At 36.8% G+C, this 144,179-nt stretch overlaps 5 protein-coding genes and 1 non-coding gene across 19 annotated transcripts in view; 5 read left to right on the top strand and 1 right to left on the bottom strand.

The window, feature by feature from the left end:
• The window catches only part of LOC114047174 (rab GTPase-activating protein 1), a 218,109-nt gene extending 190,402 nt beyond the window's left edge, over positions 1-27,707 (bottom strand). For 2 of the 3 annotated variants that reach the window (XM_027867964.1, XM_027867966.1), the window contains exons 1-2: positions 27,637-27,707; positions 5,040-5,239 (exon numbers count right to left, since the gene is read on the bottom strand). In XM_027867964.1, the coding sequence (XP_027723765.1) occupies positions 5,040-5,189 (150 nt within the window). In that variant the 5' untranslated portion in view covers positions 5,190-5,239; positions 27,637-27,707. Of the gene's footprint in view, positions 1-5,039; positions 5,240-7,493; positions 7,515-27,636 lie in introns of those variants that run through there. The other variant, XM_027867965.1, reaches the window with a different exon arrangement.
• A 1,957-nt stretch (positions 27,708-29,664) lies between these two features.
• On the top strand, positions 29,665-42,896 carry LOC114047175 (zinc finger and BTB domain-containing protein 26). Its single transcript, XM_027867968.1, has 2 exons — positions 29,665-29,737; positions 38,253-42,896. Exon 2 carries the CDS (start codon positions 38,263-38,265, stop codon positions 39,586-39,588), a length of 1,326 nt encoding a protein of 441 aa, XP_027723769.1. The 5' UTR covers positions 29,665-29,737; positions 38,253-38,262; the 3' UTR covers positions 39,589-42,896.
• Positions 39,507-51,488, top strand: LOC114047176 (zinc finger and BTB domain-containing protein 6-like). Of its 4 annotated transcripts, none has more exons than XM_027867973.1 (2): positions 39,507-39,532; positions 48,525-51,488. In XM_027867973.1, exon 2 carries the CDS (start codon positions 48,532-48,534, stop codon positions 49,810-49,812), a length of 1,281 nt encoding a protein of 426 aa, XP_027723774.1. In that variant the 5' UTR covers positions 39,507-39,532; positions 48,525-48,531; the 3' UTR covers positions 49,813-51,488. The 4 variants fall into 4 exon arrangements, with proteins under 4 accessions (XP_027723774.1, XP_027723771.1, XP_027723773.1 ...); XM_027867970.1 differs by lacking the exon at positions 39,507-39,532 and adding an exon at positions 47,214-47,313; XM_027867972.1 differs by lacking the exon at positions 39,507-39,532 and adding an exon at positions 47,273-47,357.
• Positions 51,489-55,233: 3,745 nt separating this feature from the next.
• On the top strand, positions 55,234-133,229 carry LOC114046844 (roquin-2). 8 transcript variants are annotated; one of them, XM_027867396.1, is made up of 24 exons: positions 55,234-55,345; positions 64,232-64,528; positions 65,091-65,208; positions 66,765-66,998; positions 68,359-68,534; positions 73,376-73,576; positions 74,118-74,250; positions 74,386-74,504; positions 84,769-84,881; positions 91,211-91,261; positions 102,250-102,558; positions 106,586-106,800; positions 107,337-107,773; positions 109,063-109,233; positions 110,306-110,461; positions 110,775-110,988; positions 111,130-111,214; positions 111,690-111,771; positions 111,868-112,002; positions 112,379-112,486; positions 113,604-113,752; positions 114,492-114,516; positions 115,568-115,644; positions 133,140-133,229. In XM_027867396.1, exons 2-24 carry the CDS (start codon positions 64,298-64,300, stop codon positions 133,159-133,161), a joined length of 3,561 nt encoding a protein of 1,186 aa, XP_027723197.1. In that variant the 5' UTR covers positions 55,234-55,345; positions 64,232-64,297; the 3' UTR covers positions 133,162-133,229. The 8 variants fall into 8 exon arrangements, with proteins under 8 accessions (XP_027723197.1, XP_027723199.1, XP_027723198.1 ...); XM_027867398.1 differs by lacking the exon at positions 133,140-133,229 and having other exon boundaries at positions 113,604-113,733; positions 115,568-115,642; XM_027867397.1 differs by lacking the exons at positions 115,568-115,644; positions 133,140-133,229 and having other exon boundaries at positions 55,235-55,345; positions 110,306-110,317; positions 114,492-115,214.
• Positions 73,922-74,033, top strand: LOC114047418. The gene has a single exon (XR_003569604.1). It is a non-coding gene; the product is annotated as a small nucleolar RNA SNORD90 (small nucleolar RNA).
• Positions 120,577-141,082, top strand: LOC114046845 (phosducin-like protein). 2 transcript variants are annotated; one of them, XM_027867400.1, is made up of 4 exons: positions 120,577-120,636; positions 133,140-133,310; positions 137,797-137,978; positions 139,487-141,082. In XM_027867400.1, exons 1-4 carry the CDS (start codon positions 120,603-120,605, stop codon positions 140,039-140,041), a joined length of 942 nt encoding a protein of 313 aa, XP_027723201.1. In that variant the 5' UTR covers positions 120,577-120,602; the 3' UTR covers positions 140,042-141,082. The 2 variants fall into 2 exon arrangements, with proteins under 2 accessions (XP_027723201.1, XP_027723202.1); XM_027867401.1 differs by lacking the exon at positions 120,577-120,636 and adding an exon at positions 120,643-120,793.
• Positions 141,083-144,179: the final 3,097 nt, after the last annotated feature.

Below are 144,179 nucleotides of genomic sequence, written 5' to 3'. Positions count from 1 at the left end.
AGCACATGGAGGCTGGTAAAGGAAATGGGACAGGGAGGGAATAATAAATAGATAGCTTGTGTATTGACCCACAAAATATTGAAAGAACTAAAAGACATACAGCACTTTGGGTAGATCCTTCACAGAAGATTTACTTGGACAAAATAATTTAGAGGCACTAAATTTGTACTGGTGAAAGAAGTACCCACACTAATGAGATCACAAGTCCAAAGTTAGAAAAGAACATAATTTCATATTTAGAGGGAAAATTTTTGCCAGAACTGAATCCCTAGCCATTTTAGGCTAAACATAAAGAGTTTGGGAACAGGTTGGGAAATGCTGATTTAGGCATTTCCAGGTGGGAGGAGTTGACTTCTATTCCTGTTTCTCTATTTTCATAAAGCTTGGAGAACTCCCTTACGACTAACAAATCTCTTTAACAACTCAGGACAGAAAACTCAGGATGTACTGAGTGGAGGACATTAATATTCTCTAACAGACTTTAGTCTCCTAGGAATCACCAGCAGCTGGTAGCTTAATTTTAAGGGCAAGGGACATAAAGAGATCACTGAGACAGTATTCTCTTAGACTGTTGCTTTTTTCACCCTCATTTGAAGGAGTATCTCCATTCCTGATATGGGCTGGCAAAATGCCCTGTAAAAGAAGAAATTATTTAAATTTTTAGTAGTAACAACCCCCGAAACAGGAAGCCCTCACTAGACTACACAGCCAGAACTCTGAAGAGGGGGTAGAGACTATCTTCCTGAGGAATGAATTCTGATGAATTAAACTAAACTTGAAATTCAACTAAATTGAACCAGCAGATTTCAGAATGCTCTCTAAGCCCAAAATACTTGTATAGATAGTAATCTAATCCTCATCACAACCCTATGAAACAGAAAGGGGAAGAGGTTGGTAGTACTACTGCCACGCCATTATGTCTCTGCCTCTTAAAAATAATAAAAACATCACACAAATAACTCTGAGATATACAAAGCATTTTTCTCATAATTACCTTATGAAATATGGAGCGTATGTTTCATTAGCCTCATTTTACAGATAAAGAAAGTGAGGCTTTGACAAGTTGTTAATAACCACTGCTTACATTTATTTAGTACTCTAAAGTGCCTTTACCTTCTTCACAACAATTCTGGCCATAGCAAGTAAATGACATAAGTTCTCTTATGCCTCTCCTTAAATTTTGTCTCACAAAAGTTTCTGGCCCTGCTAATAATAACAATATTGCCACAATCACCACACTACTTGCATATGTGCAGAAAGATAAAGGGGATACAAAGACAAGACCTCATGTTGGGGGCTTTGATCTGAGCCCTAAAATTTGTAGAATCCACTTTGTACATGCTAAAGATATAGATCCATTCAAAAATATTTGGCATTCACATAAAATACACTACAAGCCTTTACTCCTACACATGAGCTGCTGAACGAAGAAGAGGAAAATCAAATAATCATTCTGACTGGGTCCACTACAAATTTATGTTACACAATCTCAACTGGGACCTCACTGCTGCTAGGCAATCCTATGATACCTTTCCCTCATCAACTCACTATTCCAACTCTCCACGGCAGCTCTTCCAAACTTTTTCCTCTGTTTTTAAACCACTCTCAGCTGAGAACCCTGTCTCATATCTTCAGAAAAAAAGCTGAGGCCATTTGTTACGAGCTTTCTCTTCTCCCCTCTTCTTCTCCTATCACTTATATGCCTTCTGCCACTATTTCCTCATTTACCCTTGTCTCATGTGAGAAGTGGCCTTCCTCCTTAACCTCTTTACCTGCTCTAGTGATCCCATTCCATCCAGACTCTCCCAATAGATTTCCTCCTCTGTTATCCCTACTCTATCACTTATTTTTAATCTCTCCCTGTCTACTAGCTCCTTAATTACTGCAAACAAATATGTCTCCCCCTTCCTACGGGGGGAAAATAACCCTCACTTGATCCTTCCATCCCTGTTATTGTCCTCTATCTCTTTTGCTCTTTATGGCTAAACTACTACTTCTTCTTCTTCTTTTTTTTTTTGGTGAGGCAATCAGGGTTAAGTGACTTGCCCAGGGTCACACAAGTGAATGTTAAGTGTCTGAGGCCAGATTTGAAATCAGGTCCTTCTGACTCCAAGGCTGGAGCTCTATCCACTGTGCCCCCTAACTGCCCCTATGGCTAAACTTCTTGAAAACACTGTGTGCAATACAATTTCTCTCCCCTCACTCTCTTTTTAACCCCTTACAATCGGGCTTTCAACTTCATCATTCCACTGAAACTACTCTCTCCTAAGTTACCAACGAAATTACCAAGTCCAATGGTCTTTTCTCAATCGTCATAATCTGAGACCTCTCTGAAGCTGCTGGCATTGCTGATCACTCTCTCCTCTTTGATACTCTCTTCTCCCTTGGTTTTTAAGACATCACTTCTCCTCCTATCACCTGACTGCTCCTTTTCAGTCTCCTCTGCTGGATCCTCATCCAGATCACACCCTCTAACCATGGGTTAAAAACCCCAGAGGTTCTGTCCTGGGCCCTCTTCTCTCTTCCCTCTTACTACTTCACTTGGTTATCTCATCAGTTTCCAAGAATTTAATTATCATCTTTATGATGATTCTCACATCTACCTATACTGCTCCAACTTCTCTGCTGACCTCCAATCTCACAACTCCAACTACCTTTCAGACATCTGAACTAGCTATCAAGCAGACATCTCAAACTCAACACGTCCCAAACTGAACTCATTATCTTTCTCTCTAAACTCTCCTCACCTCCTACTTTCCCTATTACAGTAGAGGGTGACATCATACAACCAGTCTCTCAGTCTCACACCTAAGGTGACATCTTTGGCCATTTCTTACCTCTCATAACCAAGCTATTGCCAAGGCCTGTTGATTTCTCCGCTGCAACATCTTCTGAATATGCCTCCTCCTCTTCTCTGACACTGCCATCACTCTGGTACAGGCCCTCATCACCTCACTCCTAGACTACTGCAAAAGCCTGATAGTGGATGTGCCCACTTCAAATTTTTCCCCACTCTAATCCATCCTCCATTCAGCCACCAAAATGATTTTTCTAAAGGGCAGGTCTGACTATGTCACTCCCCTACTCAATAAACTCTAGTGGCTCCCTAGTGACCCCAGGATCAAATATAAAATTCTCTGTTTGGTATTATAAGCCCTTCATAACCTAGCCCCCTTCTACCTTTTCAGTCTTTTTACATCTTACTCCTCACTATGTACTCTTTGATCCAGTGAAACTGGCCTCCTTGATGTTCTTAGAACAAGATATTCCATTTCTAGGCTCTGAATCTTTTTTCTGGCTGTCTCCCATGCCTGTGATGCTCTCCCTCCTAATCTCTTACTGGCTTCCTTTAAGTCCCAGCTAAAGTCCTATCTTCTATAGGCAGCCTTTTCCTAACCCCTCTTAATTCTAGCTCTTTCTCTTAATTATTTTTATTTATCTTGTATACAACTTATTTGTACATATTTATTTGCTTATTGTCTTTCCTCATTAGCTTGTGAGCTCCTTGAAGGAAGGGACTGTCTTTTGCCTATTTTTGTTTCCCCAGCACTTAGCATAGTGCCTGGCACATGGTAGGTGCTTAATAAATGTTTACTGACTGACTATCTATAAGATACTTCTTAGTTGGGGAAGGGCAACAAATTAAAATGATCATATGTGATATTTCCAACCTTAATAATAATAACAACAACAACATTTATATAGTGCCTGGGACTGTGCTAAGTGCTTTACAAATATCTCATTTGATACCCACAACAATCCTGGGAGGCAGGTGCTATTATTTCCCCCATTTTATAGTTGGAGAATAAGGCAAACAGAAGTAAAGTATCTTGCCTAAGGTGACATAGTTAGTAAGTATCTGAGACCAGATTTAAGCTCAGGTCTTCCTGACGCTAGGCCCAGTGCTCTATCTGCCTGAATTTAATAAATTCAGCTCAATAAGGTATTGTACTATGCTTCCTCAAGTACTGTGTTTCTTAAAAAGAAACTTTCAAATAAAAGAAACCGGAGAGACAAGGTGTTGACACTTGGGAGGAAAGTTCTTTTTTGATGGTCATAAGAATGGCAAAAGACAGCTACATCTGAGAGCAGAGGACATGTGTTCAAATCCTGCCTGTGTTACTTATTAGCAGTGTGACTCTGGCAAGTCACTTCACCTTTCTGGGCCTCAGTTTCTTTATCTGTAACACAAGGAGTGGACTTAGATGACATCTGATGTCTCTTCCAACTCTATCCATGAACACATCATGGTTAACACAACTGCCACTCTTTGTAACCCTAAGAAGCAAGATGACAATGGTGTGTGAGAAAAGGAATTGTTGTGTGGCAAAGAGAAAGCAAATATAAGTGGTCAAAAGTTCTGATATTTAAAGTTGTTTTGGTAATACTAAAACTTAATTTAATAAACAGTGCTGCCGGCCTGGCACTACCCTTATATAAGACATATTAGGCCCCCCCCCAAATAAGTACTTTCCTCCAAAATCTTCTTCATGTACAGCAGTGCAGCTTGATCTGAATAGAATGCTGGGTGTGGTATATGGAAGACCTAGATTGTAGTATCTGTTCCTCTACTGACCAGCTGACTGGCCCTCATAAACCATTAGCTTCTTGAACCTCAATTTCCTTGTGTAAATTGGTGGTGGTGGTAAAAGTAATATAGGGGGCAGGAGGAATAATTTCTACTTAATTATAAAGAAAAATGGTAAATAAATGGTTTGTGGGAGGAAACCACTGTCAAACCTGTAAAACACCACATAAACATGAGCTACTATCATCATAGAAGTCACAAAAATGCTAAGATAACACAAATGTTTATCTTGCAACAAGTGATTTTGATAAACAGTTATGACTACTATAGTATTAAGCAGAAAAAGATCAATAAGGAAACTCTTTAATCAAATACAAATTCTGTCAAATCCACTTACATGGAAAAGAAACTTACTGACAAAAGAAATCAATTTCAATGTTTTCAAGTCAAATGGCCAAGTGTAAGTTTCACTTAGAGGAAAGCATAATAAACTCAGGGTAAGAATTCTTACCTTCAGTCCTGTTTTCTCATCATCACTACCATTATTTGTAGATGGTGTTTCATCCCCTTGCCTGGAAACCAAGACAAAATCTTCACTGTTAAGAGTTGATACCGAGTCTGAGGAGACACTGATTTTCCCAACAGAGGCCTTGTCATCCATGACTCAAGAAGGAAGCTCAACTCATGAATGATTAAATATTTTTAAAACTCCTGAAAAACAAAAATCATAAAGATCCTCATATAGAAGTCTACCAAAAATTTGATGCCCCAAGAAGCCATCAATTAAAAAAATAAAATTCTAACTGTATAACTAATCTGACACCAACAAACATGATGTCCAATGATTTTTATTCAAATTTTGTTTCATATTTGCCATTCTACTTCTTTCCTATAACTAATACTGCATTGATATCTATAAAGCACATTAGGAAATTCTTAAAAGCAATATATGCCTTCTTTAAAAAACAATTTTCCAGGGCTATCACTGCTTGGTTAGAATAATGAATTCACTATTCTTGATAATGAAAACAATGTTGTTATTCAGTGTCCCAATATTTTGGACTTTAAAAAAATGTATAATCCATTTGGGAGAGCTCTGCCTATCTAGGATAATTCATTGGGCATAGGCTGTAAATTCTATTTTCTGGCTCTGTGCATAAGACACAGAATTCTTCTTATTCTGCTTCTTATTCAATAACAACATCATAAAGATAAACAATTCTGAAAAACTAAAGAACTGAAATTGATACAGTGACCAACTTTGATTTTAAAGGACTCATGATGAAGTATGCTAACCATCCCCAGAAAAGAGAGGTGGATGGACTCAAGATGAAGAATAAGACATACATTTTTTGGACATGGCCAATGTGGGAATTTGTTTTGCTTTACTGCATATTTGATGCAAAAGTTTTGTTATTCCTCTTTTTTTTTCCCCAATGAAGGGAAGGTGGGATGGAAAAAAATAAGATTCTTGCTAACTGAAAATAAAATAAAATTTTAAAAATCTATATCCTAATTTCTAAAAATGCTGATTAACAAAAGTCACTAGATTTAAAATATATACTCCACATATCCACAATGTTTTCCATAGTCAAACTGAAGCTTGATATTCACAAGAAACTTACACTTTTCTTTGAAATAGAGGAAATGGGAACTGAACCACAATTTCATGTTAAAACCAAAAGAGATAAACACAAAAGGAGAATATCCATAGGTTTTGGAGCCTGGGGTTATTTTGATAAATAGCAAGTGTATTCATAACACAAACTCCCAACCCATTAGTTTCTTGGAATTTAATTCAATATGGGATGTTTTTCAGAAAGAGATAGCTTGGTATAGAGTTAGAGAACATGGGTTCAAATAACAGCTCTGTCATTTGCTAGTTGTGTGACCTTGGGCAAGTTAACCTCTCGAGGCCTCATTTTCTTATGTGCAAAATGAAGGGGTTGAACTAAATAACTAGCAAGGTCATTTCTAGCTCCAAAACTATGATAAAATATTTCTAGAACACATTTCCAAACAAAAAGTAAGAAGATGTGTGTAACTTATGAAAAGGAACTTATTTACCCTATCAATTTATAAACTGATTCCCACCTCCACCTTCCTTCTTTATAAACTGATTCCCACCTCCACCTTCCTTCCTCATTACCCCCCTGGAATGTTTTGTATTACTGAAGTTCTAGTCCAATGCTTCATTTTATCATGGAGATGCCCCTGAGGTTTTTCAGGATTTGACAACGAAGTATGAGCTTTGGTGGACCCTATGTCTATCTAGAAAGTATTTGAACATGAGTCCATCAAGAGAATATGTCTTTTCTGAGGACAAGCCTAGCTAAATCTGGAGGTGTTCTTCAGATGAAAGTGATGAATCTTTATGGATACTTCAGATCATGAAGCCCATCTCAAAAGGTAGACCCATCTACAAAGGGAGTATCTACCTTTGTTGAAATGACTAATCTTAAGAAATACTGAAATGTACTTTGTGAAAACTTCTCAATCTGGTTGCCAAACTAGCAACTAATCAATCAACAATGAATTATTGAAGGCCTACTCTGTTAAGCCCTAAGCTAGGCTCTACAAAAGCAAGCATGGAAGTCCTTTCATCAAGGAGCTTCGATTCTATGGGGGGAGACTTTATGTGCATATATAAGTGTACCCAAATAAAATGCAAGATAATAGGAAGGGAGGACACAAACAACTAGGGAGGATCAGAAAAGGCTTCATGTAGAATTCGGCACATGAGCTGAGTTTTGGAAGAAACAAGGGATTCTATGAGGTGGAGATGGGGAGGGAACACATTTCAGGGATGAGAAAAAGCTGGTAGAAAATCAGACTTGAGAGGTGGTATGTTGTATGTGAAGATTAGCAAGAAGGAAGGGGTATTGAATAATAAGGCTGGAAAGGAGGCCCAGGGCCAGTTTAAAAAAGGTCTTAAAAGCCAAACAGATGAGATTATACTTCATACCAGAGATAATTATGGTGCAGTGGATGGAGTGCTGGGCAGGAAGTCAGGAAGTCCCGAGTTCAAATATTGTCTCAACTACTTGCTATCTGTGTGACCCAGGGAAAGTCATTTAACCTCAGTTTCTTCATCTGTAAAATGGGGATAATAATAGCATCGACCTCCCAGGGTTGTTAGGAGGATCAAATGAGACAACAATTGAGTATCTGGCACACAGTAAGTGCTATGTAAATGTTAGCTATTACTGTAGTTATTATTCTTATTCTTAATAGGGAGTCACTAGAATTTTTTGAAGAGGGAGTGACACTATGACTTATAATTTAAGAATACCAATTAGTCATCTATGTGGAAGATCGAACAGAAAGGGGGAGATGAGGTCAGTAGACCAATTAAAAGACTACTGAATTTGAAATTAGGCAAAGAAAGCAATTAAAATGTCCAAACTCTTTGTTAGAGATTCCACTGCTAGGCATATTGACCAAGGATATAAACCATAAAAAGAAACACCCAAATATTTATGATATCACTTTAAAATATGCTGATATCTTATTTACATCACCTAAATTTTCCATCTCCCCTGCCCCTTTCCCAGAGAGCGATTCTACATAATAATAAATTTTTAAAGAAAAAAAGAGGGAAAAGAAAAAAGAAACCAGCAAAACTAATCAATACACTGAATAAAATATGACAATATATGCAATATTCCACACATTTGCCCCCTACAAACGAGTGGAGAGAAGTATCTTCTTATATACCTTCTATGGGGACATGGGTATGCTTTGCAATTTTGCAACATTCATCTTTGATTTTTTTTGGTCATGGTTGTTCTTTCAATTTATATTGTTGTAGTCACTGCATATATTGTTTTCTTGGCTCTGCTTACTCCATTTTGCATCAGGTTATGTAAGGTTTTCCATGTTTCTTTGTATTCATAATAGTTGTCATCTCTTGCAACAGAACAATATTCTATTACATTCATGTATCACAGTTTGTTTGGCCATTCCCCAATAAATAAGCATTACACTTAGGTTTGTTACTACTAAAAGTCCTACTAAAAATGTTTTCCTACATATAGGGCCTTTTTAAAAAACACGAAACAAAAACTATGATCTCCTTGGGTATACGCCTAGCAGTAGAATCTCTGGGTAAAAGAGTCGGATATTTTTAGTCACTTTTTTTGAATAATTCAAAATTATGGTTTTTGTGGTAGTGAAGAACAGAAACAAATAGTTGAATACTAATTAGGAATGGCTAAACAAAATGTGTTGTATAAACTTAATGGAATATTAATGTGCTAAAAGAAATTATGAAAATGAATACAAAGAAGCATGAAAAGACATAAACTGCTGAAAAGTGAAACAAGTAGAACCAGGAAAAAATATGTAAATAAAAACAATAATAGAAACAAAACAACTAAAGCTGAACATTGAGAAATTACAATGACCAAGCTTGGACCCAAAGAAGACATATATGAAAAAAACCTCTACTAAATCCTTTAAAGAAGTCAGGATCCATGGGTGTGGAGCACTGCATTTAACACCAGCCATTTTTTTTTCCCGGTATGCTGATTAGTTTTGCTGAATCTTTCTTCCATGTAAAAAATTCATTATAAGGGATGGCTGAGGGTAAGCAGATGATGTAAAAACAAAAGATAAAAATGAAACTCTATTTCTTAAAAAAGGAAATTATTATAACAGTCCAGGACAGAGGTGATATGGGCATGGAATAGAGTGGTAGCCACATGAGTAGAAGACACCACTATCCTTCTAGTCTCCCAAGTTTATAACCTTGGCATTACCTTGGTCTAACCACTCTACATATCAATCAGTTGCCAAATACTGCCATTTCTACCTTCACGACATCTTTCACATACAGCCCCTTTTCTCCATTGACACAACTACCATTTGGAAATTTGTAGTGGACGCACTGAAATAAATAAGTATGGGGAAGAAATGAATGGAAAATAATTTGTAGATATAATGTCTAGTATTCTAAGGAACTGGTACTAATTAAATAATGTTTTACATATATGTATATTATATATGTGTATGTGTGTGTATCTTAACTGAATTGAAAGAGATCTTGTTGATAACCATCAATTGAGTTGAATATAGCTGACAAATGGATATAAGGCACTCTCTTCTAACCAGTATGTCAGGACAAATCAGTGTTGTCTTCAGGTCCTGGCTTGTCAAAACAGCCTTGATTTCCTTATATCTTTTTGTCAAAGTCCAAAGAGTACAGTAGGACTGAGAGTGACTAGTACATATAGGCATGTGAACTACAAGCGAGGAAGGGCCATTAGTGATCCTAAGGAGATAACAATGATTTGTTGCAAGGTTACACATTGTCAGCACGTGATAATGTCAGAATCAGAGTCTTATATCTGGAAGGAACCTTAGAGAGCATCTAGTCTAATCTCCATCTTAAAAATGAAGAAATCAGGGTGCAAGGAGGTAATGTGACTTGCCCAGGGTGACAATAGCTAGTGGCAGAGGTGAAACTTGAACCCAGATCTCCTGACTCCTTGCCTAGTGTTCATTTCACTATATTACGCCACCTCCTCATGCACACTCACATTCTGTTTATGTGTGTGTACACATATAAATGTTTGGGGGTATGGTGATGAGAAAAAGAGAAGGGTACAATGAGGTAGGGGAATGATGAATGCTTTTCCCAGTTTTTTTTTTCCATTAAGTTCAGAACTGTGCCATAGCCTTAAAAGGATTACAAAGCTGCCTATGGTTTTCTTTGGCAGAGGCTTCCCTACACCTTATTCTCTCCATCTTCACATCCTTTCTGCTCAACCAAAAAAATAAGTGCAGTTAAGGTTATTTGTGGAATCTGAAGAGACAAAAAGGAAGAAACCTAGAACTGGTTATGGCTTGGGGATACTCATCCTTTAAACTGAACAAGAAAAACATATATCAAAACTCCACTAAAGTAGTCAACATCTTTTTCGTCCCTGAAGCTTACATCTCTTGTAAAGTCTTTCCCTTGGAAGGGTCGGATAAAATCTAAAGATCTTAATAGAAAATCCCCCCTTCTTTCGTGAAATAAATTCCTTTCCACCACCTCTAATTATGAACAATGCACATAGCTTTCTCTGAATCTGAGGGTTAGTTCCTTTGAATTTCTTGACTAAGATGAAAGGAAGGTTTCATTTTAGTTTTCTGATGACTATCCAACCAAATGCTTCCATTTAAACACAAGAAAAATCAGAAAGATAACATCATTGTGGGCATAAGAAATCTTTGGTTCAACTGAAGGTAACTACAAACACAAAGTTCACATAAAATTTAGTCACTCTCTTAATGTTTTCTTTTACAAATATCTAACAATTTAGTTCTTATTGAAACTATTACACCTGCCAGTTCATGACATGCTTTCCACACAATAACCCTATAAGGTAGCCAGCGAATCTCTTATCTTCATTTTAGAAATGAAGAAACTGAGGCTAAGGGAGGTGAGAAGATCTACCTAAGATCATACTGCTACAAGGGTGGGGATGGGGAGGGAGCGAGGAGAACAGCTTCAAACTCAGATCTTCCAACTTCAAGTTTTTTATGAGATCTCTTGGGATTCTAAGTCAAAGGATCACAAATTTGTAATCAATCCAGTACATCATGCTGCTCTCTTCATCCTGCCCCCTTTTATTAGCAATAATACTGACCTAGACCTAAATATCTTGGAGAATGAAGTCAAGTGGGCTTTATGAAGCATTGCTAACAATGAGGCAAAGGAAGTGATAGGATTCCAGCTGAGTTATTTAAAACCCTAAAAGATGATGCAATTCAAGTGCTGCACTCAACATGCCAGCAAATTTGGAAACACAAACAGTGGCCACTGGATTGGGAAATATCAATTCATTTCCCAGGACAATGCCAAAAAATGTTCAAATTATTGAACTACTGTGCTCACTTCACATGCCAGCAAGGTTATGCTTAAGATTCTGCAAGCTAGCCTTCAGCAACATGTGAACTGAGAATTATCAGAAGAGCACGCTGGTTTTTCAAAAAGGTAGAGAAACCACAGACCAAATTGCCATCATCTGCAGAATTATAGAGAAAGCAAAGGAGTTCCAGAAAAACATCTATTTCTGTTTCCCTGACTACACTAAAGCCTTTGACTGTGTGGATCACAACAAAATATGGCAAGTCTTCAAAGAGATGGAAGTGACAGGTCATCTCGTCTCCTGAGGAACCTGTATGTGGGCCAATAAGCAACAGAACTGAACGTGGAACAACTGACTGGTTTAAGACTGGAAAAGGAGTACAACAATATATCGTTACCTTATTTATTTAACTTATATACAGAGTACATCATGTAAAATGCTAAGCTGAATGAATCAAAAGCTGGAATCAAGTTTGCCAGAAGAAACATCAACACTCTCAGATATGGAGATGATAACATTTTGTTGGCAGAAAGTGAAGAATTAAAAAGCCTCTTGATGAGGGTGAAAGAGGAGCATGTAAAAGCTGGCTTGAAGCTTAACATAAAAACAAAACAAAAAACAAAAAACCGCTAAGAACTTGACAACTGGTCCCATCACATCCTGGCAAATAGAGGGAGAAGAAATGGAAGCAGTGTCAGATTTTATATTCTTGGGCTCAAAGATCAAGACAGACAGTGACCACATCCATGAAATTAAAAGACACTTGCTCCTTGGAAGGAAAGCCATGGCAAATCTGGACAGCATACTAAAAAGCAGAGATATATCACCTTGCCGACCAAGGTCCATATAGTCAAAGCTATGGTTTTTCCAGAAGCAATGTACGACTGTGAGAGTTGGACTATTAGAAAAGCTGAGCACTGTAGAATCAATGCTTTCAAACTATTGTGCTAGAGAAGACTTTTGAGAGTCCTTTGCACAGCAAGGAAATCATATTAGTCAACACTTAAAGAAATTAATTCAGGTTTTTCACTGGGAAGTAAAATACTGAAGCTGAAGTTTAAATACTTTGGCATAATGAGAAGATGGGACTCATTGGAAAAGACCTTGATGTTGGGAAAGACTGAAGGCAAAAGGGAAATGGGACCGCAGAAGACAAGATGGATAGATAGTATCATGGAAAAAATGAACATGAATTGGAACAGACTTCAAGAGGTAGTGGAGGATAGAAGGGCCTGGCATGCCATGATCCATGGGGTCACAAACAGTCAGAAACAAGTGAACAACAAAAATATTCTTTCCACTTCATCATGATGCATATACACATTCTATTTATGTGTCCCCAAGCAAAAGTCTGGGCATGGGGATCTGCCCCAACCCCTTCGTTTTATAGACAAGGAAACTGAGGCCCAGAAATTACTTACTGAAGGTCACATAGGTGACTATTGTCAAAGTTGGGATCTGAACCCATTATCATTGAATTAAAGCTATCCTTTTCCTATACCATAATGCCTCCCTCTTGTAATGCTAAATTCAAAGTTTTGTTCTTGAACAGCTCCCCTTCTTCAGTAAAACTAAAAAGAAATGTGCCTTAAGTGTCCAGGAAGATTTTTTTTTAAATGAAAATTCCAAACTACAGGAAATATAAGTAAGACTTTTCAAAGCAAAAGATTCACAGTCAAATAATAGGCTCTTTAGAGTGTTGTGATTGTTTGTCCTTTGCTCTTGAAGAGAACCAAGGACAGTAGCAAAGTGATGCCTTGATTTACAAATGAACTGGATTTAAGTGAGGCTCTTTAGAGTAAAAGATAAAACAGTGAAGTTTCTAAGCTTTAAGCCAAACCCAAAAACATTACACATGAAAAGGTACCCAGTTTCCATGCATGCTTATAATTGGGTAGAATTCTACTCAAAGGTAGAAAGGTCTGCAATAATTATAAGACAGATAACTGAACTAGATGGTCTAAGGTCCCTGTTAGCTCAAAATTTTATGATTTACTTAATTCTCTGCTATCCAATCTGCTACTCTACATCTGGTGAACTGCAGAAGACTCCAAACTACAACATCCTGAGTAGTAGAAATTGCAGTGGACAGGGATTCAACAAGACCTGGATTTCAGGAGCACCACTGCTACCAACCTTGTGATCCTAGACAACCATTTCACCTCTCTGGGCATCAGTTTTCTCAATTCAATTAAAAACAAAACAAACAACATTCAGTGCCCACTATGAACAAGATTTTAAGGGTGCAAACACAAAAACTAAATAGCCTCTGCCCTCAAAAATGTATGTAAATATAATACAAGTGGGAGGGAAATAAGAAACAAAACAAAATGTTCTAGGAATATTTGAGAAAGGAAAGGCCACTAATAGTTGGAGAAACAGGTAAGTGTGAATGTGGGGTGGCACCTGAGCAGATCCTGCAAGCGAGATAAGGAATGATGTCTGACATTTAAATCTTTTCACAATCTCACCCTTTTTACTTTCCCAGCCTTCTTATACATTCCCCTCCTCTACCTCTGCTGTGATCTAGCCACACTGAACTGTTCCAATGTTCTGCACATACAGTGTTCCACAGCTTGTTTTTAGGCTTTGGTATTTACTAACTCCCTACCCAGAATTCATTGTTTCTTCATCTTCAACTTTTGGAATCTCTAGTTTCCTTTGAGATTCAGTTCAAGTGCCATTATCTACATGATGCCTTTCTTGATTACTCCCCTACCCAAAACAACCTTGGATTCATTCTGTATGAATTCTGTATATACATGTATGTTTCCTCCACTGCCGTTTTAACTCCTTTTGCGAACTGATCCAATCATTCTGGAAAGCATTTTAGAACCACCCAAAAACGACTAAACTCTGTGTACTCTTTGACTCAGTGATACCACTACTAGACCTATAATTGAAAGAGATTAAAGAGGAAAGGGGCCTATATACAGAACAATACTTATAGCAGTTCTTCTGGTAGTGACAAAGAATTGGAAAATGGGGGAGGAGGGTTGGGAATCAGTTGGGAAAGCAAATTAGGGCATATGAACACAACGTAATATTTCATTAAATATACATTTTTACATTATATATTTGGCATATATATGGCATTACAAATTTAGCATAAAGAAATTATGAAAGGGCTTTGATTCAAAGAAACCTGGGAAAAACTGTATAAACTGACAGAGTGAAGTGAGAAAGGACACAGGTAATATACTGTAAAGGGGAAAAAAAAACTCTATAAGATTTAAGAACTGTGATCAATGTAATGACCAACCACAATCGCAAAAGACTAGAAAGGGAATGTTATCCAACTCCAGATAGAAAGGTGACAAATTCAAAGGAGAAAGGAATCATATGTTTTTGCACATGGTCAATACATATCTAATATCATGATTTTATTTTTCTTACTTTCAATTTGGTGAGGGATGTTGGAAGGGTATTTGAAATGGGGAGCTGGGACGCTAGCAACAGGGTTACCAAAAAAAGGGGAAAAAATAAGAGGGTCATTGAAACATGTAAAAAGATGCATAAATAAGAACAAAACAAAGGTGAGTAAGAAACACAGAAAAGCAAGATATCTTTAGAGATAACAGAGTGAATTTGTTAGAAAAAAGCAAGTTGTTCATAATAGAGTTTGTGATTCTAATATTGATCGTCTTTCTCTGTTTTGCTTTATGTATAGAAATGCTCATCTTATTGGTGTTGATTCAAGTCAGAATTTTTTTTTTTTAAAAAAGGAAACTCCATGAGGAAGAGGGATGGTTTATTTCTGTGTTTCTATTCTCAGCAGTTAGCACAGTGCCTGGTACTTTAAGAAATGTTTGGAGACTGAATGGTTAATATTACGACCTTTAAAGTCTCTTCCAGCTTGAAAATTCTGTGATTCTACATCACAGCATTAAAAAACTAGTTTGCTTATATTCTTGAGGAGAATAGATACAATTTAGCTATTTCATGGAATAATTAGTGTGGTACAGTGGAAAAAGCATGAGATTGAGATTACTTCTGTTACTAGCTGTGTGACCTTGGGGGCAAGTTACTACACTTCTTGTTAGTCTCAGTTTTCTCCTTATGAAATGGGGGTACCTTTCTGCACTGTTTACTTTGAAGGGTTACCGTAAATTTATGTCTATAAAATGTCATAAAATTTTAAATTCTAAAGAAATGCCAGTCATTAAACTGGATAATGATTATGATTAATAACAGCTCAGAGGCAGCCAAATCTGGCCTCAAACACTTATCAGCTGTATGACATTGGGCAAACCATCAAACCTCTGTTTGCCTTAGTTTCCTCAACTCTAAAATGGAGATAATAATAGCACCTACCTCCCAGGGTTGTTGTAAAGATCAAATGGGATAATATTTGTTAAGGAAAAAAAAAGCACTTAGTAGGCCCTACATAAATGCTTATTCTCTTCCTCTTACAACCACCCCCACCTCCTTCATATTTCTATGATACATTAGGGTTTACAATGCATTTTTCTCAGAATAATCCTATGGGAGTATGTAGTAGAACATCATTCCCATTTTACAGGGGATGCACCTAGGGGCTCAGAGAGGTGAAGTGATTTTTCCAGAGTTACACAACTAATAACTGTAGAAACTGGAACTAAAATCCAGGTCTCCTAATTTCTAGACATGCTTTTCACCCACTGCCTCAACTATCAGTTACTTCACAAAAGTATATAGTATACACCTGCAATGGAAATCTACCTTTGAAAACAGAGGGAAAATTGGTTAAACAGGGTCATCTTCTATCTACAAAGGATATAACTACAACCTTGCCTTATAAGCATATATGTGGTAATCTTTCATTAGCTTTGAATAAACTATTTAAATACACTACCATTCCAGAATGTAATAAAGTAGCTAACCAGTTTGAAAAGAATTGTGGATCTATCTGAGCAATACGGAACTGCTTAAAGATTTTATTTAGAGATATAAACTGTTTACATTGGCAGAGGAGGAAACAAACTCAGAGAGGCGGAAGTGACTCACCTATAGTAACACAGGAAGTAAGTGGCAGAACTGGGATTTGGACCCCTGTCTTCTCACCTTATAATGGCCTTTAGAATTCCTCTCCTTTTACCAGAAATACTCAAGATGTTTTTTCTTTCCAACCTACAATAGCTATTCTCTTCCCCTTAAACAGTCTGTCATTGACCATGCTTAGGTCCAGTTATACATTCAGCTCTGAGATACTGCATAATTAATCTCTCTTTTACCTAAGTGGCTGAATGCAAATTAAAACAAATTAACCTGTGGCCAATACTTAAGAGAAATGCAATAATAATAAATATTAACTAGCTTAACTATGACCTCTGATTTTCAGGATGCTGAGTGAGGACAAACCAAGAACAGCTGGCAGAAGGCACGTAGTGATATGAGCAAGAGGAGCTAGGAATTGCTTTTGACAGGGATGGAATAACATTTTAAAGTGAGGGTGGACCAGCAGGTAGTCAAGCTACATTAAGTGATTATTTGAAGGAGCAGATATTTACAGCTGGAAGGCTAGTCAGGTCAGCTAGTTCAACTCCCTTTTTTTGCAGATAAGGAATTTAAGCACAAGGAACTTAAGTGGTTCGTCCAAGGTCACACAGGTGTTAAGTATAAAAGCTGAGCTTTAAACCCAGGTCCTCTAACATAAAATCCAGTACTTCTGCTATACCAAGCTGATTATTTTATTAGACACTACGGAGCTGAATATTAAAGGTAATGTTCTGACCCTTGGGAAGTAAGAAGGGTTCTTTTTTCGGGCATACAGATTTTTTTTTTTATAGAACTGTAGGATTTTAGAGTTTGAAGATGTGTCATCTTATCCAATCAAGTAAACAAGCATTTATTAAGTACCTACTATGTGCTAGGCAATAGAAAGACAATAATAGTGCTTGCTCTTAAGGAACTTGGTCTGATGGGAGGATATAACATGTAAACAACTATGTTCAAACAAGATGTATACAAGATAAATTGGAGATAATCTCAGAGAAAAGGCACTACCATTAAGTGGGACCTCAAAAGGCTTCTTGCAGAAGGTGGGATTTTTGCTGAGACTTGAAAGCCATTAGGCAGAGATGTAGAGGGAGGAAATTGCAGTCATGGGCAACAACCAGTGAAAACAGAGATGAGAAATGGAGTTTTACATTTGAAAATAGCAAGAAGGCCAGTGTCACCGGATTGCAGAGCATGTGGAGAGGAGTAAGACAACTGAAACAAAACAGGTCATGAAGGGCTTTAAAAACCAAATAACTGATTCTATATTTGATCCTAGAATAGGGAGCCACTGGAGTTTACTGAATGGGGATGGGGAGTGACATGCTCAAACCTATACTTTAAGATCGCCTTATTTTACAGATGAGAAGTTAATTGATTTGCTCAAGGCCAAAGACATTGCAGCAGAACTAGGATGGAATCCAGGTCTTCTGATTCCAAGTCCAATGCTTTTGGTTTCTAACCTGTTATGAAAAATTGTTAAGGGGGGTAAGATTGAATAAGTAGTACTTCAAATAAAAGAAAAAACTTTTTCTGGCTTTTGAAAAGGTTACTTGTTAGATACAATAAACAAGAGCAGCTTACATTTCTCTTTAAGATTTAAAAAGCAATTTCCTCACAACTACCCTAAGTAAGTAGCATAAGTAATTCCATTTTAGATAAGGAAACTGAGTTTCAGGGGGAATATAGCTAATAAATATCAGTGATGAGCCGCAAACCCAAGTCGTCTATTTTTTATGCCCTACTGCCTTAATACCTTGCAATAAAAGTAACAGGAAAATGCATTACCATAATTTCTTTTCCTTTTCTTAAAGAGGCTAAAGAGTCATGAGCAGAACTTGACAGAAAGTTGACTTGCTATACTACTCCATTCACAGTCAGAATCAGTATGACAGGATTGAATCTAGGCAAAAGAGGTTTATTCACTTCTACTGGACAAAAGTGTTAACTGCTTAACATGGTTTCTTCATTTGCCCAATATAATTTAATTTAACCTGAGCTATATCTGCTTCTTACAATCCTGGCTGCATTTTAAAATCTTTCAAAGAAAAGAAGTTCTGCACATCCGTGCAGATCTAGGATTATTATTGTAAAAGGGTAAAAAGAAAAATCATAGTCACCAGTTCTTAAGAGTTTTGTCAGAACTTGGAAGAAGATATAAATCATGGAAGTGGCCATTCATATTCTATCAATCTCCAACCCTGTGTTATCTTCACTACTCTACCATCCCCATTCTTTGCTCTAGCTTCCACGGCTAGTGAACCATCCTCTGTGAAGGACTGTCAAAGTTAATTCCTCTACCTGTTCATGATCCCACTATTTCCATTCTCTGGGTGCTTGTTCTCTCTCTAATCTCTTTCTCACCTCCACCTCCAACTTCAATCTTTCCTTAGCTACTCCACCTTTACCTTCCATCTACAAATATGTCCCCCCCACTTAAAATACCTTTACTCGAAACTGCTACCAAGTCCAGCTCGTAGCTGAATTCCTTTAAAAAATTAAACATATGTGTTTTCCAGTTACATAGGAAAATAATTTTTAACATTGGTTTTTTTTAATTTTGAGTTCCAAATTCTCTCCCTCCCTATGACTCCTCCCCCCTCTTTGAGAAGGCAAGCAACTTGATATTGATTATACATATGCAGCCATGCAAAACATATTTCCATATTAGTCATGTTGTGAAAGAAAACACAGAAGAAGAACAAAAAAGAAAAATAAAGTAAAAAAGTATGCTTTGATTTGCATTCAGACTCCATCAGTCCTTTCTCTGGAGGTGGGTAGCATTTTTCATCATGTCCTTCAAAATTGTCTTGGATCACACAACACAATCTTGGATTTTATTGCTGAGAATAACTCGGTCATTAACAGTTGATCATTTTACAATATTACTGTTAGTATGTACAATGTTCTCCTGGTTCTGCTCACTTTACTTTCCATCAGTTCATATAAGTCTTTCTAGGTTTTTCTGAAACCATCCTACTCCCCATTTCACATAGCACAATAGGGTTCCATCACAATCATATACCATAACTTGTTCAGCCCTTGCCCAATCGATGGACATCCCCTTAATGTCCAATTCTTTATTTTTGTACATATAGGTTCTTCTCCCCCTGCCCCACCCCTTTAAAAAAAATTCTTTGGGATTCAGACTTGGTACTGGTATTGATGGGTCAAAGGGGGTTGCGCATAGCTTCAAACTGTTCTCTAGAATGGTTGGATCAGTTCACAATTCCAGGAACAGTGCACTAGTTTCCCGATTTTCCCACATCCCCTCCAACATTTGTCATTTTCCTTTTCTGTCATACAGCCAATCTGACAGGTGTGAGGTGATACCTCAGTTGTTTTAATTTGCATTTCCATAATCAATAGTGATTTAGAGCATTTTTATATGACTATAGATAGCTTTGATTTCTTCATCTGAAAACTGCCTGTTCATATCCTTTGATCATTCATCAATCAATAGATTAATTTCTCAACAAGCCCTCTACCTTCAGCCTCCATCCACTTCCTCAACTCCCACTCACTTCTTGTAATCTGGCTTTTGACCCTACCTCTTTTCTCCAAAGTTACCAAGGATTTTTAAAATGTCAAATCTGATGGCCTTTTCTTGGTCCCCACAGTTCTCGACTTCTACAGATTGTGACAGTAACCACCACCTTCTTCACCACAGTTCACTTCCAACTTGTGAACTGCCTTGTCTGCTCTGCTGAATCATTATTCCTCAATGCTCTGTCCTGGGCCTTCCACCCTTTTCTTGCTACATCCTAATTCTTGCTGAGTTGCCACTGGTTCAATTATTAGAGATATGCAGATGACTCCAGAATCTATACATCTAGCCCTGATATGAGTTTTACTCCAAAATCACCAACTGGACATCTCCACTTGGATGTCTTGTAGGTATCTCAGAACACACATATCCAAAACAGTACTTATTTTCCTGTCTAAACTCACCTCTCCTCCAAACTTCTACCAACATAATATCCCTCTCCTTTCTTTTCCCTTCTCTCTACTTATACGACTACAACCCTAACTCAGGCACTTATCTCTGCTTAGATTACTTCAACAGCCTCCTAATTGGTCTCCCCTCTCCAATTCTCCATACAAATGTCAAAATAATCTTTCAATAGTATAGGCCTAAGTCACTCCCTTGTCAAAAATCTTTAGAGGTTCTCTATTGTCTTTAGGATAAAAAACAAAATCCTCAACTCAGCACTTAAGACATTTACAATCTGGCTCCAGCCTACCTTTCCAAGGATAATTTCACACTACTCTCCTTCACATGGTCCAGGTTTCTAGCTAAATTGTCCTACTTACTGTTACCAGAGTTCTGCATTACACTTCCCACCTACTCATGGGTTGGAATTTACTTCTCACCTCCATCTCTCAGAATTCTTAGCTCAATCCAAGTGCCACCTCTTGGAGATACCCTTCTGCAATCCCCTGAGCTGTTAACTTCATCCTCAAATGGTCATATATTTAATTTTCTGTGCAAAAGTATCCCCAGAGGAATGTAAGCTCCTCGAGAGTAGGGAATGTTTTTTTCTTTTATCTTTGTATTTCCCTGCCAAGCAGAGTACCTTATATATATTTGCTACTAAATGCTTGTCAAGTTGAAAAGGGGTCATGCAAATTTAATCTTTAAAGGTTACTAGTGATTATATTTCCATAAAAGCTTCTAATTTGGCAACAGCCTTTAAGGCATGAGCTCTGCCAGATTTTAGTATACAGAAAAATTTCTGTGTCACAGTTAAAGATCACTGGAAGTTGTATGCAAATGTAACCTTACTATAATAGCATATGAATGTCACAGATCATTAACCTTTGGAGACCAGAACCCAGAAATCTAACAGAATTATTAAAGGAAAAATGCACATCAAAGTCAGCTTACATTTCTCTGATTTTATATATATACACATACATTTACTCACATATTCATAATACACATGTGTATATACACACATATACGTGTGTGTGTGTGTGTGCAAGTGTAATGAAGTGGAAAAAGCACTGAATTTGGAGAAGACTGAGTCTTACTTCTGACTTCTACTGTGGCTATTATTTACCTCGTGACATAAAACAAATTACTTAACTTCTCTGGGCCTCAATTTCCTTATTTGTAAAATGAGAAGGTAGAACTAGATGATCTCTAAGATTCATTTCAGCTCCAAATCCTTTGGTCCTAAGCATGAAGAAGTGATTCCCAAGGCTGTCACCCAAGGTACTACATCATGCAGTTCAACGCTGTTGCAATTAAATTTTCACAAAAAGGTAAACTGAGGCAGATCTCTGCACAAGATAACCTTTATTAGCAGGAGCATGTTGCCTGTCAATAAATGGATCAATTGATTACCTTCACTAATGCCAAGCTGAGCAAAAGCACAGCTCCCCTTCTATAGGTTTGCGGAACATAGAACAAAGAACAAGAACAGGGTAAATGACATGGAATTAAGGGCAACACGACTGGTTACAGAGCTGAGGCACAGGGAACAACATAACTGGTTGGAAGTATGGAAAGGGGGGTGGCAACGATCCCCCTCCTTTCTTCTTTTATGAGATTAAGAAGTGCTCATTGTCTGAGTGCAGGCTCAAGGCAGCAGCCCAGACTTTTGGACAGCAAACCAGACATCCTTGAAGAATAGCTTGGTGGTAAAGATATCAGGTCCAAATTCTCTTGCTTTCTCACATATTCTCCAAGGTCAGTTAAATTCCTTGAGGTAGGAGAGCTAGATTTTTAAACTTAACCCATTTCAAGTCAGCTGAACTCTGAACTAAGTTCAAAGAAAGAACTTAAGCAGTTAAAAAACAAAAGCAGTTACAGTGCAAAATCAATTACTTATAAATAGGATCAATAAGAAAATGATACAGGATCAATTTAAATCTTCTCAATGTCAATTACAGAACTAAATGAAGGCAGGATGTACATGGACTGTCCCAAAAATCTCAGTGCAGTTTTATGCTATGCTTAAAATTGCACTAAGATTTTTGGGACAACTTGTATAAAGTTTACACATTGAGCTAAAGAGAAAAATCATTTATTGGAAAAGTCAGTCTTCAAAAACTTCTTTATTTGAAACCACAGCAAACTTCTGGAAAGTTTATTTAACTAACAATACTACAAACCGATGACTATTTCAAATGTAATCTTACTGGATTCTAAAGGCCAAAACCCATCGGTGTATTCCATGACATGGATTCTGCCATATTTGATTACATCATCACTCTTCTAATATTATTCAGAGAAAGATGCCTCCTAAGGTCACACAGTGGTAAAATTTCCAATTTAAATATCCATCCAATAATATCAGTTTTTTTTCTGGAGGAAAAAAAAATAAACAATAAACACTGCTTGCACAAATGGGTGTGAAGGAAAGTGCACTGGATCGGGAATTAGGAGAAATGATTTCTAATCTTGGTTCTGCTACTAACTAGCTAAGTGACCCTGGACAAGTTACTTCATCATGGCCTAGATCTCTCAAGTCCCCTTCAGCTCAAACAATTCGTGAACCCCTAACTCTATAACCTTGTGTTTCCTTCAGGAACATTCACAAGTATCAATTCCTCATATTTATATTTTCTCAAGACCTGAATATAGAATATTAAAAGGCAATTGTATAGTTAGTCACAAAGAAACGAAATTTGATTCCATAAATTTCCCCATAATCTTAAGTTGATATGGCATTTATCAACACTTCTATTAAGTATTTAAATAAAGCTTATTCTTATGCTCCAAATACCTTGGAAGCTTCATAACAGCAAAAAACTATCTATCTAAGCAAACACATTTAACATAAAGACATTGGTTAAAAAGGTCAAATTTACCTAGCATAGATTTTATTTTGAGATTGCGTTTCCCTATTCCACCTAGGTTGGAAGGGTAATGTCCCAATATGGGCCTGATCCTACATACTGATCAATATAGGAATGCAGGCCTACTCATTTCTCATTTGAATTGGTTTGCCCTCTTTAGGCAGCCTGATGGCCCTCCCACTCCCAGAGGCTCAACATACTGGTGCTGGACTTAGTACAGACACCCAGTGAGCTTAGCTCACTACAGCTCAGAGCTCAAGTGATCCAACAGCTTCAGCTTCCCCAGGGATTACAGGTAAGCACCAATAGGTACCTGCTACCACAGATTTGAGACTGGGGCTCTTAACATGTAGTCACTAGATTTGCTTTTTAATATTTTGATTCCTGCATTTCAATATAATTCATTTTCTTTGTAATCCTATGTATTTTATTTTATGCGTTTGAAAACAATTTTGAGGTGTCCCAAGGTTTCACCAAGGGTTCCAGGATACAAAAAGTTTAAGAACGCATAATCACCTAAACAAATTTACACAGCGTATGTCATTGGAGCTCTGAAGGATACAGATCAATCATCTTATCCAACTTCCTCATTTTACAGAGTGGTAAACTGAGGCTCAAAAGATTAAGTAAATGTCACAGTGAGTCTGAGGCAAAACCAAAATCCAGAAATTCTTGTCCAAGTCTGTTTCTTTACCGATAAAATGACCAGAGTAGGTGGCACTATAACTGGGAATTTTCTCTGCAGTGGATATCATTTTTTGATGAAGTAGTAAGCATTATCATATGATTTGTCTAGACTGTGTAATCACATCCTCTACATACATCTCAACTCAACAACCTTCAGTGACTTTATTGTCTATCAAACAAAGTAGAAACACTAGTACTCAATGCTTTCAATGGTCTGACTGAAGCCTCTTTCCAGCTTTAATTCAAATTAGTCCTATTCACATATCCTCTATTCTTGTCGAAGTTACATCCTCTCCTTCCCCCTCTCTAACACCTTATGACATCTCCCATACCTCAACTCTATCCAGACATTTGTCTATTTAGACTTAACCCCTCCCTTTCCTTAAAAGGCCCAACTGAGATTTCACCTCCTCACATTTCACATAGCTTCTGCCTACCTCTTCTTTGCACTTTTCCTTTACTTATAAATATTTGTATAACTGTCATTTAGATAGTTAAGCTCCTTGAAGGCAAGACCTGTATTGTATTTAATCTTTGGTAAGCCCTTAATAAATGCTTGTTGATAGGAAAGTACATAAAACATGCTAACCTTGTATCATGACAACAGCATTATAACAATGACCATGAGACTTAGAGTTGAAATTGACCACAGAAATCACCTATCCAATCCCATTATGTTATAGGTGGAGTTAATTGATTTACTTTAACACTTTTACCCATAAGAATATTCATAGGCCATATAATATCTTAAATATGCAACGAATAAATTAATTTTTGAGGTATTTCAGAAAACTCATGTGCTGAGTCAGAAAATTAAGTTAGGAAAGTTCAAAAGAATACAATATACTAGAGAATCAATTATAAATTATTAGGGTGCTATCTTACATACATTTTAGAAAGTAATGACGATATATTTAATATATACTTTTTTAAAAAGTAGAGTCCTACAGAATTTACAAAGTCATTGTATATGTAAAACTGCCGATTCTAGATTTTAACTTTCAAACATAAAAAAAGTTGTCCCAAACAGTAACATAGAAAAAAATTTTTTTTTCCTATTCAAAATTTAAAGGCAAACACTGACATGAAAGGATTTCAATGTACTTATTCATACATCCTATATTTATATAGAATTCAGACATCAGATTATTATAGATCATGCATGAATGACTTAGTCCTTGGTACAATCTGACATTATTAGAAATAGCTTCTTTGGCTTTTCAACTACAAGAATTTAAGGTGACAAATGCAATTCATTTCAACTTCTATTGAACAGTACCAAACCACAAGCTTGCATAAAATAAAGCAGCTGGAAGGGACAACGACAGATGCCTGAGAAGCCAGGTATTGGCTTTAATAAAAATTTCAAAGAAATTTATTTCTGATAACCATTTATTTCCTTAAAAAAAAAAAAAACAAACAAGACCCTAAGTAAGTCTAGAAGTTCAAGTTAGGGTATAACATTAAAGTGACTAGGCACTAGTAATATGTTGGCTTAATAAGTCCTTCTAGGACATTAGCTTCCTAAGATAAACAATGTAGTCCATGAATGAAGCCATAAGCAAAGTAAAAACAGAGAGAATAGTATGACAGATAGAATAGGCACAAGGGTACTCTCTAAACTGATGGTGATCAATCCTGAAGAGCTGGGGCCATGCCATTTCCATGGCCTGATAGGCCCTGAGAGAGTAATGAAGGAGTTAGGAGGCTCAGGGTTCAAGTTCTGCCTCTGAAAAGCACTGCTTATGTGAATGACCCTGGGCAAGTCACTTTAACCTCTCAGTGCCCTAGCCACCTTTCTATGGCTGTAAGTTGATGAGCAAGTGCAGATCAGCATTGGTAGAGGGAGGTTCCTTCACCAATGAAATCATAGGTCTGGACCAACCTTCCCCCTCTCCAACCCTTCCCTTCCACCAAAGTAAAACATGGTTCATTTTATCAACATGAGTACAGGATTTGGAGTTAAAAGACTAAGGTTCAAATCTTGGTTCTGCCATTACCTATATAACCTTGGACAAGTCAGTTACCCTCTCTAGGTTACAGTTTCATCACTTGTAAAACAAAAGGGTTGGACTAGGTGATTTACAGTGCCCTTCCCAATTTTTAAATCCTATCATTCTATGAACCTTGTGATTATTTAATTAGCATTGACTGATGACAACTATGAGGGATCAAGGAAATGATCAAATTGGATTTCCCATCCCACATATACATCTGGTTCTATACCATTCTTTAACCCTGGAATGCTGGCCTATCTGCCTACCAAATTCCTATCTTTCCTTTCAAGTCCAGTTCAAAAGCTCCCTTCTCCCACTTCATGAAGCCTTCCCTGATTTCCCTCTCCACTTAACAATTGCTTTTCTGTCTTCATATTTAGTAGAGCACTTTGTTTTTATTTCCCTTATGCACTTGTAATGCCAAATGATACCAGAAAATTTCACTCCTTGTTGTAGTCTTATCATCATACTAATACATACATTCAGTGAGGACAGAAACCAAATGTTACCTAAATTTTGTTCATCAGCAATAAGGACAATACTCTCCAAATAGCTGGTACTTGGTAAATGTTTGTTTTAAGTTTTGAGTGCCCAAAAGAGAGGAGTTACAGGGATGAGCTAAAAAACCATCAGCACAAAGACAGGAGGACCAGGTAGAGAAGAGTTCACTATCAGAGGAAGAATGGTTGGCCAATGCTCAGATAATCTTTCACAAAGGCAGTCTTATAGCCCAGACTGACTCAGAGATGTGCAGTAATATGCTACAAAAGGAAGGACAAAGACAGACTGGGGGACAAACACCCCTTAATGGGAGAGGAGGTGGGACTAGCACTATGTGGTATGATAGAACACTGGACTTGGATGAGGAGACTCTAGCACTCATGCTCTAGCACTCATTAGCCTTGAGACCCTGAGCAAGTCCCTCTTGCTTAGATCTCTTTCCTGTCTACAAAATGAAATAGCTTAATAGGAAACTGTAAGTTTGATTTGTTTTAATTTTTAAGAGAGGCCTGAGAATACTTGCAGAAACATGATAAGGAACTACTGACTACTAGATGGATAGTGAAAAGGAGCTTGGTGCCAAGGAAAGCACAAGAAATTCAGGAGAATACGTCTAGCTCCAATTCTGTCACCAGCAAGCCTTGTAACCCTGAATAATGGGCCTGTTAGCTCATCTGCAAAATAATGGGGGAATTTAGCACACTTGTCAGAGCTGCAAAAGGCTCTTAGTTACCAAAGCCCCTCTAAATCTACAGATGAACAAACTGAGGCTGGATTATCATCCCTCCCAGGCATAACAATTTGTAATTCTGAGATTGAATTATCTTTCTGCCAAAATACTCTAGGTTCAAGGGCTGGAGACGAGGCCAAGAGGGTCAGAACAACAAGGAGGGTGGTCTCCCTTCCAAGAAAAGAGGTAAAGACGACAAGCAGACACCCCCACCCAGACAGGGGCAACCGGTTTGCTCAGGGGCTCCTTCCTGCGCATGCGCCCATTTTCCATCAATGCTTCTCCCTGGTTCCCCCATCCCCCCTTCACCTAACCCAGCATTTTACAGGGACCCCGGGCCAAGGCCCCGGCCAGGATAGGGGGGTGGGATTAAAAACAGACAGCGACTGATGGGCCCTAGCCCTCGCAAGAGGGGGAAGCACAGTAGATTGCCAGGCTCCCCTCCCTCACAGGGCTCCAGGGAATCACAGTGAGTGGAGCTACCTCCCCGCCTGTGGAGGATGGTAGGTGGGTGGGTGGGTGGGTGGGTTGGAGGGGGGAACGTGGCCCTACCCGACCCGACCCGCCGTCTCCTCCTCAGCAGCAGCCGTCCTGTCCCCGAGGCTCCTCAGCCAGGGCCTCCCTGCCCCGCCCCTAGCCCCTCCCGCGTCACGTGAACTGCACTCCTTCCGTCCTTCGTGCAGCCTCTCGTGTTATCCCATTGGCCACACACTCGGGCTGACGGTTCCTATTGGTTAGGAGATGCGGCACGCAGTCCTGGGTCTCCCCACTCCGGATTCCGTCCAGGTTCCCCAACTGTCGAAGCCGCTGCGCCTGCGTACATTCTTACCAGCACCTGGGGCTGGAACTGGTAGATCCAGGAAGCTAAGCTGGGCCATTCTGGGTCGGGACTTTAAAGGGAAACCGGGAACTAAGGATGGGAGATTTATAGCTTCGAGGCACCCTAGATCTAGTTCATGGAATCCAATCCCCTTGTTTTACAGAGGTGGAAACTAAGGCCCAGAGACGGTAATTCGGTTACTTGACTTCCCCACGTTCTCACAGATAGTAAGTAGTAGATTTGTATTAGAACCCAGGTCTTTGCAGTCACAATGGTGTAAGGGGGGATGAAAGGAATTGGGTGTCAGATGGCCTAGGTTCCAGTCCTCGACACTTAGCTGCATCACCATAAGCACTTGTGTACCAGGTACTGGAGATAGAAAGACAAAACACTACTTCCCTCAAGGAGTTTACATTTTATAGGGGAAACAACATCATTCATGTAAGCAAATACAAAAAAAAAAAAAAAACAAATATATACAAAGTAAGTAAATACATGGTAATGGCTGGGGTGGGGGACACCAGCAACTGTTGGGATCAAGATAGGAGGACGCCTTGTGCTTAGGCGGTGGCACTTGAACTGAGCTTTGAAAGATGGTATAATGTCTCAAAAGGTGGAAATGGGGAGGGACCAGCAGTGGGAACCGCCTGTCAGCAGGTCAGTCAACAACAAGGATTTATTAACGCACAGAGGCTAGAGATGCAATGCTTTGTGTGAGTCATAGCATTTATTCCAGTTTGGCTGGACCAACGTTTGTAAAGTTGTTTTAGTCGGGAAAGATAGGCTGGAACCAGGTTATAAAAGAGTTTACTTCAACTCAAGGAGATCTCATTTCCTCATGTAAAATGGGGCTAATACTACTAAAGCACTATAGAAATAGGAAGTATTTTCACTATTCCACATTGCCTCTTCTTAGAAGTAATTTGTTATACTAGGGCACTTGGAATGGACCCCTTGTAACAGGATATGAGTAGAATGTAAGTTCCCTTATAGTGGGGACTGTTTCTATTTTGTTTTTGTGCCCCTACAGTTTATTTATTTATTTTTTAAACATTTCCAAGTTAGTCATGTTGTAAAGAAGAATTAGAACCAAAGGGAAAAACTACGAGAAAGAAACACACACACACACACACACACACACACACACACGAGAAAATAGAGGAGGGCTGGCAGGTCAAAGGGGGCGGAGTTCAAAGTAGAAGTGCACAATGCACAATGGTTTCGCGGGGGTTGATTTGCTATGCCAAGCACAGCCAGACTCAACACGCCTTTTAGGAAGCAAAAGAACAAACAGGACACAGAGTATATCTTTCACAACACCTGGTCTAGGGCACAAAAGAAAACTGGATAAAAGAAAGCTTAGAATGCGAATGGGATGGAGGAGGGAAGAGGAACTCCGAAGAGGAAGACTGGAAGTGGAGAAGGGAGAAATGACTTAAAGCCCTTCTGGGGAGGAAGAGGGGGAGCACTTTCTGGGAGGAGAGTGGCTTGCTTTCTCCCCAGGCCCTGGGGTTGAGGAGCTTCTACCCCCCCCCATCAGCAGGGGCAAAGTAATAGCTACGCATACCGCCCCCCCACTCAATCCCAGCTTGCACAAATGTCATTTCGGGTCCGCACTCCTCTCCCGAAGTCCTGATTGGCTGGAGATACGAACGAACCCGTCACTAAAACCTGGAAGCATTCTCGGGAGTTCAAAGGCTCCCTTTCCGCTTCCGGTCCGTATCCCCTCCCCCCTTTGGCCGCAGTCCCCTCCCCCTCCCTTTCCCCCCCGGAGCCCCCGAGGGGCCGGAGCTCCAGGCAGTGCGGGATCCCAGCCTCGGCTACTCTAAGTTGGTAAGTGCGGGACTGGGCGAGGGGGGCGTGGGTGTGGGGCGGGGCCTTGAGGGGGCGGGGCCTAGGGGGTCCCTATTTGGCCACCGCAACCGCTCCCTCCCTTGCAGGTCCCTAGGTGGGTTTCTAGGCTGGGGCGGGGGACTGGGCTGAGGGAACAGGACGGAGCGGCTCCGGGTGGCCGCAAGGGCCGAACACTGAGGCTGCCGCTTTCCCGCGCGGTCCCACCTCCCGGGCTCCCCTCCTGGTCCAGGCACTTCCTCCTATTTAACTCTCGGTGAAAGGCAGCATAGCACTCCCCGGAGTCCGGCGGGCAGGGAGCAGTGGGGGCAAGCTGCGCTGGCCCGGTAGGTGTGGAGGGGCTCCGGCCCGCCGGCTCTTTCTCTCCGTGTGGCAGCTGCCGGCAGACTTTACCAGCCCCTCCAGACTCAGGTCCCGAGTTCCGGTGAGGTACCGCCCCCTCTCCTCCGCCCTCCCCATTCCATCTCTGGGAGCAAATCAAGCCACAGCCCTCAGTTTTAGCAGGTGACGAAGGTGGCAAGTAGCAGTGCCAGTCCGGATTGTCTGTTAGACTGGGATTTCCTCTTAGAAACCAGTGGGAGAGGTTACGAGCCGAAGGGAGGGATAGGCCCCTGGAAGTGCGAAACTTGTCCAGCTTCTTGGGCTCCAGGGTTTAAAGAGCATCTGCGGGCTGCCGGAGGCAGCGGTGGCGGTGGAAGTGGTGGGTTAGGGTGACACCATTTTCATCCTGGGATATATAACAACCCTTTTTCTGCAGTTATAAAAGCCAAATCTTAAGTATTAATATTCTTGATGTCCTCTTACTGTGTTTGTAATTGGCTGAGGTTTTTGTAAATTGGTGCATCATACTTGAATGTCCATTACACTCATTCTAACGCTGACTCTGAAATACAGTGAGCATCCAAAGTTTTGAGGGTGGAGAATGGACCTTTGTTACTACAGTGAGAAAAGGGTATCTTTATTTATACATTATTACTTAGCAGTGGTTACAAGAAGTCAAATTGTCTTTCAAAGACCCACCTGTTTCCATTTCTTACTTTCAGATTGAACATTTAGAAGTTTTCATAAAGTTTCTAAGTGGGTGTGTTGTATGGGTGAGTCATGTTATGGTTAGGCAGAAGAGGAACTCTTAATGTACAAATGGTTCTGTTACAGTTGAGGCTTCCAGCAGAAGGGGATATAAAAGGGAGTGTTTGTTTAGGTGGACTCAGTTGTGGAAAGGCATTGAGCATAACCATAACAGATATATTAGAGGTAGAACATAAATAGTCAGGTATAATAGAGAGTATGCTAGGTTTGGAGGCAGAGGAGTGGGGTTTGCATGACTGCCTTTCTGTCACTAATTGTGTGACCTTGGGCAATGCACTTCATATCACCCTGGCCCTCAGTTTCCTCATATTTTATGTAAAACAAAGAGGTTGTATAATGTCTCAAACTGTCTACAGAGGTGTAAGGATTGAAGGAGAAAGGAAGAGGTCTGGAAAAGACTGGAGCTTAAGCTAAGAAGACAATATGGGCCAAATAGAAGAAAGTAAATGCTGCTCTAGGAAACTCATTGGGCTATTTTAGAATAATTCTTTTTTTTTCATAAATGAGAATTTTCAGTATTGTTGGTAATAAATATAAGAATAATCTAATTATAGAGTATGATAAAAAATTACCTGAAGTGGAGAGTATTTTTGTAATAATAATATCTAAGAAAAGACATTCCAAGCTTTAAAGAAGCTATACTGTGAAGTTGGACTAAGTCAAAGGACTGCTGAGGTTCTAGTTCCAGTGAGTTAAAAACACTCATGTGACCTTGGACAAATCATTTAGTTTTTTTGAGAGTCATTTTTCTCATCTGCAAAATGCACATTAATATCTCAGAGTTGTTCTAGTAAACAAATAAAATACTACAGAAGGAAAGTACTTTGAAAACTGTTAAGCAAAATGTGTGTTTATGCTGTTTTGTATGTTATTCCCTAATGGGAACTGTAATATTTAAAATCATAGGATTTGGAATTGGAAGCGACTTCAGTTTAGTTCAAACACTTTATTTTACAGATGAGGAAATTGAAGTATAGAGCCATAAAGTGACATAACTAGTAACAATGCAAGATTTGAACTCTAGCACCATTGATTCCAAATCTGTTGCTTTTTCTATCAGTTTCCCTGTTTGGAAAATACTTGTCAGTCAGCAAGTATTGAACTGCCTACTCTTTTTAAAGACCTCAGCTTTGTGAGGAATACAGTAGTAGTATAAGAAATGGACCTTCCTCTCATGGTATTTGCTAATAATTTCAGGAATCAATGCTCTAGACTAGGCCTTGTGGCCTTGAGGCCACAGGTTCCCCACCCCTGGTCTGGACTTTTTGCTTATCCATCTGTATTGCTTAAGAAAGAGAAGGCCAAGATTCCAAATCACATATTGTTGGATATTGGATTTAAAAAAAAAAATTGTAATGGGGAAGACATTTGGTTCAGGAGAGATTTTGGAAAATCAGTTAAGGAAATTAGTTTTAGGCACAGATGAAATTAACTCTAATATCACTGCAAAATCTGTAAGTTGGGGGCATAGCAAGGTTTCTCTTTTATGAGTTATACCTCTGTCCTATTCTTAGTTTTGGTGTTTAAGCCACTTTGTTACTGTCTTTTAGCCAGTGAGTCCTTCAGTAGAAAAACTGATTTAGATTCCCATACTTCCAACCCCACTCTTTTCCTTTCAGTTGAAATAGACAGATTACATTTTCTTATAAAAATAATGTTTCCCTTTTCCAGGAAACTAGTTTGGTACAGTGTTTATTAAAATTTCATCGTCTTCTGTCAAACCATCTGTTGCTTTAACTGGCCAGTTAGGTAGGTAATCCTATAAGGTTCTGGCCTTTGGACATTATTATTACAGCATGTTGGGAATTGGACAATTGCTGGACTTTAAATAGATCCTGTTGTTATGTGCAGAATGTCAGTCTACCATATGGTAGAGAAGCCTTTTCAGCTTTTTTCCTGGGCTTTTATCCTTCTTTGAGTATATGTTTTGTATGACTGCAGGCCAGCATTCTGTTTTTCACAGTAAACAATGAGGCAGTTATGTTCTAAGAACTTCTTTCTTCTGTGAAGTAAAATGGTCTGAAGAAAAAGAGTCTTGAACTAGGAGTCAGACTTGGGTTCTGATCCCAACTTGATCACTGAGTGTGTCACCTTGAACAAGACACTTACCCATCCTTGACCTCATCTCCTTTCTACTCCCACCCACCCCCAACTCCCCTTCCAACACACAAAACTGGCCATGGGATAGGTTGGAGTTGATTATCTTTAAGGTTCCTTCCAATTCTAAAGCCAGGTCATCTAACTTCAAATGTTATATCATTCCCACTATATCATAGTATCTCAAGTACTTATTGTACTGATGGATTATAACCTTTCATAAGATAGTCTTCATGAGTTGGTATGGCTGACTAGCAAGAAATGAGCTTTTTCTGAACTTTTCTAAAATGATTCTTGGGCAACAGATAAACAGTCATTGAGACCTGCCAGAGTTTGGGCTGTATTGCCTTTGAAAATTTAGTGTTAGTTGCACACCACAATGAGCCATTGGAGGCCTTTAAAATATTAGATGTATATAATTATGGAAATGAACTGAATGATAAACAAGTATTTCTTGATTATTTACTGCACTCGGTCCAGTGCTAGAAAGTGTGGGACATCATTCTTGGCCTCTAGTTAAAAAGACATGGCAGACATATAATAAGATAGGAACAACAAAGTATGAATATTCCCTCAAATATCGTTCCTTACTTTGTAGTTCATCAACTTCCTCAGCTCTCATAAGTTGCACCTTCACTCTACCCCTAGCCACACATAGGACTGATCATACCTTTGATCTTAACACAGGTGCTACCATCTTCACAATCCAGAACTTTCAAATTCTTTTATCTAACCAGTTGTCCTAAAATCTCTCCCTGTTCCTTACTCCTTCTAATCCCAGTCTCTATCCTTACTGTAGCCTGTAGACATTACAACCCTCCTTGCTTTTCCAGGCAGTCATTGCTGCTTTGGATTTACTTTCTTACCTTCAAAATTTTGACACTTACAGTTAACTTGTTCACAGTTGTTTATGCTTAAATTCTCTTATCCAGTCACCACCTTTCTAAAGCCCAACTTTACTACTTCTACCACCTGCCTTTCCAGCTCCTATACCCTGCTGCTGAATTCTTCTGAAGAAAATCACAATTGTACTGATTGGAATCACTCCAGTTTTATGTTATATAATCTGACCTGGATCCTTATTACTTTACTTTTAATTGTTCATCCCATTCCCCACTGAATCTGTTCTAATCGTCTTTTCTCTTCAATTCATATCTATAGCACAATGATATTCCATTACATTCATATATCATAATTTGTTTACCTGTTCCCTAATTGATAGGCACTTACCCTCCCATTCTCTCTCCTGCTCCCCCAGATGCCTCTCTTTCCCCCACTTTCTCTAGTTCTTTGCCACAATAAAAAGTGCTGCTATAAGTATTTATGTACAGTAGTTGTTTCCTTCTTTCTTTGATCTCTTTGGGGTATAAGCCTAGTAGTGGTATTACTGGGTCAGAAGGGATGGAGAGTTAGTGACTTTGGGGGCATAATTCCCAATTGCATTCCAGAATTGCTTAACCAGTTCATGGCTCCACCAGCAGTTTATTTATGCGCTTACCCTCCCACAGCTCCTGAAACAATTATTTTCCTTTTTTGTCATCTTTGCCAATCTGTTAGATGTAAGGTGGAACCTCCGTATTGTTTTAATTTGCCATTTCTCTTATTATTAGTGATTTGGAGCTTTTCATATGGCTGTTAGCTTGGATTTCTTACTTTGATAACTTTGTTTCTTCATATCCTTTGACATTTTAACTCCTAGGGAATAGTTCTTGTTCCTATATATTTGAATCAGTTCCTTATATATCTTGGATTTCAGAGTAACTTGCTCTAAAGATAACTTTCTCCAGTTCAGTATTTCCCTTATAATTTTAATGGCATTAATTTTGTGCAGAAGCTTTTCAAATTTATTGTAATCAAAGTTTTTCATTTATCTGCTGTAATCTTCTGTCCTTTGTTTTGTCAGGAAATCTTTTTCATCTATATTTGTGAAAGGTATCTTCTTTACATCTCTAATTTGTTTGTGGCTTTTTGTATTTGTCATATTTTCATTTGAAACTCATAATGATATATGGTATGAGATGTTAGTTTGAATCTAATTCCCCAATGATTTCTTAATCATAAAATCTGAGAGCTTTTTCTCAGTCCTCATCCCTCTCAACTATTGTAGCATTTGACACTATTGACCCTGCTTTCCTCCCTAGGTCTTAATGGCACAGGTCTCTCTTGGATTTCTTCCTACCCATCTGGTTGTTTCTTCTGAGCCTCCTTTGTTGACCGATGATGACTACACATCATCCCTTTTCATGATTATATACCCCAGGGCTTTAGCCTGGGCCTTCTTCTGTATACTTCCTTTTAGTGATCTCATCAACTAGTGCCTCCATAGAAAATTCCCAAATCTATGTACTTATCTTTAATTTTTCTCTTTAAGTCCAGCCCTATACCACCAATTGCCTGTTTGATATCTCCAACTGGGTGTCGCTTAGTCAGAACAAACTGAATTTGTCTTAAATAGAAATCATTATTTGACACCACTCCCCTTCCCGAATATCTACCCCTTCAAGTTTCCGTCTTTCTCATTTTCCTATTTCTTTTGAGGATACCCCCATCCTTCCAGTTGCCTGGAGGTGTTGGTATCCCTTCCAGTCAACTTTTAAGAACTTATTAAGTGCACATTCACAAATTTGCAGTTAGTGCTACTTCTACAATAACTCTTGCATTTGTCCCCTTCCCTCTACTCACCCAGCCACCATCATACTTCTGCATTACTTCTTGCCTGGATTTTGCAGTACATTCCCAATTGGTCTCACAGACTCCAGTCTCCCCCTTTTCTAATCTGTTCTCTAAGAGAAACCAATGTGATATTGCTAAAACACAGGTCTGGCAGTTTCAGTTCTCAGCTCAGGAAGCAGCAGTTGGTACCACCTTGCCTCTAAGAACTTTTTTATTTGGCTTATAAAACCCTTTACAATCTGGCAGCAGTCCACTTTTCTAGGCTTGTTGCCTGTTACTCTCCCACATTCACTCAATATTACAGCCTGTCTGACCTATTTGCAATTCTCCAGACACAACATTGAATCTCCTGTCTCTGTGCCTTTGCATAGATTGTCCTTATACCTGGACTGCAAGACCAATTCACCTCGGTTCCTTAGAGGTCTTAGCTTCCTTCAGAGATCAGTTCAAGTATCACCTTCTGCTAGAAGTCCATTTGTAAGAACCCTTCCCCTCGAAGTTACTTTGTATCTGTTTTGTATTTGTCTATGTATGTTGTCCCAAGGCTCATTCTCCTCACATCGGACATAAGCTCTTTGAGGGTAGGTACAGTTTTACTTTTATCTTTATATTTCCAATTTCTAGCTCAATGCTCAGCATACAAAAGGCATTTAATAAATTCCTGTAAAATGAATGAATGAGATTTAATACAAAAGTCATTATTTGCTAGAATAGGCTTGGGGAAACTTAATGTGTAATACACAAATGTGAGCTTAAGCCTCACCAAAACTATGGTCAACATATTTGCCCTTTTTGGGGAGTATTTGAGATAACTCACGTTGGTTATTTTGTTTGTTTTTAAAGAAAGGCATACACTGATTTATTTACTTATTTAAAATTAAGTTGTTTTTTAAAAAATGACAATCTGCCTTCTCCCCACACATCATTTTCTCTTTCCCCCTCTATTGAAAGCAAGAAAAACAAAATCCTTTATTGCAGACATGTATAGTCAAACAAAGAAAATTTCTTCATTGGCCATATTTTAAAAAAATCTTCATCTGCACTTTTAGTCCATCATCTCTCTATTGGGAGGTGGATGGCCTGTTTTATCATCAGTCCTCTGAAATTGTATTTGGTCATTGTGTTGATCAGATTTCTCAAGATTTTCAAAGTTGATTGTCTTTAAAATATTCATATTGCTTTTAAGAAGATAATTTTCATAAAACCAATTAATATAAACCAAATGATAGCACTTGCCTATTTTTCATCTTAAACCATCAGAGGGAGATTGGATCTATCTGTCTAGTTCCCAAGAGTGTTCAACCTGCAATATTTGAATGATTTGCAGCAATTAGCTTTCCCTAATGATTCCACAGAGGGAATTATTGTTCTGGGCTAGACAATGGTAAGAGCCAATGGAGTCTGGAATAAGTAAACTCTCAAAAGGAGTGCCAGCTTTGTTTTTGCTATTGAAAATTACTGTTGCTTTATAACTTTTGATGCTAAATTAGAATTGGTGCTAAAATGTTTCCAGAATAGACATTAAATAAATGAAATATTTAAAAATTAAAAGTACATGACAGAAATGATTTCTCATCTTTCTTATTTTGGGGATTTTTTTTCCTCTATAAACTGTCACCAACTGTCTTGTTAGAATTGAGATTTTGTAAAGGGTTCTCTTTGCACAAATACTGTATTTTCTTTTCCATACCATCTAACACCCTTTGATATCTGAACTGAGTATTTATTACTTAGATTGTTTGCAAGGTATTGTATACACTTTTATATAGTCTCTTTAAATTTATATATATATATATTTATATGTTATATACATGGTATTTCAGAAAATTCAGTGGAGTTTTAAGTTTTTAAAAGCTAGCTCTTAATGAGCCAAACCTTGCTATTCTTTCTGCACAACAGAGAATTGATATTAAAAGCTTTAAACTCCACTGAAACTTTTGGAAAACCTAGTATGTAGGTTCTGTCTTTTACCTTTCCTACACTGCCCCCCCCCCCCCATTTCTCTGTAACTGGAATTATCACTTTCCTAGAAACCATTTAATTTATTTTTTACTTTTTTGTTTTTTTAATGTTTCTGTCCTTTTACATTCTTGACATCTTGTCATCTGTCCAGGGATGGGGCAATCAAATTGTTTGCAATATTTTAGGAGGTAAATCAATGAGATTTTTCTTTTTGTTCTTATGAGAAGCAATCATCTTTGGAAGTTTTTGGCATACCTTGAGGAGAACATTATAACCTTGAGCTGTAGTTCTTAGTTCTAAGTAAAATCTAACTCAGTAGACAATTCATCCCAGCTTGTTTGGGTTCATTCCAGTTTGTTATTAAAACCTGATTGAATTTTTATTTGAAGATAGAAAAAATGTATCTGGATTGACAAATGATTTGCAATTCTTATGTATTAAGTGTTGACCAAAGAGAAGTGTTGAGCTATTGGTTTATTCACTCCAAAGTACATTTTACACTGTTTATGAAGGATAATTTTTCAATTGCCTTAGATATCTGTCTTCTTTCCAGGAACATTTCCTTAAAAGCAAAGAGGTAAAAATAAATTTTTTTTGGCAAATGAAGCCCAGGTTTCTTACATCTTTGACTTTTTTTTTTTTCCTATCTCAACATCTCTACATTTCCGCCCTTTAGGTCTGCCACAATGTCTGAAGGATCAGATCTCCTTCGCTTCAAGTTTGAAAATTATGGAGATTCAATGTTACAAAAAATGAACAAGTTAAGAGAAGAAAATAAGTTTTGTGACGTCGCAGTTCACATAGATGATATTGAGGTTCAGGGACATAAAATTGTGTTTGCTGCAGGCTCACCCTTCCTAAGAGACCAGTTTTTACTGAATGATTCCAGAGAAATAAAGATTTCCATATTGCAGAGTTCAGAAGTGGGGAGACAATTGCTGCTATCCTGTTATAGTGGCATTCTGGAATTTCCTGAGATGGAACTGGTAAATTATTTGACAGCCGCAAGCTTTCTTCAGATGAGCCACATTGTAGAACGATGCACACAGGCCCTTTGGAAGTTTATAAAACCCAAGCAGCCCTTGGAGGGCAAAGAGGAATGTGAACAGCAGAGTGATTCTTCAGAGTCAAAAGAACAGCAGGTAGATGACAGAGACTCACAGGAGCAGGACTCCCCCTGTATTCAGCCCTCTGAGGATAGTATGGACATGGAGGACAGTGACATTCAGATTGTTAAAGTAGAATCAATTGGAGAGGTTTCAGAAGTTAGGAATAAAAAAGATCAAAATCAATTTATTTCTTCTGAACCAACTGCTTTACATTCCTCAGAACCCCAGCACTCCTTAATTAATTCAACTGTGGAAAACAGAGTAAATGAAATTGAACAAAACCATCTCCACAATTATGCCCTTTCTTATGCAGGTAGTGATAACATCATTATGGCCTCTAAAGACTTATTTGGTCCTAATAATCGTGGTGTAGACAAAGGCCTTCAGTGGCATCACCAGTGCCCAAAGTGTACCAGGGTGTTCCGTCATCTAGAGAACTATGCCAACCACTTAAAAATGCATAAACTCTTTATGTGTTTACTCTGCGGAAAGACTTTCACTCAGAAAGGCAACCTCCACCGACATATGCGAGTACACGCAGGCATCAAACCTTTCCAGTGTAAAATCTGTGGGAAAACCTTCTCTCAGAAGTGCTCCTTACAGGATCACCTTAACCTTCATAGTGGAGATAAGCCCCATAAATGTAACTATTGTGACATGGTTTTTGCACATAAACCAGTTTTGAGGAAACACCTGAAGCAGCTGCATGGTAAAAACAGCTTTGATAATGCTAATGAAAGAAATGTGCAAGACCTCACAGTGGATTTTGATTCTTTTGCTTGTACCACAGTCACAGAAACTAAAGGGTGCCAGCAGCCACCTGATGCATCCCAGGTATTAGATGCAGGTAAACTGGCCCAGGCTGTACTGACTATAAGGAGTGATGGTACCTGTGTTAATTAAGTAGAGTTATACACATAACTAATGGTTGACCAAGAGAGCATGAAGAACAGTTAAGTCTGTATCTTGGGGGGGGGGGAGTGGGGAGCATTTTGGTTAATTTGAGTGGTGTATATGGTTGGGGCTCAATGAAAGCACCTGGTAAGTTGCTGCTTCAAGGTGTTTTTACTACCTTTTAGCCCTATTTTTGGTGATGAATTTTCTTCCCATAAGTATATGTTTTTCTTTCTTGAGAATTACTACACTGCAGGTTGATCACATTAACTCCTGTTTTGGCTGGTCCCATTTCTGGGTTTTTTGTGGGGCATGGTAATAACAAATTAACCTCAACTACTTTCCATCAATAGATGCTGTGTTAGGAGAAATGAAAAACACTGTAGATTTTAAACAAAAGTGGCTGAGATTTAAAAACAAAACAAAACTGATTTTAATGTTTTACCCTTGACCTCTGATAGAATGAACCACTGGCTGCTCAGTGGTTAAATTCATTTGTTTTTGTTAAACATCTTTTTTCCTCCACAAACTCCATTTGAGTTCATCTTGAAGTTGTTTACATGAAGTATATTTAGTTCATTTTATATACTTTTAAACAGTATTAATACTTGATTTCTGTTCTCTAACTTATTCACATGGATCAGGTAATACACATTGGTTTTTTTCAGCCACATCTGCCTGCACAAGTAGAGATCACCATTAATACCATTATAATCACATATAAAATACAGCAGTTGAAATCACTGTGTAACAGAGTGGAAGCCTTTGGTTTTTCAATTAGAATATTACAGGCCAGTTGCATCTAACAATGGTGTTGTCTGTTGATTTTCTTAAAGCCAGGACAATAAATGGCCTACTTAATCAATGTATTGGAGAGTAATGATCTTTTGGAAAAATAATGAAAATATAAAGGCTACTTGGTAGTTGATTTACTTTATGTCAGGTGAGCCAAATTCATAGTGAATTTGATAAGAAAAGTACACTGTCCAATACTTTGTAGAACAGACACTGAAATCTCCATAAATTGTACGTGCACTTTTCTGTAGTCATAATGTACTTCCTTACCTAAAATGACTGAAAAAAATTCTTAATGAATCACAAGAGGCACATATTGTAATCAGGTTTTTCTCTTCAAGGTGTCCAATCTTATCTCCATACCTGCAACAGATCCACTAGCACCAAGTCAATCTATCTGTACAGATTTTTTTCCCTTTGCCTCTTGAATAATATTTTGGAGTCTTAGCTGTTATATAACATCTGAATTAGATTTAGGTAGTCATAGAATCATAGAATGTTAGAGCTGAAAGAGACCTTAGAGATAAACTAGTTCAATTCCTTGTAGATGAGGAAACTGATTTACAGGGTGGGAAATAACTTACCATTGTCATTTAGAACAGAGCTTTTACTCCATATGTTCCTCAAGGCTTTATTAATAACTAAACTATTCGATATTAAAGATAAAGCATGACATGCTAACTGGAGGTTTTATGTTTCCTCTTTAAATCACTGCTGGGTTTTAGGCCAGGAAACAGTCCAGTGTTTACTAGCTAACCATCACATAGGGATTCATTCTCATTTAGAAGTTCTTTTCTGGTTGAAAAGATGTGGTTTGAACAATATTCTGTTCTTACAAAGTAGTGAGATGAATTGCTCAAACAAGCAATGGGCTTGTTTGCTGTTTTGCTCCTCCCTTTTGGCAAGTAGTAAGACTATGGGGTGGGAGGGAGTCAAATGGGGAATAAACCCAAGCACTGTTTCCAAAGCAGATTGTGTCAATTTCCATCAAATTTTTAAAAATATTTTATCTTTTTGAGTGCATGTAAAGAAACTTAGCTGGTTTGAGGGAATTCCTGTGGTTGGTATGTTGGATGCTGTCTTTTGTGAATCTAATTGGAAACATTAAATTAATCAATATCATTTAAAAATACTTTCCCATGCTATTTGGTAAACAATTTAAATGCAAAATGTGTTGAAGGGTAGAGCCAGTAAGCACTTAAACCTGGTTAATAAGTAGATTGTGATGTAGCTGCTCCCTGACAATATAATTTACAAAGTCTAACTGAAGGTACCAATGCTATGCAACAATGAGAAGTTACAACAGGATATTTAAACCATTTTGTTTTATGTTACTTTGAGCATTATTTAATTATAGGAAAATTACATGGCATAGCCAGGAGACTTAGTTCATTAACTGAAAGCTGTGCTGTCATTCTTGTGATGTCTTTTTCTTATTGAGTTGACTGAATAGGCAAGAGTTCAACTTTAGATGTAGCGCTTTTACTAAGGACTAGACTTTCTGGGTTTTTATCAGAAAACATAACATATTAGGGCCAGTCCAGCCCCTTCATTTTTCAGAGGAGTAAACAGAGGCCTAGGAAGGTAACTTGTCAATGTCATTTGACTGATTAATGGCAGAACTGGGACTTCCCAGGGTCTCCAAGTTTCTTAGTGGTGGACTCAGTGACAGGTACTAAAATCCACATCTTGACTCCTACCTAGGCCAGTTTTTTCTCTATTATACCACAGTTGCCTCATGTGGTCTCTGTCTTAACAACAAGAAATGATGAAGAAAACTACCTTGGATTATTAAGAGCACTTAAATATAAATGTCTGACACTTTGGCTTTATTTACCATCGTTATTTCCTCCTAGGAAAACCTTTAGTTCACACTTCTTTGCAAAAAAAATCACTAAAGGGACTGAACTCTCCTCTAATTTTTAGCTGGAGAGGAAGCCCCTTTCATTTCTGTGAGATTTTCTTAAGTTTAATGAAGCTATATTAAATTTGCTATTTTAGCTAGAACTTGATTTTTTCAAGTATGTAGGTTTCCTAGTTTGTATTGAAATTTGACCAGACTACTGAATGACATAGAAAACTATTTGGAATTCTTGTGGTAGAAAGACTTTAACATTTTTTATTCACTCAGCATTAGAATTTTACAGATCTTTGATGTTGTAACGCTATAAAGCACAAAAAGGAAGAAGGAATCCTGTTAAGTTTAGCACTACAGTTTAAAATTAAAAAAATTTAAACCTCAAGCACGTAGTTGAAGTGACTAATATCTGGAAAGGTAAATCAGATATGGGTTTCATTCCTTAAAAAATTTTTCATTAGAAGCTGTATAAATAGGGCATTCCTCTGAGACTAGTTTCACCTTTTCACTACTGTCAAATACATAGCGAAGTACCTTCTTCCATTGTCTACTTTCAGCTAATGAACAGCTGTCCTAAACTTGTTGTATGTTACACATACTGACTATGAACTACCTCTTCACCTATTATGAGGAAGTTTCCTTAATAAAAGTGTGACAACTAAAACCCTGGTGTCAGTCGCTTGCTTCATTCTCCCATTTTCTTCTGAAATCCTCGAATGCCAGTGGAGGTAAGTCTTACATTCTTTATGTATAGGATGGTGTCACTTTTGGGACAAAAGTCTAAAATACTTATTTGCTAGAAAAGTTAGCAAGTTACTAGTCCAAATGATTTCAAAATTGTAGAACTCCTGTATTTTAGAAGTTGATTCCAGATTATGAGAGCTAGGGCTCTCATTCACAGCTAAATAGGGGAGCTAATTAAGAATTAAAGTCTAAGTTCACAACTAACACTTAGGAAATAATTTAAAAGGTCTAGGATTGCATTGGAATAGGTAGTATTCTCCCTCCAATACTCCTTTGTAGATAATCTTGGTAACTTTTTGAAAATTGAATCTCTTATCTGATGGCTAATTCTTTGGTGTCGACCTCTTCAGTTTGTTTTTCAGATGTAGACACTCATAGCCTTTCTGCTTGGTGGGCCAGCCAAAGTTTGTAATTTGTTGGCATAATTTTTGAGAACATAAAGTTCCCTCCAATTAGTTAGGATTAATGGAGGCACAGCCAAAGAGGGGAAGTAATTATGAATTAAAGTTACTGATCTGAAGGTGTTAATGACCAGATTGGTGAAGTGATAGGAAATAATATACATTAAGCACCTGATATGTCCAATTGTCTGTCCTTGATGAGAGCTCCAAAGGCTGAAAAAGAACACAACTCCCTCTTGAGGAACTTACAATCTAATAGTGACTTACAACCAAAAGACATATTCATAAATCATTGGGTTTAGAAATATGAGGGACCTTAGAGATCATCTAAATCAGGGGTGTCTAACATGCAACCCTTTCATGTGGCCTGCAGCTAAACCAGACTAAAATGTAATTTGAAAATATTTAACAAAAATACGGTGAATATATAGGTTATACTACATTTTAAAACTAAATCAATTTACTATTGTCAGAGATTCTTATGCAAGTATTAGTGATCCCTGTTTCTATTTTGAGTTTGACATCACTGATCTAGACCACTTTACTCAGGTGGGGAAGCTGCAGGCCTGGAGAGGAGAAGTGATATTATTAAGTACCTGCAAAGGGCTAATGACGTGGGGGAGAAATCAATCATTGGGATTGTGGTTGTCTAGGGAACAGGGTTGGATGATTGTATAATTAGGTGGGTTTGGAACTGTTTGAATCCCCCCCTTCCCCCTGGCCCCACCTCCCCAATTGGTGCTTAATAGGTCCAATGATGTTTTGGATAAACGTCCCTAGTGGAACAGGTAAGATCTTGATCTCTTTGTATTTATTCTTATTTTTGTCTTGGATCAAGGTAAAATGGGTAGGCATTAAATCTGTGAATAATGCAAAAGTTGGGATATTTAGTAAACTTGATAAGATTGGGACAAAAAAAAGATCTTGATATACCATAATAGTAAACTCTCACTTTGATACAGCTGTGAATTGTAGATGGTGTGGATATTCCCTTCCGTACAATCTTATCTAACTCATGGAGGTCTTCCTTTCCAAACCTAGGGTCCACAAACTTTAAAAAATATGTATTTTGAAAACTTTAAATATAATTGACTTTATTTGTAGACATATGTATTGTGGTTTTTAAAGACATTCCGAGAAGGGATTTATAGACTTTACCAAACTTCCAGAGGGGTCCATGACAGCAAAAAAAAAAAAAAAAAAAAAAAAAGACTGAAAATCTCTGCTTTAGATCTTGTAATGTTTTAGTGGATTACAGTTAAAGGACTTTAGGTTCCAGATTTGCTTCCCAGTGAACAGTGTCTAACTATATCTTTACTAAGAATCATCTTAGACCCAGTGGTACTTTTGCATTTAGTAAATAAAACATTGTGACTGCTCCCCTTCCCTCAACCACCCATGTCTATTGGAGCATCCCTTATAAGAGGCTTGTCGTAGGTCCTGATAATAGTAGTCCATAGTAGCTGAGAGACTTGCTAGATCAGAGGAAAAGCTACGTCATCCTTGAAATGATTTTTTTGACTCTCAAAAGCTGTGTGCTACTGGGTTGGGGAGGGGTCACAATGATCAAAATAGGATCTTTGTGACTTGGGGCTGCATGTCTCTGGAATTTCTCCCCATCTCCTGTTTTATAATCTTGTTTTTCTTGACTTGATCTCCCTTTAGTCTTGATTTTTGATCCTACTGAGCTGTGTTTTTATTCTGCATACTACTCTTGGGGTACTTCATTATCCTAGATCTATATAGTACAGTTGGATATTGGTGGGAGATGTAGCTACCAGAGTAGCACTGTGTGTTCATTTATTATCTTTTTACTGTTGCTATATCACTGACTGGCTCACCTTTTCCAGTTAAAAATGCCCTAGAAGAAACCTTTCATGCCACTTCTTTTTCCAGTCATTGTTGGTAATGTACTGCATTCTGCTTGCACTTTTTTTTTTGTCTTTGGAGCCTCCTACAATTTTAGCTATTTTGTTGTTGTTGTTGTTGTTTTGCAGTTGGGTTGTTACATGATTCATAGCTACCTAGCATCACTAGGAAAATATTGGTCAGGGGTGGGGAACCTGTGGCCTCAAGGTTCCTCCCCATCCCTGATATTGGTATTTAAGAGATGAGTTTTTGTGTTAGAGATCAGCTTGGAACTGTTGAAAGTCCTGCACACTTTCAGAATGAAATACAACCTATTCTTTTCCTGTTTAGCTGTGATCCCAGGTCATTCATTTGCATGTAGCATCTGTGTATCCAACTAACTGCATGTCATAATTTTGCCAATAAGCATTTTTCATTTACGTTTTTGTTCTGTCTGTATTGTTATGCTAATTTTGAAATTGACTTTAGCTCTTGTGGGAGAGGCCTGATAATATTCTTGGACTTTATGAGGAATCTAGTTCATTCTGATGAAGTGATCTACTCAAGTTCACACAGCTAGTCAATGTTACAGCTAGGACTGCAACTGAGGATACAGCTAGGACTGCAACTGAGGATTTCTAATTTATTTCTTCCATCTATCTATGTATCTGCCTTTCCATATACTTTTATTAACAGCTATTTTCTAACTGTGCTTCCCCTAATTGAAAAAAAAAATGCTTGTAACAAACATGCATGAAGCAAAACAAATTCCAATAGCTTATCCAAATATATGTGTGTATGTATACACGTGTGCATGCGTATGCATATACATGTATATAACTATTTCAAAACCTGGAATCCATTCCTTTCTGTCAGAATGTAGGTAGCACATATTATCATTGGTCTCCTGGAATTGTGGTTGGTCATTGCATTGATCAGAGTTCTTTAGTCTTTCAAAATTGTTTGACTTCATAAGTTTTTGTTACTTTGTAAATCGTTCCGGTTCTGCTTATTTCACACTATATTAATTTATACTAATCTTTTTTGAACCATCTCTTTTGTCATTTTCTTTTACCACAGTAGTATTTCATTACCCAAATTTGTTCAGCCTTTCCCCAGTTGATGGGCATTCCCTTATAGTTTTTTGCAACTACAGTAAGAGCAGCTATGAATTATTTTGTACGTATACCTTTTCATCCTCATTTGATCTCTTTGGAGTATATGGTTAGTAGTGGTTATCACCGGGTCAAAGGGTTTACAGTATGGTAACTATTGGGGCATAATTCAGAATGGTTGGACTAATTCGCAATGTCACCAAACAGTGCAATAATGTATCTGCTTTCCCGCAGCCCCTCCAACATTTGTCTTTTATCTAGGGGAGATTTCTGACTCCCAAGAAAAATGTTGCTATTAGGTCTAGTGCTTCACAATGAATGTTGGAATCTGGAATGTTATAACTGGAAGGAGCCTTAGGACACAGCAGGACACATATGAGATACTCTTTTGGGGCCTTATTTTCTTCATCTCTAAGGGTCGTGGACTAGTTCCCTCCAAATTTTTCAGATAAGGAAACTGAAATTCTGTGAAGAGGCTCATCTGAAACTCAGATGTCCGGACTAAGAACTACTGGCAATTTATGCGAGCAACTAAGCTCTCTCTGCTTATGACTGGGCGCAGTAAAGAGCGCTCTTCCTGCAGCTCACCAGCTACCTCGAGTAGCATTCCCTAAATTGTGAAGGAGACGAGAAAGTAAGGCGAGATAAAAACGACCTTTAGCAACCACTACCGGGGGCTCGCCGGAAGTAGGTAGGGGCCAAACAGTTGCGTGCAGGTCAGTCTTTGGGGTGGGAAGGATGGCCGTAGGGATGTGCTTCCGGTTCGCCGCTCACCTCTCTGTCCTGCCGTTGCAGCCGATGCTGAATTGGGTGGAGCGGCCAGCGGAGGGTGAAGTCGGCTTACCCCGGAAGGGTTTTGTCCCAGATTGGGCCAAACTTCCGGAGTGGGCAGCCGCTGCAGTCTTCTCTGCTGTTGCCCGAGGGGGCCTCACCTTGGAGGGTGCAGTTTCCCGTTGGTGCGCGGCCGCAGCGCGTGAGTGTGGACGGTGGGAAGCTCGGGTCAGCTCAGGACTGACGGTGGGCAGAGGTCGGGGTCTGGACTCGAGGCTTTTCCCAGTTTCCCACTGCCGGGGTTTGGAGAGGAAGGGCCGGAGAGGGAGGGAGGGACCCTGGGGATGGACACCTTGGCAAGGGGGAAGAGCCCATAGGATGACAACAGCTTCTTTCACCACAGCCTTATGAGGCTGGCAGGGATTATAGTCTCCATTAAGGTTATTCATAAGGACTTTACAGACGATCTGTTCCAACTCTTTTATTTGATAGATGAGGAAACAGACCCAGAGAGTTCACGAAGATTTGTTGGTGATTGAGCAAATGAGGGAGAGAATCGTATTTCTCTTCAGGTCTCTTAACTTTCAGCCCAGGGCTCCTTCCACTGTGTCAGTCTGCTTCTCTAACTAGATTGGGCCACCGAACTTTAGAGTTCCAAAGAATCATTTAGTTTAGACTTTTTTAGGGAAGTTGTCTGGGTGTCAACTTCACATCCTTTTTTGAATGAATTTGGGGTTTGCGTTGTACCAACAGCACCTTACATTTCATTTAGTCCAACCTTTTCTTCTTACTGGTGAATAAACTGAAGACAGGAAAGGTGAAACATCTTAGGTAGGAGAGATATTTTACTCGGAGAAGAGCCAACTTGGGGTAGGGGACATGAATAACTCTTTTCAAATATTAGTCACATATCATAGAAGAGGGCTTAGATTTCCACTAGACTCCAAAGAACAAAATGGAAAGCAAGGCTTGTGAGTGTAATTTTTAGGGAGGTAGGTTTTGGTTTAATTTTGGCATAATATGAGGAGGAACTTAACGATTGTCTAACCATAGAATAGGTTGTATTGTGAGGTAGTAAGCTATTTGCTGGAAGTGTTCAAGAGAAAGCTGGCTGATCACTTTTCAGGCAGGTGATTTAGAGTGCCTGCCTTTCATGAATGTTGTGTTTTGGGCTTCAGGTAGAAATTGGACTAAATGACCTCCCAAAGGTCCTCCCTCCCCCTCATTTCTAAAAATTTATGATTCTACAACTCATCCAAGATCACATAGCAAGGTAGTACCAAAATATCTGCCAACATCTAGACCTGACTTCTAACCCAAATGATTCTTTTTAAACTGTAGTAATTTAAAGCAGTCTTTAAGTTGGAACTACATCTCCCCCTATAACATTTATGTTTTGTTTTTCTTAATAAGTGTGACCATGGCTGCTGAATCTGATGTCCTGCACTTCCAGTTTGAGCAGCAAGGTGATGCGGTCCTACAGAAAATGAATCTCTTGAGACAGCAGAATTTATTTTGCGATGTATCCATCTATATCAATGATACAGAATTCCAGGGACACAAGGTGATTTTTGCTGCTTGCTCTACTTTCATGAGAGATCAATTTTTACTCAACCAGTCAAAGCAGGTCAGAATTACCATCTTGCAGAGCGCAGAGATTGGCAGAAAGTTATTGCTCTCTTGTTATACTGGTGCACTGGAGGTTAAAAGGAAAGAGCTTTTGAAATATTTGACTGCTGCAAGTTACCTTCAAATGGTACATATTGTGGAGAAGTGCACAGAAGCTTTGTCCAAGTATTTGGAAATAGATTCTTCTATGAAGAACAATAGTGAGGGTGCTGAGACATGTCATTCCTCTTATCCAGAACTAAAGGATGAAGATGAAAATTTAGAGAGAGACTGTGAAATAATTGAGATTTCTGAAGACAGCCCTGTGAACTTGGACATGCAAGTTAAGCAAGAAAAAGACAATGCTTTGCAGCCTACTATACAGGGCTTAATATTGGACAAAAAAGATATGAAAACATCAGAGATTTCAACAGTTGAAATAGGATATAAAGATGATGAAATTTGCATCTTCCGAATGGATTCCATCAATGTGCCCACTGTAGAAAGTGAGCAGTTTTCACAGCCTTGTACCTCTTCTAAAACAAATATATATTTTCCAGAAACACAGCATTCACTGATTAATTCTACAGTGGAAAGTAGGATGACAGAAGTTCCTGGGAATCACTTCCAAGGGTTTATTGGTGAAAGTACAGAAGGCAGTGTTGGTGTAACAAATGGGCTTCAAAGTCTAGAAGAGGGTTATTCCTGGCGACACCAGTGCCCCAAGTGTCCACGAGGATTTCTTCATCTTGAAAACTATCTACGCCATCTCAAAATGCACAAGCTGTTCTTGTGTTTGCAATGTGGAAAAACATTTACCCAGAAGAAAAATCTTAACCGGCACATCCGAGGACACATGGGCATACGACCATTTCAGTGTTCTGTGTGTTTAAAGACATTTACTGCCAAGAGCACTCTTCAGGACCACTTGAACATTCACAGTGGAGACCGGCCCTATAAATGCCACTGTTGTGACATGGACTTCAAGCACAAATCTGCCCTCAAAAAGCACTTGACTTCTGTGCATGGGAGAAGTAGTGGTGAAAGGGCAAACCTTGACATCATCACAAAAGTCAAAATAGACTATGATTAATAGTAATACACACTTGCTTTGGAGACTTGGATATTATAATCCATTATCTTGAGTTCTGCAGAAATACTCCTTTGTAATTCCGTATTCTCTCCTTCCTATGTTTATCTGATTTTTTGATGTACTGGCATATTAATGTTTTTGTAATATCTATTCTTAAAAGTTGTTGGAGTTAATGGAATGGTTGATGGAGTTCTATTCTGCCTTAAATACCCTTACCAAAATAACTAGCTGATTTTCATAGCCAGCCTATTTGGTGCTTTATGAAGTGTTATGAATATAGGTTCTTGGTTAATATTGTTAACTGATTCTTGGCTAAAGGGGCAGAAAGAACTCAATGGTTTTTTCAGGTTTTTCATTGAATTTGCATTGTTAGTGCTTCACACAGGAACAGCAATCATATTTTACTTGTACTCTTATCTTGGTGACCATTAGAAGAAAATAAATGTGGGACCTTGCCATTCTTGGTTCATTTTAGAATCACTTTTAAGAACTATTTGTCCTGTAGATGAAAGCAAGTGTGATGAATCTTTTCCCAAGAAGGATAAATACATTGGTTACCTTTACAAATTATACAACTTTTTCTAAACCAAACAATAAGTCAGCTATCTGGTTGAAATTATGAAATAATATTCCTTGTGTATAAAAAATTTGTTACCTCCAGAGAAATTATTCAGCATATCATTTATTTCAATATGAATATTCTCTCCACTTGTCCAAAGGGCAACTCATTCATACTTTTTCATCCGTTATGATTGGCTTTATCTTTATATCAATCTTTCGTAAAGGATCAACTTAACATACCAGGTATCATCATCTTTTTTAAAAATTATTATTCATGGATAACATTGCAGCACTTGTGCATTCTGTCCATCTCTCCTTTCTCATTCTTGCTACATTTTGCCAACCTCCTTTTCTAATCCTTATTAATATCTTTTATACTAGTTCTTGGGCACAGATCATCATTGTGAATATGCTGCAGCCTACTTGTGCCACCAAAGGAATACGCAGGGTTATATTAAAGTTGATTTTTATAAACACACATTTGTATATGTAATATATATACACACCCCTACATGTGTGTTTGTGTTTTATATGTTGACACACACACATATATAGATAAAAATATATAAACACTTCTTTCACTGGAATAAAAAGTAATTGTGCCCATGTAATGTTTTTAATATATTTTAATTTATTTCCATTTGAGAATAAATTTTACCTATTTGAATTACTGGTTCACATACTTTGGAAATGAATACTAAATTAGCTGTGGTATCTATATTTAATACAAACATCAAATATTTTTATCATCAGTATGATTATGTAACCAATAAGAAACAGCATTTGCTGGAAATACACAATTTATGAAAGACATTGAATGTGTTCTAGATATCATTACTCTTTTTACTTTGTCTTGGTAATATCTTTTTTTGTCATGGCAATATTAACCTACTTTTTTTTTTTTTACCTTAGTACTGTACATGTATAGTTGTGATTTTTCTTAGTGATAAATTTTTTTCATGTAACTAAGGCTGACTTTCAAAGATTGATGTTAAAATAATTTGAGTACTTTTTTCTGATCCAGATATATGGATTCTCCATGGATGTGCCAAAAGTGAAAACATGTATGTACAGTAAGTGTAGTGGAAGTAAAATTTATTTTCATTCTTGTTAAATACTGAAGTTTCCTGTTATTTCTATATACTTATGGTACGGTAGAACTTGGTGGGTTAAGGCATCTTGTCAATCTCTGAGAGAAGCGATTGAGTGTCAGATTATATTTCAGTAGCCTCCTAATTAATCTCCCCTCATCAGAACTCTCCCCTCTTCCAGACATCCTCTACCCAGCTGCCAAAGTGATATCCTAAAGCACAGGTCTGAACATATCATTCCCCTGCTCGTATATCGCCAGCGACTTCCTATTTCCTCTAGGATAAAATACAAACTCTTGTTCTTCTTTGGCACGTAAAGCCCATTAATCTATCTCCAGTCTACTTTTCCATCCTTATTACAACATTATTCACCTTTACACACTCTGGTCCTGCCAAACTAACCTTGCTGCTCCCCATACTGGACAAAGCATTTCATTTCTCCATAGCTTTGCATCCTCATTCCTGGAATGCATTCTCTTCCCATCTTTGCCTCTGAATCCTTAACTTCCTTAATTCAAGTGCCACTTCCTACATGAGGCCTTTACTGATTCTCCCAGTATCCTTCCCCTCTCCTCTTGCCACTTCCATTTGCTTTATATTTACTATTTGTATATTTTGTATTTACTTATATGTGTGTATGTTTCCCCTGATAGAATGTAAGCTCCCTGAGGGCAGGGGATGTTTTGTCTTTGTAGTCCCAGTGCTTGGTACATAGTGGACATTTAATAAATACTTGTTGATTGATTGATTGTGCCTCCTGCAATATAGCAATTGTGTTATGTAAAAACTTGACAAAATACAAATTAACCTACAAGGCAAATGTCAAACTTCTCTTCACCCCATGCAAGTATTATATAGACATTCTCCTGTGTAATATTTCTTTTGAAACTATTATTTTCAAATGTTTTACATTTCAGCTATTTGTGAGAATTTTAGCTAACAGGGAATTTTTTTTTTTGAATGGCCAAACCTGTGAGTTCAGCAGTGTGTGGGGAAATTTCCATTGTGGAACATCCATCTGTGATTGTGGAGAAGCAGTGTTGTGTCTTCTTTAATAGTTTCAGAGAATTGCCTAGGGGTACTGAGAAGTTAAAGGATTCTCCCATTTTAACACTTCTTAGTATGTGTGTGAGGTAAGACTTGAACCCAAGTCTGTCTTACACTGAGGATGGCCTTTCTGTAGCTCATTCTGCCCCTCAGCTGAGGATCATTTAACATATAGTTGCTAAATGACTTTATTTCCTAGTATCTGTGGAAAACATAGAATCATAGAATCTTAAAATGTTGAAAATGTAATTTAGACTTTCCGGACCTTACTTTCCATAGCTACAAAATGAAGAGAATGAATTTGATTGATATGGTTTCAGCTCTAATTTATGAATTTAAATTTCACTGGTCATTTGAGCTAGAAGATGGAAGACTTGAGAGGGCATACATAAAGCTATATAAAATGTTTTAAATGTAGTGACAGAATTTCACTACAATGGATTTTTTTTCCTCTGTCAGAAAAAAAAAACATTCAATAAATATGTTTAAGTTACCATCTATGAATGGAGAAGTGGGCTTATGTGCCAGGATTTATATTTTTGCAAAATACTTTCCTTACAAAAATCTGATGAAATAGGGAGTAAAATTATTATCCCCATTTGACAGATGATGAAACAGGTACATAGAAGAAAATGTCTTTGCCCAAGATATACTGATAACGTGGTCAAATAAGACGTCCTTGCTTTCAAGGATCTCACTTTTTCAGCAATTTAACTGTCTTTTGAACTGGACCTTTAAAATAATTATATTTAGACCTTTCAGAAGAAATTTTCTTGAGATTAAATTTGAAGCTTTATTTTTCCTCATTGGTAGTTTTATGTTTTAAAACGTAAAACATTTTGTGGGTGGACAGAATAGTTCATAAGAAATAACATTTTTGGGGAATGTACCTCTTACCCAGCTCAATATTTTAAAAATATTTTCTTCCCAATTGTAACTAATTTAGGTATTGACATATATGCACACATACATATATGTATATGTACATGTATATACACATACCTGTATACCTTATAAGAATGTCATGAGAATCCTTTTGTAAGGCACTTTTAGATCTTTGGGATAGAGAGAAAGATTGGAAATGTTGGTTATACTGTCCAATAACACAATGTTTCCATGTGAAGGAATTCTCAGAGCAGTATCTGCTTGCACAGTATATCTCAATGGAGTTTGGAAAGTGAAATCATTTTAGAAATGCAGGTGTGTTAGGGTAGAAAAGGGGAAAGAGAAAGGAACAAGCATTTATCTAGTGCCTACCATGTTCTAGACACTGTGCTAATCACTTAGAAATACCTTATTTTGTACAGAGTAGAATTTTTCATTGTAGAGAATTTAATGTGATTTTTTTTTCATGGCCAAGAGAAAACTAAAAAGGTCCATATTCCTGAATTAAAGCTTTGTCTTTATTAAGTTTCTGTTTTAAAGATCTTGAAGAAAACTGACAATTGATTTCCTCTAAATGAAATACCACTTGTCTCTTCTGTTCACCTGATTTGTACCATTTTCTCAAATGTGTAACTTAATATTTAGGATAATAAAATTGAGGTTGTATAAGAGATTGATGATTTTGTGGAGATTTATGAAATTTTCAAGAAAAGATAAGGTTTGAGGTTTACAAAAATGGTTTCCTTGTTTGCAAACTTTATAATGTAACAGATATAAAAATATAAATTCACAATAACCCTGTGAGGTAGGGCAGAGTAAGTATTATTCTTGTTTTACAAATGAAGAAAGAGATTCAGGACAGGTGAAGTGCTTTGGTCAGTCACAGCCATTAAGCAATTCTTATACTTTCCTTGGTTTATTCTGTAAAGTGGGAGTTCCTTCATTTTAAATCCTTAGAAACAAGAAAATTTTATCAATAACTACTTAATTGCTTGTTTTCAGCTAGTAGTGGTCATGGAACAGGAAAACTTAAACGAAAAAAAATTTGAGTAAAGCATAAAACTGCTTTTAAACCTATAGCAATAGATTTGTGTACTAAGTATCAGACATGACATTTCAAAGGGGACATAGATATTTAGACTTAGAATAGACCTAAAGGATAATCATTTAACACGTTAAAGTCCCCTACATTTATTATGTGACTTACCTAAAACAGTAAGAAGCAGGGCTCCATTTAGAAGCCCAGTGTTAGGTCAATTTTAGAACTTGCTCCTAAGGGCCAGCTTGGTTAGGGCCAATACTGTTTGCAAAATAGGATTAAAGTTATGTGTCAAATCCTGCCAACTTTGTGGGGAGATGGAGAGAAATTAAATCTAACCATTGTCCTTGAGCCACTTCATGGATGGCTTGGCCAACTTTAGCTTGAGATTATTATACGGGCTGCTACAAAACACAGAGGATGGACGGGAGTTTCCCAGAAATCTCTCCTTCAGTCCTCCTCGTTTCCCAGAGTGCCCCAGTGTTGCTCTAGAGTCACGTGATAAGGGTGGCTTAACCTGAAAGCCCTAAGGGCGAAGAGTAAGGAACTAAGCATGCGCGATCTCGCGCGAGTTGGGGCGTGTCTCCTCGCGAGAGGATCCCGGGGCCCGGCTCCCTCCCCGTCCGCCTCTCGCGAGGAGGTGGAGGTGGAGGAGGAGGAGGAGGAGGAGGAGGAGGCGCCGTTGCGGCCGCCGCCGCCGCCGCCGCCGCCGCCGCCGCCAACGCCAACGCCGCCAACACCACCAACGCCAACGGGGCTTTCCCGCTTGCTCCCGATGGAGTTTGAGGCCGCGGAGCCGCAGCCGAGCCGTGCCCCGGGGAGAGGAGGCGCTTTCGTCGCCGATCCCCGTCATCGCCGTCGCCCCGGGGCTCCCCGGAGCGGCCCGTAGCGACCCCGCCCGGGCCCTCAGGTAGGGCGGACGGGCGGGAACCGGGGCTTGGGCCCGTGGGGAGGCCGTGAGGGGGCGCCCTGAGAGAATGTCTGCGCCTGACAGTGTCTGGGCCCGCCGGGCAGGCTCCTATCTTCCCCGCTCCCTCTCCCTCCGGGCTCCCGCAGCCACCTCTGTCTCCTCAGCTGGCTGACTGCAGCCGGAGGGGCCAGGCACCAGCCACTCTTCCCTCCCCTCCCCTCGCCCCGCCCAGGCGGGAGCTGTGGCCGGCGGAGAGGGGCTCCCTCCCGGGGCAGGGTCCCACGAGCTCTAGAAAGGACCTCTATTCTCTCCCTTTTACATTTTCTTTCTTTTTTCCCTAATATCTTGCCTTCTCTCCCTACCTTTTTCCTCCCTACCCCCCATTCCTCCACCCCTTTCTCATCTTTTCTCCTCCCTCTTTTTGCTTCTTCCTCTCCCGTTTTCCCTTCTCCTCCTTTCCTTCTCCCTCCTCCCTTCCCTCTCTTCTTCCCCCGTCTCCCTCCCTCGTTTCCCTCCCTTTCCTCTGTCTCCCATGTCTGCTAGTTTTCCTCTTTCCAGTGCTCCCTCCCTTCTCTCGCTCTCTCCATCCGTATTCTCCTTCCTCCTCTCTCAGTCATTCAACATTTATGCCCCCTTTCCCTTCCTTCACCCTTTTCTCCTTCCCCATTCCCTTTTGTCTCTTTCCTTTATTTCTTGTTAAAAAAAAAACAAAACAAAAAAACAAAAACACCAAGAGAACAGTAGGTATGATTCTGAAATTAACAGAGAATCACGGTGTTTTAGAGTTTGAATGGAGTTAGACATCATCAATTTTGCCAGTGTGTCATTTCTTCCGAGGCCCAGGTAGGGAGTGGAATCAGAGTTATATATGAGTAGAAGACCCTTCTTCTTTACACTCACACACACCTGTGTTTGAATAACAACCTCTTGTATTTTGACCCAAGTCAAACAATGCTCCTTGATGCCATGTAAAGGGGTCTCAGCAGTAAGAGGAGAGAGGATTGGCTACAGAATGGCCCTGGGGATGTGACCAGGATAATTGAATGAAAGAGAGCCAGGGAATTTATTTATTGGTGTGTTTGTGTGTTCTGTTTTTTCCCCCTCCTTGTGGAAAAGCCTCTTGGGGCGACTTTTCCACCATCTTAGAGGAATGGTGTAAAGCATCATTGTTTTACAGGCATTTAAAACGGAACTGGGCATCACGATACAGAATGCATTAGAGGGAATAGTATCTACTTGTCTTCCTTAGCATTAAGGAAATAGAAAAGGTTATGATGGCTGCCTTCAGTTTTAGTTTCAATAATAAAGCAATGTGACACAGACAGAAAAGAGACAGGAATAAAAATAGATCTAAATGTAGTATTTGTTATATGGGGTATGCCTAACCAGAATCCTCAAATCCTTCTCATGGGCATTTTACTAATACTTGTTAAGAGTTCTTTCCTGGATCACATTTGGAAGCTATTGTATCCCATTAAATTTAACCCCGTCTTCTCTCCCCACCCCCATATCATGATTTTCCTAGCTTTTATTCCTTTTAACATTAATATATCAAATTCTGTGTCGATATTTGGGGAAATTATTACAACAAAAATTGTCACAAAATTCAATTTCTGTTATATTTAGAAAAAAAATGAATGTTTTCAACAATTTTGAAGACCACCCTTTTCAGGATCACATGAACTAGAATCCTTTAACTGTTGATCAAATGACTTTGTATTAATTGAACAGTTTCCTTACTTGATTGTCAACTTTACTTTGCTATATTTACCACTTTAAAAACAACATTTTGATGAATTTTTTTTGGTATTATCTTTTTAAGTTTGTTTTTTAACGTTAAAAACCTTAGAAATTTGAGTTGTAGTTTAGCATTTTAGAGTGTTATGTTATAGCAATATTCCAAGCAGTATTCCTTTATTGTATTAGCCAGATGCATACGTTTTTCCCCAGATTTGAAAAACTAAGCAAACAGTAGGTAAAATAAAGCACACTGAAGAAAAAAATGAATTGTATTATATCCATTTCACTGTTAATTATCTCCTTCTTAATCTTTTTAACATCTTCTTAATTGTCCTTATTATGTCTTTATAATTATTTGAAAGGCTTTCTTCAGAGTGACCTTTGCATACTCATATTACTTTTAGTAAAGAGACATTTCCAGTTGCTTTTGAACCCTCTCTTATAATAATGTAGACTTCAGAGCATGACCACTTAAGCAGGAAATAAATTATATCATTAAAAACAGACAAATGAAAGCTAGCTTATTGATAGAGCATCTTGTTGAAAATTAGCCTAATATCGCTAGAGGGATGAAGAGCTTGACTTTCTCTAGGAAGCATAAATGTACACAGCAAAAATTACTTGATATGATGAAATAAATATAACTGTGCCGTCTAAAAAGGATATGTTTTCATTTTTAGTCCTTATGACTGCTGAAGAGTCTTGAATTTTATTGGGAGTGGTAGCCATAATAAACAAGAAAAAAGATTTGTGTTTTAGAAAATACCATGAAAAGTTTAGTCTGAAATCCATTAAGTAATTGATTGAAGCTCCAAAGTGACTCGAGCAGTAGAGTTTAAACAGCTGAACTATGGAGAAATTCTTCAAAATGATATATTTGAACCTTTTCTCCCTTAAAATCTTTCATGCAATTTAGAGTACCAGTTTAGAGCTCTTAGATTTTTTCCTTTGTTTCTGAGTTAGTGGTTGAAATTGCAGCCAAGATGATTAAATCCATTAAAAATTCCTAACCATGCATTTTAAGATAACTAAGTGAGAACTATTATGTTATGTTTGCAGTAACGTTGAACTTTCAAGGCAGAAGAATCAAGTTTTAAATCTCAGGACCAATAATTACTGTGCAACTCTATTTAAGCCACTTAATCTCTGTGCCTAAATTTCCTCATCAATGGTACTTAGACTGAGAGACAGTCTACTATAATGAACAGAAATCTTACCTAGGAGTCACCAAGACATTTAACCTCTCAATAGTCCAGACAACCCTCTAAATTGTAGAAAGTTTATGGATCTGTAATGGTGGAAGGAATTTTCTTGCCAGGAGTTCCTTAAACCATTGAAATCACATGCCTGAATCAACCTTCCAAACCCCCCCCCCCAATTTCACTATCTCACATGGATATTAGAAGGAAAGTACTTGATTAAAACCACTACTATTTTTAAGGAATAATACCTTTCTGTATTTAAATTCCATTGTAAGCCATCCCCGCTTTTTCATCTGGATTTTTTTTTGGGGGCGGTCTCTTGTTTCTGTAAATCCTCCCATGTTCTGATAGTCTTCCATTGGTTCTTTGATATTTCCTTGGTATCATTGAAGTTACTTGAGCTGTCCATCTGTAATTTCTTGCTAAATGTCCTACCCACTTCCTTTTCTAGGTACATGAAGGTAGGATCATAGCTTTCAGAAGTAGATGAGAGTTAAAAGATTATCCAGTTGGTTCCCCCCTCCCAAGGAAATTGAGGTTCAGAAAGGTAAAGTGACTTGCCCAAGGTGATACTGGTAAGAAAGAGTATACAAATGTTAGATGATGTCTTATTTATACCATTTTATACATGATTTAAACACTTAATGCACACCTTTGATACAACGGTTTATTTAATTAGCAAACTAGTTTACATGTAATAGCCGAACTTCAGTATAGTTTTTGTATTGTAGAGTACTATATTTCTATTCATATAAAATAGTGGGTTAGGAATTTTTGCAGTGGTAGAATCCTAAACCTTTTTCTACAGTAGTATGAAATCAAATATAATCATGAACTGTTCTCGTTAACAGATTATGCTTTGCCAATAACAGAAAGTAAAATTTCTTAAATGTTTAACATTTGCCCTTTTTTAAAAAAAAATTTTCATCTTTCCATCATATTTGTGAGGGAAATTAGTAACTTTTCTGCAGTTTTACACGTCAGCAAATAACACAGAGAGGGGCTTATAACTTGAAAAGCTATTAGAACAGAAAAATTCCTCAAGGTCACATTCATTCAAAAAAGCATTTAAGTGCCTACCCTGTGCATAACTCTGTGCTAGGCACCAGAAGAGCAATATATCAAATTTAGATTCTTAAAATCCCCTATTTAGCTGCCCTATACTTTTAGTAACTAAAAGTTTACTGAACAAAAAATAATTTTAAATATTTTGCTTAGTGCTTTGAATGATTGAAATTTACAATTTTTTTTCTTAGATTTTTGTTATACTTGGTGAGTTTTCATTTTGTCTTTAAATATCTATTTCTCTGGAAACCATATTGTTCTCATAGTATTCAAGTTAGAATTTTACAAACCCAAAATTAGTTTACAATGTTTCAGTTTAAGGAGCTTATATGTTTACATCTCTCTAATGCTTGATTTAAGTGCTTTTTTCCAAGAAATTTCAAGATTAGTTTTTTTTTTATCCTTTTTGTGTCATGTAAAAAAAAAAAAGCACTATTTACATTCAGGATTTTAAAAAAATATTCCTCTCTTAGATAGACCAAGAATATATTTGTGCTGTAACACCAATTAAGGATATATTCAATGACATGAGTATTTTCCAAAATTTGGGTTGAAGAGCTGCCATGTTATTTTCATGTGTCTTTCAAGTTATGTGGAAGAGTGAAGTGTTGATATTTAACAAATGAAGTAGTTGTTGTGATTCTGAGTAGGCTTTCTACTGCTGCCTTTAATAAGCGTATTAGGCATAAATGAGTATATAGCTTCATTCAGAGCTGATTCAGTCTATCTGGAAGTAAAGTTACCCTAAGTTCCTCATAAATAATTTCTGTCTTTTATTTGTAATAGTATTCGTTTAAATTCTTGTGGAAATTAAATTGTCTACATATTCTATTTTAAGACTTTTTGATGTGTTTAGGAAGACCTTGTGCAAATAATTGCCATCAGCTTTATTTTTTTATACAGTTGTTATCAATTCTTCAGAAGCTATATTTAAAGTGGTTTGTGACGCCAAAGGTTTTTAAATATCATTATTTAGCTGACTTCAAATTTGAATTCTTTTCCAAGAAATTTAAAATTGAAACAAATGATTATCTTGGTAAAATAACAGAGTTGAAAGATTATTTTAGATGAATTTCCACTAAGTTAACGGACATCGAAAATTTGCCTACTGAATTAGCACTTCTGAACAGGTAGCTGTTAAAAAAGGAATGCATGGGGCAGCTAGGTGGTGCAGTGAATAGAGCTGTGGCCTCAGGAGGACCTGAGTTCGAGTCCAGCCTCAGACACTTGACACTTACTAGGTGTGTGACCCTGTGCAAATCACTTAACCCCGATTGCATCACTAAACAAAACAAAAACAAAAAACAAACAAACAAACAAAGGAATGCGTGAAGTATGTTAGTGGTCCAAGTTGACTGAATTAGAGTACTGCGTAGCAGATTTAAGGAAAAAACATGATTGTAAAACGAATGGTCTCTTTTCCTCTAATAGCATTGAAACATTTTTCAGGCTGTAGGTATCAATGAGGTCACATATTTTGTTATAATCAAGTATAGAAGCTGATTAGATTTATTTGTAATATTGGAAGTTAAACTTTTAAAAATTAATTAAAAAAAAAACTTCTTAGCCATGACTGTGGCATTGTGAATCTGGAAAGTCTAAATCTGCTTAGAAAGATCTGATAATTTATTTTCAGTAAATTTGTAAAACTACCTTACAAACTGTTTTATATCTAGGAATTCAGTTTTACATAAAATATTTGGAATACTCTAAAGTCTGTACACATTTAAAGCACAACAAATAAGAATAGAATTTTCCCTTTGAATTTTTTGGGTTTTTTTTTTATATATATATTTTACCTTCAATTTCAGATTGTGATTTTTAAAACCTTTAATTGCTGTAGTTGATGCTCACTGAAGTATCAGCCAGTAAACAGTTCAATGAACAAAGTATAGTTATCAGCTGTGTAATTGCCCTAAATGCCCAGAATTCTAGTACTCAGAAAACCTATCAAATTTACATAAGTACTTTTGAATTGTCCTGGATTTGAGTTAGGAAGTATTAATAAAATATGTAGTATCCAAACTTTATATCTGAATGCTTTCAAGTTGGAGATGGTGACAGTAATAATAATGCCATGTTCTTGGATATAGATTATTTGAAGTTAACAAATTTTGCTATATTTTGCTATATTATTTCTTGAGTCTTCATACTATTGTCATAAGATCTAGAGTATAAGGAAATTGAGATAATCTACTTTTGATTCCCAGGATGCCTTTCTAATTTCATATTTCATAAATGGACACTCCCCCCAACCCTTACATGATAGTAGTTGTTGGTACTATTAGCATCTGTTGATTGGGAAAATACATAAAAGCTACTATCACTTCCATAATCCTTTTATTTAATCTGTTTGTTAATCACAACGGTGTCTACATACATTTGAAAAGTAGTGTTAACTAGGCTCACCTGTGATCCCTGCTGCTAGGCAGGCTGAGACCTGCAGATCTCTTGATCTAGGGAGTTCTGAGCTGCATTGGGCTAGGTTGATCAAGTATCTGCACTAAGTCCAGTATCATTATGTTCTGCCCTTGGAAGGGGCAGGGGACTCATCAGGTTGCTTAGAGGTTGGAATCCAAGCAGATCAAAGAACCTGTGATGATCAGTAGTGGGATCCATATATGAGTAGTCTCTGTACTTCAGGTTGACTGAGATGGGGATACCCAGTCTCAAAAAAAATAGTAATAGATTTATGGATCAACCATTTAAGTTTACAGAAGTTTGATTAGCTTTTTATGCTAAATCATTTTGCCTGTTGTATTGGAACTAAGTAAATATCAAAATGACAAGCCTTGGGGTGCTTATGGATTTGGGGATTCTTTTCATTGACCCTGTGGCTCTTAAAGGATCTTAGGCCCATAGGTCAGGTACCACTGATACAATTTAAACACCTTTTACAGATGAGGAAATTAAGATCCAGAGAAGTCAAGTGATTTCTTTTGACTCCAAATTCAGTGGTTTTCCCAAAAAATGATAAAGATTTGCAACTTTTTTTTTTTTGGAAACAAAAAAGCATTATGGCAAACTTCCTCCTAGATTTGGAAATTATAATTAAGAATACCTTTTTTTTTGTACCATTTAGGTATTTTATTTCTACAGAGACTATCTTTTCTCTGTTGACTTTGTTCATGTTAACATTTCAAGGCATACAACAATATTAACACAGCTTGCTCATACCTGTTGATTTTGTTTTATATCAGCATAGGAAAGAAAGCTTTACTAGTTACTATTGTTATGACCTTGGGTAAATCTAACCTCTTCTAGGCCTCAATTTCCGTTTTTGTAAAATGAGGGTGTTAGAACAGATTTGTTGTTGTTGTTAGATTATGTGGCCTTTATTCAGTTAAACTCTAAATCCTTCAGTCCTGTGTTTTGTTAGCCTTGAAGGGGCATTACATAATCGCTTCCTTTTTATCAATCAATAAGCATTTATTAAGTGCTTCCTATGTGCCAATCTTGCCTATAGATTTGCTCAAATACATCTTTCAGATCTGTAAATTCAATAGCTGTCCTCTTATTCCTGTATTATGTGAAGGTAGTATAATGGTAATCAAGAGACCTGAATTCTAAGATTGGCTCTGTGACTAACTAGCTACATAATCTTGAGCAAGTACCCTCAAATACCCTAGGATTCAATTTCCTTATCTGTGTCATGTAGACTAAGATCCCTTCCAAATCTGAAAATCTGTGAGTAGATAGGTATGTTCACATTTCTCTTTTTTGCATGCAATTTGTCTGAGGTAGATATTTATAGAAGTAACTAGAATGTAAGCTTTATGTTGGCAGGATAGGACAAATAACTTTTCTAAGTTTTATATCTTCCTCTTCTTTCCTCTCCCTATTCTTATCCCCCAATAGTACATACTCAGTCAGTGCTTGTTGAATTGAATTATATTTTTAAATGTGATTAAAGGTTACTCTTAATTCTTCATTTTAAAATTCAGAATTAATGTGACCTCAGGTACACAAATAGTGTAAGGCATAAACTTGGGTTTCTTGGAAAAACTGCTTCATGCCTATAAGAAAGAATTCTCTTACCAATAGCTAAAATTAAAATTACCTATAAAATCTCCAAATTGGGTAAATTGCCTCAGTTTAAACCATTCCTGGAAAAATGGACCCTTAACTCAACAATGCCAGATATATAAAATGAATTCAAATCGGTTTTATAGTTTTGAGCTTTTATTATTTCTAAAACATTAATTTTAGGTTGGGGAATAATCTGTCAGTGTGCTCTCAGATCATAGCTGGGCAAAGTAACACTAAAATGTTTAAAAAATTACTTGTGATTTTAAAAAATGTACTTAATAGTTTACTACCACTTGTTTTGATTTTTTTGCAATTGCATTGAGTCACTGAAGCAACATCTGAAACTTTTTAAATTTCTTAACTAATATAGAAAGTTATTTGTCTGGTAAATTTTATCTGGCTATTACTAAATTCTCTCTGCCATTATGAATATTCAATGGGAAAAGAATACTTTTTACATAAAGCCTGGATTTCAAGTGATTATGCTCCCCTACAAAAATGAAGGAATCCAAATCTACCTAAACCTTGGTCATTGTCAGTTAAGTTTATTGTTGTGGCATTTCATGTCTTGAATTAGTTTATAAAGAAAGATTGTTACGTAATTTTGTTTTTAGACAGGATTATTGAAGTTTTCCTGTCATTCAGTTTCAGTTTAGTTCAGTAATTGAGTGGCAATTAAGCATGAGACCCTGTGTTGTCTTAATTAAATTATTAAATGTCAAAAAGTAAATAAAACAGTGTTTTAGCTTATATAGCAAATCAAAATTGGCTTTAATATTTACAGTATTATTTGTGAAGATAGGGAAATAATCTTTTTTTTGTTTGTTTTCTGTTTTTTGTTCTCTTCTAGCTAACCTAACACTACACAGTGAAATAATGGTCTGCTAGACTGCTAAACAAGCATCCAGTTTCCACAATGCCTGTGCAGGCTGCTCAGTGGACAGAATTCCTGTCCTGTCCAATCTGCTATAATGAATTTGATGAGAATGTGCACAAGCCCATCAGTTTAGGTTGTTCACACACCGTCTGCAAGACCTGCTTAAATAAACTTCATCGAAAAGCATGCCCTTTTGACCAGACTGCCATCAACACAGACATTGATGTGCTTCCTGTAAACTTTGCACTTCTACAATTAGTTGGAGCCCAGGTAAGATGTAAAGTTGAAAAAGTTGAATTGATTATTGCTTCAACCTTACATGAAAAATAGCATAAAAATATTGGACTTGCAGTTAAGATATATTTGTTTTTGAATGTCCACTCCATTTCTTGGCTTTGTGATACTGAGCACTCATTCTCATAGACCCTCAGTTTCCTCATCTCCTACTTTCATGGGGATAATGATAGTTGTACAACATACCTCACAGGGCTGTTGTGAGGAAGGAACTTTGTAAATAATAAAGCACTATGAAAATATTAATTGTTATGTGTTCAATAACTTTTAATTTAGAAGAAAAGCAGATTTGTAAAGTTGAAATTCATAGAAAACATTATTAGCATTGAATCTGTTTTGTTGAAATAGCCACTGCCCTCTGGTCCTTAATTTTCTTATTTATAAAATAAATGAATTGGATTAGGTGATCTGTGGTTCATTTACAGCTGTTGACACTGTGATTAGATTGTTAGAATTATATTTTATGCAGGACAAGATTATAATTTTATGTAGAGCTGAATCTATTGAAGCTGTATTTATGAAAAGTTTCCATTTTTAGGTACCAGATCATCAAACAGTAAAATTAAGTAATCTAGGAGAAAATAAGCACTATGAGGTTGCAAAGAAGTGTGTTGAGGATTTGGCTCTCTACTTAAAACCACTAAGTGGAGGAAAGGGTAAGTTTCTTAAAAACTATGCCTCTCTTGGTGGGTAGGATTTGATGGGAAATTATTAACCTTGGAAAACTTAGCTTTGATACCCTGATATGAAGCAATAAAAGTCTTGAAAAGGATTTGACAGAAGATCTAGTTGCCTTGTTTGATTGAGAACTTGGATTTTTATTTAATGGAATTTATGGGAGGATTTAAACAGGAATCTCATAGGTTGGACAGGTATGGATGGCTTGCTTCATTGCAGGAATTATTCATGTTGATGAGAATTCAGATCCAACAAAGTAAGTAAATATAACCTAACCACAAATCAAACATTAGGAGAAATATTCATATTCTTTAGTTAAACTAATTTTATTTATTTAGAATTCTTAGAATATAAATCTTAGCAAATCTTATCAAGGAGACTATTCTTGTATTCTGTTGAACTTATATTTCTTCAGTTAGTAAGCCTCCAGCCTTTACTAGCTGTTCACGTAACTGTGCAAGTCATTTAATCTCTGAGCCTTTGTTTCTTCATCTATAAAATGTAATGTAGATAATAACACGTGAACAATTTGTTTTGAGGAAAGCATTTCACGAACCTCCAAATATGAACTATTATCATTGTCTTTGGTCATCTGCTTAATGAGATATATTCTTGGCATTTGACAAATACCAGAGAAGTATGAAATGTGATCCCTTACTCAAGGAATTTAAAAATCCTGTGGTTTGTTACATTGCTTTTAGATAGGATTATGTGATAGGTCCCAGAAGACAAATGCCTTGCTTTTAAATGAAAAGCTACCATTAGTAACCAATAACTGACAACAAACAACCAGGTATACTGTATTGTCTTTTTATGTATGATTGCTAAAGGAGTTAAGCTGGTCATTCAGTAAAAGTGAAGGATGACAGATGGATAGTCTGAGTGTTGCCTTGTTATCTATGAAATATTAAAAAGCTAGAGGAACATCTCCAATATGGTAGGTAGATTCCATGTGGAAGATACATGGAAGGAAAAGCACTTGGAATGTGAAGACTTGGATAAGTTTACATTGGCAAGAGGATCCACATTAATGAGTTTACTAATCTATTAAAGTATCTGTTATTAATGGAGCTAGAACACATTCTTTAGTCTAAATACAACAAAATATCACTTGTATTATATGCATGCCACAACCCAAGTTGTCTTGATGAACCTAAAGTGTGCAAGTGTCCAAACTATGAGAAAGCAGGTGAGTTGAATAGTGCCAAATTAAGGTTCTCAAGATTTGGGTTCAAATCCCAGACTCTGATTCTGATAATGTGTGACTTTGGTCAAGTCACTTCCTTCCCTGGGCATCGTATTTGTGTTAGTAAAATGAAAAGGTTGGACTAGATGGATTTTAAGGTTTCTTTGGGCTTTTAATCCTATAACCACTCTAAGAGTTTAACATCAGTACTATTGTGGGATGTGAGTAAGAAACCAACTCAGGCATTACAGCTCAATCAGTGAAGTAAATAATGAAACATACTTTAAAAAAAATCTTCAGCTCATCTTTACTTTTAAAAGCTTAAAATTTCTTTTTTTTTTTTTAAAGGTGTTGCTAGTTTGAATCAGAGTGCACTGAGCCGTCCAATGCAAAGGAAACTGGTGACTCTTGTGAATTGTCAACTTGTGGAAGAAGAAGGTCGTGTAAGAGCCATGCGAGCAGCACGATCACTTGGGGAAAGAACTGTAACTGAACTGATTTTACAACACCAGAACCCTCAGCAGTTGTCTGCCAATCTATGGGCTGCTGTCAGGGCTCGGGGATGCCAGTTCTTAGGACCAGGTAAAAGGTTAAAAACTTCTTCTTAAAAAATACAGTTACTGACAGGTCTAGAGATGAATACCTTCTTAAATAATTTTCAATTTTGCCAGGAAAAATCAAATAGTTTTCTGATGTTCTTGTTCAGTGCAAAATAGTTCAAAAATTTTTCTGTAATGCATTGTCAGATGATATTTGATAAAACCTATACATCTACTCCATTGTTTTACATGTTTATTCACCACCTGTTTTAAGATTGACACTTACTCTAAGTTTGTGTGTCCTTCAAATGTTCTGTAATGATACACTTGTATGAATTTCCTCCTTTCTAATTTTCATTCTTACAGATTCATGGGTTTTGTTGTAATATTTGAAGGTAGTGAATATTTCATTTGTATAGTGGGAAGCCTAAGGATAATTGGAAGAAAACTTTAGTATGTGGATGCATTTTTACATTTAATTGACAGCATATAGGATGAAGTGCAGAGTTTAAGGAAGAAGACAGTGTCTTGATACTTGACTCCGCTTTCATTTAAATAGAAATTGAGACTAAATACATTTCTTTCTATAATAAGAACCAGTCTTGGAGTCAAGAAAACATGACTTCAAGTCCTGCTCATGACACATACTAGCCATGTGATCCTGATAAAGTTACTTAACCTCTTAGGGACTCACTCAACTGTCTAAGACTAATTACAGAGAAAATGTCAGTCTGCATTGGTTGCAGGGCTTTTCCACTCTAGGAGTTACCCATAGAGATAAATTATGGGTCTGGATTTCAAGACGCATTTGCTTTACATTGTAAGTTGTATTTTTTCCATAATAATTTCAGATTTATTCCATAAGATGACTTATAAAACTGCTAGGTGGCACAGTTGATAAAGTGTGGGCTTGGAGTCAAGAACACCTGAGTTCATATCTGGTCTCAGATACTAGCTGTGTGACATTGTGCAAGTCACTTAACCCTGGTTACCTCAGTTTCCTTATCGGCAGAATTAGCTGGAGAAGGAAATGGCAAACCACTCCAGTATCTCTGCCAAGAAAACCCCAAATGGAGTCTTGAAGAGCTGGACACAGCTGAAACGACTGAATGACAAATTATGGGAACAGAGAGTTTTCCTTATTCAAATGACATTTCCTGGCCTTTTTTTTTTTTAATCTTTACCATTGTTTGCCTTCTGAGGTTTTTATTCCCGTTGATGTCCAGGTACTTTGGCTACTTAATAAAGAATAAATGAATAAATAAATTGTATGATTATGATATCCTGTCGTATTAAATAAAATAGCATTTTGAGTAATGAATTACCACAAACCCTGTGCTGGTCACGACAAATACAAGAGTTCTTCAGTGAAAATTACTTTTATATTTATGACTTGTTTCCAGCTATGCAAGAAGAGGCCTTAAAGTTAGTATTGCTGGCCCTGGAAGATGGTTCTGCTCTCTCAAGGAAAGTTTTGGTACTTTTTGTGGTCCAAAGACTGGAACCAAGATTTCCTCAGGCATCAAAAACAAGTATTGGTCATGTTGTGCAGCTACTGTATCGTGCTTCTTGTTTTAAGGTATGACACTTAAATTAAGAATGACAGCTTATGTTTATCATTTTGCTAATTTTAAATGAAAATTGCCAAACATTAAAAATGAGGTATGTAAATGGGAAAAAATAAGCATGCTTTTTAAAAAAAAAGCAAAAACCTTTTTATTAATGCCTATATTCTGTATCTCTGTCAACTCAACTTTCCCTGCCCTCCAAGCCCGTGCTCCCTTTGATCCTCCCTAAGTGCCCCAGAAAACCATCTAATACAGTGATTGCTTCTGACATTATAAACAATGTTTTATGTTAGTCCTCTACCTCTCTGCTTTTTACAATGACCTCTGTTTCATTAACCATCCTCTAGGAACTTTGATTTTTAATCACTCATAGTGTGACTTCCTTTTAGTGATCTTTTCATTTGCATTTTTACAGTCAGTGTGCATGTCATTTTCTTGGTTGTATGTATTACTATATTGCTTCCTAAGCTTGCTTTTTCCTGGATGATGCTCTCTTTTGAATCAGTATATATTGGAGTTGATAAATATATGCCAAAAGTATTTCATGTTTTCTCACTAATAGGGCATTCAATATGCCCATTGTATTTATTGTGTAATTGAAAGTGTGGTTCCTTATAAAATGATCATAACACCAAAGAGCCTGCTCTAACTATTGTGATAAACCAGAAGATTACACTATGTGTTATTATTTCAATATGTGTGAGATTTTTTTCCACTAAGGGTCAGCCTAAGTTGTGGTCTGTCACCTTCTTTAAATCATAAAGTTTGTACTTCTCTTGTGCTTTTGTCATAGTATATTATAAACATTTTTCTTTTAAATTTTAATTGATGTCCTTTGTTTTGTACATGTTTGTTTCTTCTAGTTTTTTTCTTTCACCCTCCTAGAGAGCAATCTTATTAAACAAAGAATATTTTTAGAGAAAAAAAATGAGGAAGAAAAAAAAACACCAGCAAAATCAATCTATACATTGAAAAAGTCTACAAGTATATAGTGTTCCACATGCATGGACCTCCCACTTCTGCAAAGGAATTGGAGGAGGTGCCTTTTCTTACCTTTGTTTTAGAGAAATATTTGTTCTTTGTATTTTTGCAATATTGTTTCAGTTGTTTGTGGTTCTTTCTATTTACATCTTTGTCATTTTGCATGTTTTTATGGTTTTTTTAAAATATTACCATAATTTTCTCCAGTTTGCCTGCGCATCTCTTTTTCTTTCCCAGAGAGCAATCACATATAACAATACTTTTAAAAAATTAAAAAGAAGAGAAAAAATCAACATAACTGATCACTACATTGAAAAACGTAGTGCAGAGTACCATGTTTGTGGATTTCCTACCTTTACAAAGGAGTAAGGTGGAGCTGTCTCTTCTTTGGAGCCATATTTGCTCTTTATAATTTTGCAACGTTCGTTTGAATTTTTTTTTGTGTGATTCTTTCCATTTACATGTTGTAGTCATTGTGTTTGCTGTTTTTCTGGGCTCTGCTTACTTTATTTTGTTGTTATTTTACTTGGCTCATATAGAAGTTCCATATTTTTCTGTATGCATTACATTAATCATTTTTTAGAGTATAGTAATAGTCCATTATATTAACATACCTGCAATTTTTTTAGCCATTCAGTTGATAGACTTTGCTTCCAATTCTTTACCATCATGAAAAGTGCTGTTATAAAGATTTTGTTATATATGAGGACTTTGTTTTGTCAATGGCATCCTTGGAGTAGAAGCCTAGTAATGGAATTTCTGGGTCAGAGAATATGGACCTTTTAGTTACTTAATTTGGAAAATTCAAATTGCTTTCCAAAATGGTTGTATTGATTCACAGTATCAACTACTGTGCCTATCTTCCCATAATACCTTCAATAATGACTTGTTTCTTGCGCTTTTGTTATTGTGTGTTATATGCTATAGCTATTCTGTGCTTAAACTTGCATGTCATACCCTCTGCTGCACAAGGATAGGAACCAGTACTTGGCATAATGATTTATATATAGTATGTTCTCAATAATTTCTGGTTGAATGAATTAAATGAGTGAATATGAATGACCTCATCACTCAACTGAAATTCCTCTCTTGAACGTTATCAGTGGTCTTTTTTCCCCTAATTATGTTTTCTCCCACCCATACCCTGTCCCCTTTGCCCCTCACCCTGGGGAAAAATACAAAACTCTTGTAAATAGATAAACTTAGTCAAGCAGAATGAATTCCTATTTTGGCCACATGCAAAAATGTGAGTCTTAATTCTTTGTGTTAGTATATCAATTCTCTGTCGTGATGTCAGTAGCATTCTTCTTCAGCATTTGTTATGCAGTGTTTTAGAGTGATTGTTGATCATTGCATTGGTTAAAGTTCTTTAGCCATTCAGAATTGTTCTTTTTTACAATTAATATTAAGGTATAAGTTGTTCTCCTTGTTCCTCTCACTTTGTATATCATCATACAAATCTTCCCAGGTTTATCTGGAATCATCTCTTTATTTCTTATGGCACTTCATTTCCTACTAAATGGGTGCTTATCAATTGGGAAATGATTGAATTAATTATGGTATATGAACATAATAGAATATTATTGTACAGTGATCTTTTAATTACCAAATCTAATTTTTTTTTCCTTAGTCCTCATTCTTCTTGACCTCTCTTGATTTGACTGTACTGACTTTCCTCTCTTCTTAGATATCCTCCACTTCAGGTTTTTCATGACACTATTCTGTCACACCAGTCTGACTGTTCCTTCTCAGTTTCCTTTGCTATCTTATCTATAGCATGTCCTCTAACTTTGGATGTTCCTTAAGGTCGTCTCCTAGGCCTTCTTCATCCTCTGTATTCTTTCTCTGGGTAACCACATCAACTCCCATGGAAGATATATTTTCATCTATATCTTATATGTATGTGTATACACACACTTACATATATTATATCCATAATATATATATTATATAACAATATATAATATACACACATATATAATGAAGATATGCATACATATACATAGCTTTCTATTTTCTATATATATGTATATATGTACATCTCTTTCTATTTCTATTCTCTTCCCTGGCTTCTGCCCTATATATCACCAATTGCCTACTGGACATTTCAAATTGGACTTCCCAGAGACTTCTTAAATTTAACTTGTCCAAAATTAAACTCATCTTTTCTCCAAAACCCACCTGTCATCCAAACTTCACTATTAATGTTGAAGGTGTTATCATTCTTGTAGTCTTCCAGGTTCAAAATTTTTCTGGTCTGTTCATTCTCCCTCACCCAAATATATAGTCAATTGTCAAATCATACTATTTCAGTGTTCCCAGTATCTCTTGTATCTGACCTCTTCTTTTCACATAGCTATGGCCCTAGTTCAGGCCATTATTATCTCTCATCTAGATTTTTATAATACCCTCCTCTCCCTGGCTTAAGTCTCTTTCCACTCCAATCTGTCCTAGGCAGTTTTGCCAAAGTAATTTTCCTTAAATGCAGATCTGATTCCTTACATGCAGTGTTCCATATTCCAGCTCCTTGTCTTTGTACTTACTGTCGCACTTGTCTAGAGTGTACTCCTTTCTTTTCACTACATCAGAGTCTCCCTTTCTTCCTTAAAGATGTAATGCAAGCACCATATTCTGCACAAAGCTTTTCTTGACACTCTATCGTTGCATCATCTTTCTCCAAATAACTTACGTTTAACTACTATGTACAAATTTGTATTTATTCACATTATATTTATGCCACGTATATTTATACATGTGCTTGTCTCCCCATTAGAATATAAGCTCGTCATGAATAGTGATTGTTTTATTCTTTGTGCTGATATATGTAGAAGCAGGCATAGTGCCTAGCACATAGTAGATGCTTAATCAATACTTGGTGATCGGTTCCAAAATTTTGCTATCACTATTAATTGAATTTAATTTCATAATAATTTATTAAATAATTATTCACAGTGTGAAAGCCAACATTCTTATCAAGAGCTTGGGTTCAGGCTTTTCCCTCTGAGGCATATTATTTATATAACCCTGGACATTTCAACTTTTAGTGCCCCAAGCAACTCTAAGACATTATGCTGCAGAACGGTTACTGATCTGCATCGATAATATAGTGGTTGATTTGATATTTGGTAATCAATATATTTGATATTGATATATTGATAATCAGTATAATTGATAGTATCATTGAAGTCATGGGTTTGCACCAAGAGCATAAATGAACCAGACTGAAGCATATTACACTGAACTAAAAGTTCAGTGTGCTAATAATATCTGTGTAGTCTTTAGAAAAGTGGATACCATTACCTAGAAATCTGAAGGATTTTAATTGAGGGGCAGCTCGGGAGTACAGTGAATAGAACTCCAGCCTTGGAGTCAGGAGGACCTGAGTTCAAATTTGACCTCAGACACTTGACACTTACTAGCATTGTGACCCTGGGCAAGTCACTTAACCCTGATTGCCTCATCAAAAAAAAGGATTTTAATTGAAAATGTGGACCATAGTCATCTTATTTGAGTTGTAAAGTAATCAGATGTCAACCAACTCTGTTGCTTTCTTAACAAACAAATCCTTACAGAAATTAATATAACTATAAATTTTTAGCTTTGCAGAATAGGCCATGTGTACAGAGGTTTATTTGATACAAAGTTGTGTAATACCCCATCAGCTCTGGTGATAAGAAGTTTCATTAAAGTTCTATATCATTGTTAATGTGTATCCATGTATTGTTTCAGGCAAGTTTCCCCCCCCTCCCCATTAGAGCAAAAAAGTTGGTGGTAGTTTCCAAAATTTCCAGGGGATTAGTCCAGGTAATTTTCTGACCCATTCTAAAAGGATGGAATTTTTTGTTGTGTTTGTTTTCTTACAATTTTTTAGGTCACAAAAAGGGATGAAGATTCTTCTCTGATGCAGCTAAAGGAAGAATTTAGAAGTTATGAGGCTTTGCGAAGGGAGCATGATGCGCAGATAGTTCATATTGCTATGGAAGCAGGGCTTCGTATATCACCGGAACAGTGGTCTTCACTTCTTTATGGTGATTTGGCACATAAATCACATATGCAGTCCATCATTGATAAGGTTTGTAAAGTGAGAGCTACTGATTTTTTTCCTTAGATATAGGGAATAAAAATTTTTAAGTTCAGCTTGCAGCATGACCATGACTACCAACTATTTGAAAAGGTATTTATATAATTATGTTACAGCCTTATAAAAAATAGTTTTGAAAGTACACATTTTTCTCATAGTCTGGATCTGGATTCCAGTTCCCATTTTGCCACTTACCTACTTACCTAGCAAGTCATTTTATTCCAATGAAAACTCAGATTTCTTATCTGTAAAATGGGGATAATACCAGTTCTACCTGCCTCACTGGGTTGTCATGAGAGAAATACTTTTAAATTGAAAGTGGTATGGAAATGTGGGTTCTAAGTTTTCAGAGTGTCTCATGATGAAATTTCATAGGGCAGATTCTGAGATGGGAACTAAATTCATCACTGATAATCATTCTGTGAAATCTGAAGACACATGAAAAACTTTTAAGAGAAACGAAAAGAAATAATTTGAATATAAAATAGTTATTTGTGTCAAGTTGAATGGCTTATTTTCTTCATTTTTTCAGCTTCAGTCTCCAGAATCCTTTGCAAAGAGTGTCCAGGAGTTGACAATTGTTTTACAACGTACAGGTGATCCAGCAAACCTAAACCGATTGAGGCCTCATTTGGAGCTTCTTGCAAACATAGATCCTAATCCGGGTATGTGAAGCAAAACCCAATAACTTGCAAATTTTGATTCTATCCTTTTCCAGAAACGCTTTGAAATTTTTTTCTAAAAATGTCACTAAAGCAGAATGTTGCTCACGTTTTTTTTCTTATGTTGCCTCATTTTAGATGCTGTCTCACCAACTTGGGAGCAGCTAGAAAATGCGATGGTTGCTGTCAAGACCGTGGTACATGGACTTGTGGACTTTATTCAGAACTACAGTCGTAAAGGCCATGAGACACCACAGGTGAGAGTAATATGTGTATTTCTGACTAATGAGGCAGCTAAGTGACAAAGTGAATAGAGTGCCTGGCTTGGAGTCAGTAAGGCTCATCTTCCACAGACACTTACAGTGTGAACCTGTGCAGGTCACTTAACCCTGTTTCCCTCAGTTTCTCATCTATAAAATGAACTGGAGAAGGAAAGGCAAACCACAGCTCATGAAGAGTCAAACACACTGATAAAAGACTGACCTAACAACAAAAGTTAATAATAACTGTAAGAGGTGGTCCTAATGAGAGTCTGTGATGTGACTCCCTCTTGGCCTTCTATTCCTTATTCTTCGTGGAAAACTAATTTTTTAGTGACATTTGGGTGATGACAGTTGAAAGTGATCTAGAGTTGGTATTAGGAAGACCTGAGTTAAAGTCCTGACTCAGTTACTTATTAGCTGTGGGTAAGTCACTTAACCTCTCTTGTAGCCTTAAGTTCTTTAGCTCTAAAGTGGTAATAGTAATTTCTTATATCACAGGGCTGTTGTGAGCAACAAATAAGATAATTATATGTGCAGTGTTTTTTGCAAAATCTTGAAAAACTACATAAATTAGTATTAATAGTTGTATTAGTAGTAGGAGCAACAGAAGTCTTTAGCACTCATGCGAGAGTTTGGAGACAGTCTTATATAGGCATTCATTATATTTCAAAAAGTTTTTGTCTTCTTTCTTCTTCAAGGAGTTTTATCTTTTGCCAAAGGTAGAATAAAATGTGATTATCGGAAATATTTTATAGTATTACTACCATCCAAATGAGTTATTAGTGTAAATCAAACTTTGTAGTCTCAAGTTACCGTTATACTCTCAAAAATTACTGAGTATCCCCCACTCCCACACCAAAAGAGCTTTTATTTATGTGGGTTATATCTATTGATATTTTCCATTTTAGAAATTAAAGTGTAGTATTATGAAAGTAGTTTGGACCTTGCAGATTCTTGGAACCCCTAGGGAACCCTGACTATACTTTGTTAACCATTGGTGTAAATAAATGATGCATGTGGAATGGATGCACTTCACTTTCCTGATTCTTTCAAAGTAATTAAGAAGAAATGAATATCTAGTTTGAGTCATTTTCTTTTTTTAAAATAAATTTTTATTTATCTGTATATCACCTAGATTTCCCCCTTTATTCTCCCCCACCCACAGAGAGCCATAAAAGAAAAAAAGAGGAAAAAAAGCTTTTTTTTTTTGTAATTTTGCAGCATTCGTTTTCTGTTTGTGATTGTTCTTTCCACTTATATTGTTGTAGTCATTGTACATATTGTTTTCCTTGCTCTACTGAATTTACTTTCATCAATTTATTTCCTTCAGTGCTTCTTTATTGTTTCTTATAGCACAGTACTAGTCTGTTGTATTCATGTACCAAAATTTGTTTAGCCATTTCCCAAATGATGGACATTTACTTGTTCTAGTCTTTCCTTCCATAAAAATTGCTGCTATACATATTTTGGGGTATATGGAGCTTTTTATTATTGACTTCTTTAGTGTATATGCCTAGCAGTGGAGTCTTGGGGTTAAAGAATATAGACATTTTGGATACTTGATTTACATGATTCCAAATTGCCTTATAGAATGGTTTTACTAATTTACAGCTCCAAAGCAGTGCATCAGTGTTCTGCCTTTCCACAGACCTGTAACATTGATGATTCCTGGGTCTGAGGTAAAACCTCAGGGTTGTTCTGATTTTCATTGCTCATATTAGTAATGATTTGGAACATTCTTTCATATGTAATTGGTAATAGTTTGCAGTTCTTTTGAGAACTGTGTATTCTTATCCTTTGACTATTACTTTGTTAGGGCATGGCTTTTAGTTTTATATAGTTTGAATTCATTATGGGATATATGGTATAAGATGTTGATCTAAGCCTGGTTTCTACAAGATTGCTTGCTTTTCAGTTTTCCCAGCAGTTCTTTTCGAAAACGGAATTCTTTCCTAAGTAATTTATGCTGAACAAAATAAACCTGAAGTTTGTTTAACACTGGGTTAGTAGCTCCATTATTTCTTATTCTCCCTTTTCTAGTCTGTTCCATTGATCTACTTTTTTATTTTTTAACCAGTATCAAAGGGTTTTGATGTTTGCTGCTTCATAGGCTTTCCTATTTCAAAGAAAATGGTGCCTAATTTTTAAAGGAAATCTTAAGTGGGTAAGAATAATGGCTTTAAAAAGTAATTCAAGTAGTGTTTTTTATAGTAGCAAAAAACTGGAAATAAAGATGCCATTTGATAGGAGTCTGGCTATACAAATTGTGGTGCATGAATGTAAAAATTGCTGTAATAACTCCTTGTGCTATTAGAAACATTGAATATGACAACTACAGAGAAGCATGGGAAGACACGAATTGATACAGATTGAAGAATCAGGAAAAATATATACAATGACTACAATATAAATGGAAAGAACAAAAAACTTTTTCACTGAGTTGGTGTTGTTATCAGTATGGTTATTTCTTCTTGTACTGATCACAACTCATTTATTTATTTTACAGAAGTATCTATTCAGTTCTGGAGAACTTGTCCATTTTTTAAAAATCTATTTTTTGGTTACTCCATTTAGTTTATCTGTCTCATATACCTCATTCACACTTTGTGATCTGTCCTTTCTTTTCCTCCCACTTGTATACTTCCTTGATGTCTTTTGTGGTACGTACAAGTCATCACTGCATATCATGCTTCAACCTCCTTACATTTTTCGTTTGTAGTTTGTTCCTTTTGGTCCCTTCCACTTTTGATGTAATGTCTTTGTGTTTGCATCCTGTTACCATTCTCTTTTCTCTCTAAGCCATCCTTCACACAGCTACCAGAATAATCTCCCTAATACACAAATCTAACAGTGATATTACAGAAATACAGAATGTAACATATTCGAGGTTATCCCAGCGCCCATCTATTCCAACCCATAACTGACCAAAAATCCTTTATACATCTCTAACAAATCATCATTCAGCCTCTGCTTGAAGAACTCCAGTGAGAGGGAAACCATTACTACCAGAGGTAGCCTATTTTTTTTTTCAAAGCTTAAAGTGTTAAGGCATTTTTCCTTACACTGAGCTTCATATAACTACAGTTTCCTCCCATTGCTCCTAGTTCCGCCCAGTAGAGCCAAGCCAAACAAATTTAATTCCCCTTTCTACAGCATTGCCTTCCACATACTGTCTAAAGACAGCTATTTTTTTACCTTTAAATAATCTCTTCTCCAGACTAAACATCCCTAGTTCATTCAGATCCTTGTTGTGGCAATAATAATAGCTAACATTTATATAGTTTTTACTACATGCCAAGGCACTATACTAAGTGCTTTAAAATTATTATCTTGATCTTGATCTTCACAACAATCCTTAGGGGTGGGGCTATTATTATCCCCATTTTACAGATGAAACTCAGGCAAACAGTCATTTAGTAACTTGCTCACATTTACACAGCTAGTAGGTGTCCCGTGCCAGATTTTAACTTGGATCTTCCTGACTCTAGGTCTAGTACTCTAGCCACTTCTGTCCAAATAAGCTCAAACTCATCTGTATCTTAACTAAAATCTGGTTTCTAGAATACATTATATATAGGCTTAAGCAGGGCAGCATATATAGCAGGGCTGCTATCTCACACTGTTTTCTTATATTGAGCTTATAATCCATTCAGACCCTCACAGAATCAATTTTCTGTTCACACCACTCTTATCCTGTATTTTGAATCCTATTGTGAATTTTATATTTATTCCAATTTTATTTCTTTTCCCCACTAGAGTGACAGTGTGGCATAATGGATATAAAACTGACCTTGGTGTCAGGAAACCTTTAGTTCAAGTCCTGCCTCTGATAACATAATGACTTTCTGATCCTGGGCAAGACTCTTAACCTCTCAGTGATCCAGTCAACTCTCTTAAGATTTTAGTTGCTGATATGAATTGTTGCTGATGTGAATTCGTCCTCATCAGAATTGTTCCGTAGGCCCAGACTGGTCCAGACACACAATGAAATAATTACATTCAGTTTATCATTCTGCCTTGTAGAGGTATTTTTGTTAGTGGATTCTGTCATCCAGTGTGTTAGCTTTCTCTTCAAATGTCCTGTCATTTTCGGATTTTATAACCATAAATAAGTTTATCTAAGTCATCGATAAAATGTTGAAGAGCATAGACCCAAGGATTGATTCCTGTGACACTGTACTATAGATCTTTCTAGTTGACTCCAACCCATCAATGATTACTCTTTTTTGGATCCAGTTATTCACTAGTTTCAAATTCACCAAACAATGCTGTGATCACCATTTTATTTATAAAAATAGCTTCAAATCTAATTATATTATACCTGTAGCATTCCTCTTATCTACTAGTTTACTTACTTCATAAAAAAAAAAGGATATGAAGTTAGTTTGACTTGACCTGATTTTGTTGAAGCCATGTTTTAGTGATCATTGCCCCTTCAAGTTGTTCGAACTATTTTCTTAATAATATGTTCTAGAATTTTCCCTCGGGTGAAAGGTAAAGCTCACTCATTGGTGTGTGGTTGTCAAGTTCTACTCTCTTCCCCTTTTTTTGAAAATTGGAATATTTACCTTTTTCAGAGTATTCTTATTTTCAAGATCTTTCAAGGATCATTGATCTTTGAAATCTTAGCAGTTTATCTTCGTAATCATGTAAAAATTTGTCTAGGCTTGGTGAAATAAACTCAGTGAGTGCAGATAGATGGCTGTCTCTGCATAGTTTAAGTTTTTAATGATTTTTTTTCTCTTTCCCTATCTACAGATCATTCTACTTTGAAGGGGAAAAAAAGTAAACGGAAGAAAACTAGGAAATGAGTAGTTCAGCCTTCTGCCATCACTTGTTACCCTGTATACTTTGAGCAATTCCCTATACCTTTGATCCTGCTCTTACCTGCTCATAGCTTAAAAACACTTTTGGTTGCCCTTAGACTCATTGCCAACCTCATTTTTTTCTGGCCTTTAGTCCATTTGATAAAGTTTTTATAAAACTCTGGTAGTGTTCCTCCTCAGTTATTTGTCTCATTCGTATACACATACACATGTCACATATATATCGTTATAGAACACATTACATAGGATGGACATAGATATCTTATATACATATACATACACATATGCATACATACATGCGTGTGTGTGTGTATCTCTTTTGAAAACCTGAATTTATGAGTTCACTCCCTCTCCACATTGGTCTCTTCAGGTAGATACCCTTTTTTCTTCTTTAAGTTTTCTTAATATCTTTTCTTTTTTTATGTCATAGTCATTTCCCAGTACCTCCACCACCATCCAAATCCCCCATTTAACTCTCCCTTGTAAAAAGTCATAGTTAAGCAAAATTAGTTGATGGCATAAATATATCTGACTATTTATTTAGTATTCTGCTTCAGTAGACTTCCAGTCCTATACTGAGAGGGAAATAGCTGTTCTTTAGAAACAAGATAGTCCATTACAATTAAATTGAGATTGACTGCTTTTTAATGTTGTTTTAATTTGTGCTATTGTGCTCATTGAATATAATGTTGTCCTTGTTCTGCTTATTTTCACTCTCCATCAATTTATACCAGTCTTTCCATGTCTTTCTGAATTGTTGTTTGCCATTTTGTATGTTATAATAAGATTAATGTATAATTCCATTATGCTATTTAGCGATTTGTTCAGCCACTACCCTGTCAATGGTTATCAACATCTTTATTTTCCATTTTTTTCCTTCTACAAAAAACACATACTCTTTGTATCCAGCAAGAATAGTTTCTTTTTATAACTGTAGAATTGTGTTCTTGAGAGCTTGTCATTTGTCTTGAGCTGATTTCCCCTGTAAAATATTTGGCCTTTGGCTCCTACTTACCTTTTTACTTTGAAATCTATTTTCCCAAAATCTAAGATACATGTGAAACTATGCATTGTTTCTCTTCTATAATGAACTCTAATGCGTTCCCCTCCTTCCCCAAAAAAACTTTCCATTATTTCTTTGGTTTTATTTTTATTAATATCTTTTTATAACCTTAATATTCCCAATATATACCCCACTCCCAAAGATCTATCCCTTATAATGAAGAATTTTTTTAAAAAAAGAAAAAAATAGTTAACCAAAACTAACCAACACATGAATCAAGTCTAATGATGTGTGCTGTATTCAGCCTCTATGCACTGTGTTCCCTTACCTCTGCAATGAAAGATTCTCATAACTCTTCTTCAGAGTTTAACTTGGTTATTATAATTACATGGTATTTTTATTATTGTTCTTTCCATTTATGTTATCGTAGTCATTGTATATATTTTCTTGAGTCTGTTTATTCCACTTTGCATCTATTCATATAAATCTAACTCTGTCTACCTTTGTTCTTTATATTCACTGTTTCTTACAGCGAAGTGATATTCTATTACATTCATGTACTTAATTAAATAGATCTTTGGTCTCATTGATTCAGAAGCTTGCAACCAGTGCAGATTGCAATTCTTCCATCCTTCTTTTCTTGTGTGAATCATTCGTGATTTCCCAAAAATTTGACAATAGAGGGTTTAGCCAGCATGCTTCCTTTTTTTCCCTCTTGATGTCTTGACGGTACTGGTGGAATACTGTAATTTGTTTAGCCATTCTTCAATCAGTAGGCATCTAGTTTGTTTCTATTTCTTTGCTAGTACAAAAAATATCACTGTATATATATTGGCATATACTGGATCTATCTATCATTGATCTCCTCATGGTATATGTCTACTTTTCCTTTTATTTCTACTTTAGCAACCATTCTTTCTCACTGATCAACATCTGATCCAGAATAGAAATTCCTTTTGTTGGTTCCTCTACCTTTTAATGTATGAAATTATCACTAAGTCAAGTAACAAATTTATTAGCTACTCTGCTTTTGAAAGGAGAAAGCTTTGGGTTATTGGGTTATTGAGGTCTCCATTGCTGTAGTGTCATATTCCCACATCTAGTGTGTGAAGTTTCCCAAATGCTAATTGTTCCTCTTGTCTGGGTGATCAGTATTATGCTCTTATAACAGTATTGTTGTTTTTGTTCCTCTCTTCATTGATCTAAATGCCCTCCATCATAATTATCCCCCAGGTTTCTGGATTTCCTCATGTAAATATTCTTAGCATAGGATGTTGTTCCCCCCACCGTCTTAATATATCCTGTTCCTTTTAGAGTGAGGGGAGGGAAGCCATGGGAGGTTTAATAGGTTTGGAATAGCTGCTGTGGAGAATGGGATAATGAGTCGCTTAGGGAGATGTAGAAAGATTGCCTAGCAGTGGTGAGGATCCAGTAGAGGTTGTATAACATAAGATTTGTAGTGGACTCAATCAGAATGGTTGGATGATTTTCTCTGCCTTCATTCAGTAACATATATATGTACAAGCAAAGGCAGTGGATGATGGAAGTCATTCGGGAGTGAGGCTTGGCAGGTGCAGTTGACTGGATAAGGGAGCCAGGGACTTAAGAGGACAGTGTCTAGTTGAACTGGTTCGTCAAGGATTCTCGAAGAGGGAAAGAGAGTGGCTGGTGTAGGAATAATGGCATAGGAAGGAACTAAGTGGTCAGGGAATTAGAGGTCACAGTGTGTTTAAAGAGTAGGTTTTGATACAAGAAGGCAAGAAGGAGAGGTGGAATGCAAATAGATTATGGTTGAATAAAGGGATTTCAGAGTTTTTGAATGTAGAAGTGGTGTATTTGTGGGTGATGGCAAGATAAAGTGTGACTATATTTTTGTGTGGTTGAGGTTGAGTAGAGGAGTAGGTCATAGTAAGTACATATATTGAGGAACGAAGCAGTTAGGATTTTTGAAGGAATGTCAATATGTATTTCATGGTCACTAGTAGCCAGGTATTGAACTCATGGAGAAACCAGTTGCCCTCTTATGGACAATGTCTAGCTTATCACTCTTGCTGTTAAACTGTGGCACCAAGAATTGAACAGATTATGCACTGTATTCCAGCCAAACTGGACTACTATCTTTTATTCTATCCTATCCTGCTATCTTCTGTCTCTGAATTCACACAAATTGTCTTATATTCCTAGAATACCATCCTTCATCTGTGTTTGTTGAAATCCTCATAGTCTTCAGTATTCACCCCAGGTAACATTTCCTGGCCTTTGCTGATGCCCCCAGTGAAAGTGTAAAAGTGTTCTCTCCTTTTTCTATTTTCCTATAGTATTTTGTCTGAATTTCTCCTTTGTTGTTTCTTGTATTATACCATAAATTACAAGCTTCTTGAGGGCAGGGACTGTCTTTTGCCTCTTTTTGTATCTCTAGAGCTTAGTACAGTTCCTGGCACATAGTAGGCATTTAATAAGTGTTTATTAACATTTAACATAGCAACATATATAAATCAGTGGATTTTATAAGGCCTATAACTTTAAACCACAAAAGGCAATTAGACACTTAAATTGACAAGTGAGTACCCAATTTATAGTGATACTTACTTTTACTTATAGCAGTTTGTACCCTTCTTACCTACGTATCATATTCTAATTTTATGATCGTTATTTTTGTTTGTGTTTTATTGCTCTTACTAGATTAGAAACTCCTTGAGGATATGGACTCTGTCTCATTTCACTTTTGTTGTCCCACTTTCACCTTTTACACCTGAAGTATTGTAATAGCCTACTGTTTAGACATTTACTAGCCGTGTGACCCTGGGCAAGTCACTTAACCCTGTTTTCCTCAGTTCCTCATCTGTAAAATGAGCTGGAAAAGGAAATGACAAACCACTCTAGCATCTTAGCCAAGAAAGCCCCAAAATGGGGTTATGGAGTGTCAGACATGACTGAAACAACTGAACAACAACAACACTATTTAGTCCTCTTGCCTTAAGTCTCTTCTCACTCTAGTCCATGTTCTGCTCAGCTAGCAATTGATCTTTCTAAAAATGATCATATCATTCCCCTATTCCATAAACTTCAGTGACTTCCTGTTGCCTCCAGGATCAAATATAAAATCTTCTGCCTTTCAAATCCTTCAAAATTAGCCCCTTCCTACTTTTCTAGTCTTTTTATATCTTACTTTCCTCCATGTACTCTGCATTCCAGTAACACTAACCTTGTTGTTCTTCACATGAGACATTCCATCTCTTAATTCCAGGTGCTTTCACTGGCAGTGCATTATGCCTACAATGTGCTTCCTCATTTCTATTTCCTAGCCTCCCTGGCTTCCTTCAGATCTCAGCTAAAGTCCCACCTTCTGTAAGAAACTTTTCCCAGGACTTCTTAATATTCGTATCTTCACTTTGAGAATGAACCCATTTTATCCAGTACGTCTTGTTTACATATAATTGTTTCCATGTTGTTTCCCCCTTTAGTTTGAATTCCTTGAAAGGAGTGACCGTTCTTTTGCCCTTCTTTGTGTCCCTAGCACTTAGCACAGTGCCTGGCACATAGTAGGCGATTAATAAATGTAAATGTTAGTTGATTAATAGTGTCCTCCATCTAGTAGGTGCTTGATAAATATTTGTTGAACTTAAATGAATTTCAAAATTCACAGCCATATCACATAACCTGAAAGAATACTCATATTTATAATGTGTGCTTTTATTGTTGTCAGCTCTGGATAATTGAAAATTCCATGCAGTTTCATATTTATGATTATGTTTCTTTTCCTCTTTTTGATTTTGAGCCCAGCCCCTCATCTATATATAGTAGCTGTCCCAGATAACTAACTCACGTACATCTGTCCAATTGCCTGTTGTAACTTGGCAAAGTATTTTTCATCTCTTTTTTTCCCTAGTTTTGGCGAGCAGTCCAAACTCTTTCAGGCAACCATGAGTCTCATTGAGGAGATCCAGTAGTTTTTCTAAACAATAAGCCTGGCAGTCTGCATATGATGTGTTCAAATAAAAATATTTGGAAATGTTTTTCTTTTATAGCATCTTTTATAAATTCTAGGCTTAGTTCTTGAATGTTAAATATTTTGTTTTGATGGTAGTAGAGAACTTTAAGTTGATAAAGAAGTGGTCCTCTTTAAGATTTGTGTGAATCATCATATTATTTTCTTCTCAGTGCATAGTTAGGACATTTGAACCAATTTCAGTTAATCCACAAAAGATTGTCTGTAATGGTTGCTGTACTGCACAGTGTGGGACTTCTCTTGTAGTCACCTAGTTATAGGCAAACTGAGCAATTTACTTATCTAATGAGAAGACATAGCTAAGGGTGTGATTTGAAAGAACTTAACATCCAGGCATGAATAGTAGCTAGTCTTTCCTTTTCTATAAATTTAAACAGTATTGGCATCTTAAATGCAATCACTTTTATTTTTCTTTTTTAGCCGCAGCCAAATAGCAAATATAAAACTAGTATGTGCCGAGATCTGCGACAGCAGGGGGGGTGTCCACGAGGAACAAATTGTACATTTGCTCATTCTCAGGAAGAGCTTGAAAAGTAAGTATGAGAACTTTACCTTTTGGTGGTTCAATGTACTGACTTATAGAAATATAATGATCCATTTATTGATTTTGTAACAATAGAGGATGCAGATAGTCTCATTTTGTAAGTGCTTTAAATCGCTAAATTTCTATTTGCCAAATAAATAAAATGAACGTCAGAAGCACATTGGAACCTTTTCTCTATTGCTGTCTGTACCTTGGTACCATAGTTGATCCAGGGCCAGCATTCCCATTAAATTAAACATGGGCAAGCGTCTCCTTCAAGGAATTATATAAAGAATCTGTGATTTTTGTTGGTTTGAAGATTCCTTCCACCAACTTAGGTAACATGTGACTTGACAGATGATCTTCTAGATTTATAATGGAAAATTGGTGAAGCTGTAGGGTTTAGTTGTCAACTCAGGTTTCACTGTCATACAAATAGCCTGACCTAGAAGATATACTTGAACTGTTCAAGGGTCCTGTCCAGTTTTTATCTTCCAGTGGAAGCCTGGAAGAAATCCCTTCCAGTCCTATTTGTTCTGTCCCTATCACCACCTTACTATCCCTAATATGCTGCTCAATATATTCCTAAGCCATAGTCTATTGAATAAACTCTGAAATACATAAGTAGTATGCCAGCAAATAAATGCAGATATTCCACATTGCTCTCCTGTTAGTAAAATATGGGTTCCTTTTATTTTTTCTGGCTCCCATATACTTTCTTCCTAACCTCTTCAGTTATTTCAATAAACAACTATTTGTTAAATATTTACTGTGTGCCAGGAACTATTTATAGATGTTGGGAATACAAAGACAAAAATTGAAACAGCCCCTGCTCAAGAAGTTTACTTTCTTTTGGGGTTGACAGCAAGTACACATATAAGAATACATAGAATAAGTAGAAAATAAATACAACATTATGTAAGTAAGGAAGGCATTAGCATTTGGGGGTATCAGGAAGGGCTTTATGTAGGAATTAGTGCTTGAGCTAGGTATTTGAAGGTAATTATTCTATGAGACGGCAGTGAAAAGGAGGGGCATTCTAGGACAAAACAGAGATAGTAACCTATGAAAAAAACAACAAGAAGGTCAGTTTGGCTGGACCAAAGTTCTCAGACTCCATGCAGGCAGTGTGATGTGAATTAGATTAAAATGTGATTGGGAAATGTTTAAAATACAAAATAAATAATGTTAATTTGTGGTTTTGTAAGTCTGCTGGGGAGGGATCTATTTCTATTTAAGCTTGACACCCCTGAGCTAGGTTCTTAAGGGTGAATAACATGATGAGGCTAACAAAGATTGGAGTTCTATTGTGAAGGGCTTTAAATGTCTGAAAGAAGAGTTTATATTTGATCTCAGATGCATTATGGAGCCATTGACTTTATTGAGTAGAGCAATGCTATTGTCAGGCTTGACCTTAAGGAAAATCACTTTGGCAGCTATGAAAGGATGAATTAGAATGTGGACAGTCTTGAGTCAGGGAGGCCGATTGGAAGGCTCTTAATAGTAGACCTGGTGAGAGGTGATGAAGACCCTAAGGTGGTGGCTGCACGAGTTAGTGAGATGGGGAAAGATGCATTTGTAATTACTTTTCTGCCTTCACAGTATGTGAGAGGAAATAATATAATATAAAATAAATCTGTAAAGTTTAAGCTAGAGCCAGATTTTGAACAGTTTTAGGTGTTAAGCCAAGTTTGTATTGTATCCTGTAGTCCCTGAAGCTTTTTGAGCAGTGGAGTGATCATGATTAGACTTGAAGTTTAGAAATATTAATTTGGCAGCTGTGTGGAAGATGGATTGGAGAGCAGTTAGGAAGCTGTTATAATAGTCTTGGCAAGAAGTGATGAAATTCTTGAATTAGGGTGGTGATCATGAGGGTAGAGAAAAGGTGTGGATGTAAGAGTTATTAGAGAGGTAGAATCAAGACATTAGATATAAAGAGGGAGTGAAAGTGCAGAGTGAGGATGACTCTAAGTCTTGTTGATTAGAATTGTAGAGCCCTCAGTAGAAATTAGGACAGTAGGAAGAAGAATGTGGGTTTTGAGAAAAGATAAGTTATGTTTCTGACTTGATGAGTTTGAGATGTTTATGGAACATCCAGTTAGAGATGTATATAATAAGCACAAAATGTTGATGTGAAATGTGGAGGTCGAGGGAGAGTCTGGGACTGAATATGTAGATATCAGAGGGCAAAGAGGTGGTAGTTGAACTTATGGGAAACTCGTGAGACCATGATACAACTCTCCACTGCTCTTTGAGTGACACACAACTTTAATTTTTAGGACTCTGGTTTTCTCTAACTTGCAGACATATAACTTCATCAGAAGAGTATTGCCTTTTTTCTAGGAGAATTAAAAAGGACATCAAATTCACACAATTTTCTGAAGGCATTTCAGCCCACTTTCTTCCCTTTCAATTTTGGACTCATTTCATTGCCCATTCTCATTATATCTAAGCCATATAGACAAGCTTTGCGGTTTTTCCTTCTAGTCTTATATCTTCATTTGGACAGTGGGTATTCTTTATTCATTTCTTTTTTTCCTTGAAGGAGAGGTAGGCCAAACTCTTGAGAGTGATTATAAATCTCATTTTAGAAAGCTATGCAATTTCTCCAGGATTAATGTAATCAATATGATATCATCTGTAAACAGGATCATTTGGAGGACTTCATCATAAATTCCATAGGGAATCCTTTTTCTATTTGTATTTTGTCATGCATCTTCCATGACAGTGGCAAACAATTTTGGCAAGCATATAGTTCTTTGTTTTATCCCTCTGTTGATATTAATAATCACCAAATAAAGTTACTTCTATCTAGTCTTTCAAATTGTATAATTTTTATATTTTTAGAAGAAATTTTGTTGGAGAGCTTTTAAGATATTTTCTCCATAGAATATAATAACTTTTTTATAGTCAGACAGTAAGGGCAATGAGATCTTATATTTTTTATATCTTTCAGTCACTTATGTAACTGAAAGTAGTTCGCCATATATTTTTAAAAGGCTACCTGTTTCCTTCTCATATCTCCAGGGATGCCTTTGATATATCTGTGTGTAAATTTTTTTTTTTTTTTTTGCTTTTTGGTGAGGCGATTGGAGTTAAGGGACTTGCCCAGGGTCACACACAGCTAGTAGGTGTTAAGTGTCTGAGGCTGGATTTGAACTCAGGTCCTCCTGACTCCAAGGCTGAAGCTTATCCACTGTGCCACCTAGCTGCCCCTTAAATAATTAAAAAAAACCAACAAACTTGTAGAGGTAGGAAAGTAGGCAAATGGATCAATACTAAAATTTTCTCATTCACATTTTTTTTTAAAAATAATGAAATACGTGATTTTTTTCCCCACCAGCAAAGGTCTATTCTGCCTTTTCTTGATCTGCTCCAACTCTTCACAGCTTTGTTTTCTTTTGGTTTTCTTAAAAGCTTTATTGATGCCTTTCACTTTTATATCATATTAATTTCCTATATCCCCTTAAGACTCTTTTATCCAGTGAATCTTTCCTTGCAACAAATATTTTAAAAAACTCAACATTTTAGCAAAGCAACCAACAAATCAGCTGTACCTAACAGCATATGAAACATTTCACACCCATTTAGCAAAAGGAATAAAGTGTTTTTTTTTTATCACTTTTCTCAATCTGTCTTTGCATGTCGTAATTACATTATGTTCAGTTCATTTTGTTGTTTTTTGCATTTATGCTTTGATAGTCATTAAGGATACTGACCCTTTTTTGACAGTTCATTTAAAAATTTTTATTTTTACGTGCATTTATTATGTTGTATATATTATTTTCTTGGTTGTGCTTCATTTTGCATTGTTTTATTCTACCCTTATTTCTCTGAATTCCTCATATTTGTTGTTTCTTATATGCTAGTTCTTTGCTATTATGTACCAGAATTTGTTTACCCATTACCCAATCGTTGAGCACTTTGTTTCCAATTATTTTGCTACCTTAAAAAGTGCTCTTTTGGATATTTTTGCTTATGTGGAAACTTCTTTTCTGTCTTTGATATCCTTAGGTTATGTGTGTGCCTAGCATGTCATTCCTGGGTTAAAGCATAGAAATGTTTTAGTCATTTAAAAAAAAAAATCTAAATTATTTCCCCAAATGGTTTGACCATTTAAGAGCTCCATTAGTAGTGTATAAACATGGCTTTCCTTCTCTAGCCTCTCCATCATTGACTATTTCAGCCTTTTGGTATTTCTGCCACTTTGGATATGAGATAAAACGTTAGTTATTTTAATCTTCGTTTCTCTTTATTATTAATGATTTGGAACACTCTTTTATATGGTTGTTAATAGTCTTCTATTCTAATTTGTTAGCTGTTTGTTTCCTTTGACTTATCTATTAGGGAATAGCTCTTGTTCTAGTATGTTTGTTTTAATATCCTTTTATCTTGAATTTTAGTTCATTGGCTATTTGATACAAAGCATTTTCCTCATATAATAAATTTCCTTTTTCCTTACTTCATTGATTTTTGTTATTACAGAAGTTTCCAATTTCATTTCCCTGAAATTTTTTTTGGTGGTCTTTTCAATCTTTATTTGGTTAAGAACTCCTCCTATGTGAAAGGTACTTCCCTGTCCCTTTTCCTCTCAATTTAAAAAATAATGTGACCTTTTATATTTAGATGTCCTATCCATTTGACTTTTGATATTTGGTGTAAAAGTGTTGCTCTAAACCTATTTTTCACCAAAGACCTTTTCAGTTCTCCTAACAGTTCTTGCTGAATAGGGAGGTAGTACTTGACCAAGTAATCAATGCTCTTGGGTCTGTCAGACATTGGTCTGTTAAGTTTGTTTGTTTCAGGGTTTTGCTTATTTTTATTACATTGGTACAGCTCAGTTATAATTGATAAATATGGTTACAATTAGTAGGTCATAGTTCTATTTAAAGAATAAAATGTTTTCCATGTAAATCTTGAGTGTCACTTGTAAATTGACTCTCAGATATTTTGTGCAGTTTCTATTATTTTAGGACAGAGTCTGTTTCATTTTTGCCTTTTTAACCCTAGCACTTAGCACAGTTCCTGTCATATGGTAGGTACTTATAAATGCTTGTTAATTGATTAATATTTCCTCCTGATTTTTGTTATTTCGGTGTATGAATGCTGATAACTTTCATGGGTTTATTTTACATACTGCCACTTTACTGGAGCTCTTGTTTGTCTCAGTTTCTTTGCTGATTCTGAGTTGTTTTTTTTTTTTTCCAGTAAACCACTGTGTTGTATGTTAACACTTAATTTAATTTCCTTTTGATGTTTATCCCTTTTACTCCTTTCTTTTGTCTTTTTGCTTTTGCTATCATTTCTAGAAACTGTCATATAAGAGAAGGGAGAGAAGATAGATATCCTTGCTTTATACCTGCAAAAACTTTTTGTTTTTCTGTATTGCAAATGATTCTAGTTTTTTGTTTCAGGAATAGACTTAATACATTTGGAAATGGCCTTTTTGTTTCTTAGCTTTTTAGAGTTTTCAGCATAAATTGGTGTTGTAGTTTGTCAAAGTATTTTCTTATATTTGATATAATAACGTAGTTTGAGGAAGTTATTTTTATTAGAATTATGTTAATTCTTTTCCTCACACTAAGTTATCCTTGCATACCAATATAATTTGGTCATAATAACTATTTTTGGATGTATTACTTATAGTAATTTTTTTTAGAATTTAAAAAAATTTGCATCAATATTCATCAATGAAAATTAGTTTATAGTTCTCTTTCTCTGCTTTATTCTGCTCAGATTTAGTCACAGGACCTTGTTTGTCAGAAAGGAGTTTTATAGAATGCTTCTTAATTATTGAGAATAACTTATATAGCGTCGGTATAAATTGCTTTAAAAATAATTGATACAATTCACTTGTAAATCCACCTGGCCAATGTTTTTTTCTTTTCATGGTTCCATGTTGATATGTTCAGTTTTGCTTTGTGAAGGTTCTGTTGTTTACGATTTCTCTTTCATGTATTGTTAATTTGGGTATTTCATATTTTTGTAGGTAATCATCCATTTAAAAAATTCTTAGTTTTTGCTGGCATATAATTGTCAACGGTAGTTTTAAGTAACTATATTCATTACTTTGTTTTGAATTCACTTTGCTCATTTAAAATTTTTAATAATTTAACTTTATAATATTAAGCTAAATGTTTATCAGTTTAGTTTGACTCTTCAAAGAATCAGTTTTTAGTTTTGTTTATCATTTCTGTTGTCTTTTCAGTCTCTTTAATTTTCAAGATTTCTTCTTTTGTGCTTATTTTGTTTGTTAATTTGTTGGTTCTCTAGTTTTTTAAATTGAATACTCAGTTTATTAATCCTCTCTTTTTCTATTTTGTTAATGTATGTTTTCAGAGATATAATTTTTCCTCTGAGGACTGCTTTAGCTGCACCCCCAAAATTTTGGTATGTTGTCTCATCATTATCGTTCTCTTTCACATAGTTGTTAATTGTTTCTATGATTTGTTCTTTGATCCAATCATAATTCAGGATGCCATTATTAAGTCTCTATTTTGATTTGTATCTTTTGCTTATATTCCTTGTGTTAGTGGATATTGTATTGGGTTATGATCTGTAAACTATGTTATTAATATTTTTGCCTTATCATACATGTGTATTCTTTGTAACCCAACAACACATAGTCTGTTTTTGTAAAAGTGTCATGTAATGCTGGAAAATAAGTATGTTCTTTAATTTTCCCAGTGATAAAATTGATAAAGTATTTTAAAAGTTGCATGGAGGGAGAGGGGAAAGGAACAGAAAGGGCAAAAAAAGTAACATTTTGTTAATACCCTTCTTAATTATAGAAATCCAAAATGTGGTGTGTTTCTATTTCTTGTACAAGCTTTTCCCATATTCATCATGTTTTGAGATGTTTGTGATTTTTGATAATTGAATTTTAAAAAGAAAATTTTAAAACTCCATGAATCTTTTAAATATAACTTATACAGTCTGTTCAGTTTTATATTTTTCTTTCTGTTCATCTTTATGACAGTTTTATTCAGCATTGAGAGAGGAATATTTTAATCTGCAATTATTATGTTAAAACCTATCTTTTTTTTAACCGTTTAATTAACTTTTCGTTTGTGAATTTACATGCAGTGCCTTTTGGTGAATATATGTTTACTCTTATTAATGATAAATTATATTTAATCTAGTTTCCCTGTTTTAACTAGTCTGACATTTTTGCTTTGTCTGATAGCATGTTTACAATTCCTGTATTTGCAGAAAATTGTTACATTCTATTTTCTTATCCATTCTGCCATACAATTACATTTTAGGTTCTGATAATTAGAGTTATGTCTTCCTCAGTTTATTTTGTATTTAATTTCATATTCTTCCTCTTAAGTTAGCACTTTTCCCCTGGGATTAGTTTTGCTTCTGTTGCTGCAATGGTAGTCTGTTCCCATAAGCTCACCCCGCTGTTCCTAATATACCTTTCCTGTCCCAAGTTCCTTGAATCAAATTCTTAATCCCCTTCCCTCCCCTTCTTTGCTGTCTTTCCTTTCTTCCTCCTTGCCTATCTCAGCTGTAATTCAGAATCTTGCCTTCTCCCCTGTGCCCTAACCTCTTAAAATAAGCAGCATTTTTTTTTTAACTTTTCCAGGAGGTTCTAATTTACTTTGTCTTTCTCCTTATTTGTATTCCTTCTAGGCTATTCTGGTTTCTTTTCTCCCAGGTGGAGCTTCTAGCACTCCAAATTTATTCTTCCTCTTCTTTCCTATTTTGACATTATTCCAATTTTTAGCTTTTGTTCTGTCCCAACACTTCATTACTTCTTATATGTTTATTTTTTTCTTTTGTTTCTGTTTTGACTTCTCTTTTGTGCTTCATTTTTAGAAATGTCAGTTCATGAAACATTATCATGTGGTAGCAGTCATTGAATTCTAAATCATGAGCTTTGACTCTACCTCTTGCCTTTATCATGTTTCTTTAATATTCCTAAGGCCAGGTTAGCCTGTATTTTAATCCGTACACAACCTCTACCCCACCTCACCCCTGCCACCACACACACAGACACACATAGACATACATATATATTATCTTAAGTGCTGGCTATAGAGTCCCATCTTTTTCCTCTGCTGGGGTGGTATTTATTATTGGAGGTGATAGGCCCTTACTCAGAGAAGGTGCTATGTTATTGTGTCCCTTTTCTCCTGATAAAGTCCATTATAATGTTGTCTTCTACCACAGATAGTTTCTTCTCATCCCTCACTCTTACCTCTCACCATGGCCCTGTTTTCAGCTATATTGCATTTCCCTTTCTGAGGTCAGACCTGTCTTCTAATCGCCATCTCAATCTCTTTAACATTTCTTTTATTCTATAGCGCCCCACTCTAGTTTTTAAAAAAAGTTCCTCTTTTATTATTAGCTTAAACATAACCATTTCAGTATACAAAGAAGAAAAATGAACTCTATGAAACCATTGACTTTTGTTACAGTTTTTCTAAAAATGTATTTTAGACTTAACACAGTAGTAACAAGATTTCTATATATCTTTTCTGAACTTTTTTTCTAATTATGTATTTTAATATTCTATTAATACTTTTTGGTGATTAGCATTTGTGTCATTATTCACTAACTCATCTCTGCTTCTCCTTCCCCAAGAGAGAATCTTCCTTTATGACAAATAAATATAGTCAAGTAATACAAATCAAAATTGGCTCTCCAGAAATGAATGTCTCATTGTTCACTTCTTATGTGTGATATTTCTTCAAAGAGGTGGGAGTCAGTTAATTTCCTTTAAATTATTATGTTCATCATGTAAGTTCTGGTTCTCATTTCATCCTGTATCTGTTCATTCAAATATTCTTGGGATGTTTTGAATTTATCATTTCTTCTGGCTCAATAATATTCATTACATTTACATACTATAGTTTGTTCAGCCATTCATCAATTGATGAGAACCCACTTTGTTTTTAAATTCTCTCCTGAGATAAAAACTGCTGCTGTAAGTATTTGTGTAGACATGGGTGCTTATCCTATGTCTTTAATCTGTTTAGGGTATTTGCCTAGTATTGCTATTGCTGGGTCAAAGTGTATTTTACAGTTTGACATTTTGGATATGGTTCCAAAGGGTTTTCCTCATGGTTGAACTATTTCATAACTCTACCAATGGTTCAGTGTTATGACTTTCCTATAGCCCCTCCAATAATTGCCATTTTCAACTTTTGTCGTCTTTGCCAAATCTGATGGGTGGGTGTAAGGTCAAATCTCAGAGTCGTTTTAATTTGCATTTTTTTGGGTTTTCTTTGTGAATATTTCCTCTCCCACTGTACCTTATCTTAAACCCCCTTCTTCCCTTTCCTTTTCCCACTTTTATTTTTTTACATAAGTTTTGTTGATGTATTCTGTTTCTGTATCATTATAGTTATCCCAGACATCCCTCCTCTCCCAGTGAGCCTTTCCACATGACAAATATTTTTTAAAGAGGAAAAGATAATCAGCACAACTGATTACTATAAATTATAAAAGTCTAAAAATGTATGCAATGCTTTGTGGGCCTCTCACCTCCCTGACGGGGTAGGTTGGGAGTGTTCTCTCATATCTCTTCATTCGAGTCCTGCTTGTTCTCTAAAATTTTCTTAGATGTATTTTTTGATTGTTTTGGTATGTTGTCTTTCCATTTACATTTTTGTAGTTACTTTATATATTTTCTAGGGTCTGCTTACTTCACTGCATCAGTTCATACAGATGTTTCCATGCTTCTTTGTATTCATTACACACATCATTTCTTATAGCATAATATATTCCATTACATTCATGTGCCACAATTTGTTTAGCCATTCCCTGATAAATGGGCATCTACTTTGTTTACAATTTTTTGTTAGCACAAAAAGTGCTGCTGGCTATAAACATTTTGTTATATATGGAGATTTTATTCTTAACAATGGCTTCCTTGTATTCCCTTCCTCTTCTTCTTTTAATTAAATTTTATTTTTTCAGTGAACAAAATTCTGCTTTTTCTCCAACTTTTGACCTTTTGAAAAAGAAAAACAAAATCAGTTTAACAGATATACATAAGCAAACAAATATGTCTCAGTCTGTACTCTGAGTCCATTATATCTCACTGAGAAGGAGGGTGGGTAGCATGTTTCTTCACGAGTCCTCCAGAATCATTGTTGGTCATTGCATTGATCAGAATTCTTAAAACTTTGTCTTTACAGTGGTTTTGTTATTATATTAGTTATTCTCCTGGTTATTCTCACATTATATGGGTTCATAACAAGGTTTTACAGGTTCCTTTCAACCAATGCCTATTATAATTTGCCATTATGTTACATTTGTGTGTCATATTTTGTACAGGTATTTCCTAGTTGATGGACACCCCTTACTTTCTACTTCTTTACTACCACAGAAAGATACTATTAAATATTTTTGTACATAAAGGGTTTTGTCTCTTTTCTTTGATCTCTTTGAGGTATAAACATAGTAGTAGTAGAGCTGGGTCAAAGGATGTGTAAAGTTTAGGAATTTTTTTTGACATGGTTCCAGAATGGCTGGACTAGTTCATAGCTCCTTTAACAATTCATTATTCTACCTGTTTTCTCACATTTCCTCCAGAATTTATCAGTTTCTGTTTTTTATCTACTTTGTCAGTATAATGGGTATGAGGTAAAGCGTTAGCTGCTTTAGTTTTCATTTCTCTTATTAGTGATTTGGAGTATTTCTTCCTTTGGCTATTGATAGTTTGGATTTCTTTTTTTTCCTCAAAACTGGCTGTTCATGTTCTTTTACTTTTTATCAGTTATGGAATGCCTCATATTATAAATTTGAAACACTTCTCTGTATAGCTTGGAAGTGAGAGCTTTATTAGTGAAACTTGTTCTAAAGATTTTTTTCCTCAGAAAGCTTCTTTCTTTCTAATTTTAGCTGCATTGATTTTGTGGAAAACTTTTATATAGTCAAAATTGTCCATTTTGTCTTTTGTTATCCTCTTTATCTTTTATTTGATTCTGAACTCTTTGCTTATCCATAGATCCTGACCCTCTTTTCTTATGCTGGTTAATTCAATGTGTATCTCCTCTTTTGTTTAAGGATCCTGAGATCCTTAATCTCCCCACCTTCATTTCCATGTTTGTATTCTCATTTTCTAGTGTATTTCAATTATGATAAGCAGTAAGTTCTCTCCATCATTTCTTGACCAATATTTTAATTTTCCCCTCATTTTTCTCACTTAAAACTAAACAAAATCACACCAACTTTGTATGTTCCTTCTTTGACCCCTTAAGTCAGTGGGAAGGACAATGGTCTCTTCTCCTTATTAGGATAATTTTTCATAATTATTTATTCCCTTCAAATTTCTCACATATATTTATCTTAAAAGGTTACTCTTGTCTCCTGTGGGTTGTTTCAGAAATTCAAGCCAATTGTTTGTTTGTTTTTTCCTCATCAGAAGTTCTTGAATATCTATTTTTTGTCCCTCTGTAGCTTTATAATAAGTTTGGCAAGATAAATTATTCATATTTATAATTTTTTTTCTTCTTCTGCCTTTTGATATTTCCTAGCCCAAGATTTCCTTTGCTTCATGGCATTTGCCACATAATCTTGTGTGTTCTGAGTGGTTCCTTGGTACTTTATCTCTTTCTTTTGCTGGAAGTATTGTTTCTTTGATCTATGAGCTCTCGATTTTGACCAGTAATTCTGGATGTGTTTAATTTGTAATTTATTTCAGGCAGTGACTGCTGGATTCTTTATGTTTAAACTTTGCCTTCTAGTTCTAATAGTTTTGTAGAGTTTTCTTTTTTGATTTTTTAAAATGTGACATCCAGATTTTCTTTTGTTTGGTCATGGTTTTAGCAAATCTGATGATACTTTTTTTTTCCTTTTTGCCTTTTGGTGAGGTGATCAGGGTTGAGTGACTTGCCCAGGGTCACACAGAAGTCTGATGATTCTTCAGCAATCTCTCCTTCTCCTTCTTTTCTGTGTCACATATTTTTAATAATTAAGACTTAGCATGGACTTTTTTTTTATCTTTTAATTTTAAAAAATGATTATGTTTATTCTGGTATCATTGAACTACTGAGTTCTGATTGCTCCATTCTGTTTTTTAGGGGACCTAACTCTCGGGTAAGGTTTTCTACTTTTTGTTCTAAGCCATATATTTCCCCTCCAAGTGTGTTATTTTATTCTTTATCTCTCATTTAGTTCTTACATCATTTCTTCCATCAACTTTTGAATTCTTTGTGGCCAAACTGTTTTTGGTAGGGTACTAAGTATAATTGTTCAGAACTATTTTCTTCTTCAGATTATTTTATCCCATAGTACTTTTTCACTGTATTAGTTTTCCTTCGTTATTCGTATCTTAATTCACAGTTCTGGTTTGGGGATTTTGTGCCAAAGTGGGCTTTGCCTTCCCCTGCCATCTGTGATAGGATGACTAGGCCCAGGTTCTGTTTCTGACTGAATCTCGGGAGTTGAGATTCTGTTGGACTAGTTCTGTGTGTCCCCATCCCCACCCTGTCTTGTATTCCAGATGCCTCTTCTCTCTTATTTATGTATTTTATATTTATGTATTAGGTATCTGTATCCTGGTTCCATCTTACGTGTTGTAATTCTGTCTGAAAAGCAACCTAGACCAGACCCTTCATCCTTCCTAAGCCTGCCTCTTTTCACACTCTTGAGCTAGAATTAGAGGTTAGACCAATCTCTGGAGCTGGCCCCTAAAGGTCCCATCTCCCATTTTAACCCTGCCCAGGAGGTCGTGCTGGTCTCTGCCCTTCTCCTGCTGCCATTATCTATATGATGCCTGAGGCTTTGGCACCATTTCCTGGTGCACTCCTCATAAGAGAGAGGTTTCTGGTGTTTCTCTTTGGTTTTCTTTAATCTTTGCTTCATCTAATACTTTGTTTCCTTATTCCTTCTTTGGGGAACCTTCCTTGACGGAAATCTTTCATGGTGCTGACTTTGCTGGAAGAGGCTAAAGAAATAACTTACCAATCTTCCATTGTTCTCTGGGCTTGGTGAGATTACATCTCTAGTTCTTCATTGTCTCCTATCTGTTTCTTCTTGAGCAACTGTCTACTATTAATCTTTCCATAAAAGTTTTTGATTCACTTATCAGGGAACATAGGACTGAATATGGAATATTCAGTTTTTTCTCCTCTTTTCCTGATTTTTCATTTAATTAACAAGTCTTTACTAAGTACTTGCTCTTTTATGAGCTAGGGATATAAATTCACAGAATGGAATTTCCTACTCTCCAAGGAGCTTCCATTCGAATGAGGGAGATAACAGAATTGTATGTGGGGGGGGGGTGGTTATTTCTTTGTGTGTGTGTGTGTGTGTGTGTGTGTGTGTGTGTGTGTGTGTGTGTGTGTAAGTGTAAGTGTAAGTGTAAAAAAGGAACAAAAATAAATGAAGTAGTTAAATCCAGGGTTGTCTGGAAGTGAGGGCACTAGGGGTTGAATGAAGAAAGACTTCATGTAGAAGGTGGTGCTTCAGCTATATCCTGAAGGCAAATAGGGATTCTATGAAGCAGAAGTTAAGAAGGAATGTATTCCAGGTATGTGGAAAGTGATGGAGATGGAAGATAAAAATATTTTGTGTGAGGAACAGAGAGGAAGACATTTTGTCCCTTTGATAGTCATGCTTTGGCAATATCTTATGAGTGTAAGAGTTTGTTTTTGTTTTTTTTTTTTTTTATTTCTTTTCTTGATAATTGCACTTTAGTGTGTTTCTCTTATTTGTGGTGTTTACAAATTATTCAGTTTAATAGTAACTCTTTTGATTAAAAAAAACATTTTATTGTTTCTGTCTTTGAGTCTCACTCTTGGTTTACCTCCTCAGAAGCTAGGTTTTATGCATTGCTTTGCTTTCTTGGAATTTTAGTCTTTTGTTTTCTTATAGTTTGTTTATAACTTCTCTCCTCACTCCTTGGTTCCTTCCTCTTCGTCTGGTGTCCAGACCTCTAAGGTTAGACATCCTTAGCATTCTCATAACTAGGATATGTAGGCCCTTTTGGGGATAAATCTTGTTAAGAGAGCACTATTCTCAGTTGGAATTGTAATTCCCTTTCCTTAAGCCACAGAAGTTCCTAGGGCTTCTCTGTTGCTCCCTCTGTTGCCATCTCCCCCAATCTCCCTCCCAAGTTGCAATACCTTTCTCTAATGTGGCTGCGCAGAACTACTGTGTTCTGCCTCATGTGGGGTGTTTAGAGTTACTGTTGTGGGGGAATTGGGCAAGGACATCCCTTTTCCACACTCAGCCAGACCTTAAAACCCTGGTGTTTGAAGCTGCTTCCTTTGGTACCTGGCAAGTGGTGTGGTATAATGCTGGGTATGCCAAGTAGGAGCTGTAATATTTCAGTTTTCTGCTGTTATTTCATGAGACGCTTACCTTTTGTTCTGTTTTTGTCTTTATCTTGTGGAATTCAACTTTAATTTCTACAGATTTGGCACATATTTTCTTAATTTTCTAAAACAAATTTCTTTTTAATTGTGTGAACTTTACAACATGAACGTTTCTCTGTACAAAGAAAAGTACTGCATATGAAGCCCTAAATCTCTAATATGTATAGACTGGGAATTTTGTTTTTGTCTTAATGTTTCAAATTTAGCGTAATTCTAACACTGCCCTGTTTATGTCCCTTTCTGAACATCATTCTGCTATTTTCTGTTTTTCGTTTTTTAATGATTCATTGACATTCTTTTTTTAAGTATCACTCTCACTACCCCTCCATTTCCTGCCAATTCTCTTCTCTCCTCCCACTACACTCTCCCAGCCAAAAAAAAGTCTCTCTTGTAACATGTAAGTGTAGTCACACAAAACAAAATTCACACATTTTCTGTATCTGAAAATGTATATCCCATTCTACTCTTCTAGTTTATCTCTTCTCTGCCAAAATATAAGAAGCATGATTAAAAAATAGTCTACTGGGGTCATAATTGGTTATTATATAGCTCATAGAGCACACTTTTTTTCTGTTGTTAGTTTCCATAAGTTTGCAGAAAACTACTCCCATTTTTCTAATCAAATCCTTTGTTTTCTATATTGCTATTTCTACTTTGTCATGTATCATATCAGAGACTGTTATATTAGAGTACCCATATGATCAGCTCTATTATTATTGGTGGATCCAAGAGTTTGTCACAGAAATCTTCACAGATCTTTTCCATCTTTTATCAGTTCAGTGTCCTACCAGTTTCATCTTTTATTTGGTCTCTTGGTACATTTACTGTAAACTTGTTTTTATTCTACTACTTATTACTGTTTTACAAGGTGATACTGCTCATTAGCCTCTACCATTCCATTCTGTTGTTGCTCAGTTGTGTCTGACTCTTTGTGACCCCATTTGGGGATTTCTTGACAAAGATACTGTAGTGGTTCTCCAGTTCATTTTACAGATGAGGAAACTGAGGCAAAAAGGGTTAAGTGACTTGCGCAGGGTCACATAGCTAGTAAGTGTCTGAGAGCGAATTTGAACTCGGGAAGTTGAGTTTTCCTGTCTCCAGTCCTAATGCTCTATCGACAGCACCACCTAGCTGCCCTTCTATGTAAGATCTTATAAATGAGTTTACATTCTGATGCTGTGCTTGTGTTCCTCGCTAGGCAAGGAGATGTAAGTACTGAATGAAGTGGCTCTTGCTTACCTTTTTTGGTGATGAATTTCACTGCGGTTAAGCTTCTTCATGAAACAGTGACGGTGTAGACAATGTATCTTCTTTTATCCATTAACTATTTTTGGTAGCTAGTTGCATGACATATATTCTTATTTCTTCTAACATGTCAGTGGCATGACAATACACAAATAACTGTTTCAGAAATAACTACCTCATTATTTGTAGTTATTTCCAATATTAAAGTATCACTTTCACATTTTGTGAAGGTATTTGGTGATTATCATGTCCAAAACCCTCCTTTTCTTTTCTTTTAGAAAGTATTCAAGATGTCTGCATTTGAGACTTCTCTATATTCTACTAACTTTTTCTCCTTCTGAACCATGTTTTACAACATACTTTTTGCTATCCTCCACTGTGCATTAAAGCCATAGAGGGTTAATTATGTGTTGGTATAATTTGGAGTGTCCAAGTGAGTCCTTCATAGAATTTCTCCATCTCCTCATCTTCCTAAGATACTCACCTTCAGTAGTGCAATATGCAGGGACACTAAGCATTTCAGGGATCAGTTGATCTCTTTTATTTTAATATAACTTTTCTGGTTTCCTTCAAGCCTCAGTTCAACTCAAATTCTAACTTCTGCTTTTCCAGTCCTCCCCATCCACCAACCCTCATTCCCTTGCCCTGGGCCTTCCTTCTCAGATTACCTTTCATTTGAATTGTACATATCTTATTTGTACACGTTTTTTTCATGGTCTCTTTCCCTTTAGAATATGGAATCCTTACATGCAGCTATATTTTTGCCTTTCCTTGTGTTCCCCAGCACTTAGCACAATGCCCGGCACGTATTAAGCACTTAATAAATGTTTGTTGACTAAGTGCCTACTGTGTACTAGGTATAATGAAAACAGTGGTGATACAAAGTGTACACAGATAGTAAATGCAAAGTACAGCCGTAAGCAAATTACTTTCTAGAAGATGAGAGTGCTAACAAGGTGGAGGGTGGTGAATTAGTGAAGGCCTCAGGTAAGAGGTAATATCTGATATGTCCTTGGAAGGAATTTAGATATTCTGTCAGGCAGAAGTGAGGAAAGAATACAGTCCAGGCATGGGGTACTATTGGGACAAAAGTGTGAGAGAAGGAGATGGAATATGATGGGTAGTAACTAGCAGGCTAATATGGTATAAAGGAGAGAAATACAAAATTACCATTTGATACCAACATTGCTCTTTGTATTTGACTTACATTTTGTTACCTTTTGTTGTTTTGATTTATATTGTAATCATTTTGTATATTGTTCTTTTAGCACTGCTTTCTTTACTGTATTACATCATGCAAGTCTTTCCATGTTTTATATAATTCTTCATATTGATTGCTCTTTATGGTATAATACATAATATTTCATTATATTTACTTACCATATTTTGTTCAGATATTCCCTGATCATTAGGCATGTATTTTATTTTCATATTTTTAAAACTAGAGATACTACTACTGTGAATATGTTCATATGTGTGTATTTTTTATTTTTGCTTAACTTCCTTAAAGATAGATACTCCATAATCAGATCATTGCATTATAATTCATTATGAGCAGTTTAGTAACCAGTTTAGTAACTTGTGACATTTTTTAAACACTTGGACCAATTCACAGCTTCACTGCTTGTTTCATAGCTCCTTCAACATTGAAATTTTCCATCTTTTGCCATGTTTACCAAGATTGTAATACCCCGTGGTTGCTTTAATTGGTATTTTTCTAAATATTAGTGATTTTGACAGTTTTTGAATTTGTGGTTAATAGTTTGCATTGTTTTTTGTTTTTCTTTTTAAAAACAGGTATCGTTTAAGGAACAAAAAGATCACAGCAACTGTACGAACATTTCCTCTCCTGAATAAAGTTGGCACGAACAACACTGTCACAACCACAGCTGGAAATGTCATTTCTGTCATAGGAAGTACTGAAACAGCTGGGAAACTTGTTCCAAGTACCAATGGGATTTCAAGTGCAGAAAATAGTGTTTCCCAGCTAATCCCCCGTGGTGCTGACACCACATTAAGAGCTCTGGAGAATGTGAAGAAAGTAGGGAAGGTTGGCTCCAGTGCTCAAAATATCTCTGGGGCTTCTGCAGAATCTGTCACTGAAAAGTAGGTGTCATATTAAGTTAAAATATTTCATTTTGGTTCTTTAAAAGTCCTTTTTGAATCCTTCTGGGCATTTATGAGAATTTTCCTGGTAGCAGTAAGAAGAAAGCTGGACTTGAAGTCTAGAGTTCTGAGTTTGAATTGCAGTTCCAAAATTTAGTCGCCCTGTAACCTCCCTGAGCCTGTTTCCTCAACTATAACATGATGGAATGGATTCTTACACTATTTGGCAAATAGGGTATTAATGAGGAAAGTACTTTGTATCCCTTACAGCATTATGTAAGCGTTAACAATTGTGATATTTTGGAGAAAGCAGTTAACCATATTTTTAATAAAAGTATTTCCTTTGAAATTGTGGACGTGAATTAGAGCTTAAGTTGAGTTTTATTGTGGTAATACTTTTTTGATGCTTTAAGTTTGGCAAACTCCCTTTACCAATGCATATAGATGGCTTATTTGTAAATGATACTTTCAAAGAGTTGCCTGAGGCACTGAAAAGTTAAGTGACTTGTTCATGTTCACACAGCTATTAGTATATGTCAGAAGTAGTACTTTACTCCCAGTTCTTCTTGTCTCCAAAGCCTATCTATATAATCTATACACTATACCACTCTGTTTCTCTTAGTAAAATTTCAGCTTGTGGAAAATTAATCAGTTAACATTTGAGTCCTTGTGTATCCAGCATATTGGTCCAGGTGTTTAAAAGTATACTAGTTTCATATATCAAGATACAACTTTGAGATTGATGTAGGGGTAAGTCATCTAATTTTTCAAATGAAAAAAATTTAGTTGTAGAGAAAGTGACTTGTCAGAGGCTACCGTCATTCATGGGACCATAGAATTCAGATGTGGAAGGAACTTTAGAGATCATATAGTCTAGCTCCTTCATTTTGTTGAAGGAAACTGAGGCATAAAAAAATTCTTACTTAGCTAAGGTCATACAAGGTAGAAAGATGCAAAATTGGAATACAATCCCAGGTCTTTGAAATCTCAATCCACTTCTGTTTCCACCATATCACACATTCATTGGTGGAACTTATTTGGAAAATAAGTTTTCTGATTGGTTCCCATTCTTTTTGAGATTAAGCTTCTTATATTTTATAATTCTATGTATAATTGTCATTAATGTCATCAAATCATATTTTGAATTCATGTAATAGGATAAATACTATTCAAAACAGAAGAAATATTTTATAAGAAGCTTACCTTTTAAATAACCAAGTCTTGGAAAATGAGTATAGTACATGATGTATAGTGTGGTTTAGTGAAGAGAATATCAGACTTGGAATCTTGGGTACTAATTTCAATTTTTTTTTTTTAATTTATTTATTTTGATTTATCAACAATCACTTCCATATGCTTTTGAGTTTAGAATTTTTCTCCCCCTTTCTTCTCACCATCTTCCCCAACATGGTGCACAGCCTGATATAGGCTATACATATACATTCCTATTAAACATATTTTCACATTAGTGATATTGTAAGACTAATTTCAATTCTTATCAAAGTTTGCTATGTAAACTTTGGTCAAAGCCTGTTTTGTGCCCCAATTTCATTACTTGTAAAATGGACATTTGTAAACTGGGATAAAAAGTACTCTGTAAACTTTAAAGTACTATAAAAGCTTTCCTGCTTACCTTAAGTGCAGTTGTGATGTAAAAAGTGAGACGCAATGTGTGAGACACAATAAGTGAAACTTAAAATACAAAATATTCTACAAATGCGAAGAATTACTTAGTACTGTTGGTAGTAGAAAGTTATCTATAATTTTGTTCACATTTGAAAATATGTGGAAAACCCTTAATTTATTAATATGTTAGAGTAGAGAAGATATCAACAATCAAATATTTAATACCTACTTATGTTCTATCTGCTTGGTATTTTTAACATACAGAGGTGGTACAAGTCTAACTTTTAAGGAACTTACAGTTTAGTCAGGCAAGGGGAAGGAAACTAACTTTTATTGAGTGCCTACTATGTTTTAGGCACTGTGCTAAGTGCTTTACAAATATTATTTGAACTTTCCAATAATTCTGTGAGGTAAGTGCATTTTTTTTTTAACATTTTTTACAGTTGAGGAAACTGAGGCAAATAAAGTGACTTGCCTAAGGTCACACAATAAAAATCTGAGGCCATATTTGAACTCAATTCTTCCTAGCTCTTGGCTCAGCGCTCTGTCCACTCTGCCACCTAGTTACATGAGCACATGAACAAAAGCAAATAATAGAAGATAGATTATATTGTCTAAATTGTGTGGTTACATACTAGTAAAGGCTATAGAAGTTCAGTGCATAAGGGACACCATTGAATATTGAAGTGGAAGAAGGGCATCAGAGCAGAAGAGGGTCCTTGGTAAGTAGTAGCATAGTGCAGAGTGGAGATTGTTGTTCTTGGATTTAAAAGATTGGTTGGGCTACCTTAGACAAGTCACTTAACCTTTCTTTGCCACAACTTCCTCATCTGCAAAATGGAAATGATAATTGGGGAATAATATTAACCTATAAATATCTTAATTTTTATTATTCTGATCCTTTTAGAAATTATTTTCCCTTGTATTTGTTAGATTGTACACCTGGTAACACTTGCTTTGAAAAAATCAAGCAGAAAGGCTGCTCAGAGAGTTTTTTTACTTGATTATGGTACCTAAGGTTTTGGTAAATTACACAGCAGGCCGCCCCGCATAATAAATGCTTATTTGGTTTTCTCACAGCTTTTATTTACTTCCAAGAAATAAAAATACTTCTGAAATATCTGCAAACTACAATCTAAGAAACATAAGTTTGTACCTACTAGTACCACCCCATACTTATAGTTAATTTTTGTAGCACACAGCTGCTGATCGAAGTGAACATCTGGTAGACCAGTCTGCTATGACTTAAATGCAGCCTATACTCTTTATTATATACTCAAGCTATGAAAAGCCTGTTCTAACTTCAACAGCTGTTGAAGGGAAGGGAAAGGAACATGCATTTAAATGCCTGTTATCTTCTTGGCAATGTGCTCAACATTTTACAAATATTTCATTTAATCTTTACAACAACCCTGGGATGTAGGTACTGTTATTATCTCCATTTTACAGTTGAGGAAACTGAGATTGGCAGAGAGAGGTAGACAGAGGTTGTCACCTTACTCAGCTAGTAAATCTCTGAGGTTGGATTTGAATGCAGGTCTTCCTGTTGTCAGGTTCAGTATTCTTTGCCATTGCACTGCAATATTGGATATAGAACCCTATAATCCATTTAGTATAAAAGATGTTATATTCCTGTGTCATTAATTTGCAAGATCAAGCTTTTAATATATCATAATTCTCAAGATCATGTCAAAGTTTGACCTAAAGGAGGAATAAGATATGAATAAGCTGGTTGCTGCTGTTATCTTTCTACCTTAGAAAAGCAGCTTCATGTTACCTATCTTGCTCCCAAGTAATATGTGTTTAATCTATATAGAGGTCATTTAATCTAGATAGAGTAACCTTTGTTTAATTAGCACCCTACTCTGCCCATATCTGTGTAGTGGATGGAGCTGCTTCTGGAAGGATTCTGTTGAACTAGAAATCTCATGATGCTTCCTTCACAATGGAGAAAACCTAGGGGCAGCTAAGTGGTGCAATGGATAGAGCACTGGCCCTGGAGTCAGAAGGACCTGAGTTCAAATGTGGCCTCAGACACCTAACACTTATTAGCTGTGTGACTCTGGGCAAGTCACTTAACCCCAATTGCCTCACCAAAAACAAAAAAGGAAAGAAAAAGAAAACTTCTATGTAGGGAAGATGACTTGAGTTCTTGAGAATGTGTTTGTAGGATCTCCTGTCTTTGCACTATAAATTTTGAATATGTCACTGTGAGACCATACATTGATAATGTAAGTGAGCTATAATGTGTATTGGCTAATCTGCCAATTCAGAAGTGGCTGTTGTGTTTTCTAAGAGTGGTTTCAGTACCAAATTTGAGGTCTAGAGAAAAAATATTTTTTCACAAGAGCTAAATAGTTGTGGACATGAGTTGACTTTGCACTTTTTTCCCCCCCACCAGTAAAATTGGTTCTCCACCCAAGACTCCTGTAAGTAATGTAGCAGCTACCTCAGCTGGGCCCCCTACTGTTGGAACAGAGCTGAATTCTGTGCCTCCGAAATCCAACTCATTTGTAACTAGAGTACCTGTATATCCTCAGCCTTCTGAAAGCATTCAGTATTTTCCAGATCCAAGGACCCAGATATCCTTTGAAGTTCCACAGTACCCACAGACAGGTAAGTACCTTGAAGTTTTACATATAGTTGATATAAAATTTGTTTAAATATATTGAGCTTATAAGTTAAAAGGGAAATTTTATTTCTGTTTCGCTTGCTTTAAAGAAAACAACCCTTTTAATTGTTTTGTTACTAAGTGACCAATAGTTCAAGGAAGATCATTCCTGTGAACCAAACATCTGGATAATCACACCATCAACCAATTAACCAGGTGCTCAGAGCTAGAAAACATACCAAAATTCATGGTGATCAGTTTCCTAGAATTAAAATGGTTTATCTGAAGAGAAGAGCTAAAATTTGACTAATAGATATGGCAAATTTTTAAGAAGCAGTTTGCAAGTAGGTTGGCAATGATTTCCTTGCAGTAGTATAATTAAATATATAGTTTTACTTATAAAACCAAATAACTAAGAGATTGATATTTTGACTAAAAACAAGCTTTCTTTACTTGCAAGTATTGTTTAAAACTTTTTAAACCATTAAAATCCTGGATAGTACTGAGACCACATTAAATATGCCTCTTTCCAATTTTCAAGGATACTACCCACCACCTCCAACGGTACCAGCTGGTGTGGCTCCCTGTGTTCCTCGTTTTGTGAGGTCCAATAATGTTCCAGAATCTTCCCTCCCACCTGCTTCCGTGCCATATGCTGATCATTACAGTACATTTCCCCCTCGAGATCGAGTGAATTCTTCTCCTTACCAGCCTCCTCCTCCGCAGCCGTATGGACCAGTTCCCCCAGTACCTTCCGGAATGTATGCTCCTGTGTATGACAGCCGGCGCATCTGGCGTCCACCAATGTACCAGCGAGATGACATTATTAGGAGCAATTCTTTACCTCCAATGGATGTGATGCATTCGTCTGTCTATCAGACGTCTTTGCGAGAAAGATATAGTAGTTCCCTAGATGGTTATTATCCAATGGCTTGTCAACCACCAAGTGAGCCAAGGACAAGTGTACCTTTACCAAGGGTAGGTGGTAATGGAAGTAAGAAAACTACACCTTTAACTTGTGTGTGTATATGTGTGTGGGTATGTTTGTGTGTTGTGTGTGTGTGTATGTATGTGTGTAAAACATCAAAATTCAAGCACAGCATTTTGTTTTTCTTCTTTGTTATCTTATTTGACTATTATCTGTTCCCATGACAGAAAACTGAATGGTGACATGTTATGCTATATGTCTCCTATTTGTGCCTCTTACTATTTCCACTTAAAACCACCCTAATCCAAACTCAAAACTAGCCGACCTAGAGTATTGTAATGCCCTCTGGTCTCTAATCCATTTTGCTTATATTGCTAGATTAGTTTTACTAATGCCTTGGTCTTGGTACATCAGTCCACTTCTGAGTAATCTTCATTGGCTTCTCATTGTTTGTTGTATGAAAGCCCAAACTCTACATTCCAAAGCCCCTATGAACTGGGACTTTAGCTTTCCCTTGAGCTGAGTTTTATACTACTTCCTTTTGTGTATTCTTTGTTCCAGCCAAACTGGATTACTCACTACTCTGAGCCTGCTCTCACTTCTGCTTTTTTACACATACACATTTCACAATATGAAGATGTCTTTTTCTCTTCTAATCTGCCCCCCCATCTCTGTTAACAATGTGTCAGTCTTTCATGACCCCCCTCCCTGAAGCTTTCCCTGATTATCTCCTCAGCTTGAAAATGATTTCTTCATCTGATCTTAGACTACTTTTGTACCCTTTTTATACACTTGTGTATACACTTGTATGCTGATTTGTATCTGGGTATATTTCTTACCACTCCTGCTGTATTGAAAGCCCTTTGAGGATAGGAATCATGTTTTGTCTTTGAATATCCTAGTGCGTAGTGTAGAGCAATGTATGTAAGAGGTATTTAATACATGTTCCTTCAATGAATGAATAAATGTTAAATTCATTAGTTATCCTTTTTCCCATCACTCTTTCCTACCCCACTCTCTTCCCCAACTTGCCTGATTACTTCTCTCATTTCTCCCATTTGAGTTTAAGTATGTAAATGTGTGTGTGTTTATACACACACATTTATCCACATACATGTGTGTGCATACTGTGTATATTTACATACATACACAAGGACATGTGTATGTGTGTGTGTGTGTGTATGTATGTATGTATGTATAAAATTTGTGATCTCTCACCCTCCCTCTCTTTTTTAAGAAACCATTGCCGTAGTAAACTACTTTTATTATCTTGGTACAAGCATTTCATTTTCCACTCTGCTTTGTAGATAACTAAGAATGTTTGGTTGTTTTCCCCTAGGAACCTTGTGGTCATTTGAAGACCAGTTATGAGGATCAGTTAAGACGAAAACCAGAACAGTGGGCGCAATATCATACCCAGAAAGCACCCCTTGTTTCTTCAACTCTTCCTATGGCAACACAGTCACCGACACCGCCTTCTCCTCTGTTCAGTGTAGACTTTCGTACTGAGGTAGGAAGTTACTTCATGTCTTTCAGGGTCAGGCCAACACTTATTTTTGCTTAAAGGAGAAGTGCTTATTTAAACTAGAATTAGCAAGATGGAAAATTCTTGAATGGTTTTGTTTTAAGCTGTTACATTGTTAACATAATGTTTCTTTGTAGCAGTATAGCTCTTATGAGGAAGAAGTGTAGAAATAGCTACTGTATCATTCATGTTATTTGGGCTGGAGATGTGTTGCCATTTTGCTTAGTACTAGAATAATCTTTCACTTTAGGATGCCTTAAATTTAATTTAGTGTTCTCAGTCCCATTATTTCCAGAGCAAACTATTTGTTTAATGTGTCTTTAAAATGGAGTGACAAAAAATTGTGTCAAAAGAAATTTTTCGACAGACATGTTCTATGCATCTTCACTTATATAAAAGTATATGTTCTTTTTTTTTCTTTTTAGCACTACCTGTTTTTCTCTCTGCTCAGTGCTAGTCCTGATTCTCCCTCCCCCTCCCCCAGAGTGAAATGTCATCCTTCTTCCTCCTACAACTTTCTAAATTTTACTCTTCTTTCAAAGTTGAATTCCAGCTCTTTGGGAGCCTTCTCTAGCTGCTTCAGCCCACATTCATCTCTTTCATTTTCTTAATGCCTATCATTCTGTTGTCAATACTAACAGTTTGTCAGTTACATATTCTCTTACTAATTCACGTGTATAAGCCTTTCTGTCCTAACTGTAAGTAAGCTCATTGATGACAGAGAATTTGTCATATATTTCTGTATCTCTTATATTATCTAGCATATGTAGTAAATGAGGAAATATTTTTATGTGGCTTACTTGGATAGTATTTGGTTTGCATTATATACTCAAGAAGACTGCTGAAGGAAAGATAAATTGGAGATAAGATAAAGTATTTTTCTAATCAAAGTAACTTAAAATTGTTGAAGACATGTTTGTTGCCATTTTTCATGTTAGTCATAGGAAAACAATCTCAGTTCTTCAGTAACTAAAAACCTCATGACTATAATAATTGCTTCATACTACTTAGTGAATATAACTGTAAGAGTTGACTGTATTTTGTTTTTTCTCACTAGTTCTCCGAGAACGTAAGTGACGTACGTGGTACAAAATTTGAGGAAGATCATCTTTCCCATTATTCACCCTGGTCCTGTGGCACCATAGGCTCTTGTATAAATGCCATTGATTCAGAGCCCAAGGATGTAATTGCTAATTCAAATGCTGTGTTAATGGTATGATTTTTGGGAATAGTGCATGCTGACTCAAGTTTATGAATGAGCAAAAGCTTTCATTTTCTTGTTGAATAAATAGGCCTATATCTCATGAAGCCTAGAATGTATTGATTTAGTTTAAACAGTCGGCATGTGTATTTACATTTGATGTTTGCTCTTATCTGGCTAGCCGAAAGTTAGCAGTAAATAGCATTCCCCAAAAATTCGAACCCAGATTTTCTGAAAGGAAATACTTGTATCATTTGTTAAAGAAAGATCATTTCTTTGTTTTATTGAAATATTTGTTTTATTGATTTTTTTTTTTAATGTTTAGGATCTGGACAGTGGAGATGTTAAGAGAAGAGTACATTTATTTGAAACTCAGAGAAGGGCAAAAGAAGAAGATCCTATAATTCCTTTTAGTGATGGACCCATTATCTCCAAATGGGGTGCAATTTCCAGATCTTCCCGGACAGGTTACCATACCACAGATCCTATACAGGCTACTGCTTCCCAAGGAAGTGCTACTAAACCCATCAGTGTATCAGGTATTGTAGATTACTACTAACTTCACTTTGTGTACTGTAGTTCAGTTCTAAGAAACTATTTTACTTTTCTGTATTGTATTTACATGTGATTAAAATTGTTTTGGTTTTCCATCTTTGTCACTGTTGATTATATTTCTGCAGATTATGTCCCCTATGTCAATGCTGTTGATTCAAGGTGGAGTTCATATGGCTCTGATTCTACTTCTTCAGCACATTATATAGAACGGTAAGACTGATCTTTAATTAGTTTTTTATTAGGATTTTATATTCTTAGATCTTAGTATGTGCATTCAAAAGATAAATTCCATCCTCCCTGTTTAGGAGACGTATGTTCTATATCTGTGACCATTCATGCAGGCCTGGTGTCATGAAGAGGGTACTAGGCTAGAAGTCAGAAGTTCTTAGTCTAGTAGGCTTTGCTACTGACTAGCTGTATGTGTATGACCTTGGGTAAGCCACATCGTCTAGGTCTTGACATTGGAGTAGATATCTCTCTCTTCCAGATCTAACATTTGAGGATGCTATGATTTCATCATAGCTAATGAAAAAATTTGATGTTTTAAGATCTGGTACAATTACTTGAAATTCTAATTTTAAAAAATTATTGATGATAATAATTATTATGTCTCTGGTTGACTTATTTATTAGTTTCACTTTCAAAACAAAGTGCATGTCAATAAAAATGATGTTTTTCTTTAAAGGGATAGATTTATTGTTACTGATTTATCCAGTCATAGAAAGCATTCCAGTACTGGAGATCTTCTAAGCATTGAACTTCAGCAGGTAGGATTAGTTATATTGGATATATGTCGTTCCGTGGTTTTCATTGTTGGAAATGGGACGGTTAAAGTCTGGATTTTTAATTTATATTTTCCTTAGGCAAAGAGCAACTCATTGTTGCTTCAGAGGGAGGCCAATGCACTAGCCATGCAACAGAAATGGAATTCCTTAGATGAAGCCAGTCATCTTACCTTAAATCTCCTAAGCAAGGAAATGGAATTGAGAAATGGAGAGGTAAAGAGAACCGAATCCTGAAATTTAATTAATTTTATGTATTTTGGTGCATGGAAAAATCTTAGTTCTTGATTTATTTTGCTCAATTTTGTGTTAGTTTAAACCGTGGTTATGTTACATTTTGGTTGGTCTTTTTGAAGATTGTGTGTCATAGAAGAAAAAACACTAGAGTGGGGGTCAGAAAACCCAGGTTTAAAATCTAGTTTTGTCACTTAACTTGTGTGACTGAGCAAATTATTTGACTCCTTTGAGCTTAGTTTCCTCACCTTTAAAATGCATCTAGTAACACTTTATAAGCTGTTGTATTTTGATTTCTGTTTTTCTAATTATAAAGAGAAACCCTAATTTTTTTGTCTAAATGTTATTTGATTTCCAGAGTGATTATACAGAAGATACAGCAGATACTAAGCCTGATAGAGATATTGAATTAGAACTTTCAGCACTTGACACTGATGAACCTGATGGACAAGGTGAACAAATAGAAGTAAGTATAGCAATTAGATATTCTGGGGGCTCTGATGACTCCTTTGTATGTAGGAAGCATTTCCTTTGGTCTGTATTGATTGTATCTTTACAACAACAAACCACATCACTAAAAGATATGATTTATATTGGCTCTTAACAGTTTTAGGTTTTGTATGTCTTTTTGAAGTGTGCTTCAAGTTTTTGGTTCTATTCTGTTTAGACACATTTCTCCCTGGTAGTAGTAACTGTACTAAAAAAGCAGAGGAGAAAACAAGTGTTATTTGTTCTTTATTTAAACTTTTTAGTTTTTTTGTGGACAAATATGATGCAAGATACAATAATCTAACGCCCATCAAATATACCTATTTGTTCTTAGGAATTTTGGGGGGAATTAATCTCTTTTGCATTTACATCATTTAATCAGCAAATATTTATTAAGTACCTACTGTGTGCCAAGAACTGTGAAAGGGCCAAGAAGAATTCAAAGAAAAAAGAGAGTAAAAGTCCCACTCTAATGGAGCTTAGCATATAGTAAGAAAACCTAACATGTATACAAATAATTGAAACAGAAGTTAGAATGTAAATGTGCATGAAGAAATACAAAGGTACTATAAATTCATAGAAGAGAACTATTAATTCCATGTTGGGATGATCATGTAAAGGCTTCACTAAGAAATTTGGTACTGGGCTTGAAAGATGGGTAGGAATTAGGTGTGTGGAATTGCTGGGGGCTGGGAAAGCATATGAGCAGAGTCATTAAGTTAGAGAATCAGGATGTATATTCAGGGAATGACAAATTGTCTGTTTTGGTGAGAATATAGATTTTGTGAAAACAGTGGTGGAAAATAAGGCTGGAAAGTCTAGTGATTTTCAGACTTATCAGGGGCTTTGAATGATACGGAAATTTGGACTTTTTTCTTCTAAATTTAAACAGCAAGAAATAGTCAGCTCTGTATATATTTTGACAGAAAGCAAAATATCTTTTCCAGAAATTATATATAAATGCTCTGACACATAAAAGAGGATGAAATTTGCTAATATTTATTTTGTGGGCATATGTAATTCTTTTGTATAAGGAAGGTTGGAGTCTGACAACTAAGAAATTTGTCTTGTAATTTAAGAAATCTTTTTTTTAGGAGATTCTGGACATACAACTTGGTATTTCCTCTCAAAATGATCAGCTCCTGAATGGAACTACAATGGAAAATGGCCACCCACTACAGCAGCACCCAAAGGAGCCAGTGGAGCCCAAGAGACAAAGTTTAGGTGAAGACCGTGTGATTCTGTGAGTGTTAGAAAATTTAAAATCTGTGTTGGGGAAGGTATAGAGGGGAAGTATGAGGAGGAAGTGGAAAGGAACATACATGGAGAACATGAACGTTACGAAAAAGAGACATGTGAAAGTAAATTTTGTCTCTGGGCCTTTATGCTGGTCAGGAAAGTGCTTAAGACCACAACTGAACACCATAAATAACATTGGGATCAGGGAAACAGTTTGGTTTTATTTTCATTTTGGAAATAAAATAAAGTAATTATTTTGTGGAATGAAGCATTCAAGGAAACTGAGTAGAAGTCAGGTAGAAAGGAAACTTTGGTATGTATTCAAGATGATGAAATATTTTAAACACTGAATATAAGTTTTGAGTAGTGAGACTTTTGAACAATTCTGATAGTGATTGAAAGGCAGCATGGTGCAATGAAAAGAGCATTGGACTAGGAATTAGAAGGTTCAAGATCTAGTTCTTTTTTTTAGTAGCCAAGAGATCTTAATTTTTCTGAGGCTAACTTTCTTCTCTGTGTCAAATGGGGATGGTAACACTTGTGCTGCCTGCCTCACATACTTATTGTAAAGAAAAATGTTTTGTATACTATGAAGCATTGTGGGATGATGTTATTAAAAAATTGCTGTCATATACTATAAATCTTTTATAGTACTTATTACTTGTTATGGTTCTTGTCAAATGTATATGGCTCCTATTAATGCAATAATAATTATTTGTCAATTGCATACTTTTCTCTTTCAGGGAGGAACAAAAAACAGTCCTGCCGGTAACTTCTTGCTTCAGCCAGCCAATCCCAGCATCTATTAGCAATGCAGGTTGCCTGCCAGTCACCACATCTGTCAGTGTCAGCAATCTCATCTTGAAAACGGCTCATATTATGTCTGAGGATAAAAATGACTTTTTAAAGCCAGTTGCAAATGGGAAGATGGTTAACAGCTGAAAGGAGGTCCATCTTTGAAATTTGTGACTACACAATGGAAGCATTTACACTAGCTTTTTATATATATATAATATATATATTATATAATGTATATTTTTTTTAAAAAAAATAATACTGGGGGCATCCATTTCCTGTGGACTCTTTGATACTTTGAGCCCTCTCACATTAGCATTCTGAAAAAAAATAAGAATTTACTTTATTAGGGTAACAAGTTCACTTTCCAGAAATGATTGGAATTTGGACAACATTTTACTTAAGCTTAAAGCAGCTTTTTATGAGTTTGTAGCAATCCGGTGCAGTAACTGAGCCATTCCTCTTTTAAATGGCTTCTATAAAAAAAACTAACAACTCAGTTATTAAACTAGCAGGATCCTACAATGATACATCTAGTGAAAGTCAATATACCTAACTTATTTGTTTCTTTTTTGTTTCACTGAGAGAGAATTTCCCATCTTCTTGCTGCAGCTGCTTTATTTATCTTTTGTTATGGAACTTTGCATGGGATTTTTTGTGGGGTTTTTTTTTTTTTCCTTTTGAAGAGTGAAGGTAGGCAGTCTTACCTTAGATTTTTTACAGGGTTAACACACTAGCTTTGCTTTACTGCATAATGTGTAGAAGTGTGGTACAGTGAGTGCTTTGCTGTAGCATTACAGTTTTTAACAAAAATTCTCATTTTTCCAGGAATAATTTCTGCTTTATTACTATTGATATTTATATACAGGCTACTTGTTTAAGTAAGTAATTTAAAAATGTAACCAAGTGCCTAAGTCCTTCAGCTAATGTTCTAGGTATTGACTTCTCTTAAGTTATATGCAGAATCGTTTTTAACAATTTTGATAAATTATGCACTAATGTAATGGCTGTTTTTTTAATGCAGATTTACACCTGTACATTATTGAATCCAATGACTTGGCAAAAGAATCAGGTGCTTTTAGGCTTTCTTGTGAAAACCCTGTAAGTAGTGTTTGCACTGACTAACGAGATGGTGTTGCTGGGTTTTTAATTTAAATTAATTTGGGGTGGGGTGGGAAAATGTTCATTGAATTGTCTTGGTTAAATATTGTTTATCATAATTTCATGTTCACATTTAATTTTGCATGTTCTTTGGCTATTGAGTTTCAGAAGGCTGTGAAATGTGTAATAATATAGCATTACCTGACTTCCAGTTAGACTGAAAAAACAAACAAACCCCAAACCAAACAAGAATGCTTTGTTGCCTTGCTGAAATGTGACTGGAAAAGGTTGTTTTGACATGGCATCTGAAGGTAGATAGAGTCAACTGATTATCCCCAAGTGTTCTGGAAATAGAATTCTTTGAAGCTTAAAATTGCACAGTCAACATTTTGAAAACAAAAGCAGGGCACTCCTTTCTGGTTACCTTATCTGTATGTAGTTTGTGTCTCTTTTCTTTCCCTATTTCTTTGAGATGAATTTTACTTTTTATTATTATTATTTTTTAATTAACTTCTGTGAAGTTGTTTATTCTGAGAATTGTACTGGAATATTTTAAGCCAAGCCGATCTTTCACCAGGTGTACTGTATGTAAGGGCTTTTCCTGCTAGCAAAATGCTTAAACAGGATCATGTTATTGGTCGTCTGAGTTGTTAAGTTGTTTTACAAAACCACAGCAATGTATCAGATAAGATTTTGATAACAAAAGTTTTGTGCACATTTCCAGGGGTGGGTGGGTGGGTCAGGGTGGGAGGGCTGTCTTTTCCCTGAGGTTTCCTGATCAGAATAAGAAAATGCCAGTGTTTGATACCTGTCTTAATGAACATGCCCATAAGATGACTGATGTGTTGTATATATATCTGAGAAACAAGGGGGGTAGTTTTGATATTCTAGTGTCAGTATGGAAGATCTTACACTTTTATTTAATACTCAGATGTATGAAGATGTTTGTAGCATAACAGCACAGTAGCCTTTATGTAGTTTCCTTTGGCTAATACTGTTTGTTGCAGGAGCCATTGTTCCCCATCCCTGCAAAGAAATATTATTTATTTCACCTTGTAGCCTGAAATGAATAGGAAGTAAACCATGTTACATTAACTTATTTCTGATGTTATAAATTAGCCTAGAATATTACAGGAACATGATTGTTGTATAATTTATATCAGAACCTTTCTATAAATATGAGCTTACTACATTTGAAATGCTTCCGACATACTTTCTTTGCTATATGTGATCCTCCTCAAGTATATGCAAACTAGTATGTCTGTTTCTTGGATATTTAAATAGTGAGATCTTCCATGTTGAAGGTGATGTATTTTTTTTTTAAGATTTTTAAATTGCTATTTTGTTACAAAAATAGAGACCTATTAACAGTTTGAGAGCTCCTTATGCGCCCTCAGGGAAAGAACCCTCTGTGCAACAGAACTACACAGACCATCTTCAGCATGTTCTGGGGGTGAATATATACTACATAAATTGATCTTGTGTATTTAACCGTATCTTTTTAATTTTAAAATTGCAATTTTAAAACTTGGTTGTGCTCTGCTGGAGGGGTTTGGGATAACTGCTTAGATGTTTGCCTACTTGTCTGGTGAAATTACATTTGCATTTAGTGTATACCTGCCAACCTTACTGGTATGTCTCAGAACAGATGTATTATTTAAAAAAAAAAAAGACAAAACAACAAAAAAAATACTTTTCTTGCAGCGGGTGGTCCCACAGAACATCATCTCCCCTACCTGAAAACTCTTCTTTCTTACTACTTACATAGGAATTGATTCTGTGTTGGAGTTATTCTGTATTGAATCTTTACTATGTGTAGTAGCAGCCTCGCTTTTGTAACTGTGGGTGTATGGTGAGGCAAAGGAGTTGGATGTTTGCCACTTGAAGACAGCAGAAAAGTGACCCTTTTTCACAAAAGTGCCATGGTAAAGAAGCTATAAACCAGAACTTAGTTCTTTTTGATAACTATTTCCTGTCATGTCTCTTTTCCAACAAACAAGTATATACCTATGTGTATTGAGAGTCAAAAGATTTCAGGCAGCAGGAAACTGAACACCAATAATTGCACTGTAATGTATTTCTATATGCTGCCTCTGATCAGTAATATTTAATTAATTTGGCCTGTGGACTTTAAGACTTGACCAGGAAAAGGGTTGACAACAGTCCAGAAAGTATAGTATTGTTATTTTGGTTTTAATATCTTTCTGAGCTCCATGAACAGTATGGGTAGTCAATACGGTAGGATAATCCTGTTGCATGGCCTCATTTCACACATAGGTCATCCTAAAATATTAGTTGTATTCTCCTGAGCAAACTTAAAAGTGATGACAGTTTGTAAAGCACTCGCTTTCAAAAGCATATAAGAGATCAGTATCTTAGTGGCATGGATAAAAAATTGTGCACTATACATTTCAAAGAAAATTTTCTTTTCAGTCACCAAGTGGCAGCAATTTTTCAAATGATTTCACTGTGTAAAGGGACACAATGAAAGGGTTACCTCACTTTCTAGTACTGAGCGGTTACCATTGTCATGAATCTAATCACTTTACCTTGAATTTGAAGTTGATGCTAAGGATATAGCACATCCAAATTATGTGTTATTCCAAGTTATTATAGGATGAGTTGATAAGTGGTGTACAACCGTTTGCAAGACCTGAAAAGTTGAATCATTTGGAAAGTGTCTTTATAACCTCATGTAGCATACTTTTGACAGTTGTCAAAAGAGCCCAAGTTGTCTTGTTAGCATGAAATACATGTTTAAGTATCAGCTGCATGTGGTTTCTGCACAGTGTCTGAGTAGTACCTAACTCTTCATTTGAGTCAATCTCCAGGCAGGATGTCACCAGTATTGATAGATAATCATTAAAGGGGAAAGGGCTACCAATGGAGAAATTCCTGTAAAGTGTGTTTTCTGGTCTTTTAGTACACACAATGTTGGTGGGATCACTTACTTTAGAGCATCCCTCTAACACATGGACCCCTTCTGCAAGCAGAACACAGATGTGTCCATACTTCTGATTAAATGTGCAATTAATCCCTTGGTACTAGAAGTCACCAATTGTCCCTTTGCTGGCAAGGGAATGTCCTAGGCACTTGGTGTCAAGGGTTAGTGTATCAAAATTTCCCACATTGTTCATTGACAATGGAATTACGTTGACAGTAATCCCATAAACCTCAAATCAGCATTCCCCACCCCCTCCCCAATTTTCTAAAATAATTTCAAACCAGCAAAACACAAACATTGGCTGCATATAGTACTGCCAAAAGCCAAGGTCATTTGCACATATCCCATCAGTCTATCAAGAATTAGGCCTCAGTTAATCCAAGGCATGGAAGTGCATGCGTTCTCTTTAGCTGGGCAAACAATTATACTGTAGTTGTGATACAACACATGTGGCTTTTATTGGTACTGCACATATCCACTGTACAGCCACTTGGGAGTATCGTGGTTAGCTTGCAGCATCTGCTGTCTGCATTTATACTGTTTATCGCATATTCTTTTCCCTGAGAGTTTATGAAAATGTTTTTTCTCGTTGCATTGATTACATTTTATAAATTTGCTTAGCTGGAAAGTTTGGGAAAAGAGGCCTGTTTGTCAATTGTACAACCGATTGTGAAGCTCTAGTGTGAATATTTTTACGTCTGTATTAGACATTTTCTTTGCAAATCTATTGTTCGATTGAAATGTAAATGAAATTAAAGATGGTGTACACCCATCATGTATAAAGCAGGCACCATCTCTAAGATGGATTTAAATGCTCATTTTTAAGGCATATACTCAGCTTCTATTTAAAACTATAATTTAAAATAATTCTGTACAATGAAATGGGGGATATATATGGGAATAAATTCTATTCCATTTATTTCAATTTGAATTTCCAAATTGTAATGTTTCCCTTTGTGCTATAGGAATAGGATTAAATGGGGGAAGGCTTGGACTCTATGCAGGCCTGTATTTGGGGGGAGGGGAGAGATGGAACAATGAGGGTTGTGATGATACTGGATAGCAAAGGGTGAATTCTGTGTGTTTTTGCTGTAGCACTGAAGTAAAAAGATATTAGCTTTGGCTGTTCACAGAATAGAGCATCATGGTTTTCAGTGTTTGAGAGAAAATTGATGGAAAAAGTTTGCAGTACTTGACATGTATTTGCATGCACGAAATAAAATTATTTGTCCACCTTAAAAAGTTGTTTTGTTGTATTTCAGGTCATTTTCAAAAGGTACTCCAAAAGCAAATTTTATATTGCACGTTATCTTTTTTTGTTTGTTTTGCTAGGTAGTGTAGCTAAGTGACTTGGCCAGGGTCACACAGCTACTAAGTGTCAAGTGTCTGAGATCGCATTTGAACTCGGGTCTTCCTGACCCCAGGGCCGGAGCGCTATCCATTGTGCCACTTAGCAGCCCCTATCGCACATTATCTTAACTAATTTTTTTTCCTGCGATTTATTTGGCCTGGCAAAATTTTGGTTTTGAGAACCCAGGAATTTGGAGACTTCGGTCCTGAGCTTTGCTACTAACCCAGGCAAAGTTTTAATCTTTCTGGTTTTGTTTCTCCCTCTGTAAGATGAAAGGGTTGGCTATCTAAGGCCTACAAGTACTAGTGCAAGGCCTAATACAAGTGCTAATAATATTCTATATCGTCCCTCTCAATCCTATGACTTTTATATGGCAAAGGGCTTTCTTTGAGAGGCTTCAAATTTTTTCTTGCCAGGGACAAATTGGGTGAGGGGGAAAAAAAACTTCCCTCCAATATTCCAATGCAGCAATGCGTTGAAAACAGCCCTTTGAATTCTGCACAGCCTTTGGCCTTCTTGAAAAATAAATGAGCCGCTACGTGAATTGGCAGGCCACGGTTACGTGGAAGATTTTTGTCCTGAAGCGCGACTCGTAGACTGGCTGGCGTGTGGGTGGGGCATATTATGATTGGTTCTAGCCAGCGCGTGCGGACTGGGCTCCAGATGCCTTCTTCCCGATGGGTCTACTCTAGTCTAGGTGGGGACGCTAGCTTCCGGTTTCTCTGGGCTCTCGAGGAGTCAGTGCTTGCCTTCCTCCCCGCCCTGCTCGAGCTTCATTGGTAGCTCTCAGCTGCCCTTCCGTGTCCCGGAGGCGGAGTTGCCCACCGGACGGGACCGGGGAGTGAGCTAAGCAGGTTTAGCTGCGCGGGAGCTTCGGGAATGGAATAGGGGAGGGGTTTGGAGCCTGCGGGGGGCGGCCGGGAAAGCACGGGGGTGGGGGGGAGGGGAGGGCGCGCGGGCGCAGTCCTGCGCTGACGTCATAGTTTGCGCTATGCTCCACCTGACATACCGGGACCTGGGGCCTGGAGGGAGCGTTGGCCTCCCGCGCCGTAACCTTCCTCCCAGCCTCTAATCAAACGGGGCCCACTCTGGATATCCACGCTCCACCCCTTCAGCTAGCGAACCCTTCCACCACCCCGCCTCTTTCCCTCCAGACATCCCTGACGTTGCTAGAAATCCACCAGCAAGCATTTATTAGGCACCTACTGGTGTGGAATACGAGGCTAGACCAAAAATGAACCCCCTCTCGACCCAAAGGAAATTACATTCTACAGCAAGGACACATTTTGTATATATGTATTATATACAGAAGATGTATTTTATGTTGTATGTATATATTTTGTCCTTAAAGTAAATACAAGGAAGTTTTTTGAGGGGAGGAGGAGGAACAACTAAAGGGGTAGGAATGAAGAGAGGCTTCATGAAGGAGGTGGCTTTTGATTTGATTCTAAGAGGCCATTTGAAGAACATGGGCAACGTTCGTAGGCATAATGCCCAGAGACCCGGTGTAGTGTAATGTGTGAGGAGCAGCCCAAGTTAGGTTGAAATATAAAGTGTATAAAGGGGAGTAATGTCTAATAAGTACCTAGCTTTTCAGAATCTGGGGCCAGATTGGGAAAAGTTTTAAATGCTGAAGAAAATTTTGTATTTGTTCCTTGAGATTATAGAGAACCACTGTAGTATGTTGAGTTTAGGAGTGATGTGGTCATATCTGCACTTTAGGAACATCACTTTGGCAGCTGTATGGAGTTTGGATTGGAGAAGGGAAAGACTTGAGGCAGGGAGACTATTGCAATAGTTCTGGTGAGAGGTGATGATGGTTTGAACAAGTATAACCCAAATCCTATGGTGGCCATGTGTAAGTGAGAAGGGAATGTATGCAGGATTTATGTAGGCAGAGAGATGTTGTGGAGATAGATTAACAAACTGGTTAGATGGGATGAGTTGAAGATGATGAAGGTTGTGAAACTGAGTGACTAGAAGGGATGATGGTGTCTTCAGCAGTAATAGTTAAGTTTGGTAGAGGGTTGGTTTTGGGGGAAAGTAAGTAGTTGTGCTTTAGACGTGTTTAGTTTTAAGATGCAAGAAAGCCAGAGTTCTACCCATGCTTTTTTTTCTCTGTGTGACCTTGGCTCAGTTTCCTTATGATTACAGTGAAGGCATTTCCTTCTAGCTCCAGTATTCTGACTTTCTGTTCCTTTTTCAGCCCTAACATTTTTCATTTTAATCTTCCTTCCAGCCTTGACCATATCCAAACAGTTTCCAAGGCTTGTTGAAGCTAGCACCATAATATCTCTTGTCCCATTCGCACACAAGTTGCCTTGGTCTGCCCACCCTCAACCTTTCCTTTCTTCAATCCACGGATCTTAAAGGGAAAAGACAGGAGAAAGAGAGGAAGCTATTAACTATAGTCCAGCCAAGTGGTGATACGAGTTTAAACTAAGGTGGTGACTGTGTGAATAAAGAGAAGGGATGTATAAGAGAGATGTTGCTTTAAAGTAGGCTAGACAATTTGGCCACTGTTTGGGTGTAGGGTTAAAGGAAGGGTCAAAGATTGTTTTGAGGTTTTGAATCTGGGTAATTGGCAGGGTAATAGTGCCTTCAGCACTCAGTAGGTTGGAAGAAAGATGACATACTCAATTGTCTCATACCAGTAGATACACACAGTTATTAGTTCAAGATGTGGGATTAGAGCCAGGAAAGAAGCTAACAGTGGGTATAGATTTAGAAATCATCTGCATAGGTAAATTCATCAAAGGAGAGAGCATAGAAAGAGAAGTCCCAGGCAGAACCTGGGGGAGCAACTACACTTTGTAGGGAGCAAGTGGATAGTTATCTGGCAAAGGAGATTGAGAAGGAACAACAAGTAAGAGAACTAGGAGACAGCAGTGTCACAGAAGTCAATGGAAAGGAGAGGATACAGAAGGAGCAGTGCCAAAATCTTCAGAGGGTCAAGAATAGCGTTTCAGGGATCATAGGTTTAGAGCTAAAATAGGTGTTCAAGGCCATCTAGTCTAAGATTATTGGCAACTTTTGAGTTGAGTTGAGTAACTGTTTTACTAGAATAGCCACATCAGCCAGATTGAAAGGAAGGCTGACAAGTCAGTGGTTGGTGAGAAAGTAAAAGTAATAAATGTACATAACTTTTTTTTTGCCCTTGAAGTTTGCCTTTAAAAGGTAAAAGAAACATGGCTTGAGGGCCAAGTGGAGGATTTTTTTGGGGGGGGGGGTGAGGCAGTTGGGGTTAAGTGACTTGTCCAGGGTCACACAGCTAGTAAGCATCAAGTATCTGGTCTGAGGCCAGATTTGAACTTAGGTCCTCCTGACTTCAGGCCCGATGCACTATCTACTGTACGAACAAGCTGCCCCAAAGTGGAGAATTTTTAAAGATGAGTTAAATGATATGGAAGGAACCAGTAAATTGGAAGACATTGAAGATGAGAGAAATAGGCATTGATCCTCAAACAGAGCATGTTCCAGAAGAAAGTAGGGGATAGGATTGAAAACACTAGTAGAAGGTTTGACTTTGGTAAAGAATTGCATCAGTGTAGGAAATGTAGGAAAAAGTTTTTGAGGTATGGAGTAGGGGAGATGAGGGGGCTCACAAGGAATGACCTAAATTTTCTCAAGAAAGTAAGATAACAAGTCATTTACAGAGAGAGAGGTGGGGTTAGGGCCTGAGGAGAGAAGACTTCAAAAAGTCCACAGTGTGATAGAGGAAGAATAAAAGGAATGCCAGTCAACAGTGAGGGCTTGATCAAGATTATATAACATGATCTGTGGTAGAACCTAGTCAGCATGATCATGTGACTTCCAGCAGTATTTAGAAGCCTGGGGGTAGGAACAGAGAAAGACAAATTGACCCAAGGTTGAAGAGTGGCAGAATGGAAGGATAAGGGGCTAAAGGAATAAAGGATGGAAGACTGTAGTTTGGAAAGCTCCGTTCTATCTCTCTATGTCTTAGGAACTGATGGGTGAAGTGATGAGCTGAGATAACAAGGAGGGATAGAGGAACTGGAAATCAGAGTAAGGATAAAGATTGAGCTTAGGAATGAGGCAGAAGGAGAAATACAAGGACAGTTTAAGAGGTGATCAAAGAAGAGTTTTAGAGTGCAAGATCATGAAATTTTAGGTCCTGGTAAAGACTAAGGTATGACCAATGTGTGGCTGGCTGAGAATGGATGTCACAAATCATGAGAGTTGGAGAGTTTGATAAGTGGGAGGCCAGAATGTTCAGAGGAATACTGTCATGAATATTGTGTTCTCAAGGAATAAGGAGTGAATTTTGGTGAATAACAAGGTAGTGAGCAGGTATCTCATGCATTTTGTAGTTATTTGGAATGGGATTTCCCTATTTTTGTTTCTTGGGTTTTGTTATTATGTAGAAATACTGTTGATATGTTATTATGTGGGAATACTGTTGATTTTTTTGTAGCCTGCAAATTTGCTGAAGTTATAAAGTGTTTCAGTTGTAATACCTACTGATTCCTTATGATTTCCCAAGTATATCATCATATCATCTGGGATGTTTTATCTTTCTTTATTCCTTTAATCTCTCTTGTCTTACTGTTGCTAGCATTTCCAGAATTATCTCAAATAATAGTGGGGAGAGTAGGTGTCCTTGCTTTATTCCTATATTTATTGGAAAAGTTTTAGTGTATCTCCATTGCTTATGATGTTTGTCTTTGGATTTAGATAGAAACTTTTTTTGATGCTAAGAAAGGTCCCTCTCTGCCTATACTTTATATACCTATACTATATAGAGTTTTTAGCCTGAAAAAATTATACTTTTTCAAAGACTTTTTCTGCAAGTATTGAAATAATTATGTGGTTTTGGATGTTTTGATTTTTAATATGATTAATTAAATTGATTATTTTCCTAATATTGAACCATCTTTAAATTCCACTTGGTCATAATGAATGATTTCTTGATAAATCACTGTAGTCTGTTTGATAAGATATTGTTTACAGTTTTTCAATTAATGTTAATTGAAAATATTAGCCTATAGTTTTCTTCTTGTGTTTTATCTTTCCCTGGTTTAGGTATTATGACTATATTTGTCTCATAAAAAAGATTCTGGTAAGGTGCTTTATTTTCTCAATTTTTGAAGTATAGGTACTAATTTTTTTTAAAAGTTTGAAAGACTTCTCCTGTGAATCCATAGGGCCAAGAGTCTTTGTTCTTTGATAGTTCCTTTATATCTAGATTTCCTTCCTTTTCTGAAATTGGGTTTTTTAAGATCTCTATCTGCTCTTCTGATAGTCTGGATCTTTTACATTTTTGAAGGTATTCCTCTTTTTTTTTTTTTTGCATTCTCAGTTTTGTTAGTATATAACTGTATAATATGTTTTGATTATTCTTTTTGTTTCTTTTGTTTTGTGATTTTACCTTGTTCATTTGCTGTTTTGTTGATTTAATTTTCTGCCCTCTTTAATAGGATTAGCTAAAGGTTTAGCAATGTTATTGGTCTTTTCAAAGAACTAGCTTTTACTTTTGTTCATTGTTACAATGGGTTTTTTCTGCTTCTACTTTATCAGTTTTTCCTCTAAATTAATATCTTCTCTTTTGTGATTATTTTAAGTTTATTTATTGGCTTTCTAATTTTTTAAAATGCATACTCAGTTCATTAATTTTCTCTTTTTCTATTTTGTTATTGCATGTTTATAGGGATATGATTTTTCTCTCTGAGGACTGCTTTAACTGCTTCCCAGAAATTTTAATGTTTCATCATTGTCATTTTCTTTCACAGAAGTATTAATTTTTTTTTTTAATTTGCTCTTTGACCCACTCATTATTTAGGATTTCATTGTTAGGTCTCCATTTGATTCTGTGTTTTTTGTTTGTGGTCCTTGAACCAATGACTATTTTTATTTATGGTTTTTAAAAGATATACAATTTCTGCTTTTTTACCCTTGGTTGCAATATCTCTGTGCCCTGGTACAAGGTCAATTTTGTAGTAGTTCCATGTGGTGCTGAGAAATATGTATATTCCTTTGTAATCCAGTTTTGCAGATGCTTTAAATTTTTTAACTCTATTTTCTTAAGCAGTTCATTCAGTTCCACATTTTTCCTTTTATCTTTCTGTTAGACTTATCCAAAACTGAGAGAGGGATATTGAAATTTCCTATCACTGTTGCACTACTGTCTATGTCTTCTTAATGTTTCCTTTATTTGAATCAGATGCTAAAGCATTGATAGCATATAAAATTATTGATCCTATTGTCTGTGGTTCCTTTTAGGATAGTGTAGCTTTCTTGTTTATCTCTGTTTTATTTTTTGAATGCTTATTTTTGTTTTGTAAGATAGCATGATTGCAGCTCCTGCTTCTTTGGATTCACTTGATGCATAGTAAATGTTTTCTCCTCCCCTCTGTTTAATTTTGTGTATGTCTTTATTTGTTAGAAGTGTTTCTTGTAAGCAACAGATTTGTAGGGGTTGGTTTCCTCATCCATTCTGTTGCTTTTGTTTTTTGTTTTATTGAATTAATTGATTCCCATTTAAAAGTTCTGAGAATTAGATTTATAGTTACCTGCATTTATCTCTACTGTTGAATTTTTCCAAATTATGGTTTTCTCCCCTTCTTCTGCTGCATACATCATATTATATTACTTCAATTTAATCCTTTTTTAAGGTGGCCCTATTCCCACTGGCTCTCTTCCTCCTCATTTCCAATATCCCTCTCCTGTTTGCTATCTCTTTCCCTTTAAAGTTTTGCTTATTCCTTTTTCTCTCCTGCTTTTATCAGGTTATCTAATTTTTCCTTCTTTTTTCTCCCCTCAGTCAACTAGATTCCCTTTTCCAGTAGTTTTGTTTATTAGTGTTTAAAATTTCATCTTTTGTGCCCCTTGTAGAGAGGATTTTTCTCACTCTCATTGTAATCCATCATCTTTGTCTGCACTGGATACTCATTCTCTGGTTCATGAGCCCTGTGATTATTGAGTCTTTCTATTCGTTATATTCCTCATGCAGTCAATGCTACTCAGCTCTTTAACTCTGAGCCCATTCTGGGCTCTCCTCTTTTTTAAAGATGAGGAAACAAAGGCCCAACAAGGTTACGTGACTTGGCCTGGGTCACACAGCTAGTAATTGTCAGAGCTAGGATTGAAACCCAGTTATTCTGATTCCAAGGCAAGTGCTATTTCCATTATGCCATGAAGAGTAAGAATGCTTAACAATTTAATATTGACAAGTTTCTGTATGTGTAATTGTGATGGGTGAATGCATATGTTTGCACTTGCACATGTTAAAGATGTAAAGGTCCTGGAAGACAGGCCATCATGTTGCTCCTCTGCTTATGGAACTTCAGTGTTCCCTTTTGCCTTTAGCATGAAATATAAATTCCTTTTTGTTATTTAAAGCTCTTTACATTCTGACTCCAGCCCATTTTTCCAGGCCAATTATACATTATTCCTATCACTCTATGCTGCAGGCCTCCTTGCTCTTCCCATCCAGAGAATTACATCTTTTGTTACTGTGCCTTTGTGTATGATGTTGCCTATGCAAATATGCCTAGGCTTACCTCTTCACCTCTGTCCTTTGGATTGCTCAGCTCCTTTTCCAGGTTTGTGTCAAATGCCACTTCCTTGAGAGGATCTTCCTGATTCTGTCAGTTTAGTTCTTAACATCTTCTTTCCCATCAATCTGTTATTTATTTTTGTATGTAGTCTATATTTACTTCTCTGTAAATGTATTATGTTCCTTTCCTCTCCTTCTCTCCCCCCAGTAGATTGTAAGATACTTGATGGCAGGAACTATCTCCCTTTTATGTTTTTATCCTTATTGTCTAGCATAGTGCCTGGCATATAGATAATTGTTGCTTTATTGAAGCAAAGGGTTTAGCCAGACAAAGAGAAGACTTCTAGAATAAGAGACATGTTAGCATATGATCATAAATTTAAAGCTGGAAAATATCTTTTTTTAATTTAATATTTTGTTTTTCCCCAATTACATGTAAAAACAATTTTCATCATTGATTTTTAAAACTTTGAGTTCCAAATTCTCTCCTTCCCTTCCCATCCCCCTTATTGAGAAGGCAAGCAATGTGATAAGGGTGACTACATGTGTAGTCATGCAATGCATATTTTCATATTAGTCATATTGTAAAAGAAAGCATAAACCAAAATTTAAAAAAAAACAAGAAAAATAAAGAGAATTAAAAAAAGTATGCTTTGATCTGTATTTAGACTCCATTAGTTCTTTCTCTGGGGATGGATAGCAATTTCATCATGAATCCTTCAAAATTGTCTGGGATCATTGTATTGCTGAGAATAGCTAAGTCATTCACAATTGATCATCTTAAAATATTGCTGTTACAAAATATACAATTTTCTCCAGGTTCTACTCATTTCAGTTTGCATCAGTTCATGTAAGTCCAGCTTTTTCTGAGAGCATCTAGCTTATCATTTCTTATGGCACAACAGTATTCCTTCACAATCATATACCACAACTTGTTCAGCCATTCCCGAATGGATGGTCATCCCCTCAATTTCCATTTCTTTGCCACCAGGAAAGAGCTACTATAAATATTTTTGTACATATGGGTTCTTTGCCTTTTTGTTTTTTATCTCTTTTGAGATACAGACCTAGTCGTGGTATAGCTAGGTCAAAGGGTGTGCATGGTTTTATAGCCCTTTGGGCATAGTTCTGGATTTGCTCTAAAGAATGGTTGAATCAGATCACAACTCTACCAACAATACATTAGTGTCTCAGTTTTCCTACATTCCTCTAACATTTGTCATTTTCCTTTTCTATCCTATTAGTCAGTCTGAAAGGTATGAGATAGTACTTCAGGTTGTTTTAACTTGTATTTCTCTAACCAATAATAATTTAGAGCATTTTCTCATATGGCTATAGACAGCTTTGATTACTTCATCTGAAAACTGTTCATATTTTTTGATCATTTGTCAGTTGGGGAATGGCTCTTATTCCCATAAATTTGACTTATTTCTCTATATATTTGAGAGATGAGACCTTCATCAGAGAAACTTGCTTCAGAATTTTTTTTTCACAGTTATGATTGCTAACTGTATTTCCCTCCATCCTGTTTCCCCCCTCTTTATTCTATTTTCTCTCCTTTCACATTGTCCCTCCTCAAAAGTGTTTTGCTTCTGACTGTTGCCTCCTCCAATCTGCCCTCCCTTCTATGAGCACTCCCCACTTCTCTTATCCCCTTCCCCTCTTACTTTCCCATAAGGTAAGATAGATTTCTGTACCCAATTGAGTGTGTATATTATTCCCTCTTTGAGCCAGTTCTGACGAGAATAAGATTCAAGAATAAGATTCAAGTATTCCCAGCCACTTTCCACATCTTCCTTTCTGTAGTAAAAGCTCTTTTGTGCTTCTTTTATGTAAGATAATTTACCCCATTCAACTTCTCCCTTTCCCTTTCTGCCAGTGCATTCCTCTTTTTCAGCTCTTAATTTTGTTCTTTTAGATTCATCCCATAATATTAAACTCACACCTGTGTCCTTTATATGTACCCGTTCTTAACTGCTTTAATAATGATAAAATTCCTATGAGTTACAAGTATCATTTTCCCATGTAGGAATATAAACAGTTTAGCCTTATTTAAGTCCCTTATGATTTCCCTTTCTTGTTTACCTTTTTATGCTTCTCTTCGGTTTTGTATTTGAAAGTCAGATTTTCTATTCAGCTCTGGACTTTTTTATCAGGAATGCTTGAAAGTCCTCAATTTCATTGAATGTCCATTTTTTCCCCCTTGAAGGATTATACTCAGTTTTGTTGGGTAGGTGATTCTTGGTTGTAATCCTAGCTCTTTTGCCCCCCAGAATAGCATATTCCAAGCCGTTTAATCCTTTAATGTAAAAGCAGCTAAATCTTGTGTTATCCTGACTGTGACTCCACAGTGCTTGAATTGTTTCTTTTTGGCTGCTTGCAGTATTTTCCTTGACCTGGGAGCTCTGGAATTTGACTATAATATTCCTGGAGGTTTTCCTTTTGGTATTGCTTTCAGGAGGTAATCGGTTGATTCTTTCAATTTCTATTTTACTCTGTGGTTCTAGGATATTAAGGCTGTTTTCCTTGATAATGTCTTGAAAGATAATGTTGATGCTCTTGTTTTGATCATGGCTTTCAGGAAGTCCAAAAAATTTTTAAATTATCTCTCCTGGATCTGTTTTCCAGATCAGTTGTTTTTCCAATGAGATATTTCACATTATCTTACATTTTTCATTCTTTTGGTTTTGTTTTATTGTTTCTTGATGCCTCATAGAGTCATTAGCTCCCACTTGCTCAGTTCTAATTTTTAGGTCATTATTTTCTTCAGCGATGTTTTGTGCCTCCTTTTCCATTTGGCCAATTCTATTTTTTGAGGAGTTCTTCTCTTCAGTGAATTTTTATATATATATTTATTTTTTTCATTTTACCACCTTTGCTTTTCAAGGCATTCTCCTCATTTATTTTTGTACCTCTTTTGCTATTTGGCAAAATAGTCTGTTTTTTTAAGTGTTATTTTCTGAAGTATTTTTTTGTGTCTCCTTTACCAAGCTGTTGATTCTTTTTTCATGCTTTTCTTGCATCACTCTTATTTCTCTTCCCAATTTTTCTTCTACCTCTCTTGATTTTTTAAAATCCTCTTCTAACTCTTCCATGGCCTGAGACCAATTCTTATTCTTCTTTGAGGCTTTGGATGTGCGAGCTTTGACTTTATTGTCTTCTGTGGGAGTGTGTGTTTTGATCTTTCTTGTCACCATAGTAACTTTCTATACGCAGAATTTTTTTTGGTTGTTTGCTCATTTTTCCAACCCATTTTTTAAATATGTATTTATTTTAAGTTTTCATTTCCAAATTCTATTTTTTCCTCCCTTCTTCCCCTCCCTCCTCCCTGAGGTGTTAAGCAATCAGATATAGGTTATAAATGTGCAGTCATGTAAAACATTTCCATATTAGTCATTTTGTACAAGAAGATTTGAATAAGAGAAAAAGAATGAAGGAAAGAAATTGAAAAATAGCATGCTTTAGTCTGTATCAAACAATATCAGTTCTTTCTCTGGAGGCAGCTAGTATGCTTCATCATTAATCCTTTGGGATTGTCTTGGATCTTTGTATTGCTGAGAATAGCTAAGTCATTCACAGTTCTTCACCATACAACTTTGCTGTTACTATATAAAACATTCTGATTCTGTTCACTTCAATTTACATCAGGTCATATAAGTCTTTCCAGGTTTTTCTGAAATTACCCTGCTTGTCATTTCTTATAGCACAATAATTTTCCATTATAATCATATACCACAGCTTGTTTAGTTATTCTCCAGTTGATGGGCATCCCTTTCATTTCCAATTCTTAGCCACCACAAAAAGAGCTATTATAAATATTTTTGTACAAATAGGTCCTTTTTCCTTTATTTGGAAGTCTTTGGGGTATAGACCTAGCACTGGTATTTCCGGATCAAAGGGTACACATAGTTTTTTTAGCCCTTTGGGCTTAGTTCCAAATTATCTTCCAGAATGGTTGGATCAGTTCATAACTCCATCAGCAGTTCCACCCTATTTCTTGACTTTTAACTCTTTGTTGAAGTGGGGCTCTGCTTCCAGGTGGAGGATGCACTGTCCCAAACGTCAAGGATTTTATGCAGTTGTTTTCAGAGATACTTCTAGGGAACTGTAAGTTTTCAGTTCTCCCAAGGTTGTGTGATCTAAGGAGAGGCAAGTGTACTACTCTCTTGGCCTGTGCTCTGGTCTGTAAGCCACCCAAGCACTTTTTTTTGCCCTGGAACTGGGATGAGGGATCCTACTCCACTATGGCTGCAAGCTCTGGTGTGCTACTGCTCCTCCTGACCCTGGGACTGCTACCCAGGCCTGTGACCTGGATCCGAGTGTGGGCAAAGCAACAGAATCCTGCCTCAGTACTAGTAAAGGGACCCCTGTGATCTCCTTCTGACCAGTTGTTCTTCCCCTTACTGTCTGTGAGCTGAAAAAAAGCAGCCTCTGCTGCTGCTGATTTCAGTCACATTCAAGGTCTGCTCCTGGTTTTCTGGGGCCTGGGCTGCGCCGATATGCAGCGTGCGCTGGACTGTGCTCTACTCTTACCCTGGTGCAACAGAACTTTTCTGCTAACCTTCTGAGTTGTCTTGAACTAGAAAATTGTTTCACCCCATCCTGTTGTGGGTTCTGTTGCTCTAGAATTTGTTTTGGGGCATTATTTAAAGTTGTTCAGAGGAGTTTGGGGGAGAGCTCAGGCAAGTTCCTGCCTTTTCTCTGCCATCTTGGCTCTGCCCCCTGGAAAATATCTTAAAGATCTTCTAGTTTCATCCCCCCCATCATTTTACAGTTGAGGAAACTGAGACCCAGTGAGAGAAAGGGACTTTTTCAGAGTCACACAGGTTGCAAGCTGTGAAGCTGAGATTAAAACTCAAATCTCTGACTCTAAATCCACTACTCTATATTGTTTATACCTTCACATATAACAAAATGATCATTTATACTTGTATAGTATTTTAAGATTTACAAAATGCTTTTCTCACTAATTTTATGAGGGTAAGTAGTGTAAGTATTATTGTTCTGTTTTTAAGACTTGTCCAGTGCTGCACAGATAGAAAATGTCAAAGTTAGGACTCAAGCATAGTTCCTCTGATTTCAGGATCAGTGTTCTTTCCAACTACAGCAAATTTATCTAAATAGCTATCACGTGGGAGGTGCATTAAACTTAATCTGCTTGTCCTTAGAGGGCTGTACTGGGTTCATTTGACGGAAGGTACAGGGAAGCTGGTTTCAGTTCAGAATCTTTCTAAAAAGCCTCAGATCTGTCCAATAGTGGCAGGGCCTACCTTAGAAGTTAGTGAATTTCTTATGACTTAGACATTCTATAGCCAAAGATGGATGTCTGCTTCTCATAGGTATGAAGTAGCATAGTAGATAGCACACAGGACTTAAATCCGTGTTGGATTCTGGCTCAGATACTCCCTAGCTGTATGACCTTGGGTAAATCACTTAACCTCTCTCTCAGCTTCAGTTTTCTCATCTGTAAAATAGGGATAACAATAACAACTACCGCCCAGGGTTGTTGTGAGGATCAAATGTGTTGATATATATAAAGTGCTTTGCAAACCTTCTGCATTATGTAAGTGCTATTATTATATAATTATTATTATAGAGGGAGTTTCTGTTTAAGTAGAGGTTGGACTAGATGGTGTCTGAGGGTCCCTTTATAACACTGAAATTCTGTGATTCTCTGTGTCTAGACACCATGACGACCATGGATGATAAGCTGCTTGGGGAGAAGCTGCAGTACTACTACAGCAGCAGTGAGGATGAAGACAGTGAGAGGGAAGACAAAAATAAGGACACTGCACTGGGCGATTCTGTTTCTGGAGAGACTGAGCTGGCCAGAGATGGTATCACAGTTAACACAGGTACATGAAAAAAAAGACAATTGGAGTCATCATTTTTGTGATTTTCTGACCTGCACAAAAGGATAAAACATGAATTGTTTTTATAAGTACTAAGCCTGTGAATGAGTGGATTATATCCCCAAATTTGGACAACAGTAGATTATAAAAAGAGTAATTAAGACCTAGCCTTTCAAGGTCTACTTTCATTTTTTTCCTCACCAGTACTCTTTCTCCTATGCTACATTCCTTTTCTCCAATGGTCCAAGAAATCTGGTGTAGTGGAAGGAGCAGTAGCTTTGGAGTCAGAAGACCAAGGAGACCTGCTTTAGTGTCCCATCTTTTCCACTGACTGACAAACAGAGTTGGATTGGAGCCATCAAACCCAGACAACAGTTTATATGGGGGAAAAATAGACCAGAGGCTTTTTACTGGGTTTCAAGCTTAATATGGGTCAATACTGCAACATGACTCACAATCTTACATTGCCTTAATAGAGTGTTCAGAACAAGAGTATTTTGTTCGATTTGGGGGGCACCATATTTTAGGAAGGACATTGACAAACTGGAGCACATGTAAAAGATCAGGCAGCAAGAGAGCTAGAGACCATATCATATGAAGATCAGCTAAAGGGAGTGATGATGGTTAATCTAGAGAAGAGAAGACTTAAGGGGACAACTTTTGTCTTTGTCAAGTATTTGAAAAGCTTTCATGAAAGACGCTTTATCCCTGGAATAGACTTGACCCTACATGGCAGAACTAGGAGCTTAACGGGTGGAAGTTGCAAAGAAGCTCATTTTGGTGTGATTTAGGGAAAATCTTTTAAATAATTAGGGCTTTGCAGAAGTGGAATGAGCTGCCAGGTTACCCTTCATTGATGGTTTTTAAGCAGAAGCTAGATGACCACTTGTTGGGGATATTATAGTGGGGATTCCTCTTCATGTACGGGTTATACTAGATGACCTCTGAAGTCCTTTCTCTTATCATCCCTGAGATTTTGTGATTTCCCCTCTCTGGCCTCAGTTTCCTAGTCTGCAAATTGAAATGATTGGATTAAATGGTCTCTAAGGTCCTTTCAAGTAATTAACTGAGGTCTGGGTTATCTAACAGTATTAGTGGATATGGTCTCAGCTTTTGTGATACTCTGCATCAGAGCCAGTACCATAAAAAGATATACCAGTAAGCATAATTCAGGTCTTCAACCTAAATATCCTCAAATAGTAATTGTGTTTTGTCACATTCCCCCGTCCTGCTCCTATCCAGTTAAAGTAGAGTCTCTCTCTCTCTCTTTTTTTTTTTTTTTTTTTTTGCTCAATTGCCTCTCAAGGCCTAGGCAGACTGGAATTCTGGGTCAAAGAGTTCACTTAAACCGCCACCACTACCGTCATTTACGTGACTCAAATTAATGTATCACTTGAAGGTTCACAAACCACTTTCCTCACAACATACCTGTGATAGAAGTAATGCAGGGGTTAGTAACCTCTAATTAGCAGATGAGGAAATTGAGGCTGAGATTCTAACCCAGTTCTCCTGTCTCGAAGTCCAGTGCTCTTTTCACTATAGTGTGCTGCTTTTTCTATACCATGACATCATAGGATGATATGAAAACTGAAAGACCATAGAACGTTTATCAGTCAATCACCAAACATTAAATGCCTACCATGTGCTAGGCACTAAGCTAAGTGCTACAGATTCAAAGAAAAAAAGTGAATAGTCTCTGCCCTCAAGGAGCTTACAGTCTAACGGAGATAAGATAACATGTATATGTATGGTTATTTACAAGACACATAGAAAGTAGACATGAGACTGTAAAACTGTGATCCTTTTGATCCAGCACTATCACTGATAGCTCTGTATCCCAAAGAGAAAAAAAAAGAGAAAAGGTCCTATTTGTACAAAAATACTTTCTCTCTTTTTCTTTCTTTCTTTTCTTCCTTCCTTTCTTGAGCCTTGAACAAAATGGCTAATATGGAAATGTTTTACATGATTGCACATGTATACCCTATGTCAGATTGCTTACCATTTCAGGGAGGGGGAAGGGGAGGGAGGGAGGAATAGAATTTGGAACTCAAAATTAAAAAAAAAACCCAATAAATGTTAAAAATTGTTTTTACATGTAATTGGGGGAAAAATAAAATATTTTTTGAAAAGTAGATGCAAGATAGCCTTGGACAGGAAGGCACCAACAATTGGGAAGGTAGCACATGAGTCAAATCTTGAAGGAAACTAGAGACTCCAGGAAATAGAGCTGGGGGCTGGGAGTGAGCATTGTAGGAATGGTGAACTTCAGTGCAAAGGCATGGACACAGAGGAGATAGAGCATTGTGTGTAAGGAGCTTCAGGTGGTCCAGTATGATTGTACTGTAGGATGTATGGAGGAGAATAAAGTATAAAAAGACTTAAGAGGTTGGAAGGGGCCTGGCTGGTGATAGACCACCAGCTCAAGGGTGTTATCTGGGCATAACTTTGAGTGAGTGGAGGTCATAAGAGCTGAGTAAATGAGTAACGAGGAGGTTAGGATGTTTGAGAGGACATTGGTATGTTGAAGACCTCTGGTATGAGATCAGGAGTTGGGGGCAGAAAAGAAGACAATGAGCCAGGCACTGAGCTTATTTGAGAAAGGTTCCTGAATGTCTTGGGAGGGTCACTAGATAACTGTTCCTGTAAAATCCTGGTGGCGTTCTGTTTTTCTTTGCCAATTACTACACCATACATATTCTCATAGAAGTAGTATGATGCTTATTAAGAGGGAGTAAGGAGCCATTGAAGCTTCTTACATATAAGAGTGATGTGGTCCAACCTGTGTTTTTTGAATTATCAGTTTGACAGCTGTATAGAGGATGAATTAGAGAGGAAAAAGGTATAATGCATGGAATCTAATTAAGAAGCCATTGCATTTATTCAGGTCAGGAGTGATAAAGGACTGAACTAGGGCAGTTATAATGTGAGTGGAGAGTATGATGTATGCAAGAGTTGTAGCACTAGAATCAGCAGTGTCTGGTAACCAGTTAAATGTCAGAATGAGAAAGGAGGAGTGGAGGCTGAGTTGAGTTTATGAACTTTGTTGAAAAGGTGTTGATGTCCTTGAAAGAAATAGGGAAGGTAGGGAGGAGGAAGGTTATTAGGTTTAGGATATAGCAATGGAAAGTTTAATTTTGGAGATATTTAATTTAAAATGTCCTTGGAACATGCAGTTGAATATCGGTCAACAAACACTTAATAAGTGCTTACTATGTGCCAGCTACTGTGTAGGTTAGAACCTAGGAGAAAGATATGAGCTAGATATATTGATTTGGTAGTCATTTGCATAGAGATGATAGTTGAACCCATGAGTACTGATGAGATCACCAGGAAAGAAGAGTATAGAGGGAGAAGAGAAGAGAACCCAAGACAGAGTCTTGGGTGCACCCATGTAGAGGGGGTGGCATATGATGATGATCCTGCAATGCAGGCTGGGAAGGTTGACCAGACAGGTAAGAGGAGAACCACAACAGAGCATCATATCACTGAAAACCTTGTCAAGACAAGTAGGCAAGATACATATTTAGAAGAAGGTAGTAGTCAGCATTGTCAAATTCTGCAAAGAGGTCAGGAAGAGCAAAGGCAATTGGATTATTAAAAAGTAGATCATTGATGACTTTGAAGACAGTGCCTTGAGTTGGACTATGGGAACAGAAACCAGTTTACAAGAATTTGAGAAGTGAATAAGAAGAGAGAAAGTAGAGTCAATGAGAGTAGATAGCTTTTTCTAGGAGTTGGACTGTGATGAGAGGAGAAATATAGGATAAAATTTTGAGAAGTTAGGTCAACTGAGGGGATTTTTTTTTTCTTTTGTGTTTTGAAGGATGGGGAATATCTGGGCAGCAGGAAAATTAGCCAGTGGGTAAGGAGAGATTGAAATTTAAGGGGAAATTGATTGAAAGGGTAAGCTCTCAGAGAAGACAGAAGGGAATGCGATTAAGGGCACAAGAAGAGAGGTTGGAATTGGCAAGGATAAAGGCTACCTCATTTGAGGCTGCAGCAAAGGACAAAATGGAGGATGACATTGAGAGGATTGAAGTGTAGAATTCAGTAGAGCAAGAATGATCTCGGTTTTGTTTTTTAAATTTTGTGAATTATAATGCCAAGTCCTTTGCTTAGGGGAATGGGGCTAACCTGTTATTAGATTTTATATAGTGCTTACCTCATGATAGTTTTGTAAGCTAGGTGAGGTAAGAATAATTATCTCTGATTTATAGATGAGGACATGAAATATAATGTTAGAGCTGTAAAGGGGCCTTTGAGAACATATAATCTAGTTTTCTTCTTTTACATAACAGCAACTGAAAATCTGCAGAAGTGAAATGACTTGCTAAGATCACACAGTCAGTAAATGGCAAAACTGGTGTCAAACCATTTCTCCTGACTTCAGCCTCTCTTTGTCTCAAGTATTCTTTCTGAGCCACCACACTTATTCTGTTGTCTAACAGTCACAGTGACTTACTGTTCCTGGGGTATCTTTTGCCATCAGGTCCAAAAGGTGTCATCAATGACTGGCGCAGATTTAAGCAACTGGAGACAGAGCAGAGAGAAGAGCAGTGTAGAGAAATGGAAAGGCTCATCAAGAAGTTGTCCATGACTTGTAGATCTCATTTGGATGAAGAGGATGACAAGCAGAAACAGAAAGAACTTCAAGATAAAATCAATGGGAAGGTAATTTGAACCAAACAATTCCAGGGAATGTGTTCTAGATGTTAGAGACCAAACTAGAGAATAAGAGACAATAACCATTTATTAAGTGCCTACTATATGCTAAGTGCTTTTTACAAATGTGATCTCTTTTGATTCTCACAACTCTTTGAGGTAGTTGCTATTAGTATCTCTATTTTACAGGAAACTGATGCTAATACGTTTCTGGGGCTGGATTTGAACCCAGGTCTTCCTGACTCCAGGCCCAGTACTCTATCCACTGTATCACGTAGGAATAACAATAAAATGTTATTTTCTTTATTGTAGAGAATGGTGAGACAGGGTTTGGGGCTTCTTTTGATGATTGTTGTACATTTTCTACTACCAGTTTTATTTAAAGCCAAAAAATTTAATGCCTGAAAATGTCCTGGCCTTGACATTTAGTAACAGTATGATCTTGGGCAAGTCACTTTTCTGAACCTTTATTTTCTCTTTTGTAAAAGAGGACAATAACTGTACCACTCCCTTCATAGACCTATTGTGAGAGGAGTGCTGGGCACTCTGATTCTCCAGTGGTTTTTTCTTGGTGCAGTGCGTAGAAAGAAATATATGAAATAAAATGAAAAAGAAAAAGAAATATAGAAAAGTATTAGGCAAAACAACATTATGGGGGACATTTGATTCTAAAGGAAGCCTTCCTAGTACGGGACACAGAAAAGGAGGTCAAAAGTATCGTTGAGTTGGTCTGGTCTCAGATGATTGACTAACCCTATTATAGCAGGGTTGGAGATGTTATAGTGAAGTTGGTTATTTTGTCCTTATTGTGTAACTGCAAAATGACATTATTTGGGTTACACCTGTTTTTAAAGTGATTAATAGTTTGTATTTCTTGGGTTGCTAAAAGGATTTCAGTGGAAGGCCACAAACTACTCAGTACTTTGAGAGTAGGAGAGAGTACTGAAAGAGAAGAGGGTGCAGAAAGAAGACTGAAGTTTGCATAGTATGTGTTCCTTCACTTAAGTCCCCTCGGGGCTCACTGTAGTACACTGGTGACCATCGTAAGGCTAGACCAGGAGGACGAAAGGTCTGGCATGTTTACCAGCCTGCAAAGGCTTTGTTTACAGGCCAGTGATCAAATCTGAATCTTACCTCAGGCCTAGTCTCGATAAGTGAAGAGAGAATTATTACGAGAGGGTTGAGAGCCAGGTGATATTGTGTGTGTGTGTGTGTGTGTGTGTGTGTGTGTGTGTGTGTGTGTGTGTGTGTGTGTGTGTGTGTGTGTGTGTGTGTGTGTGTGTGTGTGTGTCCGTGTCCCAACAACTCTTTCTCAGTACACATTTCCAATTTTCGTAGTCTGTAAGTGAAAAAGAGTTTGTGACCAAACATTTGGCTTTGAGGCCCCCGGTGATTCTTTATGCTGCTGGAGACCGAGGAGCCCTTTTCATTGCTGACCAGTGGAGGTGTTACTTGCATGCAATTTGTGTGAGGCTTGTTTTTGCATTGCATTTATCAGCCTCTTGATCTTGTTGCAGATGACTTTGAAGGAGTACGGCATGGTGAATGAGGAGCAGGACGATGAAGAGTTTTTACAACAATATAGGAAGCAACGAATGGATGAGATGAGGCAGCAGCTGCATGGTGGGCACCACCAGTTCAGACAGGTCTTTGAGATCACCAGTGGGGAAGCATTTTTGGATACAGTTGATAAAGAACAGAAAAGCATACTCATCGTGATTCACATTTATGAAGATGACATTCCTGGGGCGGAAGCAATGAATGGCTGCATGATCTGCCTTGCTGCTGAGTACAGCTCTGTCAAGTTCTGCAGAGTGAAGAGCTCCCTCATTGGGGCCAGCTCCCGCTTCACCAGTAATGCCCTTCCTGCGTTGCTGATTTATAAGGGAGGAGAATTAATTGGTAATTTTGTCCGAGTCACTGACCAGCTTGGAGAAGATTTCTTTGCTGTGGACTTGGAAGCATTTTTACAAGAGTGTGGTTTGCTCCCTGAAAAAGAAATGGTGCTGCTGACATCAATCCATAACCCAGCTGCTGGTTTCAGTGAGGATAGTGATCTGGAAATAGATTGAAGTGGTAGAGGAAGGGACTATTAGTGTAGGGGTGAATAAGTACACGTAGGGGGCTCGTCTTCTGAGGCACATGTCTATGTGTTTATTTTTGTTCCTTCCTGTGCACTTTGGCTTTTTGCCTATTCTTTGTAAACTCCTTTATTATATGTAAAATTAAAGGTTCTTAACATTTCTTAGATTAAATCAATAAAATGTTGAATCACTGTGTGTCTCATAGGAAATTGTCTTCAAAATTGTGTAAACAGGAGACAATTTATTTGCCCCAGAGTCTCTTACGTAATATCTTTGTTATCATTACCAATCAGTATTTACTTAGCATCCACATGGCATTGTTCTGGAAACGGTCTTTAGATGATCCCATTGGTCCCTTCCAGCTCTCAAACTCAAGGATTCTATAATTAGAACTTGACTTTATAAATGTTGCAATTACTTAAGCAGATACTGTGCATACTCTTGGTCAGCTGCTTAGCCCTGGAATCCCATTCTTTCCAAGTCCCCTTCCCCTGTCAGTCTGTTATTAAAATATTCCAGATGACATATGTGTGTAAAATTCTGATTATATTAATGAGAAAATGGCCTTTGCTCCTGGCAGTGACATTCTTTTGTTGCATTAAATCTTGAATTAGGTTCAGTTGGGGATGGCAATTGCCCTGCCCTATAGCAGGGTCAGTCTGCTTAGAAATTAGATTTGAGACTGAAGTAAAAATTTACCACAGATCGAGCTAGTTGAAGCCATTTTTGTGGTTGTGGCCCATATGTCACGGCTTCTTAAACTTTTTCCACTTGCATCCCCTTCGGTGCTTCTTAAACCCCATATAGGGTCATGACCCACAGTTTAAGAAGTGCTTGCTCCTTACAGTCTTGCTTCCTTAACTACCATTTTTATGGTTTTTTAAGTTTGTAAAATGTCTTCCTTACAACAGCGCCATAAGGAAAGTAGTACAATAATCATGCATATTTTACAGATGAGAAAACTGAGGCACTGATAGATGAAGTCTTTTGCCCTTAGTCTCAAAACAATAAACACTTGTTGAACACTTACAGTGTGTGGAATGTTTTGCTCTACTTAAGGAGACACAAAGATCAGATATGACAGTCATATTTAATATTTAATATAGTCATATTTAATACCCAAGGCATTAAAACACCAACACTAATAGCTGTAATGCTCAGTATTATACAATAAGTGTCCTAGAGAGTTACAAAACAAAATACTATGTGAAGTCTGAGGGGGAAGGTTATTATTAAGGTGGGAAATAGGTGAAAGTTTCATGGAATCAGTGGCATTTGGTTTTGAGGAATCCTAAGAATTCACCTAGCAGAGAGGGAGAGGATTTCAACTCAGCCCTTTGGGTTATGTCTGGTACTTTTAACGCAGCCCTATGTTGCCAGGCAATTTCTCATCTAAACTTCAGGAATCTTAAATTTATCAATGTGCAGGCTCCTTCTAGCAATGCAGATAGGAACTTAGTACAGCTTAGTAAACTAAAACAAGTTACTGTGACCTATATAGTTCACCTCCTGGGGCTGACATCCTGGGGAGGAGCCTTTGCAATTTTAGCTAGTCTGGGCCTTAGGTGGAAGTCATCCACAGTGTACTCATTCCTTTGTAGCTTGGTAGGACCTGCCAGAGCCCTTTACTGTAATAGTCTTCAGGAACCCAGAGGTTAATATCCATGCCAAGAGGAGCCATCTTAAGGGAACTTTAATAGAGATACAATCCTAGTCATTAAAAATGAATATGTATGGAGCACTCATAGTAGCCAAGTGTTGATTTTCATAAAATTAATGTAATGAATACATAAATTCTGGAATTTTAGACATGTTACATGTATGTCCTCTTGGGCGATGTTTGTATATATACTTAGTGCTTATAGTAGTAAGAATTGAACTTGACATCTAAGACTGTGACTCATAATACTTTATATGGGATAAAGGGACATAGGTTCTTACAGAGAGAGAAGGGATCTCAGAAGTCATCTGTTCCATTCTATGCTGAACCAGAACCCTTTATTTAATACTTCCACTGACAGGGACCTCACTTTTCTCCTAAGACAGCCCATTCCATTGGGCACATTAGATTATTAGGAAGCTCTTAAACAGAGCCAATACCTTAATACCTTTCACTCATTATTTCAAATTCTGTCTCTTAAAGAATCAAATAGAACAAGTCTACTCTTCCTCTCAAAAACTCTTCAAATAATTGAAAATAGGGACTGATGTCTTCTCCATCCTAAAGTATGGCCTGGTCTAAGCCTAAATAAATAGCAAGACATCCAGACAATCTACTCAGATAGCTCTCTCTGTCTAGAATTGGGGATAAAGACCCTTGGCCACTTAAACACCAAAGCACTAAACAGAGGAGAGCATGAGGAGTAGGTAGCGTGGTGGAAGGAAGGTTGGATTTGGGATGACAGGAGCTGGGTTTGATCTCTGAATCTGCTAATTATTTGTGTGACCTTGTGCATATAATTTTTCTTCTTTGGGCTTCAGTTTCTTTATCTATAAAATGAAAAGATTTTGATTAGACAATTTTCAAAGTCCCTTCCAACTATGTAATGTTATGAATGGGCCAGGTGACCCTATTTTAGCTTACTTATTTTGTGAAAAGTAGCTCTAGGACTAGGTAAAGCAGAAATGAGGGCTATAACCTAACATGACCACAGGAGGGCAGCAGAGGAGAAGGAATGACGAGAGGGGAACCGTTTATGACATAAAAAGCTCTTGCTCTTGAACTTCTGAATAGACAAATAAGTCTCATATACAAACCATAGCAACACCAGGAGCAACAACAATAACAACATAGAGTGCTTTAAAGGTTTTCAAAGTGCTTTTGTCTCTCAGTTGATCCTCACAACAAACCTTGTGAGGTCACTGCTGCTGGGATTACCCCTATTTGATAGGTGAGACTACTACTATTCAGAAGAGTTCTGACATACCATGGTCTAATAAACTTATGTGTTAAAACATGTTTTAACTGGTTTTAGTTAGTTTTTGGATGATAAATTTTTTAAAAATCCATTCACTTTTGACATTAAGCACAAGGAATACAAAACTATTGAATAGATGTATTTTTAACATTCATTAAAAAAATTTTTTTTGAGTTGCAAATTCTCTTCCTCCCTTCCACCTCTTCCTCACCTATTGAGAAGGCTCAAAAATGTGGTATCAGTTACACATGTGAAATCATGCAGAACATTTCCATATTACCCATGTTGCAAAAAAAAAAAATGAAAATATGCTTCAATCTGCACTCAGACTCCAATCAGTTCTCTCTCTGGAGGTAGATAGCATTTTTTATCTTAAGTCCTTGTTTTGGATTATTATACTGATCAGATTATATTGATCAGAATAGCTAAGTCAGTTACAGTTGATCATTATATAATATTACTGTCTGTGTACAATGTTCTGGTTCTGCTCATTTCACTTTGCATCAGTTCATACAAGTCTTCCTGGGTTTTTCTGAAACTGTCCTGCTTATCATTTCTTATAACACAATAGTATTCCCTCACAATCATGTACCTCAACTTGTTTAGCCATTCTCCAATTAGACATCTTTCAATTTCCAATTCTTTACTATCACAAAAAGATCTACTATAAATATTTTGGTACATTTGGGTCTTTTCAATTTTTCTTTGATCTCTTTGGGATACAGACCTAGTAGTAGTATTGGTTGGATCAGTTCACAATTCCACCAACAGTGCATTAGTGCCTCAATTTTTCCACATCTCTACGGTTAACAATTTTTTTAAAAAACTTATTTTTATTCAATATCTTGGCTATTGAAGAAAGAGGCAACAGGGAGAAGAAGGGGGGGGCAGTGCAAAGAAGGCAGAAGTAAAGGACTGAGAGAAAAGGAGGCTGAGGAAGAGTAGAAAGCCTAAAATGAAGGATAATGAGTTAGTTAGAAAGATGAGACATCAAGAATGTCAGGAAATCTTGCCTTTGCCCAACTGGGAGTATGTCAGCAAATGGAAAAGAACCTAGAGATTGCAGGCAGGCACCACAGCCAAGCAAAATCTAGATTTCAGACAGATTTGTAACGAAATAACTTTTTTTTCTTGTTTTCAAGTTCAGTGGCATCACAGAATCACTGAAATAGATCCTGAGAGGTGGAATGTACTGCAAAATAGAATAT

Source organism: Vombatus ursinus, unplaced genomic scaffold (assembly GCF_900497805.2).
Source record: "Vombatus ursinus unplaced genomic scaffold, bare-nosed wombat genome assembly UNPS02014786.1, whole genome shotgun sequence".
In the NCBI taxonomy this organism is placed as follows: Eukaryota; Metazoa; Chordata; class Mammalia; order Diprotodontia; family Vombatidae; genus Vombatus; species Vombatus ursinus.
This window is presented reverse-complemented; position numbering and strand designations above follow the sequence as displayed.

Excerpts from the sequence above, each read along its gene's own strand:
- LOC114047175 (XM_027867968.1), top strand. The coding sequence starts at position 38,263 with ATGTCTGAAGGATCAGATCTCCTTCGCTTCAAGTTTGAAAATTATGGA.
- LOC114047176 (XM_027867973.1), top strand. The coding sequence starts at position 48,532 with ATGGCTGCTGAATCTGATGTCCTGCACTTCCAGTTTGAGCAGCAAGGT.
- LOC114046844 (XM_027867391.1), top strand. The coding sequence starts at position 64,298 with ATGCCTGTGCAGGCTGCTCAGTGGACAGAATTCCTGTCCTGTCCAATC. Across the intron at positions 74,505-84,768 it reads AAGGCCATGAGACACCACAG|CCGCAGCCAAATAGCAAATA; the intron begins GTGAGAGTAATA and ends TTTCTTTTTTAG. Across the intron at positions 111,215-111,689 it reads TCAGCACATTATATAGAACG|GGATAGATTTATTGTTACTG; the intron begins GTAAGACTGATC and ends TTTTCTTTAAAG.
- LOC114046845 (XM_027867400.1), top strand. The coding sequence starts at position 120,603 with ATGCCTTCTTCCCGATGGGTCTACTCTAGTCTAG. Across the intron at positions 120,637-133,139 it reads ATGGGTCTACTCTAGTCTAG|ACACCATGACGACCATGGAT; the intron begins GTGGGGACGCTA and ends CTCTGTGTCTAG. Across the intron at positions 133,311-137,796 it reads TGGTATCACAGTTAACACAG|GTCCAAAAGGTGTCATCAAT; the intron begins GTACATGAAAAA and ends TTTTGCCATCAG.